General features: G+C 47.6%; 1 protein-coding gene across 3 annotated transcripts; it reads left to right on the top strand.

The window, feature by feature from the left end:
• The first annotated feature begins 62423 nt into the window (after positions 1 to 62423).
• Positions 62424 to 130279, top strand: bub1bb (BUB1 mitotic checkpoint serine/threonine kinase Bb). Of its 3 annotated transcripts, none has more exons than XM_086003639.1 (9): positions 62424 to 62695; positions 77575 to 77742; positions 79777 to 79836; positions 89794 to 89938; positions 90583 to 90779; positions 103701 to 103870; positions 104357 to 104550; positions 116867 to 116973; positions 129973 to 130279. In XM_086003639.1, exons 2-9 carry the CDS (start codon positions 77609 to 77611, stop codon positions 130262 to 130264), a joined length of 1299 nt encoding a protein of 432 aa, XP_085859765.1. In that variant the 5' UTR covers positions 62424 to 62695; positions 77575 to 77608; the 3' UTR covers positions 130265 to 130279. The 3 variants fall into 3 exon arrangements, with proteins under 3 accessions (XP_085859765.1, XP_085859763.1, XP_085859764.1); XM_086003637.1 differs by having other exon boundaries at positions 62424 to 62699; XM_086003638.1 differs by having other exon boundaries at positions 62424 to 62703.
• Positions 130280 to 144179: the final 13900 nt, after the last annotated feature.

Genomic DNA, 144179 nt, shown 5'->3' with positions numbered 1-144179 from the left:
ACTCTTACCTAACAAGAGAGAGTTCCAGATTTCTACTACACTTTGTGTGGAAAAAGTGCTCCCTGATTTCACTCCTGAATGGCCTAGCTCTGATTTTAAGATCATATCCTCTCGTTCATGATTCCCCCACCAGAGGAAATAGTTCCTCTGTATCTACCCTATCAAATCCTTTTAACATTTTAAACACCTCAATCAGATCACCGCTCAATCTTCTAAAATCAAGAAATATGGAGCACCCACCATTGGCATGCTCACTCAAACAATGATCGCCCACTTTGCAATTCAAGGAAGAGTCATCATGCAGCAGGACCAAGAGGAGCCTCCTTTGATAGAGAAGGAGCTGGGTTCTCTCGAATCAAGGCTAAACCCTGGCCCTGGTACTCAGCCATAGTTAACCACTCGTAACAACTGGTGATCAATATTGCCAGGGCTCCAATTTGATGTAGAGTCCAAATATTCCATGTTCATATAGATAACTTACGCTTTCATATGATGAGCAAAAGATACTAACAGCAGAGATGAGTTGGTTGAGAGGAATACTGGGAGAATCCTGGATGCAAAGAATCAAGATTGATATAATAAGAACATGGCTTGGACAAAAAACAATGTTTGTGCAGAAGATTCAAGAGAGATGATTGTGATGGTTTGGGCACGTTTCAAAGATGGAAACAGAGAGTACCTTTTGTTATAAATCTCATCATCATAAAGAAACTACTCATGAAATAACACTGGACGGCCAGTTGGTGGCGCCGTCCAAGGAGTATAAATACTCGGGCGTGGGCCCAGCTTGCCCAGGGACATTTTGTAAGACAGGAACTAGTGAAGTACAACTAGACCTCCATGTTCTGAAACAAGTTGATTAAAGCCTTGCTTTTTACTCAAACAAAGTGCGTAGCGAGTTTTATTACGTCAATTTAATCAACTTGATATGGACTCCACGCTCTGAGTGATTCGGGAACAGCCAGCTACGATTTCAACTGCAGAAGGGAACTCCAGGGTAGTAATCAATCCATCATGGACAAACTACTCAGACCCGCCTGTCTTGACCTGGACCCGAATTCACCTACAACTGCTAAGGTATGGAAACACTGGTATCGTACCTTCAGCAACTTCCTCAGGGTATGTGGTGAGAATGTTCCTGATAAATTAGAGATACTTGCCAATTATGTATCTCCTCATGTGTTTGACTATATCGAAGACTGTGTAGACTATGACTCCACTATCCTAATATTACAGCGACTATATGTTAAGGCCCCAAATGAAATTTTTGCTCGGCATCTACTGGCCACAACTTGACAACAACCCGGGAAATCACTTGATGAATTCCTTCAGAAACTTCGCAGGCTCAGCAAGGATTGTAATCTTAAAGCTGTCCCAGCTGAGCAGTACCAGGAGGAGTTAATTTGTGATTCCTTTATTAATGGGATTGCGTTGCTCTTCATACGCCAGCGTCTGTTGCAGAATAAAACCCTCGAGTTACAGGCTGCCTATGACCAGGCATGTTCCCTGGACTTAGCAAAGAGGAATGCAGATACCTAGCTTTTACCTCGTGCACGGGCTGCTGCTATCACTTTTAATGACTCCTTCGATAGGTCTCGGGCGGAAGCCCTCACTGATGATGACCCTAACCTAGCGGATGACAACCCTACCCTAGAAGCCTTAACTGATGATGACCCCGCCCTAGTGGCATCTTGGCAATCTGGAAGGAAGTGTTTCTTCTGTGGAGGTGCATTCCATTATAGGAAATCTTGTCCTGCTCGTAACGCAACCTGCAAACATTGCAGCAACAAAGGTCACGTTTCTAAGGTATGCCAGTCAAGAGCCTCTGTTAGTAAGAAAGGCCACTTTTCTAAGGTATACCGGTCGAGAGCTCCTGTTAGTTTTGCAGCTACTATCTGTAAAACTGCTCCTCCCCCAAGAGCTACTACTAAGGTTACAGCTGCTATCTATGAAACTGCTCCTCCCCCAAGAACCACTACTAAGGTTACAGCTGTCAAGGGTAAAACTGCCCCTCCTCCCATCACAGCTGTTTTTCCCCAAAGTCTGTCCCATGCAGCCAGAAAGGTTTCGGTAAATGGACACATTTTGAGCGCACTAATTGACTCATGCAGCTCTGACAGCTTCATTAGTGAGCGGGCTGTCAGTAAGTTAAAACTGTATATTTACCCCTCAGACAGGGAAATTGCAATGGCTTTGACGACACTGACCACCAATTCTTCTGGCTTTTGTCTTGTCGACCTTATTCTCAATGGCCGCACTTATTTCTCCACCCGGCTCGGGGTGCTCAAAAACCTATGCAGTGATGTGCTCCTGGGACAGGATTTCCAGAAACAACACAAAAGACTCACTTTCGTTTTGTGCGCTTTCGGCAGCTTCGCTCGATGAGCCCTCCTTGTTTGCCAATCTTTCCCCCCGATGTAAGCCCATAGTCACTAAATCACGACGTTTCAGCCAAGATGATCGATCCTTTATCGAGGCAGAAATCTCTCGCCTTCTAGCTGATGGTATCATTGAGCCATGTTCATCTTCCTGGTGGGCTCAAGTCATTGTTGTTAAAAATCCTCTGAAGCAACATAAGAAACATCTTTGCATCGATTACTCGCAAACTATTAACCAGTATACCGACCTGGATGCCTACCCACTACCACGCATCGATGACATGGTCAATAACCTTGCCAACTACAAGGTACTTTCAACTTTTGATTTAAAGAGCGCATACCATCAAGTACCATTAAAGGACTCTGACAAAAAGTATACGGCCTTTGAGGCCAATGGTTGGCTTTACCAGTTTTGTCGCCTTCCATTTGGGGTCACCAATGGGGTGGCCATCTTTCAACGGGCAATGGATAGCCTAGTCAAACAGGAAAACTTAACGGACACTTTTCCATATCTGGATAATATCACCATTGTTGGTCATGACCAGAAGGAGCATGATGCCAATCTCCAGAAATTTTTTGATGTTCTCCGTCGTCGCAACTTAACCTTAAATGAGTCCAAATCTGTGAAATCAGTACCATCAGTCAACATCCTTGGCTACTGGGTGGGCAACGGTGTCATCAAACCAGATCCGGAGCGACTTCGTCTGCTTCAGGAGCTCCCTCCCCCTATGAATCTCGGCTCTCTTCGTCGGGCATTCAGCATGTTCGCCTATTATGCGAAATGGATATCCCACTTCTCCGACAAGATCCAGCCCCTGCTTCACGCAAAGTCATTTCCATTGGAGGCAACGGCTATTTCAGCTTTCAACCTCCTCAAGTGACAACTGGAAAAAGCCATGCTTCATTCCATTGATGAAAATCTTCCTTTCGTGGTCAAGTGCGATGCATCGGATGTGGCGATCTCTGCTACCTTGAATCAAGGTGGTCGACCCGTTGCATTTCTGTCCAGAACTTTGCAGGGTAGCGAGCTCCATTATCCTCCTGTCGAGAAGGAGGCTACGGCCATCATCGAAGCTGTACGTAAATGGAGTCATTTTCTCGCTCGTTGCCATTTCACACTTATAACCGATCAGCGCTCCGTGGCCTTTATGCTGGATAACCGGAAACGCACTAAGATCAAGAATAACAAAACGCAACTCTCGAGGTTGGAATTGGCCGCTTTTGGATACACCATACATTATCGACCCGGCAAAGAGAATGTGGCCCCGGATACCCTCACGCGGGCATTCTGCTCTTCTATGTCAACTTCGACTCTTGCGGATCTTCATACTGACTTATGCCATCCTGGCGTTACCCGTATGTTGCACTTTGTGCGATCTAAAAATCTCCCATTTTCTACGGAAGATGTGAAAAGAACATGCTCCTCCTGTAGAATTTGTGCGGAATTAAAACCGCAATTCTTCCGTCCATTGGATGGCTCGCTCATACACGCTATGCTGCCTATGCAGCGACTCAGCATTGACTTTAAAGGGCCATTGCCTTCCTCAACGCTAAACACCTACTTACTTACTATGGTGGACGAATATTCACGCTTTCCCTTTGCTTTCCCCTGTCCCAATATGCTTACTTTCACAGTGATCAAATGCCTTGATCAAGTCATTTCCCTTTGTGGTACGGCCAATTTCATCCACTCTGATCGGGGTCCCTCCTTCATGTCAAGCGAACTCAAAAGTTATCTCTCCCAACAGGGAATCGCCACAAGTAAAACGACACCGTACCATCCCATCGGTAACGGACAGGTTGAGAGATACAACCCTATCATTTGGAACGGTGTTCGTCTTGCACTGAGGTCACGCAACCTACCAGGCCAGCAGTGGGAAACTATGCTCCCTGACATGTTGCATTCCATCAGGTCTCTTCTTTCTACGCCCACCAATGTCACACCTCACGAGCGATTCTTCAGCTTCCAGCGTCGCTCCAATCATGGGACGTCCCTACCGTCATGGTTGGCAGCTCCCGGCCCCGTGCTGCTCCGAAGATTCGTCCGATCTTCTAAAAACGATCCCCTCGTCGACGAGGTAGAACTCACGGACGTCAATCCCACGTACGCGCACGTGCGGTACCCTGATGGCCGTGAGTCCACCGTTTCGCTCCAGGACCTTGCTCCCTGTCCAGCTGGTTCCACGGACCCAACTGATAGAGGCACCCACGGTGATGATGCCGACATTCTGCGCTCCCTCGAAGATGACGCCCTACCTGGGACATCGAGAGATCTGCCGGCTGCCCCACCGGATCCACTCGGGGAGCCGAGCGCTCCCCGTGGAATGGCCACCCGAGGCCAGGACGCCAGTCAATCCCCGGCTATCAAACAGGATGAAGCCAGCTCTGCGCCTGTGGGGACCCGCACCCGGAGTCACGATCTCCCCAGCGGGTCGATCAGGGCAACACGGGCCCTGTCGATCCACCAGTACGGATCAAGCGGCCCAGAGACCAAGACACGGTCCGGGGAGACGTGCCTTCTAGCCATAAACAAAGATCTAAAAGACTGCGGCTATTCGTGATCCGTCTAATCCATTAAGAGGAAGTCATCGGACTTCCAAATCTTTCAGGCAGGAAGAATGTTATAAATCTCATCATCATAAAGAAACTACTCATGAAATAACACTGGACGGCCAGCTGGTGGTGCTGTCCAAGGAGTATAAATACTCGGGCGTGGGCCCAGCTTGCCCAGGGACATTTTGTAAGACAGGAACTAGTGAAGTACAACTAGACCTCCATGTTCTGAAACAAGTTGATTAAAGCCTTGCTTTATACTCAAACCAAGTGCGTAGTGAGTTTTATTACGTCACCTTTCATGACCCTGCACACAGAGGTAAAAGAAAGCAAGACTTGCATTTATATAGCACCTTTCACAACCTCAGGATGTCCCAAAGCGCTTTACAGCCAATAAAGTACTTTTGAAGTGTAGTCACTGTAGTAATGCAGGAAACGCAGCAACCAATTTGCACACAGCTAGTTCCCACAAACAGCAAGTGATAATGACCAGATAATCTGTTTTTTAGTGATATAGGTTTGTAGGGGGTGGTGTGTGGGTCAGCCTCACCACTGACTTATGAGCAGTTCGAATCGCTCCCACTCCCTTGATTCTAGACCTTGGGCTTATTTGGGGGGTGTGACAAAAGTGCAGCAGACAACTGGTTTTGGTGCAAGAAACTTTGATCTTTATTCAAGAAAGAAAATACAACATATCAATCTTATACTCTAATAAAAATGGGGAACATTTTAATACATACGAGGGAAATACAGTAGAAAATACCTCACCCCTCCCAATCCCACTTCCTAGCTAAGTTGAACTCTAGATGACCAGGGATAATGCTCACCAAACGAATCCTTGACAGTTGAGCTGGTTCGCGGTTTCAGGGTTTGCTGGATGTGTTGGTTGGTGTCTGCCGTACCCCGGACGCAGTAGAGGACTTCGACTGCTGGTCAGTCTTCGTGAGTTCGCTGAAGCGGTAGGGTGCGTTTTGAATGTATGGGGTGAGTACCCACTTTTCTTCTGTAGAGATAGGGTTTAGAGTTCCTTTTAAGTAAAAATCTTACCCGGGGGTAAGTCAGGAATAGATTGTAGAGTGGAAAACTATCGAATCTTCGGTTTTCTCCTGAGTTGTTTTTCTTTGGTCGCGGTGGCTCGATATTACCAGGTTGGTTGGTGGTAATATTTTGTTGGTAGTTTCGTAAGGCTCTTGTTGCTGCGATGTGTCCGATGATGTCCTGGATCACTGAAGCTGTTGAACTTGGGTGTACGGTATAATGCTGCTCCGTCTCGATGCTCCGGTTTCTTCTTGTGTGTTGCTTCTAGAGAGAACTGTCTTCTTGAGAAAACAAGCCTTCAGTTATACTTTGAGGGGCCTTCTCATCTGTGTGCCAAATCAGTCCCAGTTTATTGTTTGATTTGGGCGGGCTCATTAATGGCAACTTGATTAGAAATGTGTAAAATGGTTCCGGGATGCTGTACTGATTATTCAATGAGCTGTTGAGCTCCTAGTTAATTGCCATAGCTATACTCAGGTTTCGAGTCTCCTGTCTGAGCCCGAGATTTCTATGTAGGTTGGCGAGGTGATTTGCATTATGCATGTTTTGGATGGGTCCTGTGTTTTGGGTGGGGACTGCTCCTCCGTGGGTCGATTGTTAGGATGTTAATGTCTGATAGGGGCTGAATTAGGTTACACAGTTCCCCAGGCAATTTGATTTACTCCAATACCCAAACTGTCTTTACAGAGGTTGATCCCATTCCCTGTTGCAGCCTTTTCTCCCTTTATAGGCCCAACATGCCTTTTAAAATGCCAAATCTTGGTTTCCAACCTTGAATCTCCCTGTTAGGCCCAATGCGTATTTTATCATCCTGAAGCTTGTTAGAAAGTGTCCAAAGTCATTTTCCTTAGGGCTTTCTTCTAACTTTGGGGGATCTGTGAATTTTGAGAATCTTACAGGTTGATTGATCAATATTGGCCAGGGCATGGAACAAGAAGCCAAGCAAGACCAAGGAAGCACTGGATTGACAATGTCAGGAGGGACTTGTCACAGAAAGGGATATAGATGACTGAAGTGACCAGGCTAGTTCAGAACCGATAACAGGGGAGTGAATTAATTATGCCCTATTGTTGCTGCTGAGTTGATGGACAGGAGTGTAGTAGCAGTTGTAGTAGTAACAACTGGTGAGAATTAGTTGACAGTGAGATCTACTTAATTTGAGCCCTCTAGATTTACATGGAGTTACTGAATGTGTGCGCCCCACCTCTGCTGCACCCTAACCCCCCCATCACCACCCGCACCATTATTTGACCTGTTTTACATTCTCCAGATTTACACAGTAAACTAATAGGGTGTACTGGAACCTCTAACACTGCGGTCGGATCTGCTTTTGGAAAAACATATGAACAAATCAATCTGCTCTCAGCTGTGAGGCCTGAAACCTGACAGTGTGGAGCAATGTGACTGATAGAATTACACTGAATCACGGCCAATAGCACTTCAACTCCTGCTCCAACACTGGGAAACAATAGACCAATTGACAGCCAGCTGAGTGAGCAACATTTCAGCTGTGTAAACACAGCTCCAAGCCCGGGTTTGGGGCCAGGGGTGGGGGGGGGTCAGAGGGCGGGCTTCATATCCCCATGGGAATGGATGCCTCCTCACAGGATCTGGGAAGTGCAGCAACCAGATTAACCCCCAAAGGATCGGAAATTTATTCTTAGAGCTTGTGGCAGACCCAGTTTAATTGAGCTTTTTGCAACAGAGAGATTCCTCTACAGACCTACTGGTCTCACAATCGTTTGAACTGAAATTCTTCTTTATAGAGATTTTTTTTTAACATCTTTTGGAGTTTGGTGAGGAAGTGAGGAATATTCTCCACATGCCTGGATGAATGCAGCTCCAATGACACTCAAGAAGCTCGACACCATCCAGGACAAAGCAGTCTGCTTAAATGGCACCCCATCCACCGGCTTAAACATCCACTCTCTCCGCCACCAGCGTACCGTGGCTGCAGTGTGTACTATCTGCAGGATGCACTGCAGCAAGTCGCCAAGGCTTCTTCGACAGCACCTCCCAAACCCGTGACCTCCATCACCCAAAACGACAATGGCAGCAGGTGCAGGGGAACACCATCATCTCCAAGTTCCCCTCCAAGTTACACACCATCCCGACGTGGGCATATATCATTCCTTCATCGTCGCTGGGTCAATATCCTGGAACTCCCTACCTATTGGCACTGTGGGAGTAACTTCACCACATGGACTGCAGCGGTTCAAGAAGGCCCAGCACCACCCTTTCAAGGGCATCTAGGAATGGGCAATAAATGCTGGCCTTACCAGCAACACCTACATTATGAGAATGAATAATAAAAAAAGCGCCTCTTTCCTTCCCACATCCAACAAAGGAGGACAGCACTGATGAAAACAAACTGCCCTCCAAACTGACAATCCACACCAGCAAAATATTTTTCATTAGGAATTTTTGAATTTTTTTATTAGAACGTGTAATTTTCCTGCGGTGCCCACCAGTCTACGGAGGCCACAGTAAACCGGCAGACTCTGCATGGTCACCTCACCACATACTAAAGATTGAAAAAAGGGTAAACTGTCGGTTAGACCCTTCCCTGTCATCTTGCCTATCCTGGACCTTGCAGAGTGCATTTTACCAGGCCCAGCAGACCCACCAGGAAAAGACCCACCAGGAACAGACCCACCAGGTGCAGTCCCAGCAGGACAAGTCCCAGCAGAAGCTGGCCCACCAGGAGCAGACCCACCAGGAGCAGACCCACCAGGAGTAGGCCCACCAGGTGCGGTCCCAGCAGGAGCAGTCCCAGCAGGAGCATTCCCACCAAGAGCAGTCTCACTAGGACATCCTCTGATCTGCTCGGTCTGTGTACCAGCTGACGAAAGATGAATGTGGTTGGGGTGAAGTTTAACTAAAAACTGAGAAGCAGCCCTTTTAGACGGTGAAGCTGGGTCTGCTACCTCTGTAAATGTGAGATGTGACTTTCACAGTGAATTGGCTTGAGTCAATATTTGATACCAGTGCACTATGCAGCATGCTCCCCCTCAGAGTCTGACTGGTGTCAGGTATGTTCCCCTAAGTATGGAGTCGTCCCTTCGGGGCGCTCGATCATACCAGTTGATAAAATGATCCACCAGGTGGTACCCCAGCAGACAACGAAAGCCAGGCAGTAGAGAATGTGTAGCGGCAATGATTATAGGAAATCCCTCCTTGCAGAGTTGACTGGCATGGAGGTCATTTCCAAGAGACAGCTCAAGTTGTAAAGCAGAGGTACATAGAAACATAGAAGATAGGAGCAGGAGTAGGCCATTCAGCCCCTCGAGCCTGCTCCGCCATTCAATAAGATCATGGCTGATCATCCAAATTCAGTACCCTGTTCCTGCCTTCTCTCCATATCCCTTGATCCCTTTAGCTGAGGAGGTTCAGGACCTTGTGGTGATGGGCAGCTCCATTCAATTCAGGGTGAGATTGGATGGAACTAATCAACAACAACTTGCATTTATATAGCGCCTTTATCGTAGTAAAACATCCCAAGGTGCTTCACAGGAGCGTTATCAAACAAAAATTGATATTGAGCCAAAGACAGAGACATTAGGATATTGGTCAAAGTCTAGGTAGGTTTTAAGGAGTGTCTTAAAGGAGGAGAGAGAGGTAGAGAGACAGAGAGGTTTAGGGAGGGAATTCCAGAGCTTGGGGCCTAGGCAGCTGAAGGCACCATGGCCAATTGTGGAGCAATGAATATCGGGGATGCACAAGAGGCCAGAATTGGAGGATTCTCGGAGGGTTATAGGGCTGGATTTCCTTATATCGTTCTCTACCCATATTCCCCTTCCCCCTCCCAACCCCACTTCTTTGTGTGTCCGCCCCTGGAAAACACTTTTCCTCAAGTCCTTTACCACTGCACTTTCAAATTCCCAACTATCAAGCCTTTGGCCTACAATTCAGCATGACATTTCTGCAGCTAATGACTTACTAAATCACACCCACTCCACCACCTTTGATGCCATTGTCCCCACTAAAACCATTACACTCTTTCACCCTAGTTGTTTCCCCTTGTATACCCATCATCTCCGCTCCCTCAAGTTTAGTGTAAGGCCCATGATCTCGTACGCTTCAGTGAAGGTGTTGACGATGGTTTGGAGTTCGACCTCCGAGTGAGCGCAGACGCAAGCGTCGTCTGCATACTGTAATTCGACGACAGAGGATGGGACAACCTTGGATCTGGACTGGAGGCAACGGAGGTTGAACCGTTTCCTGTTTGTTCTGTAAATTAGCTCCACTCCAGCGGGGAGCTTGCTGAGGGTGAGATGGAGCATTGCGGCAAGGAAGATCAGGAAGAGCGTTGGTGCGATGACATAGCTTTGCTTGACCCCGGTCCGTACATGAATTGGGTCTGTGGTGGAACCGTTGGTCAGGATCACGGCTTGCATGTTGTCGTGAAGCAGGCGGAGGATGGTGACAAACTTTTGAGGGCAGCCGAATTTGAGGAGGACACTCCATAATCCCTCACAGTTGACAGTGTCGAAGGCCTTTGTGAGCTCAAAGAAGGCCATGTACAGCGGTTGGTGCTGTTCCCTGCATTTTTCTTGTAATTGACGCGCAGTGAAGATCATGTCCATTGTGCCCCTTAGTGGGCGGAATCCGCATTGCGACTCTGAGAGGAGCTCTTCAGCCACTGGGAGAAGACGATTGAGGAGGATTCTTATGATGACTTTCCCTGTGGCAGACAGCAGGGAAGCTCCTCTGTAATTACCGCAATTGGACTTGTCACCTTTCTTGAAGATGGTCACAATTACGGCGTCTCTGAGATCCCCTGGCATGCTCGCCTCCTTCCAGATAAGATTCCATTCCTATCTTTCTAGTCATAGCAACAGAATCACCTGCAATGGTTTCTCCACCCGCTCCCACACCATTACCTCTGGTGTCCCCCAAGGATCTATCCTTGGCCCCTTCTTATTTCTCATCTACATACAGCCCCTCGGTGACATCATCTGACGACACAGCTTGAGTTTTCACATGTACGCTGATGACACCCAGCTCTAGCTCTCCTCCACCTCTTTCGACCCCTTCACTGCTTCTAAACTGTCAGACTGCTTGTCTAACATCCAGCACTGGATGACCAGAAATTTCATCCAATTAAATATTAAAGATTCAATATTGAAGCCATTGTCTTTGGTCCACGCCACAAACTCTGTTCCCATGCCACCGATTCCATCCCTCTCCCTGGCAACTGTCTGAGGCTGACCCAGTCTGTTCGCAACCTTGGTGTTATATTTGATCACGAGATGAGCTTCCTACCTCATATCCACGCCATCACTAAGATTGCCCATTTCCACCTCCGTAACATCGCCCGTCTCTGCCGTTGCCTCAGCTTATCTGCTGCTGAAACCCTCAGCCATGCCTTTGTTACCTCGAGACTTGACTATTCCAACACACTCCTGGTCAGCCTCCCTAGTTCTACCCTCCATAAACTTGAGGTCATCCAAAGCTCTGCTGCCCGTGTCCTAACTTGTACCAAGTCCCGCTCACCCATCTGCCTTGTGCTCGCTGACCTACATTGGCTCCCAGTTAAGCAATGCCTCAATTTAAAAATTCTCATCCTTGTTTTCAAATCCCTCCATGGCCTCGCCCCTCCCTATCTCTGTAATCTCCTCCAGCCCTGCAATCCCCCGAGATCTCTGTGCTCCACCAATTCTGGCCTCTTGAACATCCCTGATTTTAATCGCTCCACCATTGGCGACCGTGCCTTCAGCTGCCTAGGTCCTAAGCTCTGGAATTTCCTCCTCAAACCCTCCGCCTCTCTACCTCTCTCTCCTCCTTTAAGGCGCTCCTTAAAACCTGTGGTAAACCACTGTTTGTATTCCACTGTGTACATGTCTGTACATGCCTCGGCTGACTCCTCCCACGAGTCCAGGTATAAAGGTGACTGCTCCACAGTCCCTCTGTATTCTGGACTGGTCGACCACTCGAGGCACACCTTCATTCTCTTGTTAATAAAAGCCTGTTAGTTTCTCGCTTAACCTCAGTCTTTGAGTAATTGATAGCGCATCAATTTTATTAACAAGATTTTTTATAATGGAGAAGATCCTCACAGCAGCATGCCTGGACTTAGACCATCGGGAGGCGGATGCAGCCACCAAGTTTGCTCACTGGCTTAAGTGCTTTGAAAAATTCCTGATCGCCTCCGCTGCAACGGTCAAATCGGATGAGGACAAACTGGATGTCCTGATCTCCAAAGTGAACCACCGAGCGTACTCGGTCATCCAGGACGCGACCTCATACACGGCTGTTCTCAAGCTCCTCAAGGACCAGTACACGTGCCCAGTGAACGAGGTGTACGCCAGGCACCTCCTGGGGAGTCGTAAACAACAACCTGGGGAATCGACCGAGGAATACCTTCAGGCACTGTCTGTGCTTGGCCGGGCCTGTGGTTGTAAGGATGAAAAGGCCGCCGTGTACACAGAGGAACTTATCCGGGATGCTTTTGTGGCGGGCCACAGGTCCAATTACACCCGACAGCGACTGTTGGAGCAGAGTGACCTCGACCTCAACAAGGTCTCTGAACTCGCACTATCATTGGACGCAGCCTACCGGAGCATGGATGCCTACTCCTCTGCACCGTGGACGCCGCGGGGAACGACAGCCTGGGACGCGGTAGGACCGTCTCATAGCGCCGTGCCACCCCAGCCACATCCCAGCAACGGCCCAACTACCGCAGCAGTGTCCCAAGGCCAGAAATGCTACTTCTGTGGCCAGGCCAAACACCCCAGAGCGCGCTGCCTGGCGAAAAATGCGATCTGCTCGGGCTGCGGGAAGAAGGGACACTACGCCAGCGTCTGCAGGGCCAAAGCCACCCCGAACCCCAGCAGCACCGCGTGTGGGCCGTGCGGGCCGCCATCTTGGGCCTCCCCAGCCATGTGCGAACCACCGGAACAGCAGCCATTTTGGACGCCTCCAGCCACATGGGGATCATGGACGCCACCATCTTGGACGCCAGCCGCCATCTTTGCCCCCAACACCGCCTCATCTGATACCCACAACGACACACCGACCCCTACGCTGGCCTCCGTTACGCTGGACCAAGCGAGACCGCACCAACTGGCCCGGTCCGCAATGGACATTAAGGTAAATGGTCACGAAACAATCTGCCTTTTTGACTCTGGGAGCACGGAGAGCTTCATCCACCCCGACACGGTGCGGCATTGCTCTCTCCCAGTCCTGCCTGCGCACCAGCGGATTTCTATGGCCTCCGAGTCCCAGTCGGCGGACATTGGCGGCTACTGCGTGGTGACACTCTTAGTAAACGGGACTGTGTACGATAATTTTAAACTTCTGGTCCTGCCCCACCTCTGCGCTGCCGTTCTACTGGGGTTGGATTTTCAGTGCCACCTTAAAAGTGTTACGATGGCGTACGGTGGACCCCTCCCCCCACTCACAGTCCGCAGCCAGCAGCTTCCAAATTGCCCGCCGCGCACCAGGTGCAACCTCTCCACACTCAGAGTCACCCCCCCCCACTGTTTGCTAACCTCACCCCCAACTGTAAGCCCATCGCCACAAAGAGCAGGCGATACAGTGCCGGGGACAGGGTTTTCATTAAAACCGAAGTGGAGCGGCTCCTGAAGGAGGGGATTATTGAGGGCAGCACCAGCCCCTGGCGAGCCCAGGTTGTGGTCGTTAAGACCGGCGAGAAGCAGCGCCTGGTCATCGACTACAGCCAGACAATAAATCGCTACACCCTGCTGGACGCTTACCCACTCCCCCGCATAGCTGATATGGTCAACCAGATCGCGCAGTACCGCATCTTCTCGACCATTGACCTGAAATCAGCGTACCACCAGCTCCCTATCCGCCCTGAGGACCGCCAGTATACTGCCTTTGAGGCAAACGGCCGCCTCTATCACTTCCTTAGGGTTCCCTTCGGCGTCACCAATGGGGTCTCTGTCTTCCAAAGGGAGATGGACCGGATGGTCGATCAAAATGCGTTGCAGGCCACTTTCCCATATCTGGACAATGTGACCATCTGCGGCCATGACTTGCAGGACCATGACGCAAACCTCGAAAAATTCCTCTGCACCGCCCAACTCCTGAACCTGACGTATAACAAGGAGAAGTGCATATTCCGCACAACCCGCCTCGCCATCCTTGGCTGTGTTGTGGAACACGGAGTCATCGGTCCCGACCCCGACCGGATGCGTCCCCTTATGGAACTCCCACTGCCCCACTGCCTCAAGGCCCTGAAGAGGTGCCTAGGATTTTTCTCCTATTACGCCCAGTGGGTCCCCTACTATGCGGACAAGGCCCGTCCGCTGATCAAGCCCACCTCTTTTCCCTTGACGGCAGAGGCCAGCTTAGCCTTCCACCGTATCAAGGAAGACATTGCCAAAGCCACCATGCACGCAGTGGACGAATCCATCCCCTTCCAGGTGGAAAGCAACGCGTCCGACTTTGCCCTGGCCACTACCCTTAATCAGGCGGGGAGACCCGTGGCCTTCTTTTCACGAACCCTCCAGGGCCCGGAGACCAGACACTCCGCTGTTGAGAAGGAGGCCCAGGCTATTGTGGAGGCTGTGCGTCATTGGAGGCACTACCTGGCCGGAAAACGATTTACCCTGCTCACTGACCAGCGTTCAGTTGCTTTTATGTTTAACAACAAGCAGAGGGGCAAAATCAAAAACGACAAGATCTTGAGGTGGAGAATCGAACTTTCCACCTACAATTACGAGATCTTGTACCGGCCCGGGAAGCTCAATGAACCCCCGGATGCCCTATCGCGTGGCACCTGCGCCAGCGCGCAGATCGATAGACTGCGGGCCCTCCACAATGACCTCTGCCACCCGGGGGTCACCAGGTTCTTCCACTTCATCAAGGCCCGCAACCTGCCTTACTCCATTGAGGAGGTCAGGACCATGACCAGGAACTGCCAAGTCTGCGCTGAGTGCAAACCGCACTTTTATAGACCAGACAGGGCTCACCTGATAAAAGCCACTCGCCCCTTCGAGCGCCTGGGCGTTGATTTTAAAGGGCCTCTCCCCTCCTCCGACCGTAATGTGTACTTCCTCAACATTATTGATGAGTACTCCCGTTTCCCGTTCGCCATCCCCTGCCCGGACATGACCAGTGCCACGGTCATTAAATGTCTGAACGACCTCTTCACCCTGTTCGGTTTCCCCAGCTATATCCATAGCGACCGGGGCTCATCGTTTATGAGCGACGAACTCCGCCAGTACCTGCTCGCTAGGGGTATTGCCACAAGCAGGACCACCAGTTACAACCCCCGGGAGAACGGACAGGTGGAAAGAGAGAATGCGACAGTTTGGAAGGCCGCCCTGCTAGCCTTAAAGTCTAGGGGCCTTCCGACCTCCCGCTGGCAGGATGTGCACCCCGATGCGCTCCACTCTATTCGGTCACTGCTCTGCACTGCCACTAACGCCACCCCTCATGAGAAAATGTTTGTCTTCCCAAGGAAGTCCACATCGGGGATATCGCTACCACCATGGCTGACGTCCCCAGGGCCGGTCCTACTGAGAAGACGCGTGAGGACCCATAAAACGGACCCCCTGGTCGAGAGGGTCGACCTCCTCCACGTCAACCCCCAGTACGCTTACATTGCGTACCCGGACGGGCGGGAGGACACAGTCTCCATACGAGACCTCGCACCCTCGGGGGCCCCAGTAACCCACTACCACCCCCCCCCACGATCCAATATCCAACCCCAGCAGACAGCACGCCTGGGCCCCGCGACCCGCTCGACACCCACGAGGACTACACACCAGTGCCCCAGCCTATGCGGGACTCGACGCCGGAAGCTTCACTACCCCTGCCGTCGCTACGCCGATCACAGCGGCAGACAAGACCTCCGGAGAGACTCCAATACACAAACTTTTAATACACTTCACCCGCCGGACTCATTTTTAAACAAGGGGTGAATGTGGTAAACCACTGTTTGTATTCCACTGTGTACATGTCTGTACATGCCTCGGCTGACTCCTCCCACGAGTCCAGGTATAAAGGTGACTGCTCCACAGTCCCTCTGTATTCTGGACTGGTCGACCACTCGAGGCACACCTTCATTCTCTTGTTAATAAAAGCCTGTTAGTTACTCGCTTAACCTCAGTCTTTGAGTAATTGATAGTGCATCAAAACCTACCTGTTTGACCAAGCTTTTGGTTATCTGCCCTAGCATATCCTTTTATGACTCGGTGTCAAATTTTGTTTCAATAATGCTCCTGCGAAGTGCCTTGAGATGTTTTACTACGTTAAAATCGCTTTATAAATGTAAGTTGTTGTTGTTGGAGGAGGAAGAACCAAAGATCGGGAGGGGCGAGGCCATGGAGGGACTTGAACACAAGGATGAGAATTTTAATCCACACCCATGAGCAATCCCAATATACTAAACAGGGTCAGGGCCAACGTTCCCTCTAAGCTGCGGGGTTGCATGACTGCATAGCCCAGGACTAGCTTTCCAAATGTGAAATTTCACACATGCTTGAAACTTTCAGTGGGCTGCGCAGCCAAAAAGAATTAGGGGGAACATTAGTGAGGGTAGAGTGCGGATTTTACTTCTTGGATAGCATTGGTGGCAGGAAGGAACAAGGAATATCAGAGATGGGAATTAAACACTTTTTGCACTTTTTTTGCATACCTCTCCAGAGTTGGGTAAGCACGGGCTAGAAAAAAAGTAAAGTTGCTATCCTGCCCCACCAAGCAGTCACAGGCCAGGTACAGTGTAAGTTAGATGCAGAGCTAAGCTCCCTCTACAGTGTGCGATCTGTGGACAGATACAGCACGGGTTAGTTCCCTCCACAATGTGCCATCAGTTCATGCACAGTACAAGTTAAGTAAAGGGTAGAACTTTGATCATCATTAAGCAGCCCTCACTCTACAGCTTCCCTGAGGGTAAAGGTGCTCTGTGTGAAAGTGAGCCATACAGACCCAGAAGGTCCCAAAGGTTCAATTCTCAATCTTTGCTGAGTTAACGGATCTCAGATGTGATGGCAATAGTGCTGCTTCAGCCTCCTGGGCCAAGGAAGGAACATTAAAAAAGGATTCCCACTTGTTATCGGCTTCCACTAACCCCTGATAGAATGTGTCTGAATGTCAGATGAGGACAGGATCAAGCCCCATGAACGAAATGCTTGCTGACACTTATTTCCAGGTTCACGCAAGAAGAACAGGCATTTAAACCAGACACCATCGTATTGCAACCATGGAATTGTACCCCAGTGTGAGTCACAACCTTGAGGAGATTTTTTAAAAATGGATAGAAGATTAAGGAGCACTGCTGGTCTCTGTGGGCCAGCTGGGAAAGTCCGACATGAAAGGCCAATCCTGCTGCTGCCTCATTCCATTGACAACAACCTCCTCAGGTCTGAGCCAAACAGCTGTGTGGATTCCTGACCTCAAAAGTGAAGGTAAAGGAATAGCTGCATCCTATCTGCTTAGAAGTGCACTCACCATCACAATTGGATGTTGGTTGCAGAGGCAAATATATTCGTGTCAGCCATGGTTCAGTGGCAGCACTCTCCCCTCTTAGTTCGAAGGCTGTAGTTTCAAGTCCCACTTCAGAGACTTGAGTACATAATCCAGGCTGTCACTCCAGTGCAGTACTGCGGGAGTGCTGCGCTGTCAGAGGTGCTGTCTTTTGGATGAGACGTTGATGTCTGCCCTCTCAGGTGGAAGTAAAAGATCCCATTGTAGGTATTCGGGTTCACCAATTGTAGGTGTTGGACGAATGCCTATCAAATAATCGAGGTCGACTCCAGGAGAACAGTCAAATAGTTCTTTAATGCAAGAATAATCGAATTCCAACAGCTGGCTGAGATCGGTACAGGGGAGCCAATAAGTAGGTCTTAACCAGACGGAGACGCCACGAGGACTCACTAGTCAGTCCCGGGGATTGCGTCATGACATCATCGCGTTTTCCCGCGCTTGGGGCGGTCACGTGATGTGCGGCGTGACGTCATCGCGTTTGCCCGCGCCTGGGGCGGTCACGTGATGTGCGGCGTGACGTCATCGCGTTTGCTCGCATCATCGTGTTTACCCGCGTCATCGCGTTCGCCCGCGCTCCCAAAGGGGGAACGCCCCGTACCGGCAAACTGTATCTATACATCGTTAAAGGGAATTATGACCGGTAAGTAAGGGACACTCGGTGGTACCGCTACATGCGCCCCCCCAGAATTCGCTTTAACGGACATCAAAAGGTGAGGTGGTCTGACGAGCCTGTCTGAACGACTCCTGCAGTCTCGAGACGGAGACTGCTGGGTGGCTGGCGGTCTGGCGGGCGGTCGTAATTGGGTTGGCGTAACGATGATGGGTAGCTGCTGGTCAGGCGAACGATCGGACATGGTGTGCTGTAACGATGATGGGCGGCTGATGGTCAGGCGGGCGGTCGTGCTGTCTTGACGTGGCGGGCGAGGTCGAAATATGCTGGCCGACTCGTGTTGGCTTGCCAGCTGGGCAGGCGCGGACTATGGCTCTGTCGATGTTGGAGAAAAAACAAAAGTCCCCAGTCTGACGAAATCTGGAGGAAGGCCGAACCGGCGATCCAGGAGGAAATAAACGTGGGTCTTGGCAGGTCGGTGAACTCGCCGACAGGCGAGCGAACTCTTCGGCAGTCGGGAACGCACGGAACGGTGCGTGCCGTAGTGCTACTACGGTAACACAGAAGAGAGTGAACCGTTGCTGCGTTGATCAGCGAACTCTTCGGCAGTCGGGAACGCAGACGAGAGTGACCCGATGCTGCGTTGATCGGTGATCAGTGGTGACAGCAATGTTCGCGTGGCCGATCGTGGCCGCGGGATGCCCGCTGGACCCGTCCTCGATGGTCGCAGCGGCAGTAGATGTTTGCTTTTGTTGAGGGGAAAACTGTAGAGAGGGCAGCAACGCTTCTAGTTGTTGTTGATTTAGGGGGAAAACTGCCGGGAGGGCGGCAACGCTTCGCCTTCGCGCCGAAAAGCGTGGTAGAAGAAACTGACCAGCAGGCTGACGGGCTGGTGCGGCATTGGTGGGGGATGGGTCCTCGTGGTTTGTGAGGGGCGTATCTTCATAGTTTGTGAGGGATGGGTCCTCGTGGTTCGCGAGGGAGGAATCCTCGTGGTTCGCGAGGGAGGAATCCTCGTGGTTTGTGAGGGGTGGGTCCTCGTGGGTTGCGAGGGGCGAATCCTCGTGGATTGCGAGGGGCGAGTCCTCGTGGATTGCGAGGGGCGAGTCCTCGTGCGTTGCGAGGGGCGAGTCCTCGTGGGTTGCAAGGGGTGAGTCTTCGTGGGTTGCGAGGGGTGGTTTGCGAGGACTGAGTCCTCATGGGTTGCGAGGGGTGAGTCCTCGTGGGTTGCAAGGGTGGTTTGCGAGGTCTGAGCCCTCATGGCCTCTCCGCCGGGGCGCGCTCCGATCCTGTGAGCCCGAAAACGTGCTGCACCCGCGCTGTGAGGGTGTTATACTTGCTGTTCCACCGTGGGGTTGTTGAAGAGGCTGACGCTCCGAAATTCGGTAGAGCTGTCGAAAACGGAGACCGTATCCAGGTACGTGGTCTGCGCCGTATCGATGTTGCACAGGGCGAATAGGGCTTCTACCAGAATAAAGCACGAGGGCGATTGTTGCTCCCAGTGTTACGGTAGCTGAGCGAAACGGCTGTAGCTTCCATGCTTGCTTCTTTCGTGAAAAACGTTCACGAAAAATCGGGGTCCGGCTGCGCTGCTTTCGTGAAAAACGTTCACGAAAAACGGGGTCACCAATGTAGGTATTGATGAGCTCCTGTCCTCACGTCGTTGGTCACCAATTGTAGGTATTCGGGTTCACCGGCAAACTGTATCTATAGATCGTTAAAGGGAATTATGACCGGTAAGTAAGGGACACTCGGTGGTACCGCTACACCATGGCACTATTCGTAGACGAGCAGGGAAGTTCTCCATGGTATCCGGGCCAATATATATACCTCATCTGGTCATTATCTCATTATTGTTTGTGGGACTTTGCTGCGCGCAAATTGGCTGCTGCATTTCCTACATTACAACAGTGAATACACTTCAAAAGTACTTCATTGGCTGTAAAGTGTGGAATAGTCTTCAGAGTAGGGTAGTGGAGCTGAGAACCCTGGCACCTACAAGGAGCTGTGGTGGGAACTGTGCTTTCTGATTGGATGAGCTAGGAACAGCAAACTAGCCTTCCCCATCTCTATCTCTCCTGTGGTCCAACGTCTAGGAAGTCTGAGAGCTGGAAACAATGACATTCCTAAGGATTTTCTCAGCTGTGGTAGCACTCTTGCCTCTGAGTCAGAAGGTCATAGGTTCAAATCCAACAAAATCTTGGCTGACACTCCAGTGCAGTACTGAGGAAGTGCTGCATTGTTGGAGGTGTCATAATTCAGATGAGACGTTAAACCAGGCCCCGTCTGTTCTCTCAGGTGGAACAAAAAGATCCCACGCCACTATTCAAAGATGAGCCGGGGAGTCCTGGCCAATGTTTCCTTTAAGCTGCGCGGCGCCGAAAAAAGAATAAGAGGGAACATTGGTCCTGGCCAATATTTATCCCTCAAGCAACATCACTAAAACAAATTATCTGATAATTATGACATTGTTGTTTGTGGGAGCTTGCTGTGTACAAATTGGCTGCCGTGTTTTTTTTTTATTCGTTCCTGGGATGTGGGCATCGCTGGCAAGGCCAGCATTTATTGGCCATCCCTAAGTGGTGGTGAGCTGCCTTCTTGAACCGCTGCAGACCTTCTGGTGAAGGTACTCCCACAGTGCTGTTAGGGAGGGAGTTCCAGGATTTTGACCCAGTGACAATAAAGGAACGGTGATATATTTCCAAGTCGGGATAGTGAGTAACTTGGAGGGGAACTTGCAGGTGATGGTGTTCCCATGTGCCTGCTGCCCTTGTCCTTCTAGGTGGTAGAGGTTACGAGTATGGGAGGTGCTGCCGAAGAAGCCTTGACAAGTTAACCAGTGCATTTTGTAGATAGTACACACTGCAGCCATGTTGCGTCGGTGGTAGCGGGAGTGAATGTTTAAGGTAGTAGATCAGGTGCCAATCAAGCGGGCTGCTTTGTCCTGGGTGGTGTCGAGTCTCTTGAGTGTTGTTGGAGCTGCACTCATCCAGGCAAGTGGAGAGTATTCCATCACACTCCTTACTTGTGCCTTATAGATGGTGGAAAGGCTTTGGGGAGTCAGGAGGTGAGGCACTTGCTGCAGAATACCCAGCCTCTGACCCGCTCTTGTTGCCACAGTAGTTATGTCATAGAGTCAGAGGGCTCAATTTTGCCAGGCCCGAGGAGGTGGGATTGGAGGTGTGTGAGTTGTTAAAATCGCCAAAAATGGCAGGCGGACCCGATCCCGCCTCCGAGCAATTTTCCCAAATGTGCGTTTTCTGACCCGCTTTCCATCCCGCCTCCAAGAGGCGGGATAGGCCCTTAAGGCCCATAACAACCACTTAAATGCCTCTATAATCCCATATTGAGAGGCCTTTCCAATTTTAACACATTTCCCCCATCCTACACGCCTCCTCTGGAACATGCCAGGTAATGCTGGCGGCCTCACAAGTGGATTGCTTACGAACTGCTGCAGCTCCACCATTACAAATGAGTTTTCACCAATGATCGTTTGCAGGTGGCAGAACTTTGTTGTTTCAGGTCTGGGGGAACTTTTAGCAGGCATACTCAGTGTTGTGGAAGTTTGGAGCCTGACACCCATCTCCAGTGTGACCTCCTGGGAAACCCCTCTCCCCACCTTGACTAAGCGCTTCCTCAACTGAGGCATATACCAGAAGCATGGCGACCGTTTAATTCCTTTCCTCCTGGACATCAGATTCGGATGAAGACCAGCAGCGGCAGCAGCAGAACCATGAGCAACAGCAGCACCAACAGCAGGAGCACCAACAGGAGCGCCAAGCTGCTAGTCACCCACCTGAAGATGCACAGGCCAGAAGGCGCCAGAGCGTGACCATATTGCTGCCCGGGATGCAAGGGATGCACTCATGTTGATCACATTTGCTTAGCCTGTACAATCAAACACTTTTGCCTCGCTCCTTCTTACCAGAGCATTGACAATGGACAAGAACCTGCGGGTTCCTATCACTGACCACCATAATGACAATTGCAAGTCGCCCTAAGCCCTCAATGTGGAAGTCCCATTTGCAAAATGACACAGGCCACAACTTCAACAGTTTAGCATCACAATTTTTTATCACAACAAGCAACTGGTGGCATTTCAAAAATAAACACAACATAACACCCAAGTGACTACCCTTGTGACTACTTGTGCATTATCTTCCTCTTACGTGTGCTCCTACGTGATGCTTCCCCGGTGGCTTCTGCAGATGTGGAGGCCCCTTGCTCACTTTCTTGCTGCTCCTGTCTCGACACCTTTGGCGGCCGTCCTCTGGGGTTGTGAACCTGTGAGGGCTCGGCAACAGTCTGCTGCTCCTGCTGCTGTGCCAGGGATGAGACGTCCATCTCGGTTGGGTGAGGACTCTGGTGGGACTCTGACCGAGGGCTTTGCAGTGGCATGGTCCTGTGAGCGCTTGGAGAGGAGCCCCCACTTCCTTGTTGTCTGCCACCAACATCCCTCTCATGGGTCAGCCCCACTTCAGAGCTAGCAAGTGGCTTGACAGCACCTTGCTGCACTTCAGGGGGGCCATGAGGACCTGTTTCTGCACTGGAAGTCCTACTCCAGAGGACTTCCATGAAGGTCTGGTTTCTATGCTCAATAGCTGACCATCGCTCCTCAAGAGTTCAGTCTATTCTGAACAATTACCATGTTTTCTACACTCTGGCGACTTAGCTCCTCCATGGCCGTAGCCATCCTCTCCTCTACTGTAGCCATCCTTTCCACGGAGGTTGCCATCCTTTCCGTGGTGATGCGTTCATGCGCCAATGCCTCCACAAAGGCTCTGCTCATGTTCATGATGGACTCCTCCATTCGCTCGACACTCGCAGCGACCCTGGAGACAAAGCCTGCCAGAGACTCCTGCACCTGTTCCTGGAGTTCCAGCACCGCTCTCCTTCTGGATGGACCCGGAGGCACAGGGTCAACATGCAGCTGAGCCGAGCAGGCAGAGTCATGCGCCCTCCGACGAGGACTCTCCACTGCTGTCCCTGTCTCCACCATCTGCTGATGCTCACTTGTGAGCTGTGATACACAAGGTGCCATCAGTACTCTATCTCGCGAAGGTCCCACCGAGGTGTGAGTGTCTGCACTGGTGCTGGGTGCTCTGCATTCTGCTGACGCTGCGCCCTCAGAGGTTGCAACTTCCTCTGAGGAGTCTGGAAGCTCAGGCTCTTCCTCCTGGACAGTGGGGACGGAGGCTTTCAATGGTCCAGTGGGGGAGTAAAGGAAAGAGTTAGAGATGTGAGGTCTGTAGTGTATGTACCCGTCTATCTTTAAGGGAACTATTGAATGTAACCGTTCACCTTTAAGGGAACTACTTTAGGTGTGGCACTATTTGTTTGGCTTCTGTATACTGTAATACCGATAGTGACCACACCAGTATATAAGTGTTGTGCCAGGAGTTATTGGGCAGATTCGCCCGGACCTTCAAATAGTAAAGACCTGTTTTGTTTGTTACTTCTGAAGTCTGTGTATTTATTAACTGCACAACCCACAGACTTTACAGTGGCGACGAGTCCGATCGTACCCTGCGGCAAGATTACCAAAGCAAGAAGAGCGTCGAAGAGAGGCAACCGCCCTCGTCGTGCTGCTGGAAGAAAACACGAGGCTGCAGCAGGAGAAAGGTGGAAGACTTTAGCAACAAAAGCTTCCATTAGCAACAGGCACTGACTACCCTTCTACCACGGTACGGAGTGAGCCGATCAGCAGGGAACAAGGCGGCCGAAGAGACTGTGAGTAGGGGAAGGTGTAGAAGTATCCGGAGGATAAGGGCAGAGCACTCGACCTCGGTCGAGGGGGAGCTGTGCCGGCCAAAAGTCGGGTCCAACGGCGTCGGGTGACAGCCGGACCGCGATCGGCGGGAAAAATCCGGGCAGCGACCGCAGCCACGAAGCACTGAGCTTGCGAGTAGGCGCGGGAAGAGAAACCTAGCCGCAGCCGGGGAGGGAAACACCGGTCTGCGAGAGGGCTGAGGAGGCGAACGGGAACCGTGCGGGTGAGAGCCGGGTGCGGAGAGAGAGACTGCGAGGAGCCAGTCCAGCGGCTGAGCTGTTCTCCACCAACGGGGTACTCAGAGCCGGCAAAACCGAACGTGCGGGAGTGGGTGAGAGACACAGCCGAAAACGGGGTGAGAGACTGCGCGAGAGCCAGTCCAGCGGCTGAACTGTTCTCCACCAACGGGGTACCCAGGGCCGGTAGCACCGAACGTGCAGGTGAGAGAGTGACAGAGCCGGGTACGGAGAGAGAGACTGCGCGAGAGCCAGTCCAGTGGCTGAACTGTCCTCCGTTAACGGGGTGTACCCAGCGCCGGTAGAGCCGTGCGGGCGGGAGGAAAGGACATAGCCGAGTAAGGGGAGCTGTGCGGAAGCCAGCCAGCGGCTGAACCTGTCCGCTGTGGGGGAAGCGTACCCCTTCCACCGGGAAGAAACGCGGGAAGCCGCCATTAGGCGGAGAAGACGCCAGAAGCGGGAAACCGCCATTGAAGTGGGCGGGGCGAGAAAGGAAGAGCGGGAAACCGCCATTTTCGCGGGAAAACCGCCATCTTAGAAACAAACAAATAAATAAGAATACTTAAAGAAATACTGGTGCTGCTCCCAAGGGAAGAAAAATGCCTAAGCGAGGGAATATTAACGACTTTAATTCGGAAATAGAAGACTGGGCCACGTATGTGGAACGCATAGAGATCTATTGCGAAGCCAACAAAATAGAGGAAGACGACAAGGCGATAACATTGCTAAACTCGATGGGGGCAAAAACATACGGGCTCTTGAAGCATCTAATAGCACCAAATAAACCAGCGGATCAGACCTTCGAAGAGATTGTGGCTGTGCTGAAGGACCATTTGAACCCCACACCGCTGATACTGGCTGAACGATTCAAATTCTACGCAAGAACGCAGAAGAAAGACGAAAGCAATGCGGAATACTTGGTCGAACTGCGTAGGCTAGCGAAATACTGCCAGTTCGGAGGGAATCTGACAGAAGCGCTGCGGGACAAGTTCGTATGCGGATTGTCCAAAGAAGGGACGCAGAAGCGACTACTGGAAGAGAACGACCTCACACTGGACAGGGCTGTCCTTATAGCTGCATCGCACGAAGCCGCAGCGAAAGGAACGGCGGAAATGCAACTAAAGGCGGCGGCACTCGGGGTGGACCAAATTACTTCAAGCACAACAAAATGCTACCGTTGTGGGAAGACAACGCATGACCAGAATCAATGCTGGTTTAAGAACCAAGAGTGTAGGAAATGTGGCAAACTGGGTCACATCGCGAAGGTATGCCGGTCCGGGAAAAAGACCAATAATCAAAGGAAGCCACCACAAGAAAAGTACAACAAGGTACACAAGGTGGCTGAGAAGAGTTCAGACGAACAGAATTCAGACTCAGACCCAAACAACCAGGAGCTGGGTAGGCTGAGAATCCACAATGTGGGTAAAGAAACGGATCTACAGGCCATCTGGGTCATACTAAAAATAGCTGGAGTCCAAGTAAGAATGGAGCTGGACACTGGATCAGCTCTATCAGTCATCAACCGAAGGGACTACCACCGGCTATTCTCTCACATACCTTTAAGAAATACCAAGTTCGTATTACAGACATACACGGGGCATAACGTATACCCCGTGGGGAAAATAAGAGTCAAGGTGAGAGATAGGGGTAAAGAACACCCAAGAATGAACTTGTACGTATTACCTGAGGGAGGACCACCACTTCTAGGACGGGAGTGGATTAAGAAAATAGACATGGAATGGCATTACCTAAAAGCCATAATGAGGGAGGACTCGGTGCAAGCTATTAGCTCTGATTCTGAAATGGATGATGATAAGACCAAGTCGAATATGGAAGACAAGGCTAAAAGGGACTTGCCGACGATGGGAAAGAAAACGAAGACATGCAGAAGGACTTATGGTACCAAGAAGAATAAAGCTGCAGAGCAGAACTCCAGGTTGACAGAGAATTCTGAGTCTGTTCAAGCAAAGGATTCATCCATGACGGAAGAACACCGAGCTCGGACGCAAACTTATGTCAAAGTACGACAACAATTAGAACAGTTGAGTGACCGTCTCGTACAAGAGATGAAAAATATGGGAAGGTTCTGGGACACCGAATGGGAGAACCTGGAAAGACTACAGAGACAGCTAGCTCAAGCAGAGAGCGACCATAGAGCCATCGTGGTCAAATACCAATCACATTCCCCTGATGCTGTTCAGGAACTAGAATATTTACAGAATGAACCAAAGGAAGAGGAATCTTCAGGGAGCCAGGATTTTATTCCAGTTCTTCTCTAAGACTCCTTACAAGCAGAGTGTGAGAAGTTGAAAGAACAGTATGAACAGGCCCAGGCTACAATTCTGGAGGGGGTTAACTCGGCAGCCTCCGAAAAGCTAGTTTCAGTAGAAGCATATGAACAACTAAAGGTTGAACATGAGCAAGAAGTCCAAAGGCTGCAGGAAATTCTTGATGAGCTCAAGGCCAAGACAGACTCATCGGTAGGAGATCCATCCATAGATGAGAAATTAGAGGTGAAAATCATGGCAGAGCATGAAAGACAGGATGTCCAAGAACTTATAAAAACATTGAAGGACACCCAAGACAAATATGAGGCGGCAATGACCGAGGTTCAACAACTTGAAGAACAGATTCAACTGGGAATCCTTTCAGTGGAAGAACAGGACACTGTAAGAATGGTCCCTGAACATGAACTAGAGAGCATCAGGGCGCAACTTTTCCGAGCGCTGAAAGCCAAAGTTCAAGAGGAATGTAAGGTGGAAGTATTGGAGAAAGAGGTGGAGGAAATGGAGAAGACTCTGATCCACCGTGTTCCCAGGGAAGAGTTAATGGTCAGCCAACTCCTTCATATGCTGAAGGACAAGACTCTGCAAGGGGAACAATCTGAACACGAGCTTCAATCTTCAGGGGGAACGAGTTCGGAGCTCTCAAAAGTCACGGAGATAGCTGAGGTGGCAACACAAATTTTACAAGGATGCCAAAAGTACGTTGAATCACGTCAAGGTGAACAGAAGAATGTGGAAACCGTTACTTCAGTAGAAGGGTTAAATAGCCTGATAACGCAATTACCGATGGAAAGGAAGGTATTGACCTCACAAATGAGGTCCGTCGTGAAGGATTGGCAGATAACCCAGGAAGAGCGGGATGAATATGAATGCATGAAGAAGGCTTTTCAAGAAAGATGTTTAGGGAAGGAACCACCATCAGCTAATGTCCAGACGGGTTAGGAGGAAGAAGAAGTCTCTCTCGCTGGCCTAACTCAGGACGAACCCGAATATTACCATGACCTGTTGAGTGACACTGAATATTACGAGGATGTGGTCTGCCCAGCTTGTGATGAAAACTCTCAAAGTGCTGAAATCCGGAGGAAGCACTTAAGGTCTAAGGAACATAGAGAGTTGGTGGCGCTACAGCTGGCAGCCGAGAAAGGAGCTCCGAGAGTTTCAAAAAGGCAGAAAAGAAAAAGAAGCAGAAGATAATAACTGTCTAAAATATTAGCACGTCTACCATTCCAGGCGGGACATTACGAAAGGAGCTAAATTAGTTGAAAAACTGGAAAATGTCAAGACAGCCAGTTGGTTGTAAAAGTCCGCACTGCTGGTTCAACAGGACGAAGGTTCAAGCTGTTACGTCAAGAAAAAGGCTATGGAGGAGTCACGCTAGCCAGGTAATCCGGCTACACCAAAGAAATGTTGTTCGGAACGAGTCAAGATCAGAGACTGAATCTATGAACTGTTTCCGCAGAGACTGAACCTGTGAACTGTTTCCACCGAGATTATATTTGTAAATTGTTTTATATGACATTGACTCCACCGAGATTATATCTGTAATTTGTTTTATAGGAAGTTGAAGATATGTATGTTTAACGGGGACTCTGTAAGTAATAAGCTAAAAAGGGAGGATTGTAGTGTATGTACCCGTCTATCTTTAAGGGAACTATTGAATGTAACCGTTCACCTTTAAGGGAACTACTTTAGGTGTGGCACTATTTGTTTGGCTTCTGTATACTGTAATACCGATAGTGACCACACCAGTATATAAGTGTTGTGCCAGGAGTTATTGGGCAGATTCGCCCGGACCTTCGAATAGTAAAGACCTGTTTTGTTTGTTACTTCTGAAGTCTGTGTATTTATTAACTGCACAACCCACAGACTTTACAAGGTCCAGGTTACATGAACATTGAATAGTGCAGATGATCATAAGTCAATCTGTTAGAGCATCAGATTCATTATCAGTGACTCTTGCAATGTCAATGAGAGAGATGCCAAACTATTCTGTCAGCAGCTTGCTGTGGTGCGCCCATCTGTCCGTCCCCCACTTGAGAATCCTCCTCAATCCCGGCAATTTCCAGGGCCGCCTCCTCCCAGGCGGTGAGCTGAGCTACTGAGGGTGGCCCTCCTCTTGTCATGGCTCTTTCCCTCTTATTGTGGGCTCTCTTTTCCTGCAATGAGGGACACAAGTGGAGTTTGAGTGAGAATGAAGGAGTGAGTGTAGGGAATCCATAGCATAGATGCTTTGAAGGAGACAAAGGGCCCTCCCTGTGTGTTGTAAGTTGTCATTGCATCACAGTGATAGGGAGTGTGAGGGTTGCATGGTCGACCAGTTAAGTGAATGTGACCTTAGCGAGAGAGGGAATGGGTAAGGGTGCAGGCATGTAAGTGTCAAGTGGGATGTGGAGGAAGAGGTTGGCAAAGCAGAGTGCTGGTGAGGAGAGGCGATGGGGATCAGATTGAGGGTGATGGGAAAGTCATACTCACTTTTCCTGTGCGGAGAAGGTCATGAAACCTCTTCCTGCATTGCAGCCAGGTTCTGCGGCTCAGCGAAATGGAGTTGACCTCCTGGGCCACTTATAGCCACACAGCTTTTGTCTGCTGGGGTGGCTTTTTTCTCCGAGGAAGGGAACAAAACCTCCTTCTTGCATCTGGCTCTGTGCACCAGAGCTTGGAGGGAGGGCTCAAACCGAGGAGCACACTTTTGCTTGATCGTGGACATTGTCGGGAAATCAACTCCCCCTTCAGACAATTTGCAGAGCCTTTGCAGTCTCCAGAGGAAGCAAGGCTGCTTGCAGGCTTAAATCCAGCAGCATTGATGATGTCATCCGAGGCGACTTTCTGTAGGAAAAGACTAATTGGGCCAAGGGTTCCCACACACAGGAAATCAATTGCCCAATTAGGGGAAAATCCCACTTTTTCACCACTTCAATTAGGAGTCGAGGTCCTGACACGATTTCCACCCGACACGTCCCAACCCGCCCACACTGACAAAATCCAGCCCAGAGAGTCATAACGGCACAGAAGGAGGCCATTCAGCCCATCGAGTCTGTGCCGGCTCTCTGTAGAGCAATCCAGTCAGTCCCATTCCCCCGCTCTATCCCCATAGCCCTGCAAGTTTATTTCCCTCAAGTGTCTGTCCAGTCTCCCCTTGAAAACATTGAGTGTCTCCGCTTCCACCACTTCCGTCGGCAGTGAATTACAGGTAACCACCACTCGCTGCATAAAAAAGTTTTTCCTCACATCCCCCCTGTAACTCTTGCCCAAAACCTTAAATCTGTGTCCCCTAGTCCTTGTACCATCAACTAGTGGGAACAGCCTTTCCCCGCCTAGCCTATCCAAACCCGTCATAATCTTGTACACCTCTATCAAATCACCCCTCAACCTCCTTTGCTCTAATGAAAACAAATCCAGCTTCTCCAACCTGTCCTTGTAGCTAAGATTCCCCATCCCCGGAACCATTCTGGTAAATCTCCTCTGCACCCTCTCAAGGGCCTTCACATCCTTCCTAAAGTGTGGTGACCAGAACTGGACGCAATACTCCAATTGTGGCCTAACCAGCACTTTATAAAGGTTCAGCATAACTTCTCGACTTTTGTACTCAATACCTCTATTTATGAAGCCCAAGATCCCATATGCTTTGTTAACCACTCTCTCATTATGTCCTGCCACTTTCAGGGACCTATGCACATTAACTCCCATGGCTGGTCCAGTTAAGTTTCTGGTCAATGGTAACCCCCAGAATGTTGATGGTGGGGGATTCGGCGATGGTAATGCCGTTGAATGTCAGGGGGCGGCGGTTAGACTCTCACTTCTTGGGGATAGTCATTGCCTGGCACTTGTGTGGCGCGAATGCTCTTCTGCACTCCTCAGTGAACCATGGTTGGTCCCCTGGCTTGACGGTAGTGGTAGAATAAGGGATATGCCGGGCCATAAGGTTACAGATTGTGGTAGAAGACAATTCTACTGCTGCTGATGGCCCCCACCGCCTCATGGATGCCCAGTTTTAAGCTGCTAGATCTATTCTGAATCAAACCCATTTAGCACGGTGATAGTGCCACTCAACACAATGGAGGGTGTCCTCAGTGAAGACGGGACTGTGCGGTGGTCACTGCTACCAATACTGTCATGTACAGATGCGTCTGTGACAGGTAGATTGGTGAGGACGAGGTCAAGTAGGTTTTTCCCTCTTATTGCTTCTCTCACTACCTGCTGCAGGCCCATTCTGGCAGCTATGTCCTTCAGGACTCGGTCAGTAGTGGTGCTACCAAGCCACTCTTGCTGAGGAACTTTGAAGACCCCACCCAGAGTACATTCTGTGCCCTTGCTACCCTCAGTGCTTTTTCCAAGTGGTGTTCAACATGGAGGAGTGCTGATTCATCAGCTGAGGGAGGGCGGTAGGTGGTAATCAGTGGGAGGTTTCTTTGCCCATGCTTGACCTGAAGCCATGAGACTTCATGGGGTCCGGAGTCAATGTTGAGTGCTCCCAGGGCCACTCGTCCCAACTGTATACCAACTGTGCCGACACCTCTGGTGGGTCTATCCTGCCGGTGGAACAGGACAGGGATTGTGATGGAGGAGTTTGGGACATTGGCTGAAAGGTATGATTCTGTGAGTATGACTATGTCAGACTGTTGCTTGACTAGTCTGTGGGACAGCTCTCCCAATTTTGGCACAAGTCGGCAGATGTTAGTGAGGAGGACTTTGCAGGTTTGACTGGGCTGGGTGTGCCATTGTTGTGTCCATAGCCGGTGCCTAGGTTGATGCCGGATGGTCCGTCCGGTTTCATTCTGATTATTGTTTCTCGTAGTGGTTTGTTACAACTGAGTGGCTTGCTGGGCCATTTCACAGGGCAGTTAAGAGTCAACCACATTGCTGTGGGTCTGGAGTCACATATAGGCCAGACCAGGTAAGGACGGCAGATTTCCTTCCCTCAAGGACATGTGTGAACCAGATGGATTTTTACAACAATCCGGTAATTTCATGGTCACCATCACTAAGACTAGGGGGTTAAAATTCGGTATCGACCATTTTGGAGCACTAACATTGCCCGGGCGCAAGCTTTAGCACCCGGCACTAATTAGCGTCGGCGACTGCAAAATTCAATTTTAGCGCCCCTAGAGGGAAGTGGAACACTAAATCAAGCGCTACACATTTCTCTTAGGGTGCAAACGTCGGGGAGCAGAGCACTACCTCAGAGCACTACTCAAGTTCCGGCGCTGTCAATTACAAGTACTCAGACAGACTGGCGCCTTCCAGTTCTTCCAGGGGAGGTTCAATCATGCTGCACAGCCTCACTCTGATCACTGCTGTTTGTGACCTGGGCCTGCAAGGAGCTGCAATCCATCAACCACAAATCTCATGGCTGATCAGAGGCACAGGGAGAGAGTTCGCTGGTTCAGCGACCAGGCATTGGAGGCTCTGGTTGCGGCTGTGGAACGCCGACGGGCAGTGCTGTTCCCAGACGCTGGCAGGAGGCCACTGCCGCAGGAGTTCAGGAGGATGTGGAGCGAGGTGGCCCAGTACGTCTCGGCCAGAAGCGTGGTCCACAGGACTCTCACCCAGTGGTGCAAGAAGTTCAACCACCTCATTCGGGTGGTCAAGGTGAGTACATGCTTCAAAAACCTCTACATCTCACCATCTCAACCTCACACTGTGCACAGTCGGTATAAACCGCCAAATCCCCAACACTCACCCACCAACTATGCCCATCTACTAAAAGTGACATCCACATCTCACGCCTTGCATACATTAACAGCTATTCAACCATGGTAGGCACATCTGCCAAACACATGGCTGCACACTCACTCACACGCTGTCCTTTTTCTTGCAGGCCAAGCTTGCTCATAACAGGAGGGAGCAGCAATGCACGGGAGGAAGTCAGGCGGAGCTGTACCCCCTTACACAGCTGGAGGAGTGAGTGCACAGCATCAGTGCGGCCCAGGTCTTGGGCGTTGTGGCAGTCAGAGAGGTCGACCCTCTTGGGGACAACAAGGGTACAATCATCACCTCTCCCCCTTCTCTCATACCACTTCCCCCTCACACCACAAGCCCTTCCCACTTTCCATCTAAGTATACTGTCTCCATTCCTTGCTCCCATCCTGCCCCCTCCCCTGACGTTAACCCCACTCTTGTGCCTTTATGCTTTCAGATAATCAGCCGCCATCTGACCAGCCTGTCCCTCAGCCTCCCAGTGTCAGCGACATGGGAGAGGAAGAGGAACACCAAGCCGAAGCCTCACAGTCTGTGTCTCCCGAGGGCGAGACATCCGATAATGGGGCCACACGGTCGCTGGAGGGGAGCAGAGGAAATGGCTCTGATGTGGGTGAAGCTCCAGGACCCAGCGGGCTGCAGCAAAGACATGGGGAAAGGGAAGCTCGTGGGCCATCTCCCCGAAGGGTGAGTGTGCGCACGAGTTCTGCTGCACAGGACTCAGATGAGGACCTCGATGTGGAGGCGATGACCAGACGGGCGACGGGCATGCATACTGAGCTCATGGGTGCAATGGCAAGGGTGCCCGAGAGCATGGATGCACTGGCTAGGAGCGTGGAGGAGTCCGTCTCCAGCATTGCTGTCATCTCTGCGCAAACCTTTGAGCCCATCCTTGGCACTTTGCAGAGGATGGTTGACTCACAGAGAGACCGTGGGGACCCAGACCTCATGCCGCGTGTCATGGGTGAGGTGGCAGCAGCTATTGCAGCACAGGCTGAGACAACACAATGCCTTAGTGCTATAATGGAGTCAGTGGTTGGTGGCATCCAATCTCAGACTGCTCTCATACAGTCTCAGATTGATGCCACGCAAGCGCTGACTGCTGCCATCGTCGCTGGGTCGCCCAATGTCCACGGTGCCGCAGCAGGCCAGCAAGCTGTGCTCGAGTAGATTGCTCTGGATGCTGAAGTTCTGCCCCGGGGGAGTGGCAGTGTGTTGGTCGAGCAGGAAGGTGCTGTCCTCTCTCAGGATGACAGCATTCCTGCTCCCATCACTGCCACTCCGCCATTGCACTTGCCGCAGCCTGTAACCCAGCCATCCCAGACTGCTGCCGCCCATGCTGAGTTGGTGCAGTCTGCAGCCGGGCCTTCCAGGCCCAGAGCTGGTCGAGGGAGTCCTGCAAGGCCATCTGCAGTCTCTGGCTCCCAGACTCAGCAGCCTTCCGCCAGCCTTGCTGCAGCCACTGGGGCCACATTACAGAGGAGCAGTAGGGTTGGGACGGGGGAATTGCAAAGGGGAGGGAAATCATTGAGGAAGGCCCAGTAAATAAAATGTTAATAGCAAATGGGGGGACTGTGTGAACAAAAGTTGATGGGTTTGTAAATATATTGTTCAGTTTGGTAAGAAATAGTTCCGTTTGCTCAGAAACAGTTCTGTTTGTTCATAAATTGTTGTGTTTGTTTATTATTAGTTGTGTTTGATAAGAGAGAGTTATGCAGAATAATAAATGTTTATTACGACGTAGCAAATTTTGTGATGTTTCTCATTTGAGCTTTGCCCGGTGATAGGGGCTGCGAGCTGGCTGGAATGATGTGGTTGTTCTGTGCAAAAGCCATGTGCTCTCTCATTGATTGGAAGCGCTGTGTAATGAGGCGTTCACGAACGGCCCTTGCAGAAGCAAGATTGAGTGGCTCCCTCCTACATTGCTGCTGCTCCTCCTCTGCATCCTCCTTCTGTCCCTCTTCCTCTTCCTGAGGTGGACCGGCAATCCCTGGTGGCAATGGCTGGGCCCTCAGAATGACCAGGTTGTGCAGCATGCAGCACACAACAATGAAAAGGGAGATTCGATCAGGGGAGTGCTGCAGGGCTCCTCCAGAGCGGTCAAGGCAGCAGAACCGTTGCTTTAACACGCCAATAGTCTGTTCAATCAGATGGAGAGTGAAGTAGTTGACTCAGAGAATAAGGTACTGAATTTAAATAAAGGAAACTATGATGGTATGAGGCGCGAGTTGGCTAGGGTGGATTGGGGAACGTTACTTAAAGGGTTGACAGTGGCTAGGCAATGGAAAACATTTAAAGATCGCATGGATGAACTACAGAATTTGTTCATCCCTGTTTGGCATAAGAATAAAACAAAAAAGGTGAATCAACCAAGGCTAACAAGGGAAATTAGGGATAGCATTAGATCCAAGGAGAGGACATATAAATTGGCCAGAAAAAGCAGCAAACCTGAGGATTGGGAGCAGTTTAGGATTCAGCAAAGGAGGACAAAGGGATTAATTAAGAAAGGGAAAATAGTATATGAGAGTAAGCTTGCAGGGAACATAAAAACTGACTGTAAAAGCTTTTATAGATATGTGAAGAGAAAAAGATTGGTGAAGTCAAGCATAGGTCCCTTGCAGTCAGAATCAGGGGAATTTATAATGGGGAACAAAGAAATGGCAGACCAATTAAATATATACTTTGGTTCTGTCTTCACGAAGGAGGACACAAATAACCTCCCAGAGATGTCGGGGAACATAGGGTCTAATGAGAGGGAGGAACTGAATGAAATCAGTATTTGTAGGGAAATGGTGTTAGGGAAATTGATGGGATTGAAGGCCGATAAATCCCCAGGGCCTGATAATCTACATCCTAGGGTACTTAAGGAAGTGGCCCTAGAAATAGTAGATGCATTGCTGGTCATCTTCCAAAATTCTATAGACTCTGGAACAGTTCCCATGGATTGGAGGGTAGCTAATGTTACCCCACTATTTAAAAAAGGTGGTAGAGAGAAAACAGGGAATTATAGACCGGTTTGCCTGACATCGGTAGTGGGGAAAATGCTAGAGTCCATTATAAAAGATGCAATAGCAGAGCACTTGGAAAACAGTGACAGGATCGGACAAAGTCAACATGGATTTACAAAAGGTAAATCATGCTTGACTAATCTACTGGAATTTTTTGAGGATGTAACTGGTAGAATAGATAAGGGAGAACCAGTGGATGTGGTCTATTTGGACTTTCAGAAGGCTTTCGATAAGGTCCCGCATAAGAGATTAGCGTGCAAAGTTAAAGCACATGGGATTGGGCTAAGGTACTGACTTGGATAGAGAACTGGTTGGCAGACAGGAAGCAAAGAGTTGGAATAAACGGGTCTTTTTCCGAGTGGCAGGCAGTGACTAGTAGGGTATCGCAGGGATCGGTGCTAGGACCCCAATTATTCACAATATATATTAATGATCTAGACGAGGGAACGAGATGTAATATCTCTAAGTTTGCTGACGACAAAAAGCTGGGTGGGCGTGTGTGCTGTGAGGAGGATGCAGAGAAACTCCTGAATGATTTGGACAGGTTGGGTGATTGGGCAGATGCATGGCAGATGCAGTATAATGTGGATAAATGCGAGGTTATCCACTTTAGTGGCAAAAACAGGAAGGCAGATTATTAGCTGAACGGCAATAGATTGGGAAAAGAGGAAGTGCAACGAGACCTGGGTGTCCTTGTGCACCAGTCGCTGAAGGTAAGCTTGCAGGTGCAGCAGGCGGTTAAGAAGGCAAATGGTATGTTGGCCTTCATAGCGAGAGGATTTGAGTACAGGAGCAAGGATGTCTTGCTGCAGTTGTACAGGGCCTTGGTGAGACCACACCTTGAGTATTGTGTGCAGTTTTGGTCGCCTTATCTGAGGAAGGATGTTCTTGCCATGGAGGGAGTGCAGCAAAGATTCACCAGACTGATACCTGGGATGACAGGAATGACGTATGAAGAGAGATTGGGTCGATTAGGCTTATATTTGCTGGAGTTTAGAAGAATGAGAGGGGATCTCATTGAAACTTATAAAATTCTAACAGGACTAGACAGACAAGATGCAGGAAGGACAACAGAAAATGCTGGAAAAACTCAGCAGGTCAGGCAACATCCGTGGAGAGAGATGCAGGAAGGATGTTCCCAATGGCGGGGGAGTCCAGAACCAGGGGTCACAGTGTAAGGATAAGGGGTAAGTCATTTAGGACTGAGATGAGGAGGAATTTCTTCACCCAGAGAGTGGTGAACCTGTGGAATTCTCTACCACAGAAGGCAGTTGAGGCCAATTAATTAAATATACTGTATTCAAGAAGGAGTTAGATATATTTCTTAAAGCTAAGGGGGATCAAGGGATATGGGGAGAAAGCAGGGACATGGTACTGAATTTGGATGATCAGCCATGATCGCATTGAATGGTGGAGCAGGCTCGAGGGGTCGAATGGCCTACTCCTGCTCCTATTGTCTATGTTTCTATGTTCCCTGGTGGCGCTATGGCTGTCATTGTATGCGTGCTGAGCAGGAGTGTTGAGATTGCGGAGGGGTGTCATCAGCCAGGTGGCGAGTGGAAAACCCTTGTCTCCGAGCAGCCAGCCGCGAGCTTCATGTGGTGGGTGGAACAATGCTGGTACACCAGTCTGTCGGAGGATGAATGCACCGTGGCTGCTGCCAGGATAGCGGGCATTGATGGCGAGGGTGCGCTGTCTGTGGTCGCACACCAACTGCATGTTCAGAGTGGTAGCCTTTGCGGTTGCGGAACACCTCTGCATTGTGCCAAGGTGCCCGCAATGCCACGTGGGTGCAGTCAATGGCGCCCTGAACCATGGGGAAGCCCGCTATCCTTGCAAAGCCACATGAGCATTCCTGCTATAGCAAAATACTGCAGATACTGGAAATCTGAAATAACAACAGAAAATGCTGGATAAACTCAGCAGGCCAGGCAACATCCGTGGAGAGAGAAATAGAGTCAACGTTTCGGGTCGAAACCCTTCGTCAGGACTGAGAGAAAAGGCAGGAAATGAAAAGATTAAAAGGCAGTTTGGGTGCTGGGAAATGGGGGAGGAGGTGAAAGAAGAGACATTAAGGGATATTCAAGGTGAGACGAGATAGTAATAGGACAGGTAAAGAAACAGACAATGGCTCGAGATGAAGTGTGAAGTGCGCCAGCAGAGTGAGAGACAGCTGCCGTGTGGGAGAGAGAGAGAAACAAGGAAAAGGCACAAACCAAAAGTGTGGATAAAAAATATCAAAATATAATAGGGGCCGAGGTTATGATCTGAAGTTGTTGAATTCGATATTGAGTCCGGAAGGCTGTAAAGTGCCTAATCGGTAGATCTGTGCTGAGGTTGGAGATCTGGCTGCAGGAGGTGGCAGAGCTCTGTGATCACCTCCTAGCTGAAGTGGAGCCTTCTAAGGCACTGCTCCTCTGAGAGATGAATGTAGAACAGCTCTCGGAATACCCTGGGAAGGTAAGGCCTCCTGTGGAGAGCCCTGTTGGCCCTCCTCCCTCTGGCCGCGTTTTCCAATTTTTCTCTCTGCCTCCGCTGCCTCCGACAGTGATGCTGGAGGGCGAGGTCCAGTGCCAGTACAGCCCCCATTAAGTGTTGGAAATGTTTCAGTATCAAAAGAAAGACAAATGAACCGGATAAATTTTTGTCAGGAGCAGAACTCCTTCAAGCAGGAAAACCTCAAATGGGTCAAAACGCCTGTCTGCTTCTGTCAAAGTGACAAGGCAGCATTGTTTGCCGACAAAAAAACCCAGGAAGTGCACGCCTTTAAATAGCGCTCCGGAGCTCCCGGCCGACTACCTGTCATTCCTAACGGCAGGCGCTGAGGCAGGGGGCGAAAATTAATTTCCAGTCCAAGGTGCTATGCGGCTGGATGACATCACGAACTCCGGGCACAGGAAATTGTGGCAGTAGTGTTTAGTGCCACCGCAAAGTGAATTTCTCCAGCAGCGCTAACCGCGTCCAGGCGGTAAGTCGTTTGTGTCTGCCCGCCAAATTTCTCCCCCCACTTTTTATTCCAGATTTTTATTTAATTGCATTTAAATTCCTCAGCTGCTGTGGTGGGCTTTGAACTCACAGCTCTGGATCATTAGTCCAGGCCTCTGGATTACTAGTCCAGTAACATAACCACTATGTTACCATGCCCGTGTTTACTACATTACAACAGTGACTACACTTCAAAAGTATTTCACTGGCTGTAAAGCGCTTTGATATGTCCTGTGGCTATATAAATGCATATCCTTGAGATTCCTGCTGGAAAGTGCGCATGTATGGATGACAGGTAAGGAGTACTGGATGAGCCTGGTTTTCAATTCCCCCCCCCACCCCATCCCCTATAATGGAACAGCCCGTCGACATTCACATAACTATTGGCCATTGGCCGATGCACCGGAGAGCAATCGGCAGCTGCAGAACCAAATTCCCGCTGGGGAGGGGTCAAAGCCTTCAACAACAACAAAAACAACTTGTATTCATATAACATCTTTAAAGTAATAAAGCGTCCTAAGGAGCTTCAAAGGAGCATTATTAAACAAAATTTGACACCAAGCCACAGAAGGAAATATTTGGATAGGTGACCAAAAGCTTGGCCAAAGGGGCATCTTAAAGGAGGAGAAAGTGGTAAGAGAGGCGGTGTGGTTATGGGGGTGGGAGGCGAATTCCAGAGCTTGAGTCCAGACAGCTGAATGGTGGAGCGATTCAAATCAGGGATGCACCAGAGGGTAGAATTGGAGGAGCGCAGAGATCTCGGAGGGTTGTAGGGCTTGAGGATGTTAGAGATCGGGAGATACAAGGTATTGGAGGGATTTGAAAACAAGAATGAGAATTTTAAAACTGCAGCATTGCCAGACCGGGAGCCGATGTAGGTCAGCGAGCTCAGGGGTGATGGGTGAACGGGACTTGGTGCGAGTTAGGATACAGGCAGCAGAGTTTTGGATGAGCTCACTTTTACAAAGGGTGCAAGGTGGGAGGCCGGCCCGGAGGGAGGGGAGAAAAATGAGCAAAATGTTAATATGTGACAGAGCAGAAATACTTTGATGGAACTGATGGGGTTAACCGCGTTTGTCGGAATAAACTGAAAATTCTGCTGATGTTATTTTTAGCGACAGAGGGTCCCTAATGATTAATGAAGGAATGAAGTACAAGGCCTGCATTGTTTTCTCTGTCTGTCTACACGTGTCCTGCCCCTGGGCCTGAAACCTAATCCCCAGCTGCAGCCTGACCTTTGTATGAGCTGAGGTCAGCAGAATATCGAGATATGCCCAGATTCACCAACTTGACTTTAACCCTTCAGGTGCTCTGGTTCCTATCGGAGCTCTCAAGAGCAGCCAAACAGCTCCGGGTAATGATGTAACAATATCTATCGACTGGTCACGTTTTTTAAATGATTTATTCTCAGGATGTGGGCAATGCCAGCAATGCCAGTATTTATTGGCCATCCCTAATTGTCCTGAGGGTATTGAGTCAACCACTTAGTGTGAAAGAAAAACCTGCATTTATATAGCACATTTCACAGCCTCAGGACATCCCAAAGTGCTTTACAACCAATGAAGTATTTTTGAAGTCTAGTCACTGTTGTAATGTAGGAAACGCGGCAGAGAATTTGCACACAGCAAGGTCCCACAAACAGCAATGTGATAATGGCCAGGTAATCTGTTTTAGTGATAGTGATAGAGAGATAAATATTGGCCAAAAAAACAGGGAAAACTCCCCTGCTTTTCTTCGAAATAGTGCCGTGGGATTTTTTTTTTTACATCCACCCGAGAGGGCAGACGTAGCCTCAGTTTAACATCTCATCCAAAAGAGGGCACCTCCGACAGTGCAGCACTCTCTCAGCGCTACACTGGGTGTGTCAGTCTAGATTTGATACTTCAAGTCTCTGGAGTGGGACTACGAACCCACAACCTTCTGATTCCGAGGCAAGAGTGCTAGCCATTGAGCCACGGCTGACAATGTGGGCCAGATCGAGTAGGGGTGGCAGGTCTTTGTTTGTCCAGTATTTTAAGAATGCTGATCACATAGTCTGTTACTTGTCTCCTCTTCCTCACCAGAAGGCACTGACACACAGTGCGGCTGTTCATCCATTGGTACCTCACCCAAGTGAGTCTAGAAACGGAGCTGTCGGGTGAGAACAGGAGTGGATTTGTCTGTTATGCCCCCCATGATTGAATCAACGCTACTTGTTTTGTGTGGTGACTGCAATGGAGCCATATTCCAGCAACAGTCAGCACCTCCAGGAGAGAAGGGGTTAAAAAAAAATCTTGGGCAAAACAATAGCAACCAGCCCTATAAATGACCAAGAATTAACAGTGTATCTCTAACAGCAGCTGTGTACTGGGTCCGTGAGAGAGTGCAGAATTGGCCCGTTGAGCTCTTGAGGTCTAAGCCTGCTGCACGGCAGTAACTGAAACGGTGCTATCAGGTTGCATAAATTCTGCATAAATTCTCTGACCAGACACTGAAGTTATTTTCCACTAGAGGAGCTACAGGTGGCAACCGTGCGCTGTGAATTCTCACGCTGGTCAACACTGCCCCCTGCTGGACCCTTGCCGCAAGTGCCTCCCAGTCACCGTGTGTGCGAGCGTTGGATCCGAAGGCCGCAATTCCACTGCCACGCACTCGGGGAGCGGGCACCGAAGAGGCGGCAAACCCGCATTCAGAGTCATGACTTGTGCGAGTCTCACCCCAAGCCCTTTCGACGGGCCTGCGCTGGGGGCCTTTCTGGAGCATACCTTACCGCACTGCGCTGGGGGCCTTTCTAGAGCATACCTTACCGCACTGCCTGTTCGGGGGCAAGTCCTCCCTGTCCCGGGAATTCCAACACGTCTTGCCGTCCGTCTCTAACAGTTGCCGCAAGGCATGTGCCCATGGGCACACGGCGGCTGAAAGTAGCTTTAAAGCTGTCCAGGCTGACCTTTCAGTTAACTTAGTCCGTCTTGTGCTGACCTTGGTTTAAAATTCTCAGCCTTATGTTCATATCGTGGCTTCACCCCTCCCTATCTCAGTAACCTCCTCCAGCCCTATAACCAATGGTCCCATCTCAAGGTCCCGGCAGCCCGATCACTGACTTTTCAATGGAACATTTTGCACAAGCGCAAAATTTTGAATGGGCTGCACAGACCGTTAAAGGGAAGGCGCAACAAAAATAAATTAGGGGGAACATTGCCCTCTGTGTTCCTCCAGTTCTGGCCTCTTGTCCACTTCCTTGGCCCCACCAGTGGTGGCCATGCCTTTAGCTGCCTAGGCCCTAAGCTCTGGAATTCCCTCCCTAAATCTCTTTCCCTGCCTTTAAGACGCTCCTTCCCATCAAAAGAAAGAACTTGCATTTATGACCTCAGAACGTCCCAAAGAGCTTTACAGCCAATTAAGTACTTTTGAATTGTAGTCACTGTTGTAATGTAGGAAACGAAGCAGCCAGTTTGCGCACAGCAAGATCCCGCAAACAGCAATGTGATCATGACCAGATAAACTGTTTTAGTGATGTTGGTTGTACATAGTTACAAAGTACATAGATGTGCCCCAACCCTGCACTCGGGGGCTCAAGAGCTATAGCATATTTTGAACAGGGAGGACCGGGGAGGGAGCTGTGCCATTTTTTGCATGGGTGGGGGACCTGTTCCAGCGGCGAGGCGATATCGTTGCAGAACCTCGCACAAGTGCGCCGCTGTGCCCGTCAAGGTCTGTGAAGAAGCTGTGGAATTTGTATTTGACATTCTCCCAATTTGCACTCATTTCCTCCAGGAAGTTAGATGAAGAAGGGTGGGGCTGAATGGCCTTTTTCTTTGCTGTAAATACTATGTAATTCTATGTAATACTATGAGGTCTAGGCAAGAGAGAGAGTTCTGGTTCATGCAGGTGGCCACTGGAGGCGGCGGGGGGGGGGGGGCACGGTACAAATCAGGTAGAACCAGCGGGAATTCCCATGGGTGAGGCGATCCACCTCTTTTGGTGACTCTCATGGAAGAGGAATTTTAAGAGGCTCCAGAGGGGCGGGGCCACAGCAGAACCAGGCCCCCTCCCCCCCGATAACGTCACCGATACGCTCCTGCAGAATTTCAGTGCCACCATCTTCCGAATGACAAGTTAATCCAAGGTCTGTTTAGCTGGCGTTAAAAATCCCAATCCACTTTTGGGAAGAGAACAGGGAGTTCTCCCAGTGTCCTGGCCAACATTCCTCCTTCAATCAATACCAGCATTAAAAAATGAAAGTGACCAGCCAGCTCACTGCTGTTTGCAGGAGGTTGGAGGTGGAGAATGGCTGATGCACTTGTCTATACAACAAGTCACTTCACTCGGCACAAATCAACATGAGTGAAGTGCTTTGAGATATATTGATGCGATGAGGCCCAATGTAAATGCGAGTACTTTTATTGTAAGTTCCAGTCAATACTGCCCCCTGCTGAATAGTTTAGAAAGCTTCTGCTAAACAGTAAAGAAAGACAGATCTGTTATAGGGGGTCACAAACAATTATACAGCTTATGATGGAATTTGAATGGTGCACGGAATTTGTAAAACCTATTTAAAGTCAGGAAATGTCTAGCAACTATTTTGAAACTTTGCAGAGAGCAATGGGGGCCCCAAAATATAGAGCTCCAACACTTGCATCCCATCCAATATTAAATCCGATCATCCCTTTCCTCATTAACCACCCCTCCCCCACCTCCCCATATTGATTTCAATATCCTCGCCCTTGTTTGCAAATTCCTCCATGCTTCAAACTGTTCTATCCCAATGAACCATCAGCGGTAGTAGGGTAAAGAAAAGTAAAACTTGCATTTATATAGTGCCTTCCTGACCTCAGGATGTCCCAAAGCACTTTATGGCCAAGAAAGACTTTTAAAGTGTAGTCACTGTTGTAATGCAGGAACTTGCTGCACAAGCATGTCTAAGGTGGACACTGAGAGGAAACAAGAACATGTGCCATATCGTCAAAAAATAGTGCCTTTGAACATAAGAACATAAGAAATAGGAGCAGGAGTAGGCCATATGGCCCCTCGGGCCTGCGCCGCCATTCAATAGAATCATGGCTGATCTGAATCTAGACTCACGTCCACTTCCCTGCCCTCCCCGTAACCCCTAATTCCCTTATCTGCTAGGAAAATGTCTATCGCCATTTTAAATTTATTTAATGTTGCAGCTTCCACAGCTCTCTGGGGTAGCAAATTCCATAGATTTACTACCCTCTGAGTGAAGAAGTTTCTCCTCATCTCAGTTTTGAAACGGCAGCCCCTTATTCTAAGATTATGCCCCCTAGTTCTAGTCTCACCCATCAGTGGAAACATCCTCACTGAATCCACCCGATCAAGCCCCCTCACAATCTTATATGTTTCGATAAGATCGCCTCTCATTCTTCTGAACTCCAATGAGTAGAGTCCCAACCTACTCAACCTTTCCTCATACGTCAACCCCCTCATCTCTGGAATCAACTGAGTGAACCTTCTCTGAACCGCCTCGAGAGCAAGTATATCTTTTCTTAAATATGGAAACCAAAACTGCACGCAGTATTCCAGGTGTGGCCTCACCAATACCCTGTATAACTGCAGCAAGACTTCCCTGTTTTTATACTCCATCCCCCTTGCAATAAAAGCCAAGATTCCATTGGCCTTCCTGATCACCTGATGTACCTGCATACTAACTTTGTGTTTCATGCACCAGGACCCCCAGGTCCCTTTGTACTGTAGCACTTTGCAGTTTCTCTCCATTTAGATAATAACTTGCTCTTTGATTTTTTCTACCAAAGTGCATAACCTCGCACTTTCCAACATTATATTGCATCTGCCAAATCTCTGCCCACTCACTTAGCCTGTCTATGTCCTTTTGCAGGTTTTTTATGTCCTCCTCACTCACTGCTTTCCCTCCCATCTTTGTATCGTCAGCAAACTTGGATATGTTGCACTCGGTCCCTTCCTCCAAATCGTTAATATAGATTGTAAAGAGTTGGGGTCCCAGCACTGACCCCTGCGGAACACCACTAGTTACTGATTGCCAGTCCGAGAACGAACCATTTATCCCAACTCTTTGTTTTCTGTTAGATAGCCAATCTTCCACCCATGCCAGTATATTACCCCCAATCCCGTGATTTTTTATCTTGATCAGTAATCTTTTGTGGAGAATCCCACTTACTTCACAAAGGGGGAGGAGGGGCAGAGTTTGGACACCGAGCAGGAATTGGGAGAAGAGTTAGGAGAGGTGATGAAAAGTGAGGAATACACCTCCTTTTCCCTGATGCTTCAGCTAGTTAATACAACGTGCTGAGGCATACAAACCATAAGGTCCCAGGCTTACATAGAATTTTACAGCACAGATACAGGCCATTCGGCCCAACTCAAAACTGAGATGAGGAGGAACTACTTCACTCAGAGGGTGGTAGGTCCATGGAATATGCTGCCCCAAAAAGCTGTAGAAGCTACATCATTACATAAATTTAAAACAGAAATAGACAGTTTCCTAGAAGTAAAGGGAATTAAGGGTTACGGGGAGCGGGCAGGAATTTGGACATGAGTCTAGGTTCGGATCGGACATGGCCCTGTGGGTAGCAGAGCGGGCCCAGGGGCCGTGTAGCCTGATCCTGCTCCTAGTTCGTGTGTTTAATTCTGTTAGATTCAGGAGATGGTTCTGTGATAGTGGATTGGCGGTTAGGATCAGATCAGCCATGATCTTATTAAATGGCGGAGCAGGCTCGAGGGGCCGATTGGCCTACTCCTGCTCCTATTTCTTATGTTCTAACTGGTCCAGGCTGGTGTTTATGCTCCACACGAGCCTCCTCCCACCTTATTTCATCTCACACTATCAGCATAATCTGCTGTTCCTTTCTCCCTTGTGCACTTATCTAGCTTCCCCTTAAAGGCATCTATGCTATTCGCCTCATCCATTGATCCCTGCAACAACAAAGCTTCTCTGATGTTCCCACAAATTATGGCTGTAGACTCCAGAGTCACACCTACCATTTGCTGTACTCCTGCAGAGACTGACCTCAGAGACTGCGCATAAAACGAGTGTCCCTGCGTCCCCATGTCTCCGAAGGCGTGGATAGCCATCTCCTCAGGCCTCCACTGGGAACGTGATGCATCCTTGCCCAATGCAGACTGGGCCTCAGAGCACTCTGACAGCTCCTGGGAGCAGTGAGCGCTGGAAATATGTTCATGGGGCTTTTTGAGCACTAAGATGATTAGGGGGGTGGAATCCTGGGCAGGGGGGGGTTCTAGTATCTGGCAGGATTAGGCTTGGGAGCACAGGGGGAGGCCAATGCTGGAGTTTGCTGGGATCTAGGCTGACACTCCCAGTGCAGTACTGAGGGAGCGCTGCACTGTCGGAGGTATTGTCTTTCGGATGAGACATTAAACAGAGGTCCCGTCTGCCCTCTCAGGTGGACGTAAAGATCCTGTGCAACTATTTCGCAGAAGAGTAGGGGAGTTCGCTCCAGTGTCCTGGCCATTATTTATCATCAACAACAACAATTTGCATTTATATAGCGCTTTTACCATAGTAAAACGTCTCAAGGCACTTCGCAGAAGCGTTATCAAACAAAATCCCTCAACCAACATCACTGAACACAGATGGTCTGGTCATTACCAAATTGCTGTTTGTGGGACCTTGCTGTGCGCAAACTGGTTGCTGTGTTTCCCTATATTGCAACAGTGACTAAACTTTAAAAGTAATTCATTGGCTGTAAAGTGCTTTGGGATGCACTGAGGTTATGAATATAAATGCAAGTCTTTCTTTCTTATGGCATTGGAAGGGCAAAGTCAAGTAGCTGTGGGGGAGGGTTTCAACTAAAATGGCAGGGGGTTGGGAACCTGTGCAGGGGGACAGAGGAAAGGGAAACAAGGATAGAAGCAAAAGACAGGAAGGAGAAAAGCAAAAGTGGTAGTCAGAGAAATCAAGGGTTTAAATCAAACATGGCCACAGTAAATAATAATTCTAAAAGGTCTAAGAGTGTTAAAAAAACAAGCCTGAAGGCTTTGTGTCTTAATGCGAGGAGCATTCGTAATAAGGTGGATGAATTAGCTACGCAAATAGATGTAAACGGATAGGATATGATTGGGATTACGGAAACATGGCTCCAGGGTGACCAAGGCTGGGAACTCAACATCCAGGGGTATTCAATATTCAGGAAAGACAGGCAAAAAGGAAAAGGAGGTGGGGTAGCATTGCTGGTTAAAGAGGAGGTTAACACAATTGTAAGGAAGGATATCAGCTCTGATGATGTGGAATCTGTATGGGTAGAGCTGAGAAATACCAAGGGGCAGAAAACGTTAGTGGGAGTTGTATACAGACCCCTAAATAATAATGCTGAGGTTGGGGATGCCATTAAATGGGAAATTAGAGACACGTGCAATAAGGGCACAGCAGTTATCATGGGTGACTTTAATCTACATATAGATTGGGCTAACCAAATTAGTAACAATACTGTGGAGGAGGAATTCCTGGAGTGTATACGGGATGGTTTCCTGGACCAATATGTCGAGGAACCAACTAGAGATCAGGCCATCTTAGACTGGGTATTATGTAATGAGAAAGGAATAATTAGCAATCTTGTTGTGTGAGGCCCCTTGGGGCGGAGCGATCATAATATGATCGAATTCTTCATTAAGATGGAGAGTGAAGTAGTTGACTCAGAGACTAGGGTCCTGAATTTAAATAAAGAAAACTACGATGGTATGAGGCGCGAGTTGGGTAGGATTGATTGGGGAATGTTACTCAAAGGGTTGACGGTGGATAGGCAATGGCAAACGTTTAAAGATCACATGGATGAACTACAGAATTTGTTCATCCCTGTTTGGCATAAAAATAAAACAAAAAGGTGACTCAACCGTGGCTAACAAGGGAAATTAGGGATAGCATAAGATCCAAGGAGAGGACATATAAATTGGCCAGAAAAAGCAGTAAACCTGAGGATTGGGCGCACTTTATGATTGAGCAAAGGAGGACAAAGGGATTAATTAAGAGGAGGAAAATAGAGTATGAGAGTAAGCTTTCAGGGAACATAAAAACTGACTGTAAAAGCTTCTATAGATATGTGAAGAGAAAAAGATTGGTGAAGTCAAGCGTAGGTCCCTTGCAGTCAGAATCAGGGGAATTTATAATGGGGAACAAAGAAATGGCTGACCAATTAAATACATACTTTGGTTCTGTCTTCACAAAGGAGGACACAAATAACCTCCCAGAGATGTCGGGGAACATAGGGTCTAATTAGAGGGAGGAACTTAATGAAATCAGTATTTGTAGGGAAATGGCGTTAGGGAAATTGACGGGATTGAAGGCCGATAAATCCCCAGGGCCTGATAATCTACATCCTAGGGTACTTAAGGAAGTGGCCCTAGAAATAGTAGATGCATTGCTGGTCATCTTCCAAAATTCTATAGACTCTGGAACAGTTGCCATGGATTGGAGGGTAGCTAATGTTACCCCACTATTTAAAAAAGGTTGTAGAGAGGAAACGGGGAATTATAGACCAGTAAGCCTGACATCGGTAGTGGGGAAAATGCTGGAGTCCATTATAAAAGATGTAATAGCAGAGCACTTGGAAAACAGTGACAGGATCGGACAAAGTCAACATGGATATACAAAAGGTAAATCGTGCTTGACTAATCTACTGGAATTTTTTTGAGGATGTAACTGGTAGAATAGATAAGGGAGAACCAGTGGATGTGGTCTATTTGGACTTTCAGAAGGCTTTCGATAAGGTCCCGCATAAGAGATTAGCGTGTAAAGTTAAGGCACATGGGATTGGGGGCAAGGTACTGACTTTGATAGAGAACTGGTTGGCAGACGGGAAGCAAAGAGTTAGAATAAACAGGTCTTTTTCCGAGTGGCAGGCAGTGACTAATGGGGTACCGCAGGGATCGGTCCTAGGACCCCAGCTATTCACAATATATATTAATGATCTAGACGAGGGAGCTAGATGTAATATCTCCAATTTTGCAGACGACACAAAGCTGGGTGGGCGTGTGTGCTGTGAGGAGGATGCTGAGAAACTCCAGTATGATTTGGACAGGTTGGGTGATTGGGCAGATGCATGGCAGATGCAGTATAATGTGGATAAATGCGAGGTTATCCACTTTGGTGGCAAAAACAGGAAGGCAGATTATTATCTGAACGGCAATAGACTGGGAGAAGGGGAAGTGCAACAAGACCTGGGTGTCCTTGTGCACCAGTCGCTGAAGGTAAGCATGCAGATGGAGCAGGTGGTTAAGAAGGCAAATGGTATGTTGGCCTTCGTAGCGAGAGGGTTCGAGTACAGGAACAAGGATGTCTTGCTGCAGTTCTACAGGGCCTTGGTGAGACCACACCTTGAGTATTGTGTGCAGTTTTGGTCGCCTTATCTGAGGAAGGATGTTTTTGCCATGGAGGAAGTGCAGCGAAGATTCACCAGACTGATACCTGGGATGGCAGGAATGACGTATGAGGAGAGATTGGGTCGATTGGGCTTATACTCGCTGGAGTTTAGAAGAATGAGAGGGGATCTCATTGAAACTTATAAAATTCTAACAGGACTAAACAGACTAGATGCAGGAAGGATGTTCCCGATGGCGGGGGAGTCCAGAACCAGGGGTCACAGTCTAAGGATAAGGGGTAGGCCATTTAGGACAGAGATGAGGAGGAATTTCTTCACCCAGAGAGTGGTGAACCTGTGGAATTCTCTACTACAGAAGGCAGTTGAGGCCAATTCATTAAATATATTCAAGGATTCAGATATATTTCTTAAGGCTAAAGGGATATGGGGAGAAGGCAGGGACAGGGTACTGAGTTTGGATGATCAGCCATGATCGCATTGAATGGCGGAACAGGCTTGAGGGGCCGAATGGCCTACTCCTACCCCTATCTTCTATGTTTCTAGCTTTGCAATGGGGCCAGGAATCCAGGAAAATGGGAATCAAACTCTTTTGGACTATCAAGAGGTGCCCTTCCACTATGATGTGCCTCGCAACCTCCTCTCCTGAGCTCTCCACAGTGCCTATGTTCCTTCCACCTCTGTAACATCGCCTGTCTCAGCATCTGCCTGAGCTCATCTGCCACTGAAACCCTCGTCCATGCCTTTGTTATTCTATACTCGACTATTCCAAAGCTCTCCCATCTTCCACCCTCCTTAAACTTGAACTCATCCAAAACTCTGCTGCCTGTGTCTGATCTCGCACCAAGTCCCGTTCACCCATCACCCTGTGCTTGCTGACTGACATTAGCTCCCGTTCCGGCAATGCCTCAATTTTAAAATTCTCATCCTTATTTTCAAATCACTCCATGCCCTCACCCCTCTATTAGCTCCTCCAGTCCTACAACTCTCCTAGATCTCTGCACTCCACCAAATCTGGCATCTTGCGCATCCCCAATTTTCATCATTCCACCATTGGTGGCCGTGCCTTCAGCTGTATCGGCCCTAAGCTCTGGAATTCCCTCCCTAATCTTCTCTGCCTCTCTACCTCTCTCTCCTCCTTTAAGATCCTCCTTAAAACCTACCTCTTTGACCAAGCTTTTGCTCACCTGTCCTAATGTCTCCTCATGGGGTTCAGTGTCAAATTTTGTTTGATAATCGCTCCTGTGAAGCGCCTTGGGATGTTTGACTATGTTAAAGGCGCTATATAAATGCTAGTTGTTGTTGCTCCTTCAAGAATTTACAGTAGGTTTGTCAATGTTTAGTCTTTAATAAACATAAACAAAAATTTCTTCATGAAACAATCAAAAGTTAATTGTTTATGTAGTTTATTAGTTTAACAAAAAATAGTTTAGAAGAGAAAGATTTTTAACTGATATTTTAACCTTTTGACTGAAACAAATATATTCTCAAGAAACAATCTTTTGTCTTTTTTCTGTTAGCAACAAAGTACAGTTGCTACTGATCACAGGTGTATGCAATGACTAGTTTTGTTTGTCTGTGTATATAGAATGATAGAAACATAGAAGATAGGAGCAGGAGTAGGCCATTCGGCCCCTCGAGCCTGTTCCACCATTTAATGAGATCATGGCTGATCATCCAAATTCAGTACCCTGTCCCTGCTTTCTCCCCATATCCCTTGATCCCTTTAGCCTTAAGAAATATATCTAACTCCTTCTTGAATATATTTAATGAATTGGCCTCAACTGCCTTCTGTGGTAGAGAATTCCACAGGTTCACCACTCTCTGGATGAAGAAATTCCTCCTCATCTAGTCCTAAATGGCTTACCCCTTATCCTTAGACTGCGACCCCTGGTTCTGCACTCCCCCGCCATCGGGAACATCCTTCCTGCATCTAGTCTGACTAGTCCTGTTAGAATTTTATAAGTTTCAATGAGATCCTCTCTCATTCTTCTAAACTCCAGCGAGTATAAGCCCAATCGACCCAATCTCTCCTCATGCGTCATTCCTGCCATCCCAGGTATCAGTCTGGTGAATCTTCGCTGCACTCCCTCCATGGCAAGAACATCCTTCCTCAAATAAGGCGACCAAAACTGCACACAATACTCAAGGTGTGGTCTCACCAAGGCCCTGTATAACTGCAGCAAGACATCCTTGCTCCTGTATAACAACAGAAAATGCTGGAAAAACTCAGCAGGTCAGGCAACATCCATGGAGAGAAATTTGAGTTGACGTTTCGGGTCAAACCCTTCTTCAAAACTGGAAAGAAAAGAAAATAGATCGAAGGCAGGGCTGCGATTGGACAAAAGAGGTAAAAGAAACAAAAGAAGTAAAAGAGACAATAAAAGATATTCTAAGCTAGACGAGATGGTAATAGGCTGAGATTAGGTGTAAAGTGTACTGGCAGGGCAAGAGATAGCTGCCAGGTGTGAGAGAGAAATAAAAGGAAAGGGGGGGGGAAAAGGAGTGGAAAAATTACAAGAAAAATTGTAATTGGGGCCGAGGTTATGATCTGAAATTGTTGAACTCGATATTGAGTCCGGAAGGCTGCAGAGTGCCTAATCGGAAGATGAGGTGCTGTTCCTCGAGTTTACGTTGAGCTTCCGTGAAACAATACAAGAGGCCAAGGACGGTGAAGTCTGAGTGGGAATGGAGCGGTGAATTAAAATGACAGGCGACCGGAAGCTCGGGGTCACCCTTACAAACTGAACGGAGGTGTTCTGCAAAGCAGTCACCCAATCTGCGTTTGGTCTCCCCAATGTAGAGGAGACCACATCGTGAGCAGCGAATACAGTATATTAGATTGCGAGAAGTACAAGTAAATCGCTGTTTCACCTGGAAGGGGTGTTTGGGGCCCTGGACAGTGGGAAGGGGGGAGGTATAGGGGCAGGTGTTACATCTCCTCCGCTTGCACGGGAAGGTGCCAGGCGAAGGGGAAGGGCTGTTTGGGGTGATAGAGGAGTGGACTAGGGTGTCTCGGAGGGAGCGGTCCCTACGGAATGCTTAAACAGTATAAAAAGACCAGTCCTAGTGCGAGCAAGCACTGAGTGCGAGTCATCAAAGAGTGCTGTGAGTTTGGGTAAGTGTGAGAGTTCTTTAATTGTTATTTCTCTTTAAATCATTCTTGATAAGATTACTTAAGCAGTTTAAGTAAAGGGGAAAAGTTAAATATTTGGGATTCTGTTGGTTTAAAAAGAGTAAAACAAGGTTACACTGCAGTAGGAGTAAATTGGCACAGCAGGCAGTGGAAACCAGTTTTCTAACCAATCAGCAGGGGTGACTCATTTGGCTGTAAACAAACAAACAGTATAAAAAGACCAGTCCTAGTGCGAGTCATCAAAGAGTGCTGTGAGTTTGGGTAAGTGTGAGTTAGGGTAAGTGGGGTGTTAGGTGCTCTTTTCAAACTTTAACTCTGTGGGTTGTAGTTAATAAGGCCTTTCTGGTGCAGAGTGACTGTTGGTAAACCATTTAACTGGTGTAACTAGAGGAATTGATTTAATTTAAATCCAATTAATTAAAGGGGATACTAGCATCTAAAATCGGGCAGAGGGTGTCCATAACTAACAATAAAAATTTTTATTAATTACATAGAATGGAGCAGGTGATGTGTTACTGTTGCGAGATGTGGGAGCCGGTGAACCCCATTGAGGCTCACGGTGATTACGTCTGTGACAAGTGTCTGCTGCTACAGGAACTCCAGCTCCATGTTGATGAGCTGGAGTCTGAGCTTCAGACACTGCGACACATCAGGGAGGGGGAGAAGTACCTGGACTCTGTGTATCAGGAGGTGGTCACACCTATGAAGTTAATTAATTCAGATGTAGCCCATGGTCAGGGACAGGACGGTGTGACTACGAGTGAGGCAGGTACGGGGATCCAGGAGGTAGAGCTGGAGGAGCCACAGCCCTTGCTCTTGTCCAACAGGTTCGAGGTTCTTACTCCCTGTGGGGACAGGAGCAGGGACTGCAGGGAGGATGAGCAACCTGGCCACAGCACCGTGGAACAGGGGGCCATTCAAGAGGGGGGAGTAAATAGAAATGTTGTAGTGTTAGGGGATAGTATTATTAGGGGGATAGATAGAGTTCTCTGCAGCCGAGAGCGAGAGTCCCGAAGGCTGTGTTGCCTACCCGGTGCCAAGGTTAAGGACATCTCCTCTGGGCTGGAAAGAAACTTGCAGTGGGAGGGGGTGGATCCAGTTGTCGTGGTCCATGTTGGTACAAACAACGTAGATAGGACTAGGAAGCCGGTTCTGTTAAAGGAGTATGAGCAGCTAGGGGTCAAATTAAAAAACAGAACCTCAAGGGTAATAATCTCTGGATTATTACCTGAGCCACGAGCGAATTTGGCTAGGACAAATAAAATTAGAGAGTTAAATGCGTGGCTCAAAGACTGGTGTGGGAGAAATGGGTTTTGCTTCCTGGGACACTGGCACCAGTACTGGGGCAGGAGGGAGCTGTTCCGTTGGGACGGACTTCACTTGGCCAGTGCTGGGACTAGAGTCCTGGCGGATCATATAACTAGGGCTGTAGAGAGGGCTTTAAACTAACTAGTGGGGTGGAGGTTCCTAGAGAGCAAATAATAAAAATGACAACAGAGAAGGTCATAGACTTAGGTAGCAGTGGGGAAATTAAAAACCAGAGCGTGTCAGGAAGGGGCAGAAGGTATGGAGTAAAAGGTAAAGTAATAAAAAGGGCAAAAACAGGAACTAAGTGTCACAAAACATATTTGAAAGTTCTCTATCTGAATGCACGTAGCATTCGTAACAAAATAGACGAGTTAATGGCACAAATAACTACATATGGGTATGATCTTGTGGCCATTACAGAAACATGGCTGCAGGGTGACAATGCCTGGGAATTAAACATACCAGGTTATTTAACGATCAGGAAGGACAGGCAGGAAGGAAGGGGAGGTGGGGTGGCTATGTTAATAAAGGAAGGAATCACTGTAATACAGAGAAATGATATTGGGTCAAAAGATCAGGATAATGAAACAGTTTGGGTGGAGGTAAGGAATAATAAGGGGAAAAAAACACTAGTGGGCGTAGTCTATAGGCCTCCGAACAGTTGCAACTCTGTTGGACGGAGTATCAATCAGGAAATAGTTGAGGCTTGTAATAAGGGAACATCTATAATTATGGGGAATTTTAACTATCATATTAATTGGACAAATCAAATTGGGCAGGGCTGCCTTGAGGATGAATTCATTGAGTGTATTAGGGATGGGTTTCTTGAGCAGTATGTAACTGAACCGACCAGGGGGAAAGCAACCATAGATCTGGTCCTGTGTAACGAGACAGGATTAATTAAAAATGTCCTAGTAAAGGATCCCCTTGGAATGAGTGACCATAACATGGTTGAATTCCATATTCAATTAGAGGATGATAAGGTTGGATCTGAAACAAGCGTGCTAAGTTTGAATAAAGGAGACTATGAAGGTATGAGAGCGGAATTGAGTAGAGTGGATTGGGAAAATAGATTAAAGGGTAAGACGATACATGATCAGTGGTGTACATTTAAGGAGTTATTTTACAACTTCCAAAAAAAATATATTCCACTGAGAAGAAAAGGGTGTAAAAGAAAAGACAGCCATCTGTGGCTAAGTAAAGAAATTAAGGATAGTATTCGACTAAAAACAAGGGCATATAAGGTAGTCAAATCTAGTGGGAGGATAGAGGATTGGGAAAGCTTTAAAAGACAGCAAAAAATAACAAAAAGATTGATTAAGAAAGGGAAGATAGATTATGAAAGTAAATTAGCAAAAAATATAAAAACAGATAGTAAGAGCTTTTATAGTTATATAAAAAGAAAAAGGGTGGCTAAAGTAAATGTTGGTCCCTTAGAGGATGAGACCGGGAAATTAATGGTGGGAAATATGGAGATGGCAAAAACACTGAATGAATATTATGTATCAGTCTTTACAGTAGAGGACACTAAGAATATCCCAACACTGGACAAACAGGGGGCTATAGGGGGGGAGGAGCTAAACACGATCAAAATCACTAAGGAAGTGGTACTCGGTAAAATAATGGGACTCAAGGCGGATAAATCACCTGGACCTGATGGCTTACATCCTAGGGTCTTGAGGGAAGTGGCGGTAGGGATTGTGGATGCATTAGTAATAATTTTCCAAAACTCCCTGGACTCAGCAAAGGTCCCGGCAGACTAGAAAACTGCTAATGTAACACCCTTATTTAAAAAGGGCAGTAGACAGAGGGCTGGAAACTATAGACCGGTTAGCCTAACATCTGTGGTAGGTAAAATTTTGGAGTCCATTATTAAGGAGACAGTAACAGGACATTTGGATAATCATAATTTAATAGGACAAAGTCAGCATGGTTTTATGAAGGGGAAGTCATGTTTGACAAATTTGCTGGAGTTCTTTGAGGAAGTAACATATAGGGTGGATGAAGGGGAACCAGTGGACGTAGTGTATTTAGACTTCCAAAAGGCATTTGACAAGGTGCCACACAAAAGATTATTGCTTAAGGTAAAAAATCACAGGATTGGGGGTAATATTCTGGCATGGATAGAGGATTGGCTATCTAACAGAAGGCAGAGAGTTGGGATAAATGGTTCATTCTCAGACTGGCAATCAGTAACTAGTGGTGTTCCGCAGGGGTCAGTGCTGGGTCCCCAACTTTTTACAATCTATATTAACAATTTGGAGGAGGGGACCGAGTGTAACATATCAAAGTTTGCAGATGACACTAAGATGGGAGGGAAAGTAGTGAGTGAGGAGGACATAAAAAACCTGCAAGGGGACATAGACAGGCTAAGTAAGTGGGCAGAGATTTGGCAGATGGAATACAATACTGGAAAGTGTGAGGTTATGCACTTTGGCAGGAAAAATCGTAGAGCAAGTTATTATCTTAATGGCAAGAAACTGGAAAGTACTGAAGTACAAAGGGATCTGGGGGTCCTGGTGCACGAAACTCAAAAGGTTAGTATGCAGGTGCAGCAAGTGATTAAGAAGGCCAATGGAATGTTGGCTTTCATTGCTAGGGGGATAGAATATAAAAATAGGGAGGTATTGCTTCAGTTGTACAAGGTATTGGTGAGACCGCACCTGGAATACTGCATACAGTTTTGTGGTGTATGTAACCTGTTCCACCTTAAGAGAACTTAAGCCTGTTCCACCTTAAGAGATGTACTACTTTCTCTGGCTGCTGTATACGTAATACCGGTGGTGACCACCGGTATATAAGCACTGTGTAGTAATATTGTATTTAGTTTTAGTCCTGACCTCCAACCAGTAAAGACCTGTTGAACTTTAATCTTGTAGTCTGTGTTAGTAATTACAACTAGAACACACAGACTTAACAGTGGCGACGAGTCCGATTCTTACCCTGCGGCAGTTTATATCCACGGCGGCTTCGTCCACAGAACGGACGTCGAAGAGAGGCTTCCACCCTCATCACCCTGCTGGAAGACACGTCGCGCGGCAGACATCGAGAAACCAGAGTGCAGAAGACATCCTGAACTCGAAGCCTCCATCAGCGGCTGTCAGCTATCTTCTTTCTACCTCGGTGGTGGGTAAGCCGGGCAGCGACGCGACCAGAAAGTCGGCCGCGTTGGCTGTACAGACGGGGAGGGAAGACGGAGGAATAAGGGCGGTGAGATCAATTGCGACCGGAGATAAGGGCCGGGCCGCATTCGGGCCGAAAGGCGCAGCGCGGGGACATTGATCGCGGCTGGTGATAAGGGCTGGGCCGCATTTGGGCTAAAAAGGCGCAGCGTCTGGGGCAACTGAAGGCGCGAGAGCCGCGGTGAAGCGGAGACAGCGTCGGGGGATGGGTGAAGACCGCCAAGCGCGGGAAAACCGCCATTTTGTAGGCGGAGGACGAAGACAAGAGCGGGAAGCCGCCATCTTGGATAAAAATAAAAATAAATTAAATTGCAACGATGCCTAAACATGGGAACATTAATACCTTTGATAGCGACATCGAAGATTGGGCCATGTATGTAGAACGCATACAAAATTATTGTAAAGCAAATAAAATCCCAGATGAAGAGAAAGCACTAACATTATTAAACTTAATGGGTGCGAAGACATACGGGCAATTGAAACACCTTTTATCACCAGATGAACCGGCGGATAAGACGTTCGAGGAGATTGTTACTGTCCTGAAAAATCATCTAAACCCCACGCCACTGATGCTAGCGGAACGATTTAAATTTTACAGCAGAAGGCAGCTGAAGGATGAAAGCAATGCTGAATATTTAATGGAATTGCGTAAGCTAGCAAAGTACTGTCAGTTTGGAACGAGACTGACAGAGGCGCTACGAGATAAATTTGTGTGTGGTTTATTAAAAGAAGATACACAAAAGCGACTGCTCGAGGAGAATGAGCTGACGCTTGAGAAAGCGGTCACTATGGCAGCAGCACACGAAGCCGCAGCGAGAGGCACGGCAGTAATGCAGCTACGGTCACCGGAACTCAGTACAAATAAATTGGGTTTGAGTACTGTAAAATGTTATCGTTGTGGAAAGACAACGCACGATCAGAACCAGTGTTGGTTTAAAAACCAAGAATGCAGAACGTGTGGCAGGCTTGGCCACATAGCTAAAGTATGCCGGTCAGGAAAGAAGACCAGCAACAAAAAGTCACCGCAAGGAAAATACATAAAGGTACACAAGGTGACAAAGAACAGTTCGACCGAACAGAAGTCAGATTCAGACGCTAGCAGTAATGAACTGGGTAGCTTAAGAGTACACAACGTTGGTAAGGATGCAGATCTCCAGACAATTTGGGTCACCCTTCAGATAGCAGGAGTCCAAGTAAAGATGGAATTGGACACTGGATCGGCATTGACGGTCATGAATAAGAAAGATTACAAAAGGTTATTCCAACATATTCCCCTACGGGATATGGAGATTATATTGAAAACATACACGGGGCAAAGAGTGTACCCCATCGGAAAGATAGAGGTAAAAGTGGTCCACAAGGGCGAAGAAAGCCAAGTAATGGACTTATATGTGCTACCTGAAGGAGGTCCACCACTACTGGGACGGGAGTGGATTAGGAAAATGAATATGGACTGGCACTCCTTGAAGGCACTAACGGTAGATTCCGGGGAAACAGATGTCAAACCTAAATGATTGTCCAAAATATTGGATGATGCTGAAGAGGTGTTCCAGCAGGGACTGGGAACACTGAGAGGAATTACGGCAAACATCAAGATTGATGAACATGCACACCCAAAATTTTTTAAAGCCAGACCGGTACCCTATGCAATACGACCTACTGTAGAAGCGGAACTGGAAGCGCTAGAACGTTCAGGTGTACTGTCTAAGGTAGATTGGAGTGAGTGGGCTACGCCCATTGTTCCCGTTATGAAACGTCCTTCGAGCAACAAGCCAGGAGAACCAGGGAAGGTTCGCATCTGTGGAGATTTCAAAATCACCGTTAATCCGGTGCTTCACACGGTGCAGTATCCGCTTCCGCGGATTGAGGATTTTTGCGTCGTTGTCTGGCGGGAAACACTTCACCAAGATAGACCTGGTGCAGGCGTACTTGCAGATGGAGGTTGAAGAAGAGTCACGCCAATACCTCACGATCAACACGCATCGAGGTTTGTACCGGTACAATAGGCTGGTTTTTGGAGTGGCATCGGCTCCAGCAATTTGGCAGAGGGCCATGGAGCAGGTATTACAGCGAATTCCAGGCACACAATGTTACCTGGACGATATTCTGATTACAGGTGATGGTGATGAAGAACACCTCGCAAACTTGGAACTGGTGCTCAACAGACTGAAAGAGTATGGACTTAGAGTTAATCGGCAGAAATGTGAGTTCTTCCAGAAGCGGATCTCGTACTGTGGTCATGTCATTGACCGGGAGGGGCTTCATAAGTCTCCTGACAAGATAGAGGCAGTTGTAAAGGCTCCCGCTCCGGATAATGTCTCTCAGTTGAGGTCGTTTCTGGGATTGATTAACTATTACCATAAATTTCTACCAAATCTATCCACGGTACTGCACCCGCTAAACGCTCTTTTACAGAAGGGGGTACCATGGGAATGGAGCGAAAGCTGTAAGAAGGCATTTCGCAAAAGCAAAGAATTGATCACCTCAGAGGAAGTGTTGGCTCACTTCAACCCGACACTGCCTATTCGGTTGGCTTGTGATGCTTCTCCATATGGTATTGGGGCAGTACTCTCACACAAGTTGCCAAATGGCACGGAAAGGCCAGTCGCGTTTGCATCCAGATCATTGACCTCCGCTGAGCGCAACTATGCGCAGATCGATAGGGAGGCTCTCAGCCTTGTATGGGGAGTGAAGAAGTTTAATCATTACCTGCAGGGCCAAAAATTCACACTTCTGACAGACCATCAGCCGTTGGTATCCATTTTTAATCCTAAGAAGGGTGTTTCAGTGATGACAGCACAGCATCTCCAGAGATGGTCCCTTTTCCTAGGGGCACATCAATATCAAATAGAATTCAAAGGTACGAAGCAGCATGGCAATGCTGATGGGCTGTCGCGCCTGCCACTACCTGAAGAAGAAGAAACGACGAAAGTTGACCCTGTTGAGTTATTTCATTCGACCATCATCGAGTGTTTACCAGTCACCAATGCAAGTATTGAAAGAGAAACCAGGAACGACCCGACACTGTCCAGAGTCTACGAGGTGACAGTGAAAGGATGGCCAACACGTGGTGATCCTCTGTTACCGGCATTCTCGGCAAGGTGAGACCAGCTGTCCGTCTGCCATGGTACTTTGATGTACGGGACAAGAGTGATTATTCCTCCCAAGTTAAGGGAAAGAGTTCTAAAAGAACTGCATGAAGGTCATCTGGGGGGAGTTAAGATGAAAAGTCTTGCTAGGGCTTATGTATGGTGGCCGGGTATTGACCAACAGATAGAGGAGTTGACGAAAAGCTGCGCTGGGTGCCAAAAAGTGCAAAATGCAGCTCCGACCGCACCACTACACCCATGGGAATGGCCTTCAGCCCCATGGCAACGCGCACATATTGACTTTGCTGGTCCATTCATGGACTCCATGTTCCTAATTGCAGTGGACGCACATTCCAAATGGCCAGAAGTGATCAAGATGAATACCACTACTTCAGAAAAGATAATTGCGGTGTTAAGAACAATATTCACAAGGAACGGATTGCCAGAATAGATCTGTTCGGACAACGGACCACAGTTCGTGTCGGAAGAATTCCAAAAATTCTTAAAGAAGAATGGGGTGAAACATTATACCTCTGCCCCATATCATCCGGCGACAAACGGGTTGGCCGAGAGATTTGTCCAAACATTCAAAAAGGCAATAAAGGCCATGAACGATGATCAGATTCCGCTACAGCACAAGGTGGACAATTTCCTAATGGCATATCGAAACGCCACTCATGCAGTGACTAACCAAAGTCCTGCCATGATGTTTTATAACAGGAGGTTGCGGTCCAGGTTGGACTTGTTAAAACCAAATGTGCGGAGGGAAGTGGAAAACAAACAGTTCCGGCATATTAATAACAAGACCACTCGAAGTTTCGACGTAGGACAACCAGTGTTGGCAAGGGGCTATGGAAACGAAAAATGGCAGTCCGGAACAATTCGGGCCAGACAAGGACCTCTGATGTACACAGTAGATATTGGTAACAATGTGATAAGGCGTCATGCGGATCAACTGGTAGAATCGAGAGCAAGGGTCGAACCCATGGTTGCGACAGAGACAACTGTGGAAGACGTTAATGAACCTGAAGCATCTACCTCGGCAGGGAATGTACCTGATGATGATAACACCCAATGCATGGGAGACCAACTAGAGGAGTCACCTCAGCAACAGGAATCAGAGACCACTGAAAGGCGTTATCCAAACCGAATCAGAAGGCCTCCTGAGAGACTGAACCTTTGAACTGTTTATACCTGAAGTTATATATGTTATTATGTTGTGTGAAATGGGGATATGACTGTTAAGCTAAAAAGGGAGGATTGTGGTGTATGTAACCTGTTCCACCTTAAGAGAACTTAAGCCTGTTCCACCGTAAGAGATGTACTACTTTCTCTGGCTGCTGTATACGTAATACCGGTGGTGACCACCGGTATATAAGCACTGTGTAGTAATATTGTATTTAGTTTTAGTCCTGACCTCCAACCAGTAAAGACCTGTTGAACTTTAATCTTGTAGTCTGTGTTAGTAATTACAACTAGAACACACAGACTTAACAAGTTTTGGTGTCCATACTTAAGAAAAGACATACTTGCTCTCGAGTCAGTACAAGGAAGGTTCACTCGGTTAATCCCGGGGATGAGGGGATGGACATATGAGGAGAGGTTGAGTAGATTGGGACTCTACTCATTGGAGTTCAGAAGAATGAGAGGCGATCTTATTGAAACATATAAGATTGTGAAGGGGTTGGATTGGGTGGATGCGGGGAGGATGTTCCCGATGATGGGTGAAACTAGAACTAGGGGGCATAGTCTTAGAATAAGGGGCTGCTCTTTCAAAACTGAGATGAGGAGGAACTACTTCACTCAGAGGGTGGTGGGTCCATGGAATATGCTGCCCCAAAAAGCTGTGGAAGCTACATCATTACATAAATTTAAAACAGAAATAGACAGTTTCCTAGAAGTAAAGGAAATTAAGGGTTACGGGGAGCGGGCAGGAATTTGGACACGAGTCTAGGTTCGGATCGGACATGGCCCTGTGGGTAGCGGAGCGGGCCCAGGTAGCCTGATCCTGCTCCTATTTCGTGTGTCTAATTCTGTTACATTCAGGAGATGGTTCTGTGATAGTAGATTGGCGGTTAGGATCACATCAGCCATGATCTTATTGAATGGCGGAGCAGGCTCGAGGGGCCGATTGGCCTACTCCTGCTCCTATTTCTTATGTTCTTATACGTTTGGCGGTGGGATCACTTTGGAGGTAGCGGAAATGCTGGAGGATGATCCGTTGAATGTGGAGGCTGGTGGGGTGAAAGTGTTCATGGTTCCGGGAGGGGCAGGGGTGAGGGCAGAAGTGCGGGAGATAGAACTGACACGGTCGAGGGCGGTGTCAACCACGGTAGAGGGGAATCCTCGGTTGCGGAAAAAGGAAGACATGTCTGAAGCACTGGTGTGGAAGGTGGCATAGTCGGAGCAGATACGGCGGAGATGGAGAAACTGGGAGAATGGAATAGAGTCCTTACAGGAAGCGGGGTGGGAGGAAGTGTAGTCCAGGTAGCTGTGGGAGTCGGTGGGCTTGTAGTGACTATCCCCTGCTCTTTCCCCAAAGCCCTGCAAATTTTTCCTTTTCAAGTATTTATCCAATTCTCTTTTGAAAGTTATTATTGAATCTGCTTCCACCACCCTTTCAGGAGCACTTGTTAATATTTCAAATGAGAGGCTTGCCTGAAATAAAGCTTTGAGAATTCAATCAGCAGTTTGTCTCACCGTCTCTTGGGAAAGGCGAAGAAATCATCACGGGCTATTTTCCCCCACTGTTTGGTGGTGTTTTGGCTCACCTCAGGTGTGGGGGTGCAGTGACAGGAAGCCCTGGTGTGGGAAGTGGCGTCTCTCAGGAATGGGTCAGGAGGCATCGTAGCTCTAGAACCTTTGGTCAAGGTTGACATGTTTTCTCTCTCTCTTAATGTTTTCTGCTGTCCTGCTGCAACCAATGAAAAGAAAGAACTTCCATTTACATAGCGCCTTTCACGACCTCAGGGCGTCCCAAAGACTTTAATGACTATTTAAGTGTAGTCACTGTTGTAAATTAGGGAAACGTGACAGCCAATTTGCGCACAGCAAGCTCCCACAAACAGTAATGTGATAATGATCAGATAAACTTTTTAGTGATGTTGATTGAGGGATAAATATTGGCCAGGACACCGGGGAAAACTCCATTGCTCTTCTTCAGAATAGTGGCAGGTCTCTAGTCTAGGAAAAAAGTATTTATAATGGAAACATTTGACAAGGAGTATGCAGAGATGTCCGATTTCTAAATAAGAAGAAGCAACTCTCCAATCGAAGGGCTCGCAGGCAAAATGGCCAGACAAACTACATGGACCAGAGTGCCTTGCGCCAGCTGCCCGCCCCCCTGAGGACGGTGACCAATCAGATTTAAATACAGAAGCAAAACACGGCGGGTGCTGGAAATCTGAAAGTTAAAAAAAATCGATTCATGTACAATTACAGTCGAGGCAGAATGTAATTAAAAAAAATTCTAAGCCAGTATCGGGAGTGCCGTATCGCCTGTATAAAACAATTCCTCGCTGTTATCGATGAAGTTGTTTTGATTCGAGAAGTGCCTGGATCGGGAGCCAATGAGGAAGGATGATACGGCGGGGGCGGAAACTGGCGGTTTAAATTCAAATCGGCCAGCACGAAAGAAACAGCGCGAGCCCGGGTGTGTAAGTAAGTGAGTAGCGCGAGCTCGGGTGGGTAAGTAAGTAGCGCGAGCCCGGGTGAGTGAGTAGTGAGGAGCGCGAGCCCGGGTGGGTGGGTGAGTGAAGGAGGCGCGCGAGCCCGGGTGGGTGAGTGAGGGAGGCGCGCGAGCCCGGTGGGTGGGTGAGTGAGTGAGGGAGGAGCGCGAGCCCGGGTGGGTGGGTGAGTGAGTAGCGCGAGCCCGGGTGAGTGAGGGAGGAGCGCGAGCCAGGGTGGGTGAGGGAGGAGCGCGAGCCAGGGTGGGTGAGGGAGGAGCGCGAGCCCGGGTGAGTGAGTGAGGGAGGAGCGCGAGCCCGGGTGGGTGGGGGAGTGAGTGAGGGAGGAGCGCGAGCCCGGGTGGGTGGGGGAGTGAGTGAGTGAGGGAGGAGCGCGAGCCCGGGTGGGTGGGGGAGTGAGTGAGTGAGGGAGGAGCGCGAGCCCGGGTGGGTGGGGGAGTGAGTGAGTGAGGGAGGAGCGCGAGCCCGGGTGGGTGGGGGAGTGAGTGAGTGAGGGAGAAGCGCGAGCCCGGGTGGGTGGGGGCGTGAGTGAGTGAGGGAGGAGCGCGAGCCCGGGTGGGTGGGGGCGTGAGTGAGTGAGGGAGGAGCGCGAGCCCGGGTGGGTGGGGGCGTGAGTGAGTGAGGGAGGAGCGCGAGCCCGGGTGGGTGGGGGAGTGAGTGAGTGAGGGAGGAGCGCGACCCGTGTGAGTGAGGGAGGAGCGCGACCCGTGTGGGTGAGTGAGTGAGTGAGGGAGGAGCGCGAGCCCGTGTGGGTGAGTGAGTGAGTGAGGGAGGAGCGCGAGCCCGTGTGAGTGAGGGAGGAGCGCGAGCCCGTGTGAGTGAGGGAGGAGCGCGAGCCCGTGTGGGTGAGTGAGTGAGTGAGGGAGGAGCGCGAGCCCGTGTGGGTGAGTGAGTGAGGGAGGAGCGCGAGCCCGTGTGGGTGAGTGAGTGAGTGAGGGAGGAGCGCGAGCCCGTGTGGGTGGGTGAGTGAGTGAGTGAGGGAGGAGCGCGAGCCCGTGTGGGTGGGTGAGTGAGGGAGGAGCGCGAGCCCGTGTGGGTGAGTGAGTGAGGGAGGAGCGCGAGCCCGGGTGGGTGGGGGAGTGAGTGAGTGAGTGAGGGAGGAGCGCGAGCCCGTGTGGGGGAGTGAGTGAGTGAGGGAGGAGCGCGAGCCCGGGTGGGTGGGGGAGTGAGTGAGGGAGGAGCGCGAGCCCGTGTGGGGGAGTGAGTGAGGGAGGAGCGCGAGCCCGTGTGGGTGAGTGAGTGAGGGAGGAGCGCGAGCCCGTGTGGGGGAGTGAGTGAGGGAGGAGCGCGAGCCCGTGTGGGTGAGTGAGTGAGGGAGGAGCGCGAGCCCGTGTGGGTGAGTGAGTGAGGGAGGAGCGCGAGCCCGTGTGGGGGAGTGAGTGAGGGAGGAGCGCGAGCCCGGGTGGGTGGGGGAGTGAGTGAGTGAGTGAGGGAGGAGCGCGAGCCCGTGTGGGGGAGTGAGTGAGTGAGGGAGGAGCGCGAGCCCGGGTGGGTGGGGGAGTGAGTGAGGGAGGAGCGCGAGCCCGTGTGGGGGAGTGAGTGAGGGAGGAGCGCGAGCCCGTGTGGGTGAGTGAGTGAGGGAGGAGCGCGAGCCCGTGTGGGGGAGTGAGTGAGGGAGGAGCGCGAGCCCGTGTGGGTGAGTGAGTGAGGGAGGAGCGCGAGCCCGTGTGGGTGAGTGAGTGAGGGAGGAGCGCGAGCCCGTGTGGGTGAGTGAGTGAGGGAGGAGCGCGAGCCCGTGTGGGTGAGTGAGTGAGGGAGGAGCGCGAGCCCGTGTGGGGGAGTGAGTGAGGGAGGAGCGCGAGCCCGGGTGGGTGGGGGAGTGAGTGAGTGAGTGAGGGAGGAGCGCGAGCCCGTGTGGGGGAGTGAGTGAGTGAGGGAGGAGCGCGAGCCCGGGTGGGTGGGGGAGTGAGTGAGGGAGGAGCGCGAGCCCGTGTGGGGGAGTGAGTGAGGGAGGAGCGCGAGCCCGTGTGGGTGAGTGAGTGAGGGAGGAGCGCGAGCCCGTGTGGGGGAGTGAGTGAGGGAGGAGCGCGAGCCCGTGTGGGTGAGTGAGTGAGGGAGGAGCGCGAGCCCGTGTGGGTGAGTGAGTGAGGGAGGAGCGCGAGCCCGTGTGGGGGAGTGAGTGAGGGAGGAGCGCGAGCCCGTGTGGGTGAGTGAGTGAGGGAGGAGCGCGAGCCCGTGTGGGGGAGTGAGTGAGGGAGGAGCGCGAGCCCGTGTGGGTGAGTGAGTGAGGGAGGAGCGCGAGCCCGTGTGGGTGAGTGAGTGAGGGAGGAGCGCGAGCCCGTGTGGGTGAGTGAGGGAGGAGCGCGAGCCCGTGTGGGTGAGTGAGGGAGGAGCGCGAGCCCGTGTGGGTGAGTGAGTGAGGGAGGAGCGCGAGCCCGTGTGGGTGAGTGAGTGAGGGAGGAGCGCGAGCCCGTGTGGGTGGGTGAGTGAGGGAGGAGCGCGAGCCCGTGTGGGTGAGTGAGTGAGGGAGGAGCGCGAGCCCGTGTGGGGGAGTGAGTGAGTGAGGGAGGAGCGCGAGCCCGGGTGGGTGGGGGAGTGAGTGAGGGAGGAGCGCGAGCCCGTGTGGGGGAGTGAGTGAGGGAGGAGCGCGAGCCCGTGTGGGTGAGGGAGGAGCGCGAGCCCGTGTGGGTGAGTGAGTGAGGAGCGCGAGCCCGTGTGGGTGAGTGAGGGAGGAGCGCGAGCCCGTGTGGGTGAGTGAGGGAGGAGCGCGAGCCCGTGTGGGTGAGTGAGGGAGGAGCGCGAGCCCGTGTGGGTGAGTGAGTGAGGGAGGAGCGCGAGCCCGTGTGGGTGAGTGAGGGAGGAGCGCGAGCCCGTGTGGGTGAGTGAGGGAGGAGCGCGAGCCCGTGTGGGTGAGTGAGTGAGGGAGGAGCGCGAGCCCGTGTGGGTGAGTGAGTGAGTGAGGGAGGAGCGCGAGCCCGTGTGGGTGAGTGAGTGAGTGAGGGAGGAGCGCGAGCCCGTGTGGGTGAGTGAGTGAGGGAGGAGCGCGAGCCCGTGTGGGTGGGTGAGTGAGGGAGGAGCGCGAGCCCGTGTGGGTGAGTGAGTGAGGGAGGAGCGCGAGCCCGTGTGGGGGAGTGAGTGAGTGAGGGAGGAGCGCGAGCCCGGGTGGGTGGGGGAGTGAGTGAGTGAGGGAGGAGCGCGAGCCCGGGTGGGTGGGGGAGTGAGTGAGTGAGGGAGGAGCGCGAGCCCGTGTGGGTGAGTGAGTGAGGGAGGAGCGCGAGCCCGTGTGGGTGAGTGAGTGAGTGAGGGAGGAGCGCGAGCCCGTGTGGGTGAGTGAGTGAGTGAGGGAGGAGCGCGAGCCCGTGTGGGGGAGTGAGTGAGTGAGGGAGGAGCGCGAGCCCGGGTGGGTGGGGGAGTGAGTGAGGGAGGAGCGCGAGCCCGTGTGGGTGAGTGAGTGAGGGAGGAGCGCGAGCCCGTGTGGGTGAGTGAGTGAGGGAGGAGCGCGAGCCCGTGTGGGTGAGTGAGTGAGGGAGGAGCGCGAGCCCGTGTGGGTGAGTGAGTGAGTGAGGGAGGAGCGCGAGCCCGTGTGGGTGAGTGAGTGAGTGAGGGAGGAGCGCGAGCCCGTGTGGGGGAGTGAGTGAGTGAGGGAGGAGCGCGAGCCCGGGTGGGTGGGGGAGTGAGTGCCCGCCCGTGTGGGTGAGTGAGTGCCCGCCCGTGTGGGTGAGTGAGTGAGGGAGGAGCGCGAGCCCGTGTGGGTGAGTGAGTGAGGGAGGAGCGCGAGCCCGTGTGAGTGAGGGAGGAGCGCGAGCCCGTGTGAGTGAGGGAGGAGCGCGAGCCCGTGTGAGTGAGGGAGGAGCGCGAGCCCGTGTGAGTGAGGGAGGAGCGCGAGCCCGTGTGAGTGAGGGAGGAGCGCGAGCCCGTGTGAGTGAGGGAGGAGCGCGAGCCCGGGTGGGTGAGGGAGGAGCGCGAGCCCGGGTGGGTGAGTGAGTGAGGGAGGAGCGCGAGCCCGGGTGGGTGAGTGAGTGAGTGAGGGAGGAGCGCGAGCGTGGGTGGGTGAGTGAGGGAGTGAGGGAGGAGCGCGAGCCCGGGTGGGTGGGGGAGTGAGGGAGGAGCGCGAGCCCGGGTGGGTGGGGGAGTGAGTGAGTGAGGGAGGAGCGCGAGCCCGGGTGGGTGGGGGAGTGAGTGAGTGAGGGAGGAGCGCGAGCCCGGGTGGGTGGGGGAGTGAGTGAGTGAGGGAGGAGCGCGAGCCCGGGTGGGTGGGGGAGTGAGGGAGGAGCGCGAGCCCGGGTGGGTGGGGGAGTGAGGGAGGAGCGCGAGCCCGGGTGGGTGGGGGAGTGAGGGAGGAGCGCGAGCCCGGGTGGGTGGGGGAGTGAGTGAGGGAGGGAGGAGCGCGAGCCCGGGTGGGTGGGTGAGTGAGTGAGGGAGGAGCGAGAGCCCGTGTGGGTGAGTGAGTGAGGGAGGAGCGCGAGCCCGGGTGGGTGAGTGAGTGAGGGAGGAGCGCGAGCCCAGGTGGGTGGGTGAGTGAGTGAGGGAGGAGCGTGAGCCCGGGTGTGTGGGGGAGTGAGTGAGTGAGTGAGGAGCGTGAGCCCGGGTGGGTGGGGGAGTGAGTGAGTGAGGGAGGAGCGCGAGCCCGGGTGGGTGGGTGAGTGAGGGAGGAGCGCGAGCCCGGGTGGGTGGGTGAGTGAGTGAGGGAGGAGCGCAAGCCCGTGTGGGTGAGTGAGTGAGGGAGGAGCGCAAGCCCGTGTGGGTGAGTGAGGGAGGAGCGCGTGCCCGGGTGGGTGAGTGAGTGAGTGAGGGAGGAGCGCGAGCCCGGGTGGGTGGGTGAGTGAGTGAGGGAGGAGCGCGAGCCCGAGTGAGGGAGGAGCGCGAGCCCGGGTGAGTGAGTGAGGGAGGAGCGCGAGCCCGGGTGGGTGAGTGAGTGAGTGAGGGAGGAGCGCGAGCCCGGGTGGGTGGGTGAGTGATTGAGTGAGGGAGGAGCGCGAGCCCGGGTGGGTGGGTGAGTGAGTGAGTGAGGGAGGAGCGCGAGCCCGGGTGGGTGGGGGAGTGAGTGAGTGAGGGAGGAGCGCGAGCCCGGGTGGGTGGGTGAGTGAGTGAGTGAGGGAGGAGCGCGAGCCCGGGTGGGTGGGGGAGTGAGTGAGTGAGGGAGGAGCGCGAGCCCGGGTGGGTGGGGGAGTGAGTGAGGGAGGAGCGCGAGCCCGGGTGGGTGGGGGAGTGAGTGAGTGAGGGAGGAGCGCGAGCCCGGGTGGGTGGGTGAGTGAGTGAGGGAGGAGCCCGGGTGGGTGAGTGAGTGAGGGAGGAGCGCGAGCCCGGGTGGGTGGGTGGGTGAGTGAGTGAGTGAGGGAGGAGCGCGAGCCCGGGTGGGTGGGGGAGTGAGTGAGTGAGGGAGGAGCGCGAGCCCGGGTGGGTGGGGGAGTGAGTGAGGGAGGAGCGCGAGCCCGGGTGGGTGGGTGAGTGAGGGAGGAGCGCGAGCCCGGGTGGGTGGGTGAGTGAGTGAGGGAGGAGCGCGAGCCCGGGTGGGTGGGTGAGTGAGGGAGGAGCGCGAGCCCGGGTGGGTGAGTGAGTGAGTGAGGGAGGAGCGTGAGCCCGGGTGAGTGAGTGAGGGAGGAGCGCGAGCCCGGGTGAGTGAGTGAGGGAGGAGCGCGAGCCCGGGTGAGTGAGTGAGGGAGGAGCGCGAGCCCGGGTGAGTGAGTGAGGGAGGAGCGCGAGCCTGGGTGAGTGAGTGAGGGAGGAGCGCGAGCCCGGGTGGGTGAGTGAGGGAGGAGCGCGAGCCCGGGTGGGTGAGTGAGTGAGGAGCGCGAGCCCGGGTGGGTGAGTGAGTGAGGAGCGCGAGCCCGGGTGGGTGGGTGAGTGAGGGAGGAGCGCGAGCCCGGGTGAGTGGGTGAGTGAGTGAGTGAGGAGCGCGAGCCCGGGTGGGTGGGTGAGGGAGGAGCGGGTGCCCGGGTGGGTGGGTGAGTGAGGCGCGTGAGCCCGGGTGGGTGGGTGAGGGAGGCGCGGGAGCCCGGGTGGGTGAGTGAGGCGCGCGAGCCCGGGTGGGTGAGTGAGGCGCGCGAGCCCGGGTGGGTGGGTGAGTGAGGGAGGAGCGCGAGCCCGGGTGAGTGAGTGAGGGAGGAGCGCGAGCCCGGGTGGGTGGGTGAGGGAGGAGCGCGAGCCCGGGTGGGTGGGTGAAGGAGGAGCGCGAGCCCGGGTGGGTGAGTGAGGGAGGAGTGCGTGCCCGGGTGGGTGGGTGAGTAGCGCGTGCCCGGGTGGGTGAGTGGGTGAGGGAGGAGCGCGAGCCCGGGCGGGTGGGTGAGGGAGGAGCGCGAGCCCGGGCGGGTGGGTGAGTGAGTGAGGAGCGCGAGCCCGCGCGAGCGAGCGAGGGGCGTGAGTGAGCGAGGGGGGCGCGAGCGGAGCGAGGGGGGCGCGAGCGGAGCGAGGGGGGCGCGAGCGGAGCGGGGGGGGGCGCGCGCGGAGCGGGGGGGGCGCGCGAGTGGAGCGGGGGGGGCGCGCGAGGGGCGAGCGGGGGGGGCGCGCGAGGGAGCGGCGGGGGGGGCGCGAGGGAGCGGCGGGGGGGGGCGGGAGGGAGCGGGGGCGCGTGGGAGGGAGCGGGGGGCGCGAGGGGGGCGCGCGCGGAGCGGGGGGGGCGCGCGAGGGAGCGGCGGGGGGGGGCGCGAGGGAGCGGCGGGAGGGAGCGGGGGCGCGTGGGAGGGAGCGGGGGGCGGCCGAGTGAGGGGCACGAGCCCGGGTGGGTGAGTGAGTGAGGAGCGCGAGCCCCGTGGGGGTGGGTAAGGAGCAGCGCCCAGGGGAGCTGGGGGTAAATGTTTGTGGGTGTCGCTCACCTTGCCCCCTTTGGTAGTGGTTGGCTGGCTGGCTGGTTCCCGGTGCGGGAGACGAAGGCTGGGCTTTACGGATCGCTCAGCATCTGTGCGAGAGAGGGGGGGTGGGGGGTGTCGAATTCTGTGTGGCCGTTTGCAGCTTGTCCACCCCAACCCTTTTACATTCTGAGCTGCTTCATTCATAACCGCACAATGGTACAGTGTTACCGCGCCATCAAGGGGTTGTTGGTTGGGGCTTGGGGTCCGGGGTTAATTTAAGGTTTGAGGTTATTTGTGGTTGGGGTTAGTGAGTTAGTGCTTTGGAATGTCCTACGGTTGTGAACGGTGCTATAAATGCAAGTTATTTCTTTTCATTTATCTTCTATTTAAAATAGTTATACAACTTTCCAAGCATTCCATGCTCTGTAAATAAATTCCTGTTAATCTTCTCACACTTGGTAGTTCTAAATTGATAACCCCTGGTTGATGTCTTCCCCAATCAAAAAAAAATGCTATTTTCCTCTTTGTTCTATTAATATCTTGTCATTTAAAAAAATCTCCTCTGCTTCAATGTGCACAATACCAGTATCTCCTCATAACTATACTTTTTCATTCCTGGTGTTCTGTTTACTCCTTTTGTGACTGGTGTATCTTTCCTGTTCCTACTCTGTAAATTTCCTGCTTATTGTCCAGTCTTTAGATCTGAAACTTCAATAACCTGCCCACTCTTTGCAGCTGCTGTCTGACCTGAGTAATACCAGTGTTTCCTGTTTTTTTTATTTTAGATTTCCAGCACTTGCAGCTTTTCCCTTAACTGGATTTATGTATTTTCCATTCATTTGTCTCCCCCTCCCCAACTGTGTTAATTATTATTGATTCCTTACCCAGTTCCCTAACGCATCAGTGGCGCAGCTCAGCATCTCTGAGCTAGGGAGGGGAAAAATCTGGCAGAGTTCCTGCTTCTGATCACTGTCCAGTGAGTCCTGCTGGAAAGTATGTATATGTGCATGTCAGATGGGACCTGGCTGTGATGACCATCATTGTTCAATAGCTTGTCTAGACTGACCTTATATAATGGTCACTTGGGGGAGCTACCTTGGCTTAATTGTCTTATTTCTCTCTCTCTCTTTTCCTTAGCATGGGGTTTGTGAAACCAGTTATAGTGCCTCATGTGCATCTAGTTCAGCTTGCCTAAAATGGCATGCACCAGGGACTGAGTTTGGCCACCTTGTTTGTGTGGCACAGTACTTTTACTCATCAAGCTGTCGTTGAAGATTGAGTATTGATGTGACTTCTGAAAATGGACAACCCCGTCACTTTCTGTGATCATGTCCATTACATTGTAAAACAGAATTCCATTTTGTTAATTAAGTCAGATTATCAAGGTAGCCATGTTTGCAGGCTGCTGCATAGAGAAACAAGATCTGCAGTTTACACAATGCCTTATTACGCCTCCGAGCTTCACACAAGTTACTTTTGGAGTGCACTCATTTACGCATGCAGACATAGCATCCAATTTCTTCACGGCAAAATCCCACAAATAATGGAATGGATGGTCAGTTACTGTTGGATAATCGAATGTTGGACATTCTCTTTGAATAACTCCATGGAGTTTTAACCTCTGCCTGAACAGACAGATGGGATGTCAAGTTTGCGGTCTTATCCGAAGGATTGCAGTACTCGCTCTGTACTGCACGCAAGTGTCAGTGTAGATGGTGCTTAAGCAGAACTTAATTCCACAAAGTTGTATCTCGGAAGCGAGAGTGCTGCCAACTGAGCCAAGCTGGTAGTTGATACCTCGGCTTGGGAAAGGATGAAAGCATTTCACTCTGGGATCTGTATGCAACAACTTGTATTTCTAAAGCACCTTTGAATGTAGTAAAACATCCCAAGGCGCTTCACAAGAGTATTTTAAAACACAAAAATTTGACACCAAGCCACATAAGGATAAATTGGGGCAGGTGACCAAAAGCTTGGTCAAAGAGGTAGGTTTTAAGTAGCGTCTTGAAGGAGGAAAGAGAGGTAGCGAGGCGGAGAGGTTTAGGGAGGGAATTCCAGAGCTTAGGGCCTCGACAACAGAAGGCACGGCCACCAAAAGTTAACGATTATACATCGAGGCGCTGCTTAACCGGGAGCCAATGTAGGTCAGTGAGCACAGGGCAGATGGGCGAACGGGACATGGGAATGTGGGAGGCCAGCCAGGAGTGTGTTGGAATAGTCAAGTCTAGCGGTAACAAAGGCATGGATGAGGGTTTCAGCAGTGGATGAGCTGAGGCAAGGGTGGGGACGGGCGATGTTACGGAGGTGGAAGTAGGCGGTCTTAATTATGCTGTGGATATGTGGTCGGCAGCTCATTTCAGGGTCAAATCTGACACCAAGATTGCGAACTGTGGTTCAGCCTCAGACAGATGTTAGGGAGAGGGATGGAGTCAGTGGCTAGGGAATGGAGTTTGTGGCAGGGGCTGAAAACAATGGTTTCGTTCTTACCAATATTTAATTGGTGAAAATTTTTGCTCATCCAGAACTATGTCGGACAAGCAGTCTGACGAGTCACTTGTACAATTGCTGAGGGGGCAGAGAAGAGAAAGTAGGAGGTCTATTCATGCCAATAGCGTTGCCACTTTTTGCTGTATCCAAAACTAAACATTGACTAGACAGGAGTGGGGTTAATGGAGGATGAAAGAAGTGATTTCAGGAGAATGCAATTCTGGTCTACAGTGTAACTGCTAGAATGTTTTATTCTGCATTGTAATACCACTTTGATTTAATCTTGGCCATAGTAGTATTAATTATTGTAGAATCATACCAAGCCTATTGGTGTGCGTTGGTAGTTACGCTAAACCTTTTATAACTAGTCAGGCCTCAGCTGGAGTATTGCGTCCAATTCTGGACACCACATTTTAAGAAGGCTGTCAAGGCCTTCAAGAGGCTGCAGAAGAGATTTACTAGAATGGTACCAGGGATGAGGGACTTCATTATTATTGCATCTTGACCGAACAGTAATGAATAGAGGAGACAGAATGAACCTTTTACTATTTACTGAGTAAGTGGGTGGACATTACAGCACATTGTCTGCATAGCAGAACCCGAAACTGAAAGTGAAAGACAAAGTAAAACCGAGCCCCCCAGCACCCCCTTCAGGTAACAACTGGGACAAACTTCATTGAAGCAAAACTCAAAACACAACAATTATGTTGAGATGAGAGAAGCTGGGATTGTTCTCCTTTTGAGCAGAGAAGGTTAAGGGGAGATTTAATGGTCAAAATTGAGGGGTTTTGATTTGAATGAACAAATGTTTACAGATAAATCGCACTATTAAGCCATTATAACAATTTTGAAGGGTCTGCATCTGACACCTTAACTTGTCTATCCTCTACATCTGTGCTTTTCCAGCATTTTCTGTTTTTGTGACTAGACGTTGAGCTATATTTCAAATAGAAAGAAATGTTCTACTTGATCTCCACTTATGGTTCTTCACTGGTCACTTTTATATTTTATGCTACTGTAGCCTAGCTGGAAAATGCATACAATATACAGCAAACCATTCATGCTCACCGGGGAGGCCAAGCATTATCATGTGCCTTTTTTTTATTCCTTCATGGGATCTGGGCATCGCTGGCAAGGCCAGCATTTATTGCCCATCCCTAATTGCCCTTGAGAAGGTGGTGGTGAACCGCCTTCTTCAACCACTGCCGTCCATGTGGCGAAGGTACTCCCACAGTGCTGTTAGGGAGGGAGTTCCAGGATTTTGACCCATCGATGATATACTTCCAAGTCAGGATGGTGTGTGACTTGGAGGTGGTGTTCCTAAGCCTAAAGGAGGCTATGCATTATTCTTGCATGAATGGTTTGATTACCAATCAATTGGAAGCTGCAATTCAACCAGAAGCCACAATGCAATTACCTACTTCATTCAGTGAATGGCCATTTTCATCAGGTGACGAGTGAATTTTTATTAGTTCACTAGTTGCGTTTTGACATTCTGACTTTATGAAGTGCTCTTGGAAAAATGTTTCCTTTTTATGTCTGTTCACATATAAAGTATCTGTTGATCACTCTTTAGTTTCCTGAGATCAAGATAAAAGTGGGATTATTATTCAAATGGTGCTGTGGTTAATTGTAGCTTCCCTGGTGATCCTTTGATCCTTGCTGAGATAACTGATCTGAAACTGGAACCTTTGATTTGAAAGACATTGGGGGAGAAATTCATTATAGCCCAGGAATGGGCGGTAACTTTTGAAAAGTTTGAGAATTAGCACCAGGTGCTAATGCTTCAGACTACATGCAAAATTCAGTCTCATTGCACAAAAAGGTTTGGAGCACTAAATCAAGCTCTAATGGCCTAGCTCAGTGGCATTAAACTCGAAGCGCTGATCAATATCAGGTGCAGTCTAATCACAAGTCATCATTGCCACTGGCTCTTTCCAGTTCTTCGGGAGGTTCATTGATGCTGCAGAACCTCATTCTCATTATTGCTGGCTGTGCAGCCGTCTCGGCCAGCAGGTCAAGGAGAAGGAGCCGGACGACTCGAGCAGCCGTAATGAAGGCAGATCCACACCCCAGGGAGAGAGCCTGCCGATTCTGTGACCATGTATTGGAGGTGTTGGTGTTTGCAGTGGAAAGATGGAAGGCAGTGCTCTACCTGGCAAATGGCAGGAGGCACTCGTTGTAAGTCTTCCACACCATGTGGCGGGAGGTAGCCCAGCATGTCTCGGACCCGCACGCAGTGCAGGAAGAAATTTAACGACCTCGCTCGGGTGGTCAGGGTGAGTCAATGCTTCAACAAATGCTACATACCACCATCTGAACCACAGTCTTCACACACTGCCCAAAGCACCACACCCCCAGCACTCGGCCACCAACGATCTCTACTTACCAAACTCACACCCACATCTCGCACCCTGCACACAATGACAGCAATTCAACTATGGCAGGCACATCACCCAAACACATTGCTTCACACACTCACTCACACTCTCACTCACACTCACTCACTCAACAGGAGGGAGCATGAGTGCACAGGTGGGGGACAACCTGACACCCAGCCACTTTGAACTGGAGGAAAGAGTGCTGCAAATCATTGGGTGGTGGGTGCAGTGGCCACCAGCGATGTTGACCCTCTGGGACAACAATAGTATGTTCATCCCTACTCCTTCTCGCATCCCACTTCCCCCTCACCCCACAAGACTTTTGCACTTTCCAGCTAATCATGCTGTATGCGTGCCTTTCTCCCTTCCTTGCCCCCCCCCCCCCCCCCTCGCATTAACCCGACGTGTGCCTTTATGCTTTCAGATAATGAGCAAGCAGCTCAAATACTACGCATTCTTTAGAGGCTAGTATAGTAGCAGGATCTGCACAGGGTGATGCACTGGGGATGAGCGTGCTGCTGCAAGGCCAGGGGGAAAAGGGTTGCTCGAGAGTCCGCTACCCGGAGGGCGAGTTTTCGTACGACTTCTGCTGCAGAGGACTCGGATGAGGACCTCGATGGGGAGGCGTTCACAAGAAGGGTGATGGGCATGCACACGGAGATGATAGGTGCCCAAGAGCCCCATAGCAATTGTAAGGAGCGTGGAGGTGTCCGCCTCCAACATTGCACAGAGCTCTGCGCACACCATGGAACCCATCATTTGCAGTCCAGGCCTCATGCCGCGTGTGATGGGCGATGTCGCAGCTTCCGTTGCAGCACGGGCGGAAGCCAAGCAACGTCTTAGTGCTGTAATGCAATCTATGCTTGGTGACATTGATTCTCCGACTGCTCTCATTCAGTCTCCGCTTGATGCCATGCTTGTTGTGTGCAACTTGGCTGCTGCGTTTCCTACGTTACAACAGTAACTACACTCAGTACGTCATTGGCTGTAAAATGCTTTTGAGATGTCCAGTGGTCGTGAAAGTCTTTCTTTCTTCCTCCTCGTCTTTGTCCTCCTCCTCCTCCTCGCCCTCTTCCTTCTGAGGTGGTCCTGCAATTCCTGGTGGCAAGGGCTGGGCCCTCATGATGGCCAAGTTGTGGAGCATGCAGCAGACCACGACGAAATGGGACACCCGCTCAGCTGAGTGCTGGAGGAGGACTCCTGACTGGTCAAGGCAGAGGAACTGTTGCTTGAGCACCCCAATGGTCTGCTCAATGATGTTCCTGGTGGCAGCATGGCTCTCATTGTATGAGTGCTGAGTAGGAGTATTGGGGTTGCGGAGAGGTGTTATGAGCCAGGTGGAGAGCGGGTAGCCTTTGTCTCCGACCAGCCAGCCGCGAGCTTGATGTGGCTGGAAGAGTGCTGGCACAGGATGAAGGCATCGTGGCTGTTGCCAGGATAGCGGGCATTCACATTGAGGATTCGCTGTCTGTGGTCGCACATTGAGTGGTAGCATTTGTGGTTACAGAAGACCTCGGGATTGTTATGAGGTGCCCACAAAGCCACATGGGTAGTCAATGGCATCTTGCACCATGGGGAAGCCCGCTATCCTGGCAAAGCCACATGCACGTTTGTCCTACTTCTCTCTGGTGATGGGGAAGGAAATGTAATTCCCTCTCCTACTGTAGAGAGCCTCTGTGACCTCTCGGATGCGGCGATGGACGGCGAACTGCGAGATGTTAGCCATGTTTCCCGTAGCAGATTGGAAGGAACCGCTGATGAAGAAATTGAAGGCGACTGACCTTGACTGCCACTGAGAGCCGAGGTCGCCCTGATCTGAGGCTCGAGGTCTGGTTGCAGGAGGTGGCAGAGTTCGGTGACTACATCCTTGCTGAAGCGGAGCCTTCTAATGCACTGCTCCTTGCTTAATTGGAGGTAGGAGAAGTGCTCTCGGAATACCCTCGGAGGGTAAGGCCTCCTGTTGAGAGCCCTGATGGTCCTCCTCCTCCCTCTGTTCCACATGCTCCAGTTTTTCTCACTGCCTCCGCTCCCTCCGCCGTAGATCCTGGAGGGCGAGGTCGACTGCCAGCACAGCCCCCATTAATGTAACGATGTGCAACACTTTGAAATTTTGCCAGAATAAATGTAACATTTTTAGCAGCCACAACACTCCTGACACTAAAGAACCTTTAAATTACTGAATTAAACTCTTGCACAATGTCAAACTGACAAGGAAGCAGTGAAACAGCACTAACCTGACAGCTGCGGCGACTCTTTTAAATATTGCCTCTGGAGCCGCCATCCACCTGCTTCATGCCTCCGCTTCCTGTTGTCAGGGTGAGGCACTAAGGCAGGGGGCGATAATCAATTTGGCAGATCAGGCACTCTGAGCACACGATCTGCCTGGTACTAAAGCACCAGGTGTTAGCGGCGGCGCTAAAGGGTGACTGGATTTAGCTTGCGGCCCTGGAGTCGCCTCGCTCTGGCGCTAATTCATTGGCGGGCGCTAACTGGAGGCACTAACCAACTGAATTTCTCCCCCATTGTCTATCGTCTCCTCCATTGGAGGAGCTTGCTGTGTTGAATGGACTGATTGTTGGAACTGACTGCAATCCTGCTTCTCTACCTAAAATTTGTAGAAATTGGACAAATGTAATACAGTGCAAATTCTAGGTCTTTTCAGTCTTTCCCCCCCCCCCCCTCCCCTCCCCATTGGCTGTTGTGAAGTTGTTCTTGGAATCATGCATCACAAAAGGAGGCTCTTTGGCCCATCGTACCGGAGTCTGCTCTTTGAAGGAACCGTTCAACACCCCTGCGCTTTCTCCATAGCCATACAAATGTTTCCGTTTCACTGTTAATTCCAATTCCTTTTTGAAAGTTACTACTGAATCTGCTTCCACCACCCTTTCAAGCAGTGCATTCCAGGTCATAGCTTGCTGTGTCAAAACCATCTCCTGCTATAAGTGGAAACCTCTAGTCATGTGTGGTCTTTCCTAGTGATATACAATTCATCTTTTGATTACAGTAACTGGATATATATCTTTGGGATTAATTAAAATGGAATTTAATGCTACTTCAATGTCAAATTAAATTAGTGTAGAATTGCATCAAGTCTCCGGCTCATGACTATTGGTGTGTGTTGGTGCTTTCTCAAACTTGCTCTTCTCTTTCCTCTCCTTTACACCCTCCCCATACATCAATTAATCTTGGGTAATGTTTTGCCTGACCTCCTATGATTAGATTGATGGGAAACACTGCATGTCTTCATTTGCAGGGTTCTGCTTGTGAAGGCCGTATAATCTGGTAAAATGGCAGAAGCAGACTGGGAGCTGAGTAAGGAGAATGTGCAGCCTTTGAAACAAGGCCGAGACGTGAGTACACTTCAGGATGTACTTGCACAGCATGAAGGCCCAAGTCAGATCAGTATCCAGGAGCAGAAACTGTGAGTAATACTGTTCATTTGACTTCTTGGGGGAACCACTACTGCATTATCAGGGATTTCAGTGTGGTTGTGAATATAGGAAGAGGGGGACAAGCATGCTGTATTTGGGCACATGATCTTACTAAAACTGGAGTCTTGCACTGTAGCTTGAATCATGATAATGAGTTTAAAAGTACAGTATATGAATCACCCTGATAATTAGTGACACCTAAAATGTGTATGCAGTTGTCTTAAATTCCAGAATTTGAAATGTCAGTAGCTTCTGAGGGTGTCTGCCCATAGGAAGAGAAGACCCTTCAATATCACTGCACCTAACCAGAATACCTAGAAGTGCAATCAGTTTGGTTAGGGAGAACACCATTACCAGTGCATATATTTCTATTGTTTTTGATGTTGGTAGTTCTGGCAACGATGGTTATTGTCTAGCCCTAGTTGTCCTGAGCAGGAAAGGCTGCTGCCTTGCTTCATAGCAATTGTTTGTACAATTGAGTGGCTTGCAAGCCCAATTCAGGTGGCATTGAGACTGGAGTCGTGTGTAGGCCATACCAGGAAGGACTGTCAGATTCCTTTTCCTGAAAGACATTAGTGCATCAGTTGGGTCCGGACAACAAATTGGCAGCTTTCATGGCCATTTCCCTGGTGCCAACCTACAATTCACCAGATGTCTTGATTTTAGTTTCACCACTGGCCATGGTGGGATTTAAATTCCCACCCTCTAGTTGCTAGTGCATGGCAGTTCATAGTCAGACAGGGGTGGGGTGGTGCGGAGGAAAGGCTCCTTGTTCGAATATAGTCCTGGTTTGGGGTGTGAAGAGTGAGGTGGGGCTGTGCCTTCCCTATTGACTTTTCTCTTCAGAGCTGATGTGCCCACTAAGTTGGCAGCATCTTGTATCACAGTTTCAAACCTGACCCCAAAGTTTTCCATGTCCAACAATCTCTCCACAGTTGCTGATTGACTCGCTGCTGTGTTTTCAGCTTTTTCTAATTTCAGCATTTGCAATATTTTGCTTTTAATTATTTAGTCATTCCTGTTGAGGTCACCCAGTGATCCACCTGATCGTGATCCCTATTCCTTTGTTTCATTGGAAGGATTGAATGCTTTCACAACAGGGCACATAGCAAGTAACCTTCAAACATCTGCATGGATGAGAGAGAAAACCAACCATTGTGTGGAAGGCCCTTTAAATAAATTAAAGGAGTAAGCTCTATTTCTGTGACTTTCATTGGCAAATTCAGACATGCAGGTATTTACGATCTGTAACATTGCAGAGAAATGGACGGTCTTGGGAGAAATTTCTGTTTTCATTGAAGTAAGCTCCAGTTTGTGTTGATTTAATGCTCGGCAGTTCTATTTCTTCTACTGTTGGCACCCTAAATAGCAATTGGGTAGAGAGACTGCAGGGGCAACTTTCTGCTGCTAGTACTCTTCAAATAATATTTATATTGTCATCTTGGTTCTATGTGGACAGTTGTAGTTGTAAAGGATTTTTAAAAATTCTCTGGCTACAGGCCGGCCTTTATTGCCCACCTCCAGTTGTCCCTGAGAAGGTGGTTGGTGAGCCACCGCCTTGAACCACGGCATGGTGAAGGTGCTCCCAAGTTCCAGGTTTTTGGCCCAGCGACGATGAAGGAACGGCGATTCATGTCCAAGTCAGGATGGCTGTGACTTGGAGGGTAACTTGGGAGGTGATGGTGTCTCCATGCTCTTGCTGCCCCTTGTCCTTCTAGGTGGTGGAAGTTGAGGGTTTTGGAAGTTGAGGGTTTGCTGACTAGGGTGTATTAAAATGACATTGGATTGCTCAGCATCTCACCTGGAGAGCAGGCAATGATTCTTGACTTACTAAACACATTGTTAATATCAGAAATATAGTTTTTATATACCTCATTTTCCACACATGGATTGTCTGACTTGCAGCCATTTCATAACACTTAAATTAATGTCCATCACTGTTGATAGCTGTCTGTGTTCAACAAATGTGAACACTGAGCCTTACATCAGTTAACAATGTCATTTTATTAATGTATATTTTTCAGGGCTTTTGAGGCAGAAATCCGATTTTATTCTGGTAATGACCCTCTGGATGTCTGGGACAGGTAAGCAGTCAGGTTTTTAATCCTCTGCTTCACTAGAAGCGCAAGAATTTAGGATTCTACTTTATCCTAGATATTACTTTCCCTGAAGGCCTTGTTTTGTTAAATTTATTTGCCAAAATCCAATGGATAACTTGTGGTGATCAAATGATATTGAGCTTCCACAAATACCACTGATGTATCAACAATAATACAGAAATGCACAGTGGGACACCATCTGAAAGAACAGAGGACTGTTCAGGGGGACAGACTAGTGTTTCTGCAACTGCCGTATGGTGTTGCTTCCCTGGTGCCAGGAAAAAGGACATCACTAGGGGAAGGGGAACAGCTAGAAGTAGTGGTCCATGTGGGAACCAATGACCTAGGAAGGAAAAGTGTTGAGATTTTGCAATTGGTTTCCAAGAGCTCGGGAGGAAGTTTAAAAAGTAGGACCTCAAAGGTAGTAATCTCTGAATTAGTCCCAGTGCCAGGTGCTAGTAAGTATAGGATTAGTAGGATGAAACTGGTTAATGCATAGCTGGAGAAATGGTGCAGGAGGGAGAGTTTCAGTTTCCTGGGGCATCGGGATGAGTTCTGGGGCAGGAGGGAACTGTTCAATATGGATGGGTTGCAACTCAACAGAGCTGGGATCAATGTCCTCTGGGTTGGGGGGGTGGTAACTAGTGCTGTGGGGAGGCTTTAAACTAATTTGACTGGGGGATATGCACCAGAATGAAACATTAGCAAGCAGAAAGGAGTTGCATAGGAGTGGGAGAGACAAATAGCAGTAGAATAAATAGTGTAGAGCTGGAAGATGTAGGTGAGGTTTTAAATGAATATTTTGCATCTGTGTTCACTATGGAGAAGGACGATGTAGGCATAGAAATCAGGCAGGGGGATTGTGATATACTTGAACAAATTAGTATTGAGGTTTTAGTGGACTTAAATGTGGATAAATCCCCAGGCCCAGACAAGATGTATCCCAGACTGCTGTGTGAGACAAGGGAGGAGATTGCAGGGGCTCTGACACAAATTTTCACAACACCTCTGGCCACAGGTGAGGTGCCAGAGGACTGGAGGACATCTAATGTAGTACCATTATTCAAGAAGGGTAGTAGGGATAAACCAGGCAATTACAGGCCAGTGAGCCTAACATCAGTGGTAGGGAAATTATTGGAAAAAATTCTGAGGGACAGAATTAGTCTCCACTTGGAGAGGCAAGGATTAATCAAGGATAGTCAGCATAGTTTTGTCAGGGGGAGATTATGTCTAACCAATTTGATTGAATTTTTCGAGGGGGTGACTAGGTGTGTGGATGAGGGTAGTGCAGTTGATGTAGTCTACATGGACTTCAGTAAGGCTTTTGACAAAGTCCTGCATGGGAGACTGGTCAAGAAGGTAAGAGCCCATGGGATCCAGGGCAATTTGGCACATTAGATCCAAAATTGGCTTAGTGGCAGGAGGCAGAGGGTGATGGTCGAAGGTTGTTTGTGACTGGAAGCCTTTGTCCAGTGGTGTACCGCAGGGATCGGTGCTGGGTCCTTTGTTGTTTGTAGTGTACATTAATGATTTATTTAGATATGAATGTAGGAGGTATGATCAGTAAGTTTGCAGATGACACGAAAATTGGTGAAGTGGTAAATAGCGAGGAGGGAAGCCTCAGGCTACAAGACGATATAGACGGGTTGGTTAGATGGGCAGAACAGTGGCAAATGGAATTTAACCCTGAAAAGTGTGAGGTGATGCATTTTGGGAGGACTAACCAGGCAAGGGAATACATAATGAATGGTAGGACCCTAGGAAAGACAGAGGATCAGAGGGACCTTGGTGTGCATATACATAGGTCCCTGAGGGCAGCAGGACAGGTAGATAAGGTGGTTAAAAAGGCATATGGGATACTTGCCTTCATTAGCCGAGGCATAGAATATAAGAGCAGGGAGGTTATGATGGAGCTGTACAAAACGCTAGTTAGGCCACAGCTGGAATACTGTGTGCAGTTCTGGTCGCCACACTATAGGAAGGATGTGATTGCATTGGAGAGGGTGCAGAGGAGATTCACCAGGATGTTACCTGGGCTGGAGTGCTTCAGCTATGGAGAGAGACTGGACAGGCTGGGATTGTTTTCCTTAGAGCAGAGAAGGCTGAGGGGGAACCTGAGAAGTGTCCAAAATTATGAGGGGCATAGATAGGGAAGATGGAAAGGAACTTTTTCCCCTTGGTGGTGGGGTCAATAACCAGGGGGCATAGTTTCAAGGTAAGGGGCAGGAGGTTTAGAAGGGATTTGAGCAAAAACTTTTTCACCCAGAGGGTGGTTGGAATCTGCCTGAAAGGGTGGTAGAGGCAGGAACCCTCAACATTCAAGAAGCATTTAGATGAGCACTTGAAATGCCGTAGCATACAAGACTACGGGCCAAGTGCTGGAAAATGGGATTGGAATAGACCGGGCTTGATGGCTGGTGCAGACATGATGGGCTGCAGGGTCTCTTTCTGTGTTGTATGACTCTGACTGAGTAGTTCAGAAATAGGATTCAGACTGGGAAAATGCGAGGCAGTCTATGATGGATTTGGAATGCATGTGCGTAAATGCACATAGCGTGGTAAATAAAGTTGGTGACCTGCAGGCACAACTCGCCACATGGGACTACGATATAGTGGCAATAACAGAGACCTGGCTCAAAGAAGGGAAGAATTGGGAAATTAATATTCCTGGCTACAAGGTATTCAGGAAAGAAAGGAGGATGAGATAGTTGAGGGATCAAAGACCGAATCTATTTGGATAGAATTGAAGAACAATAGAGGAGCTATTGCACTACTGGGTGTATACTCTCGGCCACCAAATATTGGAAAGGAGATAGAGGAGCAAAATTACAGAAAAATACAACTATAGAGTAGTGATAATGGGGAATTAAATTATCCCAATATAGTAACCGTGTAAACATAGAAACATAGAAGATAGGAGCAGGAGTAGGCCATTCGGCCCTTCGAGCCTGCTCCGCCATTCAACGAGATCATGGCTGATCATCCAAACCCTAGCACCCGGTCCCTACACCGACAGCCATCCCACCCAAGCCCTATCCCCGTAACCCCACGTATTTAATCCCCCCTAACACTAAGGGTCAATTTTTATCATGGCCAATCAACCTAACCTGCACATCTTTGGACTGTGGGAGGAAACCGGAGCACCCGGCAAAGAGGGAAAAGAAATCCTGAAATGTGTATGAGAACTTTCTTGAACAGTGTGTTTCCAGCCCAACAAGGGAGGAAGGAAGGAAGCCGTGCTGGATCTAGTTTTGGGGAATGAAGTAGAGCACGTTTCAGTGGGGGAGTATTTGGAGAACAGTGATCATAGTATCATGTTTAGAATAGTTTTGGAAAAGGGCAAGGAACAATCAAGTGTAAAAATACTTAACCGGAGGGGAGCTAATTTCAATGAGTTAAGGCATCTTGCCCGGGTGGATTGGAATCATAAATTGGTAGGCAAAACAGTAATTGAACAGAAGAGGCTTTCAATGAGGAGATGGTTTGGGTACAGAATATACACATTCCAACGAGGGGGAAAAGGAAGGGCATCCACAGCTAGAGCTCACTGGATGACTAAAGATGGCGATTAAAGGGAAGTAGATGCCAAATGTAAGGTTCATGATACAGTAGAGAACCAAGATGAACTCAAAGTAGAGGAGATCTCAAAGGAAATAAGGGGAGGGGGTAAAAAAAAGTGAGAATAGATTAGTGGCTAACAAAGGGAGCCCAAATTTTTTTTGTAAACATAATAAAAGTTAGTCGAAAGAAGATTGGGGCCGATTTAGGGACAGAAAAAGAGCTCTTCCTGTGGTGGCAGAGGTAATGGCTGAAGTAATAAATAAATACTTTGCATTGATCTTCTAGAGAAGAGGATGCTGCCATTGCAGCAGTAAAGGAGGTAATAGTGATATTGGATAAGAACATATGAAATAGGAGCAGGAGTCGGCCCTTCGAGCCTGCTCCGCCATTCAATGAGATCATGGGTGATCTTCTGCCTCAACTCCATTCACCGGCCCTATCGCCATATCTCTTGATGCCTTTACTAGTCAAAAATCTATCGACTTCTGTTTTGAATATACCCAATAACTGAGCCTCCCCAGCCCTCTGGGGTAGAGAATTTCAGAGATTCACCACCCTCTGAAGAAATTTCTTCTCATCTCAGTCCTGAATGGTCTACCCTTTATCCTGAGGCTGTGGCCCCTGGTTCTAGACTCCCCAGCCAAGGGAAACATTCTCCCAGCATCCACCCCATCAAGCCCTGTAATAATTTTGTATGCTTCAATGAGATCCCCTCATTCTTCTGAATTCAAGAGAATACAGGCCTAGTTTACTCAATCTCTTATACGACAGTCCCGCCATCCCATGAATCAATCTCGTGAACATTCGTTGCACTCCCTCTATGGCAAGTATATCCTTCCTTGGGTAAGGAGACCAAAATTGTACATGGTACACCAGGTGTGGTCTCACCAAGGCCCTATATAATTGGAGTAAGACTTCTTTACTCCTGTACTCAAATCCTCTTGTAATGAAGGCCAGCATACCATTTGCCGCCTTAATGGCTTGCTGCACCTGTGCATTCACTTTCAGTGTCACATGTACAAGGACACCCAGGTCCCTTTGAGCATCTGCATTCCCCAATCTTTCACCATTTAGGAAATACTCTGCCTTTCTATTTTTTCTACCAAGTGGATAACGTCACATTTATCCACATTATATTCCATCTACCATGTTCTCGCCCACTCACTGAGCCTGTCGAGATCCCCTTTAAGCCTCTTCACAACTGACACTGCTACCTAGCTTTGTATCATCAGCAAATTTGGAAATGTTACATTTAGTCCCCTCATCCAAATCATTGATATAGATTGTGAATAGCCGGGGCCCAAGCACCGATCCTTGCGGTATCCCACTAGTCACAGCCTGCCATCCTGAAAAAGGCCTGTTTATCCTTCCTCTTTGTTTTCTGTCTGTTAACCAATTCTCAATCCATGCTAGTATATTACCCCCAATTCCATGTGCCCTAATTTTGTTCACCAACCTCTTGTGTGGGACCTTATTGAAGGCCTTCTAAAAAAATCCAGATACACCACATCTGGTTCCCCTTTGCCTGCCCCACTAGTTATATCCTCAAAGAACTCCAATAGGTTTGTCAAACAGGATTTCCCTTTCATAAATCCATGTTGACTCTGCCCAATCTTACTATTAGTTTCTAAGTGCCCAGTTATTGCATCCTTTATAACAGATTTCAGCATTTTCCCAACTACTGATGTGAGGCTAACGGGTCTGTAGTTCCCTGTTTTCTCTCTCCCTCCTTTCTTAAATAGCGGGGTTACATTTGTTATCCTCCAATCTGCAGGAACCGTTCCAGAATCTATAGACTTTTGGAAGATGACAAGCTATGCGTCCACTATCCCAATGGCCACCTCTTTCAAAACCCTAGGATGTAGGTCCTTGGGATTTATCAACTTTTAGTCCCATTAATTTTGCTAGTACTGTTTTTTTTACTAATTTCTTTAAGTTCCTCATTCTCGCCACACCCTTGGTTTTCTTGTATTTCTGGGAGGTTTTTTGTCTTCCTCCGTGAAGACAGAAACAAAGTATTTATTTAATTTCTCTGCCATTTCCTCATTATAAATTCTCCCGTCTCTGACTGTAAAGAACCTACATTTACCTTTGCCAGTCTTTTCCTTTTCACATACCTGTAGAAGCTTTTACAATCAGTTTTTATATTTTTTGCTAGTTTGTGCTCATTCCATTTTCCCTTTCTTTATCAATTTCTTGGTCCCCCTTTGCTGATTTCTAAAAAGATCCCAATCCTCAGGCTGACTGCTTTTTCTGGCAACTTTATAAGCTTCCTCCTTTGACTCAATACTAGTTTTAATTTCTTTTGTTAGCCATGGTTGGATCACTCTTCCTTTTGGGTTTTTATGCCCTAGAGGACTGTTTGTTGCAAATTATGCATTATTTCCTTGAACGTTAGCCATTGTATGTCCACCTTCATACCTTTTTAGTGTAGTCTCCCAATCTACCATGGTCAATTTGTCCCTCATACCCTTGTAGTTTCCTCTGTTTAGGTTGAAGACCTTAGTTTCAGATTGGACTACATCACTCTCAAACTTAATGTAAAATTCAATCATATTATGGTCACTTGTCCCTAAAGGCCCCTTTACCACAAGATTATTGATTAGCCCTTTCTCATTACACAGTACCAGATCAGAATAGCCTGTTCCCTGGTTGGTTCCTCCACATACTGATCCAGGAAACCATCTCGCATGCATTCCAAGAAGTCGTCCTCCACACCATTAGTGGTAATTTGATTTGCCCAGTCAATATGTAGATTAAAGTCTCCCATGATTACCGTATTGCCCTTGTTACATGCACTTCTAATCTCTTGATTGATACTGTGCCCTACATTACCATTACTGTTTGGTGGCCTATACACAACTCCCACCAATGTTTCCCTCCCTTTGCTGTTTCTTCGCTCCATCCCAACAGATTCCAGTTCTACGTCACGATCTGCCGAGCCAAGATCTTTTATCTCTACCATATCAATCTCATCCCTTATTAACAACGCTACGCCACCTTTTCCTTTTTGTCTGTCCTTTGTAAATGTTGAGTAACCTGGAACATTCAGTTCCCAGCTTTGGTTACCCTGCAACCATGTCTCTAATGGCAATTACATCATACCCATTTACTTCTATTAGTGCCATTAATTCAGCCACCTTGTTACGAATACTACGTGCATTTAGATAAAGTGCCTTCAACTTTGCCTGTTTAATATTTTTCTGCACTTGGACCCTCTTTACTGTTGGCCTTTGTTTCTGCTCCCTACTAGTTTTGCTGACTAGTTTTCTAACTTGCACATCCAGCTTTGTTTCTCTCCGTTCTGGGCCCACAATTGGGTTCCCAGCCTCCTGGCAAGATAAGATGAGATAAAATAGATCAAGAGGACGTACTTAAAAGGTTGGCAGTACTCAAAGTAGAAAACTCATGCAGTACAGATGGGATGCATCCTAGATTAGAGGGAAGTAAGGGTGGAAATTGTGGAGGCGCTAGCCACAATCTTCCTTGGATATGGAGGATTGTGCCACAGGACTAGAGGATTGCAAATGTTACACTCCTGTTCAAAAAAGCCGAGCAGCATAAACCTGGCAATTAACATCGATGGTGGGGAAACTTTTTTTTAGAGATATTAAGCCGGGCCAAAATTAATTGACACTTGGCAAAGTATGGGCAAATAAATTAAGGCCAGCATGGATTTATTAAAGGGGGGGGGGGGTGGAGGGAGTGTATGAGTCATAGTCATATGGCACAGAAGGAGGCCATATGGCCCATCGAGTCCATGCTGGCTCTCTGGAGCAATCCAGTCAGTCCCATTCCCCCACTCTATCCCTGTTGCCCTGCAAGTTTATTTCCCTCAAGTGCCTATCCAGTCTCCCCTTAAACATTGAGTGTCTCCGCTTCCACCACTTCTGTCGGCAGCGAGTTCCAGGTAACCACCACTTTTTTCCTCATCATCCCTGTATCTCTTGCCCAAAACCTTAAATCTGCACCCCCTAGACCTTGTACATCAACTAGTGGGAACAGCCTTTCCCCATCTAGCCTATCCAAACCTGTCATAATCTTGTACACCTCTATCAAATCACCCCTCAACCTCCTTTGCTCTAATGAAAACAAATCCAGCTTCTCCAACCTGTCCTTGTAGCGAAGATCCCCCATCCCCGGAACCATTCTGGTAAATCTCCTCTGCACCCTCTCAAGGGCCTTCACATCCTTCCTAAAGTGTGGTGGCCAGAACTGGATGCAATATTCCAGTGTGGCCTAACCAGCACTTTATAAAGGTTCAGCATAACTTCTCTACTTTTGTACTCAATACCTCTGTTTATGAAGCCCAAGGTCCCATATGCTTTGTTAACCACTCTCTCAATATGTCCCACCACCTTCAGGGACCTATGCACATTAACTCCCAGGTCCCGCTGCCCTGGCACTCTTTAAAACTGTGCCATTAAGTGTATATTGCCTCTTCCTGTTCCTTCTGCCAAAATGCATCACCTCACACTTCTCTGTATTAAATTCCATCTGCCCATTCTGCTAGCCTTTGTCCTGTTGCAGTCAATTGTTATCATCATCACTGTTTGCCACACCCCCAAGTTTGTTGTCATTGGCAAAATTAGAAATTCTGCTTTGTATTCCAATATGCAGGTAATTCATATATACCAAAAAAGCAGTGGCCCCAGCACTGACCCTTGGGGAACACCACTGTCTTCCATTCTCCAGTCTCAAACAGCCATTTACCACAACTTGCTGTTTTCTTTCCTTTGCCCCAGAGGGCTGTGAATGCTGAGTCTTTGAGTATATTCAAGGCTGAGATCGATAGATTTTTGGACTCTAGGGGAGTCGAGGGATATAGAGATCGGGCGGGAAGGTGGAGTTGAAGTCGATGATCAGCCATGATCTTATTGAATGGGGGAGCAGGCTCGAGGGGCCGTATGGCCTACTCCTGCTCTTATTTCTTATGTTCTTAAGCCAATTCCTTATCCAAGCTGCCACTGATGCACCTATTCCATGAGCCTCAATTTTGTTAACCAGCTTTCTATGTGGTACTTTGTCAAACACCTTCTGAAAATCCATGTAGACAACATCCATTGCATTCCCTTCATCAATCCTCTGTTACTTCCATCAAAAAATTCAATTAGATTAGTCAAACATGATCTGCCTTTTACAAATTAGTGTTGGCTCTCCTTAATTAGCTTAAACCTCCCCAAGTGCCTGTTAAATGAGTTGATTTGAGCTCTTTGAAGTAAGGGAGAGGGTTGCTGTTGTGTATATGGATTTTCAAAACTCATTTGATAAAGTACCACATGATAGACTTGTTAACAAGATTAAAGGCCATAGGATTGAAGGGGTAGTGGCAGTGTGGGTACAATATTGGCTAAGGGACAGAAAGCAGAGAGTAGTGGTAACTGATTGTTTTCAGACTGGAGGGGGGTATCGTGTGTTTCCCAGGGCTGGTATTGGACCACTGCTCTTTTTGATGTATAGTAATGACTTGGACTTGGACTTGGGTATACAGGGCATAATTTTAAAGTTTGCAGCTGATACAAAATTCTGAAATGTAGTAAACAATGAGGCGGATAGTAACAGACTTCAGGAGGACATACGGACTGGTGAAATGGGCAGACACATAGCAGGTGAAATTTAATGTAGTGCAGTGTGAAGCTTTACATTTTGGTAAGAATGAGGAGTGGCAATATGAACTAAATGGTACAATTTTAATTTGGTGTACAGGAAGAGAGACCCGGGAGTGTACGTACATAAATCTTTGAAGGTAGCAGGACAAGTTGAGATGGTTTTTTTTTTAAAAAGCATATGGGATCCTTGACTATTAATAGACGAATAGAGTACAAAAGCAATGAAGTTATGCTAAACTTTTATAAAATACTGGATAGGCCTCAGCTGGAGTATTGTGTTCAGTTCTGTGCACCACACTTTAGGAAAGGTGTCAAAGCCTTGGAGAGGGTGCTAAAGAGATTTACGAGAATGGTCCCGGGATGAGGGACTTCAGTTATGTGGAGAAGCTGGGGTTCTTCTTGGAGTGGAGCAGAGAAGGTTAAGAGGAGATTTGATAGGTGTTCAAAATCATGAATGGTTTGATAGAGTAAATAAAGAGAAATTGTTTCCAGTGGCAGAAGGGGAAAAAATTACAGGGTTTGGGGAAAGAGCAGGGCAGTGGGATTAATTGGATAGCTCTAGCAAGAGTCTGTGCAGGCAGGATGGGATGAAAAGCCTCCTTCTGTGCTATATCATTGAGTCTCTGAAATCTTGTATGAAAGACATCTTGCATGCCATTGTGTAAATTTGTTGTGCACTGTCCACAAACTAGTGCAACTATCTGCATTGGCTATTCAACTGCTGACTGCATTGACTAAATACTACTGGCTTTTCTTTTTGGCTTTGGAACAGGTATATCAAATGGACAGAACAGGTGTTTCCACATGGTGGAACAGATAGTAATCTCTCGGCTCTATTGGAGAGAGATTTGAAACTCTTCCTAAAGGATGAACAATACTACAGCGACCTGCGATACCTTGGTCATTGGTTAAAGTTTGTAAGTGTGCTTTTGTTAAATAAATGTTAGATACTTGTTACAGTCCTCTGCTTTCTATGACTCTGGCCTATTTGTTACCCCAGTAATGAATATTGTTGGTTAATTAATTCATGCTAGTTCACAAAATCTAACTGAGTTAACTTTTTTCCTAATTCTCTCCTCTCATGGCGGCAGTGAATTATGCTGGGTTATGATTGAGTGCCATCAATCTGGTACTTTGTCTAAGTGACCATTCTTCACGTATTGGTGTACACAATAAATACCACTGAGCTATTTTACTCAAGGTCAATCCTCGTTAGACTTCTGTTGATCTCTTAGTCGTGTCACTCGCTCAGTATCAAGAGTGGGAACTCTGGCACTTATTTACTCTCCCTTAAGCCAATTGTGGTACCTTTTCTAAAGTTTAAAACAAAGGACTGGACAAATAGTTAAATGCCACAGATAAAATGTTGGGGAGAATGAATGATCATAAACTTCACTTTACTGCAGTTGGAGTAATAAATTGGTGAAATGCACTTGTCATAGGAAGCATTGCATTGCCTATCTGAGCAGTTGGTTGTCAGTAATACTCTGCACAATGTTGACCTTCCATTACAAAATTGCTACTTTTGTAGTCCTTTACAAGCAATGTTAATCCCTTCCAGGTTGAGTACTGTACTGATCCACTAGAAATCTTTGACTTCTTAAAGAGCAAAGGAATCGGTGTATCACATGCTGCTCTCTACATTGCCTGGGCTGAACGGTATGAGCTTCTAGGGAACAACAAAAAGGCAGAAGCTGTCTTGCAAGAAGGGATTCAGCTCAAGGCTGAGCCTCTTGAAAAACTGCAGCACCATCACAGGTAATTGCATGCTGTTTTATGTCTAATCAGGGTTTAGTACTGATTATTTTTGGCTATTGTTTGGGCAGATTTTCTGGCTGAATTATTGAGTGGACAAAATTGCCTGTTTTAAAGCTTGGGCATTAGAGTATCTGGGAACTGTGGGACTTTTTCTATTTTGCATGGTGGGGAGAAGTGGGCAGTGAGAGTTCACTCTCTTGCCAACTCCTTTCTATGTTTTTGTGTTAGCTGTGACTAGTAACACTTTTGCCTACAAGTCAGAAGGTTGTGGATTCAAGTCCCTCTCCATAGTTTAGAGCACTGATGGGCCTTCAATAACCACAAAACTAGAAGTTATAGACTTAAACAAGTTGGCTTTTAATCACTAAGATCAGAGCTAACATCTCAACACGCCGACTGGTTCACAGGAATGAGTTATACAGATCCTGGGATCTTTATGTAAGAGAAGTCAGGGGCGGAGCCAAGACCTGGAACCTCCCAGGTTAGTCGGGAAAGAGGAAGTGAAACTATACACAGTGGGGGAGGGTAATATACATGAGTGCAAAACGAATACAGGATCAAGACAAACAGATTTCATTACATTCACCCCTTCTATAGATTTAGTCCATCGGGGTGATGTTTCTTAAAAGTTGGTATAAGTGAGTCTGTCAGGAGGTTTTGCAGTTCTCGATGATCGGCGCAAAGCCGGTTGGGGTGCCTCTAGGGGAGTGGATTCTGGTTCCTCTGCTGTCCGGGCCTCTGCAGTGTCTTCCAGGTTATCTGCAGTGTCCTCCAGGTTAAAGTTGGGTATTGATACCTCTGGGCGTCCTGTCTCTTTGTAGTGTAGGTCTTCATCGGGTAGTCTCCCATCGTTCTCTCCGCTCCCCGAGGGAGCAAGGTCTTTTATGGAAACAGTGTCCTCTCGCCCGTCAGAGTATTCGATATAGGCGTACTGAGGGTTTGCATGGAGGAGCTGTACCTTTTCCACAAGGGGGTCCGTTTTATGGCCTCTCACGTGCTTCCGCAATAGTACTGTCCCTGGAGACATCAGCCACGCGGGTAGAGATATGCCTGAGGTGGAGTTCCGGGGGAAAACGAACATCTCTTCGTGAGGGGTAGTGTTAGTGGCAGTACATAACAGAGACCTTATGGAGTGGAGCACGTCTGGGAGGACTTCCTGCCAGCGGGAGGTCGGAAGGCCTTTTGACTTTAAGGCCAACGTGACAGCCTTCCAAACAGTAGCATTCTCCCTTTCCACTTGCCCATTACCCCGGGGGTTGTAGCTAGTGGTTCTGCTAGTGGCTATCCCCTTCGAGAGCAAGAACTGGCGCAGCTCGTCACTCATGAATGACGTCCCTCTATCGCTGTGTATGTAGTTCGGCATGCCAAACATGCAAAATAGATTACAGACACTTGATGACCGTGGCACTGGTCATTTCTGGGCAGGGAATGGCGAAGGGGAAGTGGGAATATTCATCAATGATATTGAGGAAGTATACGTTACGGTCGGCAGAGGGAAGGGGTCCCTTGAAGTCCAGACTTAGGCGCTCGAGTGGCCGTGTGGCTTTGATAAGGTGTGCACGGTCAGGCCTGTAGAAACGAGGCGTGCATTCCGCGCAGATGCGGCAGGCTCTGGTCATTGCCCTGACCACCTCGATGGAGTGGGGCAGATTGCGGGACTTTATAAAATGGTATAGTCGGGTGACCCCTGGGTGACAGAGGTCGTTGTGGAGACCCTGTAATTTGTCCGTATGAATGCTGGCACACATTCCCCGCGATAGGGCGTCTGGGGGTTCATTAAGGGCTCCCGGCCTGTACATAATATCATAGTCGAACGTGGATAGTTCGATCCTCCACCTGAGTATTTTGTCATTCTTGATTTTCCCCCTTTGTTATTAAACATGAAAGCCATCGACCGCTGGTCGGTGAGCAGGGTGAAACGTTTGCCGGCTAGGTAGTGTCTCCAGTGCCGCACTGCCTCCACTATAGCCTGTGCCTCCTTCTCGACAGAAGAGTGCCTGATTTTAGGTCCCTGAAGGGTTCGGGAGAAGGCCACAGGTCTCCCAGCCTGATTGAGGGTCGCAGCTAAGGCAAAGTCTGACGCATCGCTTTCGACTTGAAAAGGAATGCATTCGTCCACTGCACACACTGCAGCCCTTTCAATGTCCTGTTTAATACAGGTAGACTACCCTTTATCCGGACTTCCGAAAACCAAAACCCTCTAAAAACCGAAGGTATTTTCGTTCAGCACAAGTCGTGCGTACGACTTATGCTGAACGAAAAAACCTTCGGTTTTTAGAGGGTTCCGGTTGCGGAAGTTCGGATAAAGGGTAAGTCGTGCGCACGACGACTCCGCCAGCCCCGACAACCGCGGACCCCGACAACCGCCGACCCCGCCAGCCCCGACAACCGCCGACGAGCCCCGACAACCGCCGACGTACCCCGCCGGCGTGCCCCGACCCCCGCCGACCCCGACTGACTTACGCTGAGCGTCAACGTAAGTCGTGCGTACGACCCCCCGCCAGCCCCGACAACCGCCAGCCCCGACTGACTTACGCTGAGCGTCAGCGTAAGTCGTGCGCACGACCCACCTTCCGAAATCCGAAATTCTCCTTTATCCGAAACTCGGCTGGTCCCGAGGTTTTCGGATAAAGGATAGTCTACCTGTACTGGTGAAAGCCTCCCGAGCTTCAGCTGATAGTGGGAAGGACGTCGATTTAATGAGGGGTCGGGCCTTCTCAGAGTAATTGGGCACCCATTGGGCATAATACGAAAAAAATCCCAGGCACCCTTTTAAAGCTTTGGGATTGTGTGGCAGGGGCAGTTCCTTTAGAGGGCGTAATCGGTCAGGGTCCGGTCCAATTACCCCATCTTCCACCACACAGCCGAGGATACAGAGACGGGTTGTGTTGAAGACACATTTGCCTTCGTTGTAGGTTAGATTCAGCTTTAGGGCAGTTTTTAAAAATCTCGCAAGATTTAGATCGTGGTCTTGCTGGTTGTGCCCGCAGATAGTGACATTGTCCAGATAGGGGTAGGTAGCTTGTAGTTTATTCTCGTCAACCATGCGGTCCATCTCACGTTGGAAGACCGAGACCCCAGTTGTTACTCCGAAGGGCACACTGAGAAAATGGTAGAGGCGCCCGTTCGCCTCGAAGGCGGTGTATGGGCGGTCCTCCGTTCCAATGGGGAGCTGGTGATACGTGGATTTGAGGTCGATAGTCGAGAAGACTCGGTATTGCGCAATCTGGTTGACCATTTCTGATATGCGGGGCAAAGGGTAGGCATCCAGCTGGGTATAAATATTAACAGTCTGGCTGTAGTCAATTACCATCCGTTTCTTTTCGCTATTTTTAACTATGACTACTTGGGCACGCCACGGGCTGGTACTGCATTCAATAATGCCTTCCCGCAGGAGTCTGTCCACTTCCGCCTTGATAAAGTGTCTGTCTTCCAGACTGTACCGTCTACTTTTGGTCGCTATGGGCCTACAGTTCGGAGCGAGATTAGCGAATAAAGAGGGCGGGCTGATTTTTAAGGTTGATAGGCCACAGACTGAGAGTGGCGGCTGGGACCCGCCATATGCTAGCGTGACACTTTCGTGGTTGGTGGCACTGGAAGTCCAGGCCCAAGATTACACTAACACAGAGTTCTGGCATCACGAGGAGTTTAAAATCCTTGTAGTCCGTGCCTTTTACAGTCAGTGTTACCACACAGTAGCCCAAAATGTCCGAAGTGTGGGGTTTAGCAGCCATAGCAATTCTGCTCAGTGTAGGTTACCGTTAATGAGTGCCGCCGTACCAGGCTAGGGTGGATAAAACTCTCGGTACTCCCACAGTCAATTAAACATTTTGTTAAATTCCCGTTTACCTGTATGTCCATCATGGATTTTGTCAACGGGTGTGGCCTGGATTGATCCACCGTGATCGAAACCACTGTTGGGGCCTGGGCGGCCGTTGAGTCGGGAAAAGATGGCGGATCCCAAGATGGCGGCCCGCACAGCACGCACGAGGCGGTGACTGAGTTGGAAATCGGATTCCCCCTGCAGACTTTGCTAAAATGCCCCTTTTTCTTACATTTGAAGCATGTAGCGTCCTTCGCTGGGCATCGTTGTCTGGGGTGCTTGGCCTGGCCGCAGAAGTAGCATTTCGGGACTCGGGACATTGCCGCTGTAGTAGGACTCCTGGGTGAACTTCTGTGTGGGGACTCCGGCGGCGTAGAGCTGGTCTGAGACCTGGATGGGGAAGATGGCTGATTCCAAGATAGCGGCCCCCTCGGCGTGCACGAGGCAGTGAGGGCCGCATGGCCGGAAGAATAAGAGTCAGAGTTTCTCTGGGCCACGTCCAGCGATCGCGCAGTGGCCACTGCCTTTTTAAAGTCCAGGACCACCACCTCCAGCAGTCTCTGCCGGATATAATTCGATTTGAGGCCCGTGATGAAGGAATCGCGGACCAATTCGTCAGAGTACGCATTGGCCGTCACGGCCTTGCAGTTACAGTCCCGGACCAGGTCCTTTAGGCCCTGTAAGAAATCGTCCATTGATTCCTCTGGTCGATGCCTGCGTGTAGCCAGCAGATGTCTGGCGTACACTGCGTTTACCGGCCTCTGGTATTGGGCCTTCAGGATAGTGATGGCCTCCGTGTAAGAGGTGGTGTCCCGGATGAACGAATAAATCCGATGACTTACGCGAGTAGTCAGTAGACTCAGTTTATCTACCTCGCTAGCGGATGAGGCCCCCGCGAAGAGTTCGAAGCATTTGAGCCAGTGTCCAAATTGATTGATGCTTCAGCAGAATGTGGATCCAAGTCCAGACGCTCTGGTTTTAGGAGTCGATCCATCCTAGTATTCTTTAGTGATTAAAATTGATGGGCCTTCAATAACCACAAAACTAGAAGTTATAGACTTAAACAAGTTGGCTTTTAATCACTAAGATCAGAGCTAACATCTCAACACGCCAACTGGTTCACAGGAATGAGTCATACAGATCCTGGGATCTTTATGTAAGAGAAGTCGGGGCGGAGCCAAGACCTGGAACCTCCCAGGTTAGTCGGGAAAGAGGAAGTGAAACTATACACCGTGGGGGAGGGTAATATACATGAGTGCAAAACGAATACAGGATCAAGACGACACAGATTTCATTACAAGCGCAAAATCTAGATTGACACTCTAGTGAAATACTGAGGGTCAGAGTGCCGCCTTTTGGACGAGAAGTTAAACCCGGGCCCCATGTTCCCTCGCAGGTGGTCGTAAAAGATCCCATGGCACTCTTATGTTCATTAATAAATAGACATTCTTATTATGAACACAGCTAGCTTTTGCTAGACACTTTTATTGAGCACATGTGGACTAGGTACAGTATCTGTAGAGGCTTCCATCTTGACTGCTGCCTTGTGGGTAGCCTAGTGCCTCATGGGTAATGTAGTCTTAATATATATACAGCTGGGTAGTGTAGTCTTATATACAGCTCTACGGCTCCACCTAGTGTCCACTATAGAATGACGTTATTGATCATTACATCCCCCTTTCTTAGGTTTAACAAAATCAATATCAATCAACTTTCAAGAAAACAATAAAGATAATATCAGTAACACTTTTGTTAGTGCTCTATAAACATAAACATTTTCAAAACAGTCAACACATTTTCAAAGCTTTACATTGTACCCAAAGATTAAGTCTATCAGGCTCTTTTACTTCACGTGTGGACCTTCTCAACACGGATAAGTCTGATGTGCCTTCATGAGATTGTTTTGGCGGTGAATGACAAGATGCAGTTGCGGCATTGTCATCAATCTGGTCTTGAATAGTCTCTTGTGTTTTTAGGAGGGAACAGCGGTTCCTCCTGAGAATCTGTCCTTCCTCAGTTCTAACAGTGTATGACCTTGGTCCTACTTCCTCAAGAACTGTAGCTTTCCTGTTCCATGCATCTGGATCCTCAATCCTGACAACATCATCCCTTGTCAATGGTTTTAGAGTTTTGGATGACTTGTCATAGTATGATTTCTGTTTCAGCTTTAACAGTTGAAGTCTCTGTCTCAGTTCCTCACTTTGCTGTTCTTTTGCACAGCAGGGTAGCGTGGTGCGCAACTTGCGACCCATTAGTAGTTCAGCAGGTGAAGAACCACAGTCTAAAGGTGAGGCTCGGTAGCTCAGCAGGGCGCGATAAGGATCAGACTTGCTTTCTGTCGCTTTCTTCAGTAGCTGCTTGAGAACTTGAACACCTTTCTCTGCCTTACCATTTGACTGAGCATACAAAGGACTGGATGTGATGTGCTGAAAGTCATAATGTGCTGCAAACTGTTGCCACTCCTTACAGTTGAAGCACGGACCATTGTCACTAACGGCAATCCTGGGAATTCCATGTCTGGCGAAGATGGATTTCACATGCATTATGACACTGCTTGCTGTGGTGCTTGAGAGCAGCGCCACCTCAGGATAGTTAGAATAGCAGTCAATCACTATTAGATAGTCTTTACCATTTAAATGAAAAGGGTCCAAACCAACCTTTTGCCATGCTGCTGTTGGTATGTCAGCTACTATCATTGGTTCCTTTGCTTGTTTGTTTTGGTGTTTCTGACATGTCTCACATTTGCCTATCATGTTCTCAATGTCCTTATTTATGCCAGGCCAATAAACAGTGTCTCTTGCGCTCCTTTTGCATTTTTCAATTCCGAGGTGTCCCTCATGAATCCTTTTGAGCATGTCTTGACGTAGAGCCTGTGGAATGACTATTCTGTTCTGTTTTAGTAATAGTCCACTTGCGACACTCTGTTCTGTTTTAGTAATCGTCCACTTGCGACACTCAATTCTGACGTGAAAATATTTTGGACAGGAACCTTTTGGCCAACCATGATGAATGTTCTCTATTACTGTTTGTAACACTGTATCTTTTACTGTTTCTTCTGCTATTTGCTTTGATTTTGTCTGACACGGGCAGCGCAGCAGTGAGCATACTCACATGAACATCCATGTCTTATTCAGTAGAGCTCACATGACTCATTGTGGGTGCTCGGGATAGTGCATCTGCTAACACTATGTATTTGCCTGGTGTGTAGATCAGTTCAAAGTCATATCTTTGCAGCTTCATCATGAGTCGTTGAATCCTTAGAGACATCTCATTCAGGTTTTTTTTTATGATGGCAACCAGGGGGCTGTGGTCTGTCTCAACTGTGAAGGTGGGAAGTCCATATATGTAGCCATGAAACTTTTCTAGTCCAACTACCAAGCCTAGACATTCCTTTTCAATCTGGGCGTATCGACACTCCGTATCAGTCATAGACCTGGAGGCATAGGCAACAGGCTTCCAATCTTCACCCTCTGCTTGTAGCAAGACCGCGCCTAGGCGATCTTTTGATGCATCCGTTGACACTTTGATTATTTTTGTTGGGTCAAAGAAGGTGAGTACAGGTGTGGTTGTCAGCACTGTTTTGAGGTTTATCCACTCTTGTTCATGTCTTTCTGTCCATGCGAACTCATTTGTTTTATGTAGCAGGTCTCGCAGACAGGCTGTCTTGGCTGACAAGTTAGGAATGAACTTTCCAATGAAGTTTATCATCCCCATGATGCGTAGCACTCCTCTTTTGTCAGTGGGTCGGGGCATTTTGAGTATGGCGTTTACTTTTTCTATATTTGGCTCTATTCCTTTACCAGATAGATTATCTCCTAGGAAAGTGACTTCCTGGACGCCAAACTGACACTTGGCTTTGTTGAACTTCAGTCCATTCCGGCGTATGCTCTGTAGCACTTTAGTCGGTCTCTCATTGTGTTCTTTAAGTGTGGAGCCCCGGATGGTGATGTCATCAACATAGACCCGAACTCCTTCCAGACCTTCAATGATATGTTCCATCACTATGAAAGATTTCAGATGCAGATATTATCCCGAAAGGCATTCTGAGGAAACAATACCTGCCAAATGGTGTGTTGAAGGTACAGTATTTGGTGCTCTCTTCATCCAGTTTTAGTTGCCAAAATCCTTGAGGCATCGAGCTTTGCAAAGTATCTGGCACCTGACATTTCACTGGTGATTTCTTCTCGCTTGGGAATCTGGTAGTGTTGACGTTTTATGTTTGCATTTAAGTCCTTTGGATCCATGCATATTCTTAGATCATTGTTCTTTTTCTTTACACATACCATGGAGTTAACCCAGTCTGTTGGCTCTTCGACTTTCCTGATGACTCCTAGTGTGGTCATTCTGTCCAGTTCATTCTTGAGCCGGTCACGCAGGGGTGCTGGAACTCTTCGTGGAGCATGTACCACTGGCTGAGCATCCTGCTTTAGCTGGATCTTGTAAGTGAATGGTAGAACTCCAAATCCTTTGAACACATCCTGGAAATTATTCACTACAGAATCCACCGAGTCATCTGGTCTGCTTATGGCACAGTTTATACGGTAGACTCTTTTGACCAGTTCTAAGTCCTCACAAGCTTTGTCACCCAGTAGTGAATCAAGCACTTCAGCCACAACAGAAAACATGAGATGATGCACTTTGTCTTTGACTGTCACTTTAAGTCTGCATACACCTAAGCTATCTATTTTCTGTCCATTATAGTCCTTCAGTAGTACTGACTTTTTCTGTATTTTGGGCTTTTCTTTCATATTGTTAATGTCACTCATACTGATTAAGTTTGCTTTTGCCCCAGTGTCTAGTTTCAAGGTAACTAATGCTCCATTTACCTGCAGTGGGATCATCCATTTGTCCTCTTTTACTGCATTAACTTTATGTTCAGCATTGTCCATTTCTGAGGGCTGCACATTTTCTGTATCCTTTTTGATATTGTCACATGATGCCATTCCTACACAAAATGTCTCACTTAAATCAGTGTCCTCAATTACATTAACTCGTTGCCCTTTCTTAGTTTGTACTTTTGAAAAGCATTGTTTGGCAAAGTGATTCTTTCCATTGCACTTTGTGCACATTTTTCCAAACGCTGGGCATTGTCTTAACTGGTGTTTGTAACCACAGCGTTTACAATTAAAAATGTCATCCTCCGATTGCTTTTCATTTCTGTTCTGCCCATGTTTCTTCCCCTTATAGGACACAGCACCGACAGCAGCATTATCACTCATTACAATCGCATCATTATTGATTTCACTGAAAGTCTTCGCGTGCTTTCGAGCTAGCTCGCTGGCTTGGCATATTTTCACTGCATTTTCCAAATTTAGTTCGGTTTCTCAACAGACGTTCCCTGACTTTTTTATCATGAATACCAAACACAATCTGGTCACGAATCATGGATGATTTCAGCTTGGAGAAATTACATGTCTGTGCTTTCAGTTTCAGATCAGTTATAAAGCTATCAGAAGTCTCATTTTGTTGCTGTGTCCGAGAACGGAAGATGTATCTTTCATACGTCTCATTCTTTTTGGGAGAGCAATGTGCATCAAATTTTTTTAGCACATCTTCTAATTTTTCTCTGTTCTCCACTGGATTAAATACAAATGTATTAAATACCTCTATCGCCTGTGGGCCTGCAACCGTAAGCAGCAACGCTATCTTCCTTGCGTCTGGCTTCGTACCGAATCCGATGGCTGCAATGTAGAGTTCGAATTGCTGTTTAAAAGTCTGCCAATTGTAGTCGATTTTTTTCCTGAGTTTCAAACGCTCTGGTGGCTTCAAATTCTCCATGTCGCTTTTCACATTTTTCAGCAGATCTTCACCATCCTGGTACCATCTTATGTTCATTAATAAATAGACATTCTTATTATGAACACAGCTAGCTTTTGCTAGACACTTTTATTGAGCACATGTGGACTGGGTACTGTATCTGTAGAGGCTTCCATCTTGACTGCTGCCTTGTGGGTAGCCTAGTGCCTCATGGGTAATGTAGTCTTAATATATATACAGCTGGGTAGTGTAGTCTTATACATACAGCTCTACGGCTCCACCTAGTGTGCACTATAGAATGACATGTTATTGATCATTACAGGCACTATTTGAAGAACAGGGGTGTTCTCCAATATTTGGTCTTGGCCAATATTTATCCCTCAACCAACACCACAAAAACAAATTATTTGATAATTTATTTCATTGCTCTTTGTGGGAGCTTGCTGTGTGCAGATTGGTTGCAGGGTTTCCTACATTACAACAGTGACTACACTTCAAAGGTACTTTATTGGCTGTAAAGTGATTCAAAATGTCCTGGGGTCATGAAAGGATCGATATAAATGCAAGATTTTCTTTTTCTGATCCTGTTGTTCAGCCTCGAGTCCCTTCACTCCATGTAGTGAGAGAACTTCCATGTGTTGGGAAAGTTGTGAATACCTGCCCCTTCCAGTTGTTTAGCTGTTGAGATTGAGAATGGAGCAACAGTATTTAATATGCAGGTATATTGAGCACAGACCAGTCTCCTCAATCAGAAAGCCAGATTGACCGAAGCGGAAGGGAAGAAATGGCCTGCTCCTCGGGTGAATGTCTATCCTGGAGATGACTCTCTTTCCCACCTGGCATTGGTATCTAGTCATCCAGGACTGAATGAGATGGCTTCCTCTGCACTGTCCCAGCAAAATGCCTTACAACTTCACCCTAGTATAATGGTCACTCTCCACCAGTGATCCTTGTAGCATCTGACTGACCATTTAGTGTCATTGTCAGCAATTTTGCGATGTGGATTTGTGCTCACGTTCAATTGAGATGGCTTCAGACTAATTTCATGTGTCTTGGGCTGGATATTAACCTGGGTCTGCAAGCAAAACAACACATTATAACCTACATAGTCCTGTTTGCTCCTGTCTTTAATCAGGTAGTGAAGAATGACTCCCGTCAACAAAGGCTGGACCTGAGATTCCTGAGCTCATGATTTATTTTGGTAAACCTTTATGCCCTGTACTGACTATGATCTGTGCTCCCCAAGCACACATGGATTTGTGCATACCCAATTAATCTCCTAACATCCTGTAAAGCATTGCTGAGTATTTAATTCGTGAAACGAAATGTCTACCAGCACGTTGCAGTGCTGATGAAGCATTCTCCTATCCGAAGTGCAAAGCATGACATTTTTAAAATAACTGAAGGCAACTGGCTTGGACCAAATTAATAAACATGGTGCATAGCGTGAACTTGTGCAAAATAATTGAATGGGCCCCAGTCAGCCATGAATCATCACTGAATCTAATGCTTGTGTAACTGGTGACTTTATATTTGCTACACAAAATTTGTAGACTCTTGAAAATCATTTCATTTATAAATGCTTGTGGGCAAAGTATGTTAATGCATTAAGATTTCTTGGCATGGTTGTGCCTGTTCTGGGAGCAATGAGAGTTTTAAGACAATTGGTTCTTCGTTCTGCTGGATTTTAGGAGTCTGCTTGCTTTCTGACAGATTGATCAATCATTTCTATCAAGTTACTGGGTACAGGATTAGCCTTGATTTTCTAAATGATTAGATTGGTGTTTTACCCTAAAGAACAGGATGAGCAAGATATTCATGCCTTATTGGTAGATGGTTTGGCTTTGGGTTCTGTCAATTCAATAAATTTGTATTTATCAATGATGCATTCCTTCAATTCTGGCTTCATTGGGTCAGATCTCTTTCCTCTCCCACCTTGCATTGTATAGTGTGGATGCCTTTGTTCTGCATGTTTGCTGCAGTGGCTATAGGATAGGATCTATATAAAAGCTGTGCCAAGCATGTGCTTATTCTGTAACATGCTAGTTGGATTTTCCACAATGCACTTGTGTATTGGATGTCACTTTGTCAATACCCTTCAAGAAGGGTTAAAACTATATGGGATGTAAAAGGTAAATCTCATGTTTGGGATTGTGTTGGCTCAATGAAGGGTTTTTAACATCTATCCTATGCCCTGCCTGGATCTCAGTTTTACTACTGATGTGAAGTTCCTTTGTTGTCCCTCAGTTGTGCACAAACATGTAAGCATTGGCATTTCGCTGTAAAATCGAACAACGACCACAGCAATGTACATGGAAACAGTCTGTTCTGGTATGGGCAACTGGATGAGTGTATTTCTAGCTTTTAGGACTAGGTGGGCTGCTGTTTGCTATATGCCCATTGGTTTTGGACTTGCCTCTTCTAGTTTAATCTTCTCTGTATAGAATATTATACAAAGACAGGAGCATGTGCAAGTTTTGAGATGGTTTGCAGAAGTGCAGACTAGACTTTATGCAAAATCTAATTCAACGCAGCAATAATCAAAAGCTCTCCTGAGAGTTCATGACTGGCCAGTTGCACTAAAGCAGTAGTTCCATAGATGGTCAGCTGAATTAGCAGATCTCTGGCTGGGTGATAGTTGGGTTATTCATTTTCATTGGCATTGGCATTTGTGGACTAAACTGGGGCAGAGGGTAGGAATTCAACCAGTGCACGATCTCCTGCTCAAGATAAAATGTTGATGAATGCGGTGATGGTTTGGACTCTGTGCTGAGCGACTTTTCTAGCTCATGAATAGCCACTTGGTTTTGGTACCATGTGCCAGCATGAGTTGGTGCTTTTTAGGAGATAATTGTGGGGAGATTTTGCATAACTGAAGCTCAGTCTTAGTCAATTTTTTTGCCATCTTCTGTTAGTCTAGCCTGCTCGAGCAAATTATACTTGTTCTAGGACATCTTTTGGATACACACTCTGGATCCAAACAATCAGCAAATCGCAACTAGCCACACTTTTTAAAGTATAGAATATAATCATTTTTCTGCTGCTTCTTTCTTTGAATAATCAAACCTCTCCCAAAGAGCCAAGCAGCTGCCAATCTGGGCAATGACGGTAAATAGCCTTTAATTGACCAAGGTATGCCAATTTAGACCACTTGCCCCAAGCATTGGCCTTGGAGATCGGTTAGGTGTACATAGGAACACCGGTTATAAGTGAGTTACACCATGGAATATCAGCTGGTGCATATTTGACACTCTGTGACTGCACTGAAAGGAACAGTTTGCTAGTGTGTTCATCAAAGGCTATTTGCTGTAATTGGTGCTTTATCTTTTTGTTTTCCTCAGGCACTTTCAATCCCGAGTATTTAAGCAGGTTGTGGCCTCCATGGCTGAAGGAACAGACACAGACTTGGATCCTGAGCCAGTTCAACTGCAAAGAACTACTCTTGGAGATCTGAAACGTGGAAAAAAGAAAGCCATGGCACCGGTCAACCGGGTTGGCAGTTCTGTGAGATGTAAGACTGTTTCCCACTGCATAATATTATTAGAACTTAACACCACGGTTGCTTTATGAATCTCCTGTTGTCCTATCTCTCATATGGTCACTAGGGAAGAAAATAAGGGGCGGGGTCAAAGTTGATCTCCGACCTTTCAACAATGCATCTTTCAAGCTGGCCGCTAGATGTGATGGGCAGCTTGGAAGTAACTAACTGTTTTTGCCTCCCACATCACTGAATCTGAGAGCTGTAAATCAGTGTAAAATTGAATTGTCTCTTTTTTTTCTCTTCCTAACTCCCACCAGCACCCTTACCCCCGTTTCCCTCCCCCCCCCCCCCCCCCCCCTTCCTGATCTGCCGGGATTCATTTGAGTGCTGGAGAAACTAATTTCCGTTGCATGTAAGCCTGCTGCAGAGATGAGTTGATTTATGAAGGGAGATTCTGCTGGTGGAGAACTTAAATTGGTGTTGTGCATGGACAAACTGTAACTCTTTTGGTTTTAGCACAAAGCCAAGGGCTTGGACGGCTTGTGGCACCCACTCGGGAACAGTGTGGCGCTTTTGAAGTGTTCAATGAAAATCGATTGCGCAACCAGCCTGCAGACCTACAGAGATCAACCGAGAGACCGTGGTCCGCACTTCCTTCGACTTCTGCTAAAGAAAATGAAATCAAGCCAGGACCCTGGAATACAACAGGGGTATGGGTCAATGGAGTCTAGAGAGATTGTGGCTGTGGGGAGTTTTGACCTGGTACCCTCTTCATAGTGTCAGCTTGGCTCCGTAGTAGCATTCTGGCATCCTAGTCAGACGGTTGAGTTGAAGTCGCACTCCAGGGCTTTGAGTGACCAATGTCGGTTAACATTTCAGTGCAGTACTGAGGGAGTGCTGCATTTTGTTTTGGATGTGATGTTAAACCGAGGCCCCCATCTACCTGTTCATATCAATGGTACACTGAACAAAAACACCTATGGCATTTTATTGAAGAATAACGGGGAGTTTGCTCATGTAACCGCCAGCATTCCCCTCTCAAGCAACCCCATCAAAACTAATTAATCATTCATCTCATTTGCACACAGCAAGGTTCTATAATCAGCAAATAAGTTGCTGTTTACCTACATAACATGCTACACTTCTAAAATGTTTCATTGGGACATTTTGAGGATAAGTTATTATATAAGTCTTTCTTACTCATTTCTTGTCAAGCTACAGTTGACTTAATTGGTGAAACTGGAGGCAAATTTGAGTCAATAAATATGATTTGGCATATGTTGCCCATCTTGAGTAGATCGCCAAATGTCAACGAAACAAATGTGTCTTCGTGCTATAGCCAGGAGCAAAATCAAAACCAAGTAGAGACGGGCTGAGGCTCTCCTCCACCTCCCCATACAGGTAGTGAGCTTCTCTTGCCAGTAAGGAAATTGTAGTTAACGATTAACATTTTATTTAAAGCCACTGAACATGTGAAATTGACTGCAGCTCGCACGTAGTTATTTTTTAATTCATTTTTCCACATTGATTTAACCAAAAGTGAGCCTACTGTATTTCACAGGACCTTCCCTTTCACAGTCTCCCGTTGTTAATTGTATTAGGAAAAATAGGAGCAGGAATAGGCCATTTGGCCCTTCGAACCTGCTCCGCCATTCAATATGATCATGGCTGATCCTCTATCTCAATACCATATTCTCGCTCTCTCCCCATACCCCTTGATGCCTTTTGTGTCTAGAAATCTATCTATCTCCTCCTTTAAATATATTCAGTGACTTGGCCTCCACAGCCTTCTGTGGTAGAGAATTCCACAGGTTCACCACCCTCCTGAGTGAAGAAATTTCTCCTCATCTCAGTCCTAAATGTCCTACCTCTTGTCCTGAGACTGTGACCCCTCGTTCTAGACCCCCCAGCCAGGGGAAACATCCTCCCTGCATCCAGTCTGTCTAGTCCTGTCAAAATTTTATACGTTTCAATGAGATCCCCTCTCATTTTTCTAAACTCCAGTGAATACAGGCCTAGTCGACCCAATCTCTCCTCATACGACAGTCCTGCCATCCCAGGAATCAGTCTGGTGAACCTTTGCTGCACTCCCTCTATGGCAAGTATATCCTTTCTTGGGTAAGGAGACCAAAACTGCACACAGTACTCCAGGTGTGGTCTCGCCAAGGCCCTGTATAACTGTAGTAAGACATCCTTGCTCCTGTACTCAAATCCTCTTGCAATGCAGGCCAACCTACCATTTGCCTTCCTAACTGCTTGCTGCACCTGCATGTTTGCTTTCAGTGACTGGTGTACAAGGACACCCAGGTCCCTCTGTACATCAACATTTCCCAATCTATCACCATTTAAATAATACTCTGCCTTTCTGTTTTTCCTACTGAAGTGGATGACTTCACATTTATCCACGTTCTATTGCATCTGCCATGTATATGCACTCGCTCAACTTGTCTAAATCGCCTTTAAGCCTCCTTGCATCCTCCTCACAACTCACAATCCCACCTTCATTCCCTTCATCATGTTTCTCTTCCACCCCCCATATCCCTCGGTATTCATTACTTTGAATTCTTTAGTGTTAAATTTCATTTGCTATTTATCTGCCTAATTGAATAAGACCATAAGAACATAATAGGAGCAGGAGTAGGCCATTCGGCCCCTCGAGCCAGCCCTGCCATTCAATAAGATCATGGCTGATCTGACCTTGGCCTCAACATCACTTTCCCACCCACTCCCCCATAACCCTTGACTCCCCTGTAGCTCAAACATATGCCTGTTGTATCCGTGTGTTAATAGAGACACGGAAGGCAGGAGTTGTTTTCACAGGTGTTTACTGAACAAAGTCTGGAGGTGAACTAACTGATACAAGACAATATACAGGCTTATATAGCCCGAGTGGCCATTACCGGCATTACAGTACACAGGGGGCTCTTAAAGGCACATACACCACAATGTCTATCTCCACCTTGAATATATTCAATGTCTCCACCTCCACAGCTCTCTGGGGTAGAGAATTCCAAAGATTCATGACCCTGAGAAGAAATTCCTCATCTCAGTTTTAAATGGGTGACCCCTTATCCTGAAACTGCCCTCTTCCAGATTCCCCCACGAGGGGAAACATCCTCCTGCATCTACCCTGTCAAGTCCCTCAGAATCTTATGTTTCAATAAGATCACCCCTCATTCTTCTAAACTCCAATGAGTATAGGCTCAACCTTTCTTCCGACAACCTCCTTCATCTCGGGAATTAACCTAGTTACCTTCTCTGAACTGCCTCCAATGCAAGTATATCCCTTGTTAAATAAGGAGACCAAAACTGCACGCATTACTCCAGGTGTGGTCTCACCATTTGCCCTGTACAGAAGACTTTGCTACTTTTATACCCCCCCCCCCCCCCCCCCCTTGCAATAAAGGCCAACATACCATTTGCCTTCCTAATTACTTGCTGTACAAGCATGCTAACTTTGTTTCATGTACAAGTATCCCTCTGTACTGCAGCATTATGTAGTGTCTCCATTTAAAAAATAATTTGCTTTTTTATTTTTCCTACCAAAGTGCATAACCTCACATTTTCCCACATTATACCCCATCTGCCAACTTTTTGCCCACTCACTTAACCTATCTATATCCCTTTGCAGACTGTCCTCCTCAACTTGCTTTCCCACCTATCTTTATCGTCAGCAAATTTGGCTACAGTACACTCGGTCCCTTTATCCAAGTCCTGAATATAGATTGTAAATAGTTGAGGCCCCAGCACTGATCCCTGTGGCACCCCCTTGTTACAGTTTGCCAACCTGAAAATGACCCATTTATCCCGACTCTCTTTTCTGTTAGTTAGCCAATCCCCTCTCCATGCTAATATTACCCCCAAGACCATGAGCTCTTGTCTTGTGCAGTAACCTTTTTATGTCGCACCTTATCGAATGCCTTCTGGAAATCCAAATACACTGCATCTGCTGGTTCCCCTTTATCCACCCTGTTCATTACATCCTCAAAGAACTCTACTAAATTTGTCAAACACAATTTCCCTTTCATACAATCAAGCAGAGTCAACATGGTTTTATTATGATTTTCTAAATGTCCTGCTATTACTTCCTTAATGATGGATTCCAGCATTTTCCCAATGACAGATGTTAGGCTAACTGGCCTATAGTTTCCTGCTTTTTGCCTCCCTCCTTTCTTGAATAGGGACGTTACATTTGCGGTTTTCCAATCTACTGGGACCTCTCCAGAAGCCAGGGAATTTTGGTAGATTACAACCAATACATCCACTGTCTCTGCAGCCAGTTCTTTTAAGACCCTAGGAGGCAGGCCCAGGGGACTTGTCAGGCTTTAGTCCCATTAGTTTGCCTAGTACTTTTTCTCTAGTGGTGATTGTTTTAAGTTCCTCCCTCCCTTTTGCCCCTTGATTATCAATTATTATTGGGATGCTTTTTGTGTCTTCTACCGTGAAGACTGATACAAAATATTTGTTCAAAGCCTCTGCCATTTCCTGGTTTCCCATTATTAATTCCCCAGTCCCATCCTCTAAGGGACCAATGTTTACTTTAGCTGCTCTCTTCCCTTTTTATATACCTGTAGAAGCTCTTACTGTCTTTTTTATATTTTTTGCTAGTTTACTTTCATAATCTATTATCTTTTTTTAGTCATCCTTTGTTGGTTTCTAAAAATTTCCCAATTCTCTGGCCTACCACTAATCTTTGCAATATTGTGTGCCTTTTTTTTTCAATTTGATACCATCCTTAACTTCCTTAGTTAGCCACGGATGGTTCATCCTTCTCATAGTCTTTCTTTCTCACTGGAATAAACCTTTTGAGAGTTATGAAATATCTACTTAAATGTTTGCCACTGCTTATCTACCGTCTTGCCCTTTTAATCTCTTCCCAGTCTACTTTAGCCAACTCTGTCTTCATATCTTTGTAATTGCCTTTATTTAAATTTAGGACACTAATTTCAGACCCAAGTTTCTCGCCCTCAAACTGAATTTGAATTTCAAAATCATGCTATGATCACTCTTCCCTCAAGGATCCTTTACTATGAGATCATTAATCCTGTCTCATTACACATTACCAGATCTAAAATAACCACCTCCCTGGTTGGTTCCACAACGTATTGTTCTAAGAAACCATCCCGAATACATTCGATGAACTCATCCTCAAGGCAACCCTTGCCAATTTGATTTGTCCAATCTATATGAAGATTAAAATCGCCCATGATTATAGCAGTACTTTTCTTACAAGCCCCTATTATTTCTTGATTTATACTCTGTCCTACAATGTAGCTACTATTAGGGGGGCCTATAGACTACTCCCACCAGTGACTTCTTTCCCATACTATTTCTTATCTCCACCCAAACTGATTCTACATTTGGATCTCCTGAGCCAATATAATTTCTCGCCACTGCACTGATTTCATCCTTTATTAACAGAGCTATCCCACCTCCTTTTCATTTCTGCCTATCCTTCCGAAATGTCAAATACCCCATAATATTCAGTTCCCAGCCTTGATCACCTTGCAACCACATCTCTAATGGCTATCAGATCATGCCCATTTATTTCGATTTTGTGCCGTCAACTCATCTATCTTGTTACGAATGCTGCGTGCATTCGTATAAAGAGCTTTACATTTTTTTCTTTATACCGTTTTTACCTTCTCTGAAACTATTTGCTGGTGCACGCTTATGTTCTTACGCTCTGTCTCCCCTGTCACACTCCGGTTATCATTATCCCTATCGCTACCCTGCACTATTGCCTTCTCCTTTCTTTGACTTTCTAAATTCCCCTTCACCTGAAAATTCCCCCCACTTAGTTTAAAGCCCTATCTACCACACAACTGATCTGTATCCTTCTGTAAAACTTTAAAAAGAAAGACTTGCATTTATATAGCGCCTTTCATGACCTCCAATGTCCCAAACGCATTACAGCCAATGAAATACTTTTGAAGTGTGGTCACTGTTGTAATGTAGGAAAAGTGGTAGCCAATTTACATACAGCAAGGTTCTGCAAACAGCAATGTGATGATGACCAGATCATCTGATTTTTGTAGTGATGTTGATTGAAGGATAAATATTGGCAAGGACACTGGAGATAACTCCCCTGCTCCTCTTTGAAGTCGTGCCACGGGATCTTTTATGTCCACCTGAGAGCAGACGGGCCTTGGTTTAACATCTTATCCAAAAGACAGCACCTCGAACAGTGCAGTGCTCTCTCAGTACTGCCCTGGGAGTGTCGGTCTGGATCTTTGCGCTCAAGTCTCTGAAGTGACACTTGAACCCACAACCTTCTGACATGGGCAAGAGTGCTACCAACTGAGCCACGGCTGACACTATTTGTATTTTATTCTTTGTGTTGCCTGAAGTATTTACTATAAAAATGTCTTGAATGTGGAAACTGACATCCAAACTGTCTATTCCTCACTATTTTGGGTAAGACTAATCCAAGCTGCCTGATGAGGCTTGCATTGATGTTCTACTTCAGTACATGATTTATTTTTCCTTGATGTGTAATAATTAGTTGTGTTGGAGATGACCAATTTTATCTTCAGTTCTTCCTCTGTGACCCAAAGAATAAAATTCAAAAAGGGAATCATGACTATCTAAGTTTAATGATTTTCATAAGAAATAGGAGCAGGCAGGAGTAGGCCATTTGGCCCTTCGAGCCTGCTCTGCCATTCAGTAAGATCATGGCTGATCTTCTACCTCAACTCCACTTTCCCGCCCTATCCCCACATCCATTGATTCCCTTAGTATCCAAAAATCTATCGATCGCTGTCTTGAATGTGCTCGACAACTGAGTATCCACCGCCCTCTGGGGTAGATAATTCCTGACCACTTATTCTGAGACTGTGGCCCCTAGTTCTAGACTCCCCAGCCAGGGGAAACACCCTCCCAGCATTTACCCTGTTAAGCCCCTTTAAGAATTTTATGATCACCTCTCATTCTTCTAAACTCTAGAATATAGGCATAGTCTACTCGATCTCTCCTCATACGACAATCCCCTCATCCCAGGAATCAGTCTGGTGAACCTTTGTTGCACTTCCTCTAAGGCAAGTATATCCTTCATTGGGTAAGGAGACCAAAACTGTACACAGTACTCCAGGTGTGGTCTCACCAAGGCCCTATATAATTATAGTAAGACATCTTTACTCTTGTACTCCAATCCTTTGTAATAAAGGCTCCAATCCTTTGTAATAAAGGCTAACATGCTGTTTGCTTTCCTAATTGCTTGCTGTACCTGCATGTTAACTTTGTGACACATAAAATCCATCTGCCATGTTCTTGGCTAGGGTAAATAAAATCAGAGTTAAATGCGTGGCTCAAAGACTGGTGTGGGAGAAATGGGTTTTGCTTCTTGGGACACTGGCACCAGTACTGGGACAGGAGAGAGCTGTTCCGTTGGGACGGACTTCACTTGGCCAGTGCTGGGACTAGAATCCTGGCGAATAGAATAACTAGGGCTGTAGAGAGGGCTTTAAACTTATTAGTGGGAGGGAGGTTTCAAGAGAGCGAAAAATAAAAATGTCAGCAGAGAAGGCAATAGAGCAAAGTAGCAGTGGGGAAATTAAAAACCAGAGCGTGTCAGGAAGGGACAGAATATATAAAGATAAAGGTAAAGTAGTAAAGGGGGTAAAAGCAAGAATAAATTGTCACAAAACATATTTAAAAGTTATTTATCTGAATGCACGCAGCATTCGTAACAAAATAGACGAGTTGACGGTACAAATAACTAAACATGGGTATTACAGAAACATGGCTGCAAGGTGACCATGACTGGGAACTAAACATCCAGGGGTATTTGACTATTAGGAAGGACAGACAGGAAGGAAAGGGAGGTGGGGTGGCTATGTTAATAAAGGATGGAATCACTGCAATAGTGAGAAATGATATTGGGTCAAAGGATCAGGATAGTGAAACAGTTTGGGTGGAGATAAGGAATAATAAGGAAAAAGTCACTAGTGGGCGTAGTCTATAGGCCTCCTAACAGTTGCAACTCTATTGGTCGGAGTACAAATCAGGAAATAGTTGGGGCTTGTAATAAGGGAACAGCTATAATCATGGAAGATTTTAACTTTCATATTGACTGGACAAATCAAATTGGGCAGGGCAGCCTTGAGGAAGAGTTCATAGAGTACATTAGGGATGGGTTCCTTGAGCAGTATGTTACTGAACCAACCAGGGGGCAGGCAGTCTTAGATCTGGTCCTGTGTAATGAGACAGGATTAATAAAAAATGTCCTAGTAAAGGATCCCCTTGGAATGAGTGACCATAACATGGTTGAATTCCAAATTCAGTTGGAGGGTGAGAGAGAGTTGGATCTCAAACCAGCGTACTAAGCTTAAATAAAGGAGACTATGAAGGTATGAGAGCAGAGTTGACTAAAGTGGACTGGGAAAATAGGTTAAAGTGTAAGACGGTACATGAGCAGTGGTGTACATTCAAGGAGATATTTCACAACTTTCAAGAAAAATATATTCCACTGAGGAAAAAGGGGCGTAAAAGAAAAGACAGCCATCCGTGGCTAAGTAAAGGAATAAAGGATAGTATCTGACTGAAAACAAGTAGCCAAATCTAGTGGGTGGATAGAAGATTGGGAAGCATTTAAAAGCCAGCAAAGAATAACTAAAAGATTAATTAAGAAAGGGAAGATAGATTATGAAAGTAAACTAGCAAAAAATATAAAAACAGATAGCAAGAGTTTCTACAGGTTATATAAAAAGAAAAAGGGTGGCTAAAGTGAATGTTGGTCCCTTAGAGGACGAGACTGGGAAATTAGTAGTGGGGAACATGGAGATGGCAAATACGCTGAACAAATATTTTGTATCAGTCTTTACAGTAGAGGACACTAAAACTATCCCAACACTGGACAAACAGGGGGCTATAGGGGGGGAGGAGCTAAACACGATTGGTACTCAGTAAGATAATGGGGCTTGAGGCGGATAAATCCCCTGGACCTGATGGCTTACATCCTAGGGTCTTGAGAGAAGTAGCGGTAGGGATTGCGGATGCATTGGTGGTAATTTTCCAAAACTCCCTGGATTCAGGAAAGGTCCCAGCAGATTGGAAAACTGCTAATGTAATGCCCTTATTTAAAAAGGGAGGTAGACAAAAGGCTGGAAACTATAGACCAGTTAGCCTAACACCTGTGGTTGGTAAAATGTTGGAGTCCATTGTTAAGGAAGCAGTAACAGGACATTTGGATAAGCATAATTTAATCGGACAGAGTCAGCATAGTTTTATGAAGGGGAAATCATGCTTGACAAATTTGCTCGAATTCTTTGAGGACGTAACAAACAGGGTGGATAAAGGAACCGGTGGATGTGGTGTATTTGGACTTCCAAAAGACACTTGACAAGGTGCCACACAAAAGATTACTGCACAAGATAAAAAATCACAGGATTGGGGGTAATATACTGGCATAGGTGGAAGATTGGCTATCTAACAGAAAACAGAGTGTTGGGATAAATGGTTCATTCTCGGGTTGGCAATCAGTAACTAGTGGTGTTCCACAGGGGTCAGTGCTGGGACCCCAACTCTTTACAATCTATATTAACGATTTGGAGGAGGGGACCAAGTGCAACGTATCCAAGTTTGCCAACGATACAAAGATGGAGGGAAAGCAGTGAGTGAGGAGGACATAAAAAACCTGCAAAAGGACATAGACAGGCTAAGTGAGTGGGCAGAAATTTGGCAGATGGAATATAATGTTGGAAAGTGTGAGGTTATGCACTTTGGCAGAAAAAAATCAAAGAGCAAGTTATTATCTAAATGGAAAGAAATTGCAAAGTGCTACAGTACAAAGGGATCTGGGGGTCCTGGTGCATGAAACACAAAAAGTTAGTATGCAGGTGATCAGGAAGGCCAATGGAATCTTGGCTTTTATTGCAAGGGGGATGGAGTATAAAAGCAGGGAAGTCTTGCTTCAGTTGTACAGGGTACTGGTGAGGCCACACCTGGAATACTGCGTACAGTTTTGGTTTCCATATTTAAGAAAAGATGTACTTGCTCTCGAGGCAGTTCAGAGAAGGTTCACTCGGTTGATTCCGGAGATGAGGGGGTTGACTTATGAGGAAAGGTTGAGTAGGTTGGGCCTCTACTCATTGGAATTCAGAAGAGTGAGAGGCGATCTTCGCGAAACATATAAGATTGTGAGGGGGCTTGATCGGGTGGATGCGGGGAGGATGTTTCCACTGATAGGTGAGACTAGAACTAGGGGGCATAATCTTAGAATAAGGGGCTGCCCTTTCAAAACTGAGATGAGAAACTTCTTCACTCAGAGGGTAGTAAATCTATGGAATCTGCTACCTCAGAGAGCTGCGGAAGCTGCGACATTAAATAAATTTAAAACAGAGATAGACAGTTTCCTAGCTGATAAGGGAATTAAGGGTTATGGGGAGCGGGCAGGGAAGTGGAGGTGAGCCTAGGTTCGGATCAGCCATGATCTTATTGAATGGCGGAGCAGGCCCGAGGGGCCATATGGCTTACTCCTGCTCCTACTTATGTTCTTGCCCACTCACTTAACCTGTCGCTCTCCCTTTATGTCCTCCTCACAGCTTACTCAGTCCCCTCATCCAAGTCATTTAATATAAATTGTAAATAGCTGAGGCCCAAGCACTGATCCCCACTAGTTACAGCCTGCCAACCTGAAAATTAACCGTTTATTCCTACTCTGTTTTCTGTCTGTTAACCAATCCTCAATCATGCTAATATATTACCCTAATCCCATGAGCCCTAATTTTGTGATAACCTCTTGTGTGGCACCTTATCAAATGCTTTTTGAAAATCCAAATACACTACTTTCAGTAGTTTCCCCCTTATCTATCCTGCTGGTTACAACTTCAAAAACTCTCAAATTTGTCATACTATTCCCCTTTCATTAATCCATGTTGACTCTGTCCAATTATATGATTTTCTAAGTGCCCTGTTACCACATCCCTAATAGATTCTAGCATTTTCCCTACTGCTGATGTCAGGCTAACTTGCCTATAGTTCCATGTTTTCTCCTCCCTCCTTTTCTTGAATAACAAGGGATATATTTCCTACCTTCCAATCCACGGGGACCATTCTAAAATCTAGAATTCTGGAAGATCAAACCCAATGCATCCATTATCTCTGTAGCCACCTCTTAAAACCCTAGGATTTAGGCTATCGGGTCCAGGGGATTTATCGGCTTTTAGTCCCATTAATTTCTCCAGTACTATTTCTTTACTAATACTAATTTCTTAAGTTTCTCTATCACTAGACCCTTGGTTCCCTACTATTTCCAGAATGTTTTGTCTTCCATGAAGATGGATGTAGAGTATTTGTTTAATGTCTCTGCCATTTTGCTATTTCCCATTATAACTTCTCCTGTCTCTGCCTGTAATAGACCCACATTTCATTTTTACATAGACCTTTTACAAACTGTTTTATGTCTTCGTTTAATCTCATTCTATTTTCTCTCTCTCTCTCAATTTCTTGGTCCTCCTTTGCTGAATTCTAAAATCCTCAGGTTTTCTACTCTTTGGCAACATTGTAAGCCTCTTCCTTTAATCTAATGCTATCTTTAACTTCTTGTTGGACCACTTTTCCCATGGGGTTTTTATTTCTTAAGGGAATGTATATTTGTTGTCAATTATGAATTCAGATTTAGTGCCTTTAGCTTTAAATTTTTTCTATTTTTCCCTGATGTCACCTTTGTCACTAATGCCCTATTACCTTAAACTCTCTGTTCCATCCTGACCCAATATGCTTATTTTTACCCAAGGCTCTACAGCCTTGACATTTCTCTTGCTGCTTTTGACTTTACCCTTTCCTGTATCCTCCCCACCCCACTTCATTAGTTTAAATCTCTATCTACTGCCCTAGTTATTCAATTTGCCAGGGCACTGGTCCTAGCCTGGTTTAGGTGGCGCCTGTCCCAACAAAAAGCTACCATTTTTCCCCATAACTGGTGCCAGTGCCCCATGATTTAAAACACCTACCTCCCGAGCCATGCATTTAACCTCTTGCTCAACCAACCGACTAACCTGCAGACTTTGCCCTCCTCCACACAAGCAGCAAGAACCTAATACCTGTTGGATAAGGGCAAAGGCCAAGGCTCCTCCAGCACTGCACCTGGGGTCACCTTACCTGCCTGACTTAGTCAAGCCCTCCTGTCCCTGACCACTAACCAGACCTGTACCACTACCTAACCTAAGGAGTGTGACTACCTCCTGGATCAAAGTGTCCAGGTTACTTCCCCCAACCCCTCCGATGCCCTGCAATGTCTGTGCCTCAGAATCCAGCTCAACAACTTCAAAAAGTTCCTCGTGATGCAGACACTTACTGCAGGGGTAGTTGCCCAGGATCACGATGCTCTCCACAAACTCCCACATGCTGCAGTTGCAGCACACTGCCATCCTTAGTCTTTTGTTTTATTAATTTAATAATTTACATATTTGATCAATTTTTTTAGTTTTGAACTAATTACTTGATCTAGTTTAAGTTATAGGTAAATGAAATATTTACCTGTAACTTACTCCTGTTGCCCCTCCTTGTGTTGTGATGTCACTTTGCGATTTTTCTCTCTGCCACTCACAGACTGCCTTTTTCTCTCACTCCGCTCTCGACCTTGCCCTTTTCTAGTGCTCTGCTCACAATAGAGTTTTTCCACCTTTTTGTCATCTTGAAAGCTTTAAATATGATGTAAGTATCAGCTTATTCTGAGGGGTGTAAACAATATCTTCAGATAGCTCGGTAAAGTACCTTGTGAGGCTAGAGAGCATCATGGATGATGTATGGTCTTCCTGTTTGGGTAATAATCACTAGGGTGGTGGATATATATGGAGACAATCCTACTGAGACTATTGTCTTCCCATCAGGAGTCTGGTGAACCTTTCTCCTAATGGGGGCATGTTTCACTGTGATCTGCTGTCCTCTTAAATCATTTGTCAACAATGCTATTTGCTTTGTAAAAAAAAAACAGTACTTTGCACAAGATGGTTTCTGAGTGACATGTTACTCAGTTAACTGAAATACCATTCAGTTTATCAAGATCTGTTTTGTTCCTTCCATCAGATACCTCGGCATTTCAACGTACAAACCGTTCCCTTTTCTGCAACCTTGCCAGCCAGCAAACCTGACTTCAAGCTTTACGAGGAAGAATCTGCTCATGTGGCGACTACGTATGTTTAAAACTAGTGAACACCATTTAATTTTGGTATTCCTCTTGTAGAGGTGTGTGTAAACCATCTCCCAATTATGGCTTCAAATAAGAACCATCCCACTGTGGGTATAGGGAGGGGGATGCTCCTTTGAGGCAGAGCATCCCCCTCCCTATGGACTCTGCAACTGGCTATATTGCTCTTAATCTAGGAGCGCTCCATCTTAAATTTTGGGGGAGGGGGGCTAAAATTGTAAGATGTCCCATTTCCTGATTTTATTTCCCTTTTCAGCTCGAGATACTTCAAATTTATTTTATTTTTTAAGAAAAGTTTGGACGAGGGTCAGCCACTATTTTCTTAATTGGAAATTAGTTTTTAACAGACCTTGGCCACAAAGAACTTTTTAAAAACCTCTGCAATATTTTTCCAATGCTGAATTGCTTTTCATGCTGTTACTTCATGAGTATAAGTATAGCAGAATGTTAGGTCAAATCTTCATCTGCACAAAAGAATAAACTATATTTAATTCTGAGCTATGCTGATCTACTCTAGTGGAGTGCCAGAACTGTTTGCTATTGGGTCCAATCTTAAGCAGCCACAATCTTCCACTTTTCAAGTGACTGGGTTTTTAATTTTTTTTTATTGCTTGCAAAGCGCAAGCCTCTGACTGCTGCAATTTATACCATAGGATAGGAGTTTGTTTGGTGTTCATTCTGCAGTGTTTCTCTGGTACTTTGCCCAGGTGCCCTTTTTCCATCTGTGATCCTTGATGGCGAGTGTTCGCAAGGCTATATGACCACTGAGAGCACTGCCCGTTCTTGCTCAGAGGCACGCTTTCCAGCTGATTACTGGATAGGGATCAGAGCTAGGAACTCTGGCTGGCCTGTTCTTCTCTAGCCTAGAGGTACAGTAGCAAAATGTAGCACACCCCATAAGAACTTAATAGGAGCAGGGGTAGGCCATTCAGCCCCTCAAGCCTGCTCTGCCATTCATCTTCTATCTCAACTCCACCTTCCTGCACTATCCCCCATATCCCTTGATTCCCTTAATATCCAAAAATCTACTGATCTGTCTTGAATATACTCAACGACTGAGCCTCCACAGCCCTCTGGAGCAGAGAACTCCAAAGATTCACCACCCTGAGTGAAGAAATTTCTCCTCACCTCAGCCCTAAATGGCCGACCCCCTTATTCTGAAACTGTGACCTGGTTCTGGACTCCCCAGCCTGGGGAAACATCCTCCCTGCATTGACCCTGTCGAGCCCCTAAAGAATTTTGTATGTTTCAATGAGATTACCTCTCATTCTTCTAAACTCTAGAGAATATAGGCCAAGTCTACCCAATCTGTCCTTGTAGGACAACCCCCCCTCCCCCCAAGGAATCAGTCTGGTGAACCTTCGTTGGACTCCCTCTGTGGCAAGTATATCCCTCCTTGGGTAAGGAGACTAAAACTGTACACAGTACGCCAGGTGTGGGCCCTATATAATTGCAGTAAGACATCTTTACTCTTGGCCTTTATTGCAAGAAGATTTCAGTACAACATACCATTTGCTTTCTTAATTGCTTGCTGTACCTGAATGTTAACTTTCAGTGATTTGTGTACAAGGACACCCAGGTCCCTCTGAACACCAACATTTCCCAATCTCTCACCATTTAAAAAATACTCTGCTTTTTCTATTTTTCCAACCAAAGTGGATAACTTCCCATATCTCCACATTATATTCCATTTGCCATGTTCTTGCCCACTCACTTAGCCTGTCTATATCCCCTTGAAGCCTCTTTGCATCCCCCTCGCAACTTACATTCCCACCCAGCTTTGTATCATCAGCAAACTTGGATATATTACATTTGCTCCCTTCATCCAAATCATTGATACAGATTGAGAATAGCTGAGGCCCAAACACTGATCCTTGCGGTACCCCACTAGTTACAGCCTGCCAACCTGAAAATGACCTGTTTATTCCTACTCTCTGTTTCTGTCCCTTAACCAATCCTCAATTCATGCTAGTATATTACCCCCAATCCCATGAGCCCTAATTTTGTTTAATAACCTCTTGTGGCACCTTATTGAATGCCTTCTGAAAATCTACATCTACTGGTTCCTTATCTATTCTGCTCGTTGCAATCTCAACAACAGATTTGTCAAACATGATTTCCCTTTCATAAATCCATGTTGACTCTGCCCAGTCCTATTATTTTCTAAGTGCTCTGTTACTACGTCCTTAATAGATTCTAGCATTTTCCCTACTACTGATGTCAGGCTTACTGGTCTGTAATTCCCTGTTTGTCTGTCTGTCTCCAATAGTGGGGTTACATTTGCCACCTTCAAATCCATGGGAACCGTTCTAGAATCAATGGAATTTTGGAAGATGACAACCAATACATCCACTATTTCTATAGCCACCTCTTTTTCAAAACCCTAGGATGTAGGCCATCTGGTCATGGGAATTTGTCTGCTTTCAGTCCCATTAATTTCTCCAGTACTTTTTTTTAACTAATTTCTTTCAGGTCCTTATTCTCGCTAGAGCCTTGGTTGTCCACTATTTCCGGGAAGTTTTTTGTGTCTTCCTCCATGGAGTCAAACACACAATTTGTTTAATTTCTCTGCCAGTTCCTTATTCCCCATTATAATTTCTCCTGTCTCAGCCTGCAAAGGACACACATTTACTTTCACTAATCTTTTCCTTTTTACATACCTATAGAAGCTTTTACAGTCTGTTTTTATGTCTCTTGCTAGTTTATTCTCATTCTATTTTCCCTTTCTTTATCAATTTCTTAGTCCTCCTTTGCTGAGTTCTAAAATCCTTCCAATCCTTTGATCTAATACTAGCTTTAACTTCTTGTTAGCCACAGTTGGACCACTTTTCCTGTGGGGGTTTTTGTGCCTTAAAGGAATGTATATTTGTTTTAAATTATATATTAATTCTTTACTTGCTTGTCTACCGTCATACCGTTTAATGTAGTTTCCCAATCTACCTTGGCTAACTCGCCCCTCATACCTACCTAATTTGCTTTGTTTAGATTTATGACCCTAGTTTTGGATTTAACTAAATCACTTTCAAACTCAATAAAATTCTATCATATTATGGTCACTCTTCCCTTTACTACAAGGTTATTAATTAACCCTTTCTCATTACACAATACTAGATCTAAAATAGCCTGTTCCCTAGTTGGTTCCCTCAACATACTGATCTAGAAAACTATCTTGTATACATTCCATGAATTTGTCCTCCACACTATTACTGCAAATTTGGTTTGCCCAGTCTATATGTAGCTTAAAGTCCCTCATGATTACTGTATTACCCTTGTTATATGTGCCTCTAATTTCCTGATTTATACTCTGCCCTACATTACAACTACTGTTTGGTGGGAGTTGTTTATAGGCCCCCAAAGATTTCTGCCCCTTGCTGTTTCTTGGCTCCACCCAAACTGATTCTACTTCTTGATTTTCGGAGCCAAGATCCTTTCTCTCTACTGTCTTTATCCCATCCTTTATTATCGGGGCTACCCCTCCTCCTTTTCCATTTTGCCTATCTCTTCTAAAAGTTAAGTATCCTGGAATATTTAGTTCCCAACCTTGGTCACTGATGCACTATCAATTGCTACAAAAGACTGGAAGTTGAGAAAGTAATAAACAGGCTTTTATTACCAAAGAACAGAGCATGCCTCTTGTGGTTGCCTGGTATCCAAAAGGGCCGGGGGCTGCCGAGCAGCGACCTTTATACCCAGCCATGAGGGTGGAGCCAGGGGCGGAGTCAGCTGAGGCATGCACAGACAAGCACAACAATATGCAAGAGTGAACAACAGTACTAACAGTGAACAACAGTGGTGAACAACAATACTAACAACAGTGGTTTACCACAGTCACCCCTTGTTTAGAATTGAGTCCGGCGGGGTGAAGTGCACTAAAAATTCGTGTACTGAAGTCTATCAGGAGGCCTTGTAAGCCGTCCTGAGCGTCGCAGCAGCGGCGGTGATGGTGCAGCATCCAACGTTGAACCCGGTGTCTCGTTCAGAGGAGGTGTAGCAGGTGGCGGACCCTGGGGCTGCTGCATGCCGTCTACAGGGGTCAGAGCATAGGTAATGGGAGGTAGCGATGGTGGTCTCTCAGAGGCACCCGAAGGTGCAAGGTCTCGTGCGGGGACTGTGTCCTGGGGGTAGGCAGAAGTAGCGGTGGGTGGCGAAGAGGGTGTTTCAGGAGCACCCGCAGGTGCGAGGTCTCGAATGGAGACTGTGTCCTCCCGCCCGTCCGGGTACACCACGTAAGCATACTGCGGGTTGGCGTGGAGGAGGCTCACCCTCTCGACCAGGGGGTCCGCCTTATGGGTCCTCACGTGCTTCCGCAGTAGGACAGGTCCTGGAGAAGTCAGCCATGTTGGTAGCGAAATCCCCGACGTGGACTTCCTGGGGAAGGAGAACATTCTCTCGTGAGGAGTGGCATTGGTGGGTGTACGGAGCAGCGACCGAATGGAATGGAGCGCCGCAGGGAGGACCTCCTGCCAGCGGGAGGTCGGAAGGCCCTTAGATTTTAAGTTTAAAAGGACTGCCTTCCAGACTGTCGCATTCTCCCTTTCCACCTGGCCGTTACCCCGGGGGTTGTAGCTGGTGGTCCTGCTTGTAGCAATGCCTCTCGCGAGCAGGTACTGCCGAAGTTCATCGCTCATAAAAGATGAGCCCCTGTCGCTATGGATATAGCTAGGGAAACCGAACAATGCGAAGAGGTCATTCAGACATTTAATGACCGTGATACTGGTCATGTCCGAGCAAGGGATGGGAAACGGGAGTACTCATCAATTATATTGAGGAAGTACACATTGCGGTCAGAGGAGGGGAGGGGCCCTTTAAAATCGATGCTCAGCCGCTCGAAGGGGCGCGTGACTTTGATCAGGCTCGCTCTGTCTGGCCTATAAAAATGCGGCTTGCACTCGGCACAGATCTGGCAGTTCCTGGTCATGGTCCTGACCTCCTCGATGGAGTAGGGCAGGTTACGGGATTTGATAAAATGGAAGAACCTGGTGACCCCCGGGTGGCAGAGGTCATTGTGGAGGGTCTGTAATCTATCAACCTGCGCGTTGGCGCATGTACCACGTGATAGGGCATCTGGGGGCTCATTGAGTTTCCCGGGCCAGTACAAGATATTGTAATTGTAGGTGGAGAGTTCGATTCTCCACCTTAATATCTTGTCATTCTTGATTTTGCCCCGCTGCTTATTATGAAACATAAAAGCTACTGAACGCTGGTCAGTGAGCAGGGTAAATCGTTTTCTGGCCAGGTAATGCCGCCAACGTCGCACGGCTTCCACAATGGCCTGGGCCTCCTTTTCGACAGAGGAGTGTCGAATCTCGGGGCCCTGGAGGGTCCTTGAGAAAAAGGCCACGGGTCTCCCCGCCTGGTTAAGGGTTGCAGCTAGGGCAAAGTCGGATGCGTCGCTCTCCACTTGAAAAGGGAGGGACTCATCCACAGCGTGCATTGTGGCCTTCGCAATATCGCTTTTTATGAGAGTGAAGGCTGCACAGGCCTCTGCTGTCAGGGGGAAGGAGGCGGACTTTGAGGGGTCGGGCTTTATCCGCATAGTTGGGCACCCACTGAGCATAGTAAGAGAAAAACCCCAGGCATCTCTTCAGTGCTTTCTGGCAGTGGGGGAGGGGGAGCTCCATAAGAGGGCGCATTCTATCGGGGTCTGTGCCGATGACTCCGTTCTCCACTACGCAGCCAAGAATAGCAAGGCGCTTAGTACGAAACATACATTTGTCTTTGTTGTATGTGAGATTCAGCCGCTGGGCCGTCCGGAGGAATTTCTCTAGATTAACGTCGTGGTCCTGCTGGTCGTGGCCGCAGATGGTGACGTTGTCTAGATATGGGAAAGTGGCCTGGAGCGCGTTCTGGTCAACCATCCGGTCCATCTCCCGTTGGAAGACAGAAACTCCGTTGGTGACGCCGAAGGGAACTCTGAGAAAGTGATAGAGCTGACCGTCAGCTTCAAAAGCTGTGTACTGGCGGTCCTCAGCCCTGATGGGGAGCTGGTGGTATGCCGACTTCAGATCAATCGTCGAGAACACCTGGTATTGTGCTATCTGATTGACCATGTCAGATATGCGGGGGAGTGGGTATGCATCCAACTGGGTGTAGCGATTGATCGTCTGGCTGTAGTCAATAACTAGGCGCTGTTTTCCACCAGTCTTCACCACCACCACTTGTGCTCGCCATGGGCTATTGCTGCTCTCGATAATCCCTTCCTTCAGGAGTCTCACTACCTCGGATTTAATGAAACCCCTATCCCCGGCACTGTAACGCCTACTTTTGGTAGCGATGGGCTTACAGTCGCGGGTGAGGTTAGCGAACAAGGAGGGGGGGGAGACTTTAAGGGTGGAGAGGCTGCAAATGGCGCGCGGCGGGCGATTTAAAAACTGCTGGCTGCAGACCGTGAGAGGGGGGAGGGGTCCACCGTACGCTAAAGTGACACGCTTAAGGTGGCACTGAAAATCCAACCCCAGTAGGACGGCAGCGCAGAGATCGGGCAGGACCAGAAGTTTAAAATTTTTGTATTCAGTACCCCGCACTGAAAGAGTCACCATACAGTAGCCACCGACTTCCGCTGACTGGGCTTTGGAAGCCATAGAGATGCGATGACGCGCCGGCAGGACCGGGAGAGAGTAACTGCGCACCGTGTCGGGGTGTGTAAAACTCTCCGTGCTCCCGCTGTCAAAAAGGCAGGTAGTGGCGCGGCCGTTTACCGTAATGTCCATCATGGACCTGGACAGTTGATGCGGGAGAGATTGATCCAGCGTCATGGAAGCCAGCGTATGTTCAAGCGCGTCGATGCGGTCGTCCGATGAGGCGGTGGTGGAGTCCGGGTCCCCCGTAACCGAAGTCGGAGGCGTCCAAGATGGCGGACAAACTGGCGGCGCCCGCGGTCCCGATCCCCACGCGGCTGGGGGAGCCCAAGATGGCTGCGCCCACGGTTCGCACGCGGCGCTGCTGGCGTTAGCGGTCTTCCCTTTGCAGGCGCTAACGTAGTGACCTTTCTTCCCGCAGCCGGAGCAGGTAGCATTCTTCGCGGGGCAGCGTGCTCTTGGGTGTTTAGCTTGGCTACAAAAATAGCATTTTTGTGCCTTGGACATCGCTGCAGCAGTCGGAGGTGGCGGTCCCATGGCCCAAGATTGCGGCGTCCACGGCGCGGGGCGATTAGGGGAGAAAGCGACCATATTTCTGTGGGCCGCGTCGAGCGAGAGCGCGAGGGACACTGCCTTTGTCAGGTCTATTTCACCCTTCTCCAGCAGCCTCTGCCGGGAGTAGTCGGACCTTAGACCCGCAACGAAAGCGTCTCTTATCAGTCCCTCCGCATGTGCCGCGGCCGATACTTCCTTGCAGTCGCAGCCGCGTCCGAGTACCCGCAGTGCCCGTAGGAAGGCCTCCACCGATTCCCCGGGCTGCTGTCTGCGAGATCTTAAAAGGTGCCTGGCATAGACCGTGTTAACCGGGCGTGCATACTGCCCTTTCAGTAGGTCGATAGCCGCCGCGTAGGTCGTCGCATCTTGGATTAAAGTATAGACTTGGTGGCTCACCTTCGAGGCCAGGATTTTCAGTTTATTTTCATCAAGAGTCACGGTCGAGGCTTCCAGATACGCCTCAAAGCAACGCAGCCATTGTGTGAATTTAGTCGACGAACCCGCTTCTTGGGGGTCTAGGTCCAGGCATGTTGGTCTGAGGGCTCGCAGCAGCGCCTGCTGCTCAGCGTTTTGCGCCATCGGTTGATCAGCATTCGCAGCCAACATTTAACTTTGGTAATAAAATTGATGCACTATCAATTGCTACAAAAGACTGGAAGTTGAGAAAGTAATAAACAGGCTTTTATTACCAAAGAACAGAGCATGCCTCTTGTGGTTGCCTGGTATCCAAAAGGGCCGGGGGCTGCCAAGCAGCGACCTTTATACCCAGCCATGAGGGTGGAGCCAGGGGCGGAGTCAGCTGAGGCATGCACAGACAAGTACAACAATATGCAAGAGTGAACAACAGTACTAACAGTGAACAACAGTACTAACAACAGTGGTGAACAACAATACTAACAACAGTGGTTTACCACAGTCACTTTGCAACCATGGGCTGGATTTTCATTCAGCAGTCGGGAAGGAGGCGGGACTCCAACTTTCTGGTTTTAGTCCCGCCTCCATCGACGCCCGGCCAATCCACGCGGTTTTCCCTTGATTGACCTTGTTGAGCCCGCCCAGCAGGCCAATTAAGGACCACCTGGCAACAGGTGACTTCACAGACTGAAATTTCATCTGTCAAGAGGTGCTGACAGATGAAATACCAGTGTTTCACAGCTGTTTGAAGCTGTCAAACACTGACAGTCTGACTTCTAACCTGAGTCCTTCTACGCAGACTCAGTTAGAACTCTCACCGGCGCTGAAGGCTGTCACTTTTGACATCGCAGCCATTCAGCTTTCAGTGCCGGCTGAGTGATGGACTCCCGACGCCTAGAGGAAGGAAGCCTGTAAAGGTAAGTACAGGTAATTTAAACTTCTTTAGACACACCAAACACACTTGCCTTTGCACTCATGCACCCATCACACACCTGAACACCAACATCGCGACCCCTCCAAATCCTTCAACCCGACGGCCCGCCTGCTCTAACCTGGCGTGGTTTGGAGCCGTCTGGAATCCCACATGACACCCCTCAAAATAGGGATTAGGCTAAAAACTGCCTGTTAACAGGCAGTGAATTGGCACTAATCCCTTCCTGCCGCGGGTCCCAGTGCGGGGCGGGCACCCGCCTCCTTTGAAACTTACGTGGAGGCGGGTTTTGGGCGGGATGGTGTTGGGACCCCCACATTCGGGATTTTTGCCCCCCGCACGCCTGAAAGCCCGCCTCATGGTACACTGAAAATCTGGCCCCATGCCTCTGTAATGGCTATTAAATCAAACCTAATAGTTTCTACCTCTGCTATTAATTCAGCTGTTTTGTTGCGAATGCTTTGCGCATTGATAGTGCCTTTAGCTTTGACATTTCTATTTTTCCCTGATGTCACCTTAGTCACTGCCTTATTACCTTTGTTACTCTCTGTCCCTTCCTGACCCACTCTGCTTATTTTTACCCAAACCTCTACTCTGCTCTAGAGTCTTGACATTTCTCTTGCTGTTTTTAAATTTACTCTTTCCTGAATCCTCCCCCCCCCCCCCCTTTCATTAATTTAAAGCCCTGTCTACTGCCCTAGTTATTCGATTCACCAGGATACGGATTCCAGCCCGGTTTAAGTGGAGCCCGTCCCAACTGAACAGCTCCCTCTTTCCCCAGTACTGGTGCCAGTGCCCCATGAAGCGCAACCTCTGCATCCCACACCACTCTTTGAACCACTCATTTAAACCTCTAATCTGCTTATGCCTATTGGCACATGACTCGGGTAACAATCCAGAAATTATTACCTTTTTTGAGCTTCTCGTTTTTAATTTGGACCCCACCTCCTCAAACTCTTTCAGCAGAACCTCATTCCTAGTTCTATCTATGTCGTTGTTTCCTACGTGGACCATGACAACTGGATCCTCCCCTTCCATCTGCTGCCCTGTGAATTCTACCAATTCAGCAGTGACTTGAGATTCAAACCAGGGACATTCTGATTTTTGTATAGTGTAGCACTATACCGGGCAACCTTTTTTAAAAATCTCTTGAACCACAAGCCTTTCAGAGACTAGGGTCCTGAATTTAAATAAAGGAAACTACTATGGTATGAGGCGCGAGTTGGCTAGGATGGATTGGGGAATGTTACTTAAAGGGTTGACGGTGGATAGGCAATGGCAAACATTTAAAGACCGCATGGATGAACTACAGAATTTGTTTATCCCTGTCTGACATAAAAATAAAATTAAAAAGGTGGTGCAACTGTGGCTAACGAGGGAAATTAAGGATAGCATAAAATCCAAGGAGTGGACATATAAATTGGCCAGAAAAAGCAGCAAACCTGAGGATTGGGAGCAGTTTAGGATTCAGCAAAGGAGGATAAAAGGATTAATTAAGAGGGAGAAAATAAAGTAAGCTTGCAGGGAACATAAAAACTGACTGTAAAAGCTTCTATAGATAGGTGAAGAGAAAAACATTGGTGAAGTCAAGCGTAGGCCCCTTGCAGTCAGAATCAGGGGAATTTATAATGGGGAACAAAGAAATGGCTGACCAATTAAATACATACTTTGGTTCTGTCTTCACAAAGGAGGACACAAATAACCTGCCAGAGATGTCGGGGAACATGGGGTCTAATGAGAGGGAGGAACTGAATTAAATCAGTATTTGTAGGGAAATGCTGTTAGGGGAAATTGACGGGATTGAAGGCTGATAAATCCCCAGGGCCTAATTATCTACATCCTAGGGTACTTAAGGAAGTGGCCCTAGAAATAGTAGATGCATTGCTGGTCATCTTCCAAAATTTTATAGACTCTGGCACAGTTCCCATGGATTGGAGGGTAGCTAATGTAACCCCACTATTTAAAAAAGATGGTAGAGAGAAAACGGGGAATTATAGAACAGTAAGCCTGACATCGGTAGTGCTATTCCCAATGATGGGTGAAACTAGAACTAGGGGGCATAATCTTAAAATAAGGGGCTGCTCATTCAAAACTGAGATGAGGAGAAACTTCTTCACTCAGAGGGTGGTAGGTTTGTGGAATTTGCTGCCCCAGAAAGCCGTGGAAGCTACATCATTAAATAAATTTAAAACAGAAATAGATAGTTTCCTAGAAGTAAAGGGAATTAAGGGTTACGGGGAGCGGGCAGGAAATTGGACATGAGTCTGGGTTCGGAATGGTCATGGCCCTGTGGGTAGTGGAGCGGGCCCAGGGGCCGTGTAGCCTTGTTCTGCTCCTACTGTGTTCTAATTCTGTTAGATTTCAGGAGATGGTTTTATTCCTGTTCCTGGCTGGGGTGGAGATCGCCTTTACAGAAGGTAAGTACTGTAGAAAATATAGGGACAGAGTGATCTCCTGGAAGAATTTCGATCGCCTAGATGGGTCGGAGAGGAATTTCCCAGATTTTTTTCTCCCAAATTGGCCATTGGGTCTTTATCTGGTTTTTTGCCTCTCCCGGGAGATCACATGGGTTCGGGTGGATGCAGAGTGATAGAAGATTTGAGGTTAGGATCAGATCAGCCATGATCTTATTGAATGGTGGAGCAGGCTTGAGGGGCCGATTGGCCTACTCCTGCTCCTATTTCTTATGTTCTTATGTTCTTAAAATGCTCGAGTCCATTATAAAAGATGTAATAGCAGAGCACTTGGAAAACAGTGACAGGATCGGACAAAGTCAACATGGATTTAGAAAAGGTAAATCATGCTTGACTAATCTTCTGGAATTTTTTGAGGATGTAACTGGTAGAATAGATATGGGAGAACCAGTGTACTTGGACTTTCAGAAGGCTTTCGATAAGGTCCCGCATAAGAGATTAGCGTGTAAAGTTAAGGCACATGGGATTGGGGGGTAAGGTACTGACTTTGATAGAGAACTGATTGGCAGACAGGAAGCAAAGAGTTGGAATAAACGGGTCTTTTTCCGAGTGGCAGGCAGTGACTAGTGGGGTACCGCAGGGATCGGTGCTAGGACCCCAGCTATTCACTATATATATTAACGATCTAGACGAGGGAACTAGATGTAATATCTCCAAGTTTGCAGACGACACAAAGCTGGGTGGGCTTGTGTGCTGTGAGGAGGATGCCGAGAAACTCCAGTATGATTTGGACAGGCTGAGTGATTGGGCAGATGCAGTATAATGTGGATAAATACGAGGTTATCCACTTTGGTGGCAAAAACAGGAAGACAGATTATTATCTGAACGGCAATAGATTGGGAGAAGGGGAAGTGCAACGAGACCCGAGTGCCCTTGTGCACCAGTTGCTGAAAGTAAGCATGCAGGTGCAGCAGGCGGTTAAGAAGGCAAATGGTATGTTGGCCTTCGTAGCGAGAGGGTTCGAGTACAGGAACAAGGATGTCTTGCTGCAGTTGTACAGGGCCTTGGTGAGACCACACCTTGAGTATTGTGTGCAGTTTTGGTCGCCTTATCTGAGGAAGGATGTTCTTACTATGGAGGGAGTGCAGCGAAGATTCACCAGACTGATACCTGGGATGGCAGGAATGATGTATGAGGAGATATTGGGTCGATTGGGCTTATATTCGCTGGAGTTTAGAAGAATGAGAGGGGATCTCTTTGAAACTTTTAAAATTCTAACAGGACCAGACAGACTAGATGCAGGAAGGATGTTCCCGGTGGCGGGGGAGTCCAGAACCAGGGGTCACAGTGTAAGGATAAGGGGTAAGCCATTTAGGACTGAGCTGAGGGGGAATTTCTTCACCGAGAGTGGTGAACCTGTGGAATTCTCTACTACAGAAGGCAGTTGAGGCCAATTCATTCATTAAATATATTCAAGAAGGAGTTGGATATATTTCTTAAGGCTAAAGGGATCAAGGGATATGGGGTAGAAGGCAGGGACAGGGTACTGAGTTTGGATGATCAGCCATGATCTCATTAAATGGCAGAGCAGGCTCGAGGGGCTGAATGGCCTACTCCTGCTCCTATCTTCTATGTTACAAGCTGACTGATGTTCTTGTCCTTGAGCAATGTATGAAACCTCTTCTCTTGGGCAGCTCCTCGGCACCAAGGATGACTTTAATCACAAGCGTTCTCAATCATGCTACTCCCAGGAATTAACAATTTGATTATAATCTGTCTCATTTTGGTGAATGTCTTCACCTGGCTATGTAGCCATTCCCTCTTAGATACAAAACACAGCCTGACAACCAGATTCCAACTACTTAGCTGGTTTAGATTTAATCAGATGACATGGAATTCATGTGCTACTTGAGTTATAGAAATATATGCTTGTATTGTATACTAAAGAGCACATGTAAACAAGAACATGGTGTACTTGTGGTTTCCTTTTTTAAAAGGAGTTTCCCAAGGACAGTTATTTTAAAAAATCGTGGTATTCCCTCACTGGGTTGTAATCAAAATTTAAGGATAATATTTGCAATAATCTGTTGCAGAACACCTCGTAAGATTGAGCCCTTGTTCACCCCAGTGTTGAGTGCTCGGAAGCCCAGCAAAGAGTTGAATCCGTTGGCAAGGGTGCAGGTACAAAACTGCAAAGAAGAAAATAAGCAAGTGTCCATGTATTCAAAAGACAAAATCTACGCTGGACTGCGCGAGTTCTCTTTTGAGGAACTCCGAGCGGAGGAATTCAAAAAGAAATATAAAGCTAGTATCAAAGGTATGGATGTTTTGTACGATCTTAATTGTCAATTTGCTGAGCGCATGAAAGAACTTGCATTAATATAGTGGCTTTCATGACCATGGGACATCCCAAAGCACTTTACAGCTAATAAAATCAGTGCTTGGGCCTCAGCTATTCACAATGTACGTCAATGATTTGAATGAGGGGACCAAATGTAATAATATCCAAGTTTGCTGCTGATACAAAGCTGGGTGGGAATGTAAGTTGTAATGAGGATGCAAGGAGACTTCAAGGGGATATAGACAGGCTAAGTGAGTGGGCAAGAACATGGCAAATGGAATATAATGTGGAGAAATGTGAAGTTATCCACTTAGGTTGGAAAAATAGAGGTGTTTTTTTTTTTAAATGGTGAGAGATTGGGAAATGTTGGTTTTCAGAGGGACCTGGGTGTCCTTGTACACGAATCACTGAAAGTTAACATGCAGGTACAGCAAGCAATTAGGAAAGCAAATGGTATGTTGGCCTTTATTACAAGAGGATTTGAGTATAAGAGTAGAGATGTCTTACTGCAATTGTATAGGGCCCTGGTGAGACCACACTTGTAGTATTGTGTACAGTTTTGGTCTCCTTACCTAAGGAAGGATATACTTGCCATAGAGGAAGTGCAACAAAGGTTTGGCAGGCTGGTTCCTAGGATGGGGGGATTGTCCTGATGGGGAGAAATTGAGTAGACGAGGCCTATATTCTCGAGTTTAGACGAATGAGAGGTGAGGGGGCAGGTGTTTAATGTCTTGTCCGAAAGGTGGTACCTCTGACAGTGAAGCACTCCCTCAGTACTGCACTGAAGTATTGGCCTACATTTTGTACTTCATGCTAGAGTAGGGCTTCAATCCACTACCTGATGACTTGGGCAAGAGTGCTACCACTGAGCTAAAGGGGATACCAGGAGGTAAATGGAAACTGTATACTTCAACTTTGGTTGTTAATGAATTGTTGAACGTTTGGCTGTTAACCTAAACAAGAATTAACTTGCTGCAAAGTTGTGAATCCAGAAATACCCTGTGACTGCAATTATTATTTTCTTAGAGGGTGGAGATGATCTGCCTTCTGATCTTGGGATTAGAATATGCCACTGAGTAGAATCACCATTTGATCATAGAGCAGTGGAAAAGGTGCTTTCCATGCAGCATGTCCTTTTTGGTGTCTGGTAACATTTGCCAAGTTCTTGGTTTTGTATGCTGCAAGGAAATATTTGGGTAAGCACACTGGAAAATTAATGCCTCTTTCGTGTTTGATCCTTCTAGTCCCATGCTTATCTATGTTCAGATCTTTACAGAACATAGTGTTAAACCATTTACTAAAGGATTTCACCCATGGGACACTGGTGTTCCCCAGGCTAGCCCTTTTTTAACATTTCAGTTCTATCACCATGGCGACAAAACATAGAAACATAGAAGATAGGAGCAGGAGCAGGCCATTTGGCCCTTCGAGCCCGCTCCGCCATTCAACGAGATCATGGCTGATCATCCAAACCCTAGCACCCGGTCCCTACACTGACAGCCACCCCACCCAAACCCTAACCCCGTAACCCCACATATTTAATCCCCCCTAACACTAAGGGCCAATTTTTATCATGGCCAATCAACCTAACCCGCACATCTTTGGACTGTGGGAGGAAACCGAGCACCCGGAGGAAACCCACGCAAACACGGGGAGAATGTGCAAACTCCACACAGTCACCCGAGGCCGGATTTGAACCCTGGCGCTGTGAGGCAACAGTGCTAACCACTGTTAAAACATGGCAAATATAATTTACCAGCTGGATGTCGAGAATATATATATATATAACTCTCTGCCCCTCTCTCAAATTCAATTCAAATGCTTTATTGGCATGAAAGTTTACAGGGAACCATATTGCCAAAGCTTACATAACAAAAAGTACAGGTTTCCAACATTCTGTAGGTGTCAAACAATTTTGACCCTCGTTTGGTACAGACAATATTAATTTAAACAGTCGTTGACCCTCGTTGGGTACATTCAGTATTAATTTAAACAGTCGTTGGGTACATTCGGTATTGATTTAAACATTTTTTAGATTATATATGCTATGGGTGTGCTCGTTAGTCACTCACTGTTCCTCAGGTTGTGACATGTTGTTACATATTGGGCACCAAGATATGGTCTGTCTCCTTCCCCCAGGACTATTCTTAATTTTGACAGGTCATCCAACTCTTTGAAATCCGGGTTTGTAAGGCTGAGCTTGTCAAAATATATGTTTCTTGTTTTGTTGAATTTTTCGCATTTTAGGAGGAAGTGCACCTCTGTCTCAACCTCGCCGGCCAGACAGTGATCACATATTCTATTTTCTTTAGGTTGCCAGGATTTCTTGTATCTTCCTTTTTCAATTGCCAGTTGGTGGTCGCTTAGTCTGTACCTGGTGAGGGCCTGTCTCTGTTTTGTGTCTCTGATGGTCGAGAGATAGTCTGCCAGTTTATATTCTCTTTTTAGGGCCCGGTAGCAATCTAATCTGCTTTGGCTTTTGGTTATTTTGTTCCAATGTTGCAGGTAGGTTTCTTTGCATTGTTTAATGATTTGGTTCACTTGGATTGGTGTTTGGAGAGCAGTGTTGGTCTGGGACTGGTCAGGGTCCGGCTGGGTAGGAGAACTTAGTTTCAGTAACCACTGACTCAGGGGACTCGTTTCTGGGTTCAGCTCTTGGGTCTGGAGGGCTTTAAAATGAAGGGTGTCTGGGGAAGTAGATTTGAGGTGAATTAGAAAGTTTAGTGCTCGTTTTTGGATGTTTATTATCAGTGGGTATCTGCCTAGTTCGGCTCTACATGCATTTGTTGGTGTTTTCCTTTGGGTGCGAAGAATGCTTCGGCAAAATTCTGCATGTCGGGCTTCTATTGTGTGTTTTTCCCATTTTAGTGTAGCTATGGTGATTGAGTGGGCCCCATACTTCACTACCATACAGCGCAATGGGCAGGATTATACTATCAAATATTTTGAGCCAGATTTTGATTGGAATTTGGATGTTGTAGAATTTTCTTTTTATTGCATATAGGGCTCTTCGGGCTTTTTCTTTTAGTGCATTCTCTCTGTCTCTGTCTCTCTCTCTCTCTCGCTCTGTCTCTCTCTCTCGCTCTGTCTCTCTCTCTCTCGCTCTGTCTCTCTCTCGCTCTGTCTCTCTCTCTCTCGCTCTGTCTCTCTCTCTCTCGCTCTGTCTCTCTCTCTCTCGCTCTGTCTCTCTCTCTCTCGCTCTGTCTCTCTCTCTCTCGCTCTGTCTCTCTCTCTCTCGCTCTGTCTCTCTCTCTCTCGCTCTGTCTCTCTCTCTCTCGCTCTGTCTCTCTCTCTCTCGCTCTGTCTCTCTCTCTCGCTCTGTCTCTCTCTCTCGCTCTGTCTCTCCAATTCCAATTCCAATTCCAATTAAAATGCTTTATTGGCATGAAAGTTTACAGAGAACCATATTGCCAAAGCTTACATAGCAAAAAGGTACAGTTTTCCAACATTCTGTAGGTGTCAATCGATTTGACATTTGTTGGGTACATACAATATTACTTTTAAACAATATTAATTTTAAACAGTCTTTGTACTTCATTTGGTACGTTCAATATTAATTTTAAACAGTCTTAATTTTAAACAGTCCTCAGGTTGTGACATGTTGTTACATATTTGGCCCCAAGGTATGGTCTGTCTCCTTCTCCTAGGACTAATCTCAATTTTGACAGATCATCCAATTCCTTGAAATCTGGGGTTGTTTGGCTTAGCTTGTTGAATAATATGTTTCTTGATGTGTTGAATTTTTCGCATTTTAGGAGGAAATGCATTTCTGTTTCAACCTCGCCAGCCAGACATTGATCGCATATTCTATTCTCTCTAGGCTGCCAGGATTTCTTGTATCTGCCTTTTTCAATTTCCAGTTGGTGGTCGCTTAGTCTGTACCTGGTGAGGGTCTGTCTCTGTTTTGTGTCTCTGATGGTCGTGAGGTAGTCTGCCAGTTTATATTCTCTTTTTAGGGCCCGGTAACATTCTAATCTGCTTTGGCTTTCGGTTATTTTGTTCCAATGTTCCAGGTAGGTTTCTTTGCATTTTTTAATGATTTGGTTCACTCGGATTGGTGTTTGGGCGGCTGTGTTGGTCTGGGGCTGGTCAGGGTCCGGCTGAGTACTTAGTTTCCGTAGCAGCTGACTCAGGGGACTCTTTTCTGGGTTTAGCTCTTGGGTCTGAAAGGCTTTGAAATGAAGGGTGTCTGGGGAGCTAGATTTGAGGTGATTTAGGAAGTTTAGTGCTCGTTTTTGGATGTTTATTATCAGTGGGTATCTGCCTAGTTCGGCTCTGCATGCATTTGTTGGCGTTTTCCTTTGGGTGCGAAGGATGCTTCGGCAGAATTCTGCATGTAGGGCTTCTATTGTATGTTTTTCCCATTTAGTGTAGCTTTGGTGATTTAGCGGGCCCCATACTTCACTACCGTACAGTGCAATGGGCAGGATTATGCTGTCAAATATTTTGAGCCAGATTTTGATTGGGATTTGGATGTTGTAGAATTTTCTTTTTATTGCATATAGGGCTCTTCGGGCTTTTTCTTTTAGTGCATTCTCTGCTATGCTGAAGCTCCCTGATGCTGTAATAGTTAGACCAAGGTAGGTGTAGCTCATAGTGTGTCCTATAGTGGTATCACTGAGGGTAAACTGGTATTTGTTTTCCTGACATCTGGGCCTTTTTTGAAAAATCATGATGTTGGTTTTCTTTAGATTTACTGTTAGAGCCCAATTTTGGCAGTATTTGTCGAGTAGGTCTAGTTGTTGCTGTAATCCCTGTTCTGTGGGAGACAGCAGAACCAGGTCGTCCGCATAGAACAGGGATTTCACTTCTCCATCTAGGAGACGGAGACCTGGTGACTCGCTTTGCTCCAGCATGTCTGCTAATTCATTTATGTATATGTTGAACAGGGTCGGGCTCAAATTGCAGCCCTGCCGGACGCCTCTTCTCTGGGTGAAGAAATCGGTGCGTTTGTCTCCAATTTTGACCCCGCATTTGTTTTTCAGATACATTGATTTAATAAGGTCATAGACTTTGCCCCCTATTCCACATTGAAGAAGTTTATAATAGAGCCCTTCGTGCCATATAGAGTCAAAGGCTTTCTTGAAGTCGATGAAACAGGCGAATATTTTCCCATTTTTTGTTTGGTGTATATGTTTTTCAATGAGGGTGTGAAGGGTATAGATATGGTCGGCGGTGCGGTGTTTTGGAAGAAAGCCTATTTGGTTTTTTCTGAGGATATTATGTTTGTTAAGAAAATCAAGTAATCTACTATTTAGAATACTGCAGAATAACTTCCCTAGACAACTGTTGACACAGATGCCGCGGTAGTTATTTGGGTCTGATTTGTTTCCGCTTTTATATATGGGGGAGATTAGTCCTTGGCACCAGATATCGGGAAAACAGCCTGAACGTAATATGATGTTGAATAATTTGAGTACCGCACCCTGCATCTCCATATTGCTGAACTTGAGCATTTCATTTTTGATGTTGTCTGGGCCACAGGCTTTCTTTAGGTGGAGAGATTTTGTTTTTGTGGCCATTTCTTTCCATGTGATTGGGGAGTCTAGAGGGTTTTGGTTGTCTTTGATTGTTGCTTCTAATGTGTGGAGTTTTTCTGTGACCTGATGTTGACTTGGGTTTGTTTCGTTTATTGGGATGTCTTTGTAGAGGTTTTCAAAATGTGTTCTCCAGATGTCGCCATCTTGGATTGGTAATGCTTGCAGTTGTGTTGTACTCAGGTTATTCCACATTTCCCAGAATTGTTTTGGGTTGGTGGAGTTTTCAATTTCTTCTAGTATTTTGTGGGTATAGTTTTGTGTTTTGTTCCTAATGGTGTGTTTATATCTTTTGAGGGTTTCATTGTATCTAGTACGTAGGTCCGGATTGTTTGGTTGGCGATGCTTTTGGTTTGATATTTTTCTCAGGTCTTTTCTGGCATTTTTGCATTCGTGGTCAAACCATTTCTTATTTTTATTTTGTCTTTTGTGACTCTTCCTCTTCTGTTTCACGAGGTCGGCTTTTACAGCTGCCTCATGAAAGATCATATTTATATCCTCTATGGCCATGTTTACCCCATCTCTGGTGATCTCATATAGATTTTCTTTAAATTTTGAAATTTTACTTGTGAGATCAGGTGAATTTAGTGCTGTGATGAATTTATCTCCACTGTCTGGGGCCCATCTGTATGTCTGGTTTATTTTATGTAGCTTACTGGGTTCCTTTTTTGTGTCTGTAGTTTGGGCAGAAAGTTTAAGGTACACATTTATTTGGTTATGGTCTGAGAGGGGGGATTGCTGCCTGACAGTGAATGCGTTGATATCGCAGGGGTCCAGGTCAGTGATTGTATAATCCACCACACTAGACCCAAGAGTTGAGGAATATGTGAGTCTCCCTAAGGAGTCCCCTCTGAACCTACCGTTAACTATGTACAGGCCTAAGGCTCGGCAGAGTTGCACTACCTCCCTACCGCTTTTATTTATTTCACAATCGAGGTTGTTTCGGTTTGCGATGGCTGGTGTGACCTATAGAGGGGTCTGGCCAAACACATGGTTGTTGCCCTGTGGGTCTATGAAGTCAGGTTCACATCCTGTCCTTGCATTTAGGTCCCCACATAGTAGCACCTTTCCTTGGGCCTGGAAATGGCTGATTTCCATGTGGAGAGTGTCAAATATCTCCTCTTCAAAATATGGCGATTCTATTGGAGGTATGTAGATCGCACATAAGTAAACATCGTTTTTTGCTATTCCTATATTTTTATCTAATTTTAGCCATACGTGTGATTTTCCCTGTTTTATCGGTGAGATGTGTTTGTTCAGTTCTCCTTTATACCACACCAGGATTCCCCCGGAGGTTCTGCCCTTGCGTGTCTTAATGTTCTTTACTGAAGGCACAATAATTTCATGGTACATTGGGGGACAGTGGGTCGGCATGTCCTTTTGGCACCATGTTTCTGTTAACACAATTATATCAATGTATTTTATAGCTTTTAGGAATTCAGGGTCTGTACTCTTCATCCCAAAAGTTGAGGAGCGGAGGCCCTGGATATTCCAGCAGCTTATGTGGAAAGAACGCATTTATATAGTTCAATAAAACGAAATAAAATGGACCTATTTTGTGGGATGAGTGTGGAAACACTATTTTCTATAATGCTCTCTCTCGCTCTGTCTCTCTCTCGCTCTGTCTCTCTCTCGCTCTGTCTCTCTCTCGCTCTGTCTCTCTCTCGCTCTGTCTCTCTCTCTCGCTCTGTCTCTCTCTCTCTGTCTCTCTCTCGCTCTGTCTCTCTCTCTCGCTCTGTCTCTCTCTCTCGCTCTGTCTCTCTCTCTCGCTCTGTCTCTCTCTCTCTCGCTCTGTCTCTCTCTCTCGCTCTGTCTGTCTCTCTCGCTCTGTCTCTCTCTCTCGCTCTGTCTCTCTCGCTCTGTCTCTCTCTCTCGCTCTGTCTCTCTCTCGCTCTGTCTCTCTCGCTCTGTCTGTCTCTCTCGCTCTGTCTCTCTCTCTCGCTCTGTCTCTCTCGCTCTGTCTCTCTCTCTCGCTCTGTCTCTCTCTCGCTCTGTCTCTCTCGCTCTGTCTCTCTCTCTCGCTCTGTCTCTCTCTCTCGCTCTGTCTCTCTCTCTCGCTCTGTCTCTCTCTCTCGCTCTGTCTCTCTCTCTCGCTCTGTCTCTCTCTCTCGCTCTGTCTCTCTCTCTCGCTCTGTCTCTCTCTCTCGCTCTGTCTCTCTCTCTTGCTCTGTCTCTCTCTCTCGCTCTGTCTCTCTCTCTCGCTCTGTCTCTCTCTCTCTCGCTCTGTCTCTCTCTCTCTCGCTCTGTCTCTCTCTCTCTCTCGCTCTGTCTCTCTCTCTCGCTCTGTCTCTCTCTCTCGCTCTGTCTCTCTCTCTCGCTCTCTCTCTCTCGCTCTGTCTCTCTCTCTCGCTCTGTCTCTCTCTCTCGCTCTGTCTCTCTCTCTCGCTCTGTCTCTCTCTCTCGCTCTGTCTCTCTCTCTCGCTCTGTCTCTCTCTCTCGCTCTGTCTCTCTCTCTCGCTCTGTCTCTCTCTCTCGCTCTGTCTCTCTCTCTCGCTCTGTCTCTCTCTCTCGCTCTGTCTCTCTCTCTCGCTCTGTCTCTCTCTCTCGCTCTGTCTCTCTCTCTCGCTCTGTCTCTCTCTCTCGCTCTGTCTCTCTCTCTCGCTCTGTCTCTCTCTCTCGCTCTGTCTCTCTCTCTCGCTCTGTCTCTCTCTCTCGCTCTGTCTCTCTCTCTCGCTCTGTCTCTCTCTCTCGCTCTGTCTCTCTCTCTCGCTCTGTCTCTCTCTCTCGCTCTGTCTCTCTCTCTCGCTCTGTCTCTCTCTCTCGCTCTGTCTCTCTCTCTCGCTCTGTCTCTCTCTCTCGCTCTGTCAGTTCAGTTCAGTTCAGTTCAGTTCAAATGCTTTATTGGCATGAAAGTTTACAGAGAACCATATTGCCAAAGCTTACATAGCAAAAAGGTACAGTTTTCCAACATTCTGTAGGTGTCAATCGATTTGACATTTGTTGGGTATATACAATATTACTTTTAAACAATATTAATTTTAAACAGTCTTTCTACTTCATTTGGTACGTTCAATATTAATTTTAAACAGTCTTACTTTTAAACAGTCCTCAGGTTGTGACATGTTGTTACATATTTAGCCCCAAGGTATGGTCTGTCTCCTTCTCCTAGGACTAATCTCAATTTTGACAGATCATCCAATTCCTTGAAATCTGGGGTTGTTTGGCTTAGCTTGTTGAATAATATGTTTCTTGATGTGTTGAATTTTTCGCATTTTAGGAGGAAATGCATTTCTGTTTCAACCTCGCCAGCCAGACATTGATCGCATATTCTATTCTCTCTAGGCTGCCAGGATTTCTTGTATCTGCCTTTTTCAATTTCCAGTTGGTGGTCGCTTAGTCTGTACCTGGTGAGGGTCTGTCTCTGTTTTGTGTCTCTGATGGTCGTGAGGTAGTCTGCCAGTTTATATTCTCTTTTTAGGGCCCGGTAACATTCTAATCTGCTTTGGTTTTCGGTTATTTTGTTCCAATGTTCCAGGTAGGTTTCTTTGCATTGTTTAATGATTTGGTTCACTCGGATTGGTGTTTGGACGGCTGTGTTGGTCTGGGGCTGGTCAGGGTCCGGCTGAGTACTTAGTTTCAGTAGCAGCTGACTCAGGGGACTCTTTTCTGGGTTTAGCTCTTGGGTCTGAAAGGCTTTGAAATGAAGGGTGTCTGGGGAGCTAGATTTGAGGTGATTTAGGAAGTTTAGTGCTCGTTTTTGGATGTTTATTATCAGTGGGTATCTGCCTAGTTCGGCTCTGCATGCATTTGTTGGCGTTTTTCTTTGGGTGCGAAGGATGCTTCGGCAGAATTCTGCATGTAGGGCTTCTATTGTGTGTTTTTCCCATTTAGTGTAGCTTTGGTGATTTAGCGGGCCCCATACTTCACTACCGTACAGTGCAATGGGCAGGATTATGCTGTCAAAAATTTTGAGCCAGATTTTGATTGGGATTTGGATGTTGTAGAATTTTCTTTTTATTGCATATAGGGCTCTTCGGGCTTTTTCTTTTAGTGCATTCACTGCTATGCTGAAGCTCCCTGATGCTGTAATAGTTAGACCAAGGTAGGTGTAGCTCATAGTGTGTCCTATAGTGGTATCACTGAGGGTAAACTGGTATTTGTTTTCCTGACATCTGGGTCTTTTCTGAAAAATCATGATGTTGGTTTTCTTTAGATTTACTGTTAGAGCCCAATTTTGGCAGTATTTGTCGAGTAGGTCTAGTTGTTGCTGTAATCCCTGTTCTGTGGGAGACAGCAGAACCAGGTCGTCCGCATAGAACAGGGACTTCACTTCTCCATCCAGGAGACGGAGACCTGGTGACTCGCTTTGCTCCAGCATGTCTGCTAATTCATTTATGTATATGTTGAACAGGGTCGGGCTCAAATTGCAGCCCTGCCGGACGCCTCTTCTCTGGGTGAAGAAATCGGTGCGTTTGTCTCCCATTTTGACCCCGCATTTGTTTTTCAGATACATTGATTTAATAAGGTCATAGACTTTGCCCCCTATTCCACACTGAAGAAGTTTATAATAGAGCCCTTCGTGCCATATAGAGTCAAAGGCTTTCTTGAAGTCGATGAAACAGGCGAATATTTTCCCATTTTTTGTTTGGTGTTTATGTTTTTCAATGAGGGTGTGAAGGGTATAGATATGGTCGGCGGTGCGGTGTTTTGGAAGAAAGCCTATTTGGTTTTTTCTGAGGATATTATGTTTGTTAAGAAAATCAAGTAATCTACTATTTAGAATACTGCAGAATAACTTCCCTAGACAACTGTTGACACAGATGCCGCGGTAGTTATTTGGGTCTGATTTGTTTCCACTTTTATATATGGGGGAGATTAGTCCTTGGCACCAGATATCGGGAAAACAGCCTGAGCGTAATATGATGTTGAATAGTTTGAGTATCGCACTCTGCATCTCCATATTGCTGAACTTTAGCATTTCATTTTTGATGTTGTCTGGGCCACAGGCTTTCTTTAGGTGGAGAGATTTTGTTTTTGTGGCCAGTTCTTTCCATGTGATTGGGGAGTCTAGAGGGTTTTGGTTGTCTTTAATTGTTGCTTCTAATGTGTGGAGTTTTTCTGTGACCTGATGTTGACTTGGGTTTGTTTTGTTTTTTGGGATGTCTTTGTAGAGGTTTTCAAAATGTGTTCTCCAGATGTCGCCATCTTGGATTGGTAATGCTTGCAATTGTGTTGTACTCAGGTTATTCCACATTTCCCAGAATTGTTTTGGATTGGTGGAGTTTTCTATTTCTTCGAGTATTTTGTGGGTATAGTTTTGTGTTTTGTTCCTAATGGTGTGTTTATATCTTTTGAGGGTTTCATTGTATCTAGTACGTAGGTCCGGATTGTTTGGTTGCCGATGCTTTTGGTTTGATATTTTTCTCAGGTCTTTTCTGGCATTTTTGCATTCGTGGTCAAACCATTTCATATTTTTATTTTGTCTTTTGTGATGCTTCCTCTTCTGTTTCACGAGGTCGGCTTTTACAGCTGCCTCATGGAAGATCATATTTATATCCTCTATGGCCGTGTTTACACCATCTCTGGTGATCTCATATAGATTTTCTTTAAATTTTGAAATTTTACTTGTGAGATCAGGTGAATTTAGTGCTGTGATGAATTTATCTCCACTGTCTGGGGCCCATCTGTATGTCTGGTTTATTTTATGTAGCTTACTGTGTTCCTTTTTTGTGTCTGTAGTTTGGGCAGAAAGTTTAAGGTACACATTTATTTGGTTATGGTCTGAGAGGGGGGATTGTTGCCTGACAGTGAATGCGTTGATATCGCAGGGGTCCAGGTCAGTGATTGTATAGTCCACCACACTAGACCCAAGAGTTGAGGAGTATGTGAGTCTCCCTTGGGAGTCCCCTCTGAACCTACCATTAACTATGTACAGGCCTAAGGCTCGGCAGAGTTGCACTACCTCCCTACCGCTTTTGTTTATTTCACGATCAAGGTTGTTCCGATTTGCGATGGCTGGTGTGACATCTAAAGGGGTCTGGCCAAACACATGGTTGTTTCCCTGTGGGTCTATGAAGTCAGGTTCACAACCGGTCCTTGCATTTAGGTCCCCACATATTATCACCTTTCCTTGGGCCTGGAAATGGCTGATTTCCATGTGGAGAGTATCAAATAACTCCTCTTCGAAATATGGCGAATCTATTGGAGGTATGTAGATCGCACATAAGTAAACATCTTTTTTTGCTATTCCTATATTTTTATCTAGTTTTAGCCATACGTGTGATTTCCCCTGTTTTACCGGTGAGATGTGTTTGTCCAGTTCTCCCTTATACCACACCAATATTCCCCCGGAGGTTCTGCCCTTGCGTGTTTTAGTGTTCTTTACTGAGGGCACAATGATTTCATGGTACATTGGAGGACAGTGGGTCGGCATGTCCTTTTGGCACCATGTTTCTGTTAACACAATTATATCAATGTCTTTTATAGCTTTTAGGAATTCAGGGTCTGTACTCTTCATCCCAAAAGTTGAGGAGCGGAGGCCCTGGATATTCCAGCAGCTTATGTGGAAAGAACGCATTTATATAGTTCAATAAAACAAAATATAATGGACCTATTTTGTGGGATGAGTGTGGAAACACTATTTTCTATAATGCTAAGTGATGATTTAGTATAAATTTCATGAGGCATGCACATATATCTATCTAATAATAGTAATAATACTGATAAGATAACAATAATGATAATGATAAATAACAATATTAATAATTTCTCCGGCTTTCTATCAGGCTGTTCAGCATCGTCATGATCTTTCTCAGTTCTTGGTCTACAGTCTGTGGTCTAGAGGGGGGTCTTGGGTCAGGTATAAAAGCACGGTTCTGTTGTCGGTTTTGTAAAGGGGGGTGGGGGACATTGGTGGTCCTGTTTGGGCTCCCAATGGTAGGGGGGGTGGGAGGGCTGCGTCTTTTGGCAGTGTTTATGAGGTTTCTTGCGAAGACCCACATCCGCTGTTTGAGTAGATGTATTTCGTCATAGAGGTCCCTTGTGTTGATGTTTGGATGATGGGCCAGGGAGACGTTGGGGAGGACAGAACATCTCGTGTCGATCTCCCTGTTGGTGTTGTGGATTATGTAGGCTGGGGTGTCCTTTCTGGGCAGTAGTGTGGAGATCACGATCCGCGCCTCGGGGAATTCCCTGCTGGCCTTTTCTGCCATCCTGCTCACCGCCCAAGCCGTGCCTTCCTGTAGGGTGCGTAGGTCGTTCGTGCCTGTGTGGATCACAATCCATTTGGGGCTTCCAAGGGATTCTTTGTTCAGGATCTTCATTGCTTGGCCTGTGTTGCTGCACCATTTTTTCAGGACTTGATGGTCTGGGAACAGCCTCTGGGGGTCCAGAAACTTTCCGTTGGAGTCGGTCAGCAGGACCGCCTGAGGGGCTGGTTTTTCAGACTGGGTAACAGTAGTCTGGGTAGGACTCGCCTGGTGGCTGGTTGTTGGCTGGGTTTCTGGGATATGTTGTGTGGCAGGAGCGGGGTTTGGGGCTTTCGGTGTGTCCTCGTTTGGGGGGGTATCTGTCGGTTTTTGTGTTCCTGTGTGTGAGGACTGGGTAGCAGTAGTCTGGGTATGACTCGACTGAGGGCTGGTTGGAGCGGGGTTTGTGGCTTTCGGTGTGTCTTCGTGTGGGGTGGCATCCAGCGGGTTCTGTGTCCTTTTGTGTGTTGTTTTTGTGTCCTCAGGTTTTTGGACCTTAAGAGGTTTGTGTTGCCTGCTGAGCCTTTCTACGGTCTCCTTCGTTTTGTTTAGTTGAGTACGGAGTTCTTTGATCTCATTTCTTTGCTCCTCTATGGTCTTTCTCATCTTGTGGATGGTGGACTCGTATTCCGTTTTTAGCTGTTTGAATTCCTCCTTCAAATTCTTGGCCAGTGTTTCTCTGTATTCGTTGAAATCAAGTTCTAGTTTGGCCAGATTCTCTTTCATCATTTTGTTTTCGTTGAGAGGTGTGGGGGGGGTGGAGATGTACAGGGAGGTGTTTTCCTCTGCTGGTCTCTCTTCTTCTTCCTCCACTTGGCTCTCCTCATCCTCTGTTCGACTCTCTTTTGCTTCCTGTCCATTGGTCCTCTTTGTGTCTGCCTTAGTTTTCAACTGGGGGAATTCCTTTTCGAAGGTGTCCAGATTTTCCACATTCCCCTGTATCATGATCTTTCTATTTTTGTTGTAGTAGCTTATGGTTAGCAGGGGGTCATCTTTATCTAGGTTTCCATCTTTACATATTTTCAGTCTGCCTCCACTGCCAATACCTTCACTGGAGACGTATGTGTAGTGTTTTTGTAAAGTCTCCTTCCAGGAGGTGACGTATTCGGTGTAGAATATGAGGTTGTTCTTCAGCTTAGTCCCTTTGTGTGTGGTATAGTCCACGTAGAGGATTTCTGGGTTATTTTTTAGTGTTGTGTACTTGTATTTTTCCTTTGCTTTATTTTTTGTGCATT

This window comes from Somniosus microcephalus, chromosome 12 (assembly GCF_052327205.1).
Source record: "Somniosus microcephalus isolate GS21.2 chromosome 12, FLI_Smic_1.0, whole genome shotgun sequence".
Taxonomy (NCBI): domain Eukaryota; kingdom Metazoa; phylum Chordata; class Chondrichthyes; order Squaliformes; family Somniosidae; genus Somniosus; species Somniosus microcephalus.
The sequence above is the reverse complement of the archived record's forward strand: the minus strand, read 5'-3'. Positions and strand labels throughout refer to the sequence as shown.

Coding starts and splice junctions, on each gene's coding strand:
- bub1bb (XM_086003639.1), top strand. CDS start 77,609: ATGGCAGAAGCAGACTGGGAGCTGAGTAAGGAGAATGTGCAGCCTTTG. Junction 79,837..89,793: donor CCTCTGGATGTCTGGGACAG/GTAAGCAGTCAG, acceptor GCTTTGGAACAG/GTATATCAAATGGACAGAAC. Junction 90,780..103,700: donor AAACTGCAGCACCATCACAG/GTAATTGCATGC, acceptor TGTTTTCCTCAG/GCACTTTCAATCCCGAGTAT.